The sequence below is a fragment of the Hemicordylus capensis genome, chromosome 3 (genome assembly GCF_027244095.1).
Source record: "Hemicordylus capensis ecotype Gifberg chromosome 3, rHemCap1.1.pri, whole genome shotgun sequence".
Classification (NCBI taxonomy): domain Eukaryota; kingdom Metazoa; phylum Chordata; class Lepidosauria; order Squamata; family Cordylidae; genus Hemicordylus; species Hemicordylus capensis.
The window spans coordinates 337252963-337397141 of NC_069659.1; the positions used below are offsets into that span (position 1 = coordinate 337252963).

The 144179-nt window shown below is 45.4% G+C and overlaps 1 protein-coding gene and 1 long non-coding RNA gene across 4 annotated transcripts; one reads left to right on the top strand and one right to left on the bottom strand.

Moving 5' to 3' along the window:
- The first annotated feature begins 464 nt into the window (after nucleotides 1-464).
- Nucleotides 465-39983, top strand: TMEM212 (transmembrane protein 212). Its single transcript, XM_053304604.1, has 4 exons — nucleotides 465-633; nucleotides 20676-20735; nucleotides 26886-27209; nucleotides 36546-39983. Exons 1-4 carry the CDS (start codon nucleotides 469-471, stop codon nucleotides 36564-36566), a joined length of 570 nt encoding a protein of 189 aa, XP_053160579.1. The 5' UTR covers nucleotides 465-468; the 3' UTR covers nucleotides 36567-39983.
- Nucleotides 39984-45121: 5138 nt separating this feature from the next.
- On the bottom strand, nucleotides 45122-75280 carry LOC128348890 (uncharacterized). 3 transcript variants are annotated; one of them, XR_008318407.1, is made up of 3 exons: nucleotides 75177-75280; nucleotides 50135-50238; nucleotides 45122-45685 (listed from the first exon to the last, which is right to left on the bottom strand). It is a non-coding gene; the product is annotated as an uncharacterized LOC128348890 (long non-coding RNA). The 3 variants fall into 3 exon arrangements; XR_008318405.1 differs by lacking the exon at nucleotides 50135-50238; XR_008318406.1 differs by lacking the exons at nucleotides 50135-50238; nucleotides 75177-75280 and adding an exon at nucleotides 62986-63092.
- Nucleotides 75281-144179: the final 68899 nt, after the last annotated feature.

Below are 144179 nucleotides of genomic sequence, written 5' to 3' on the forward strand. Positions count from 1 at the left end.
GCCAGACATCTTTCTTGTTCATCAAGAACCTTGTCCCAAAGTTCTCAAACATGGGTCCCCAGATGCTCTTGGACTACAAATCCCTTCAGCCATCATTGCTGGGGATGATGAGAGTTCATCATCCAATAACATCTGGGGATCCAAGTTTGAGAGCCCTTACCCAATGGGGATTTCCTCTCACAGACACAGAGTTGTGCATGAGGGAGGGGTGGATCTTGCCAGTGAATGTGCTAGGTGATTTCTTTTCAGTACTTGGTATTTTCAGTGGGCATTATCTAAGCTATGCGGAGGTATGGTTCATCTGAGTAGGCAAACAATGAGAAAGCATCATGACTACAGTCTCCAGGATGCTTCTGTGTATAATGGTATGTGCCAACTCAGGATCTTATTGCAAAAAAAAGCAATGTAAATGTAAGTATACGGAGAGAGAGAGAGAGAGAGAGAGAGAGAGAGAGAGAGAGGTTCAACATGAAAACAAGAATCCTGTTTGTAGTCACTGGAAGAATACTGATTTCCTTTGGGATTATAAGTCTGATTTCTGGAATTATTGCCTTCTTTCCTGTTTTTTCCTATACGCCTTGGTTTGCTGGATGGAGTGTTCATATTGCTTCTCCCATCTGGAATGGAGCTTTGGTAGGCAAATCTAAAACAAAATACAACCAGGAAAAGCTATTAGTGCTTCTGCTTATTATCCTACTTGCTAATGTGTGTTCTGGAATCCTTAAAGATTCTAGAATGTTAGGAGTTGGTGGTGGAAATCCTTGCTGGTACTAATCAACATGCTGTTGAGCTTAGATATGCTGTTTTTGTGATGCAACCTTTCTGCATCACTGACATGGGGGGAGTGGGGTAAACAGAAATTAATTTCTATAAAATGAGATGCCAGGACATGTGTCTGTCTAAAAATGATTTCCTTGGCTCTGGAGGTCCTTCTTTCTGATCCTTAATATATGGCAGTGCAAACGCACTCTGCACTGGCTCAGGATCACAGGCATCTATTTTTACTCACTAGATTACAGGGTTGAAGCTAGGCAATGATAATAGATGCCTGGTCTGGGTCCTAGTCCAAATTAAGCCCTAGCAGCAAAGGAACTGCTATTCTACTTTATTCATACTTGACACGAGTGATTTGAGACTGTGTCCTAGAGCAGAGGTTCTCAACTTTGGTCCCTCAGATGTTGGACTACAACTCCCATCATCCCCAGCCACGATGGCTGAAGGAAGATGATAGGAGTTGTAGTCCAACAATCTCTGGGGACCCAGAGGTTTGAAAACCTTTGTTGTAGGGAAATCTGAGATTCCTTGGAAGCTTGATGAGAAGGTGGGTAATGTGTTGACAGCTTGTCTACATTGGTTGTGTTCCCCCTGAAAGATGCTGTTATAAGAGATTGTTGGGTATGTTCCCAGGCACATGCACAATGGGGCTGGGTTGATTGCAAGGCTTAACAGGCCTCGATGGCACCAGGACACACTGAGAGTACAGAACTCCAGGATCTACAGCCAGCATACTGGAATGCTGCAATAATATGCAAATCAATGTGGAAAACTTTCCCTGAAGGTAGGACAATTGGAAGTCATTGCCTTGTGCAAAACAACATGTTAAATAGAATCCTGTGGGGTTTGTTTTAACCCGAAGAAGCACAGGGCAGGCTGCATCCAAGTAGAAGAAGCATAGGCCAAGGGGTCCCACATGTTGCTTTCAAGCAAAAAAATCACCCTCTCCAACAGGGACAGACAGCTCTTTTATGAGGCAAATTGAGGCAGTCGCCTTAGGTGGCAGATTATTGGGATGCCAGCAGGGCCACGAGATGCCCCCCTCCACTGTTGCCATAGGAGGAGACCTGGTCTTGTGGTAGCAAGCATGAATTGTCCCCTTTGCTAAGCAGGGTCTGCCCTGGTTGTATTTGAATGGGAGACTCCATGCGAGCTCTATAAAGGTATTACCCCTAGGGGATGGGGCCACTCTGGGAAGAGCACCTGCCTGCTTGCACGCAGAAGGTCCCAAGTTCCCTCCCTGGCATCTCCAAGACAGGGCTGAGAGAGATTCCTGCCTGCAACCTCGGAGAAGCCGCTGCCAGTCTGTGTAGACAATAATGAGCTAGATGGACCAATGGTCTGACTCACTATAAGGCAGCTTCCTATGTTCCTATGAACAGCTCTTGGAGATCAGTGTGGCCCCCTTTGCAAGGAGTGCCTCTCCTAACATCCCTTGCAAAGCTTGCAAGAAGCATGAGGAGAGAAGTGGAGGCTGCAGGCAAGCTTCCTTCCTCCCTGTCTCCTGTGCCACTTTCAAAACTTGCAGGGAAGGGAGCTGGTCCCCATTAGGGTTGTTGGGCAAGGCAACATTTGATGCCTTGCCTAGGGCATCACAATGTGTTGGGTCATTTCCGCTCCCCAAACTGATTGTTAATCTTCAGGGGAAATATGGGGTTCCCCGTACCTTTCCCTTTATGGAGGAAAGGGCAGCTAGGGCAGGGCAATTTTGAGCTGGGAAAGGTCTGGGGAAGAAGGGGTTAAGCAGTCTCTTCCCATGCTTCCTTCTTCCCCTCAGACACAGCCTGTCTCCGACTGCTTTGGGCTTTAAAAAAGAATGAGGAAAGAATGACAGAACTCCATGTACCATGCAGTTTGAGCCTCCAGTGAATAGCTTGGGGAAACTGAAGAAGGAGCAGCTATTTCCTACTTCACGTTGAACAAAAGCTGAAACCATTTTAATTTCTGCAAGAACGAAAACAGGCAAAAACGCCACGATTAGCATTCACAACATGAGGAAACAACAGTTTTGCTGCATCATTCTTGGAGGCAGGAGGCTGGAGTTGAGGGAGAACTGTTTCAAATCTGCAAGTCAGCTCTCGTTCCCATCAGAGTTAAGAGTCTTCCAAAGGCTGTAGTGCAGAATTCGCTGGGGACCCAAGAGGGACGTGAACTTTGCACAGAAAAATATACCTATTTGTATATGCAGTGCAATGCAGTGCTGCAGGAGCAATGGAGTGCTCCTGCAGCTGGCTGTTACATCAGTGAATGAACCATTTCCTTATTGGCCTGCAATTTTCCAGATGTGTTGGTGAGAGGAAGCCCTGTGAAAAATTCTCACAGGGTTGTGTCAGCTGACTCAATGAGCCATTGTTTGTCAAAAGAGTATGGGCAACTGAGGGCCAAGCGATACATTGGGGCAGTACAAACTATCAGCATTAGGCCAAACGATACATTCGGGCAGTTCACACGATCAGCATTAGGCCAAACAATACATTTTGGCAGTACAAATGATCAGCATTAGGCCAAACGATAAATACGGGCAGTTCACATGATCAGCATTAGGCCAAACGATACGTTAGGGCAGTACAAACAATCAGCATTAGGCCAAAAGATACATTCGGGCAGTTCACATGATCAGCATTAGGCCAAATGATACAGTAAGGCAGTACAAACAATCAGCATTAGGCCAAACGATACATTCGGGCAATTCACACAATCAACATTAGGAGAACCCTCCTATCCTAATACAGGAAATCTGCACATCCTGATTTTTGAGGCAGAGAGCTTGATTGTCAGTCAAAGCGCAGCTGGGTAGGATGAGCTCACTCTACGTTGCCTGCCTGCTTCAGCCCTCTGGGTGCACCAGTACCCGAGGCTGGAAATTCCACCTTCCCTGGGTTGGCCAGCTCAGACCTAAAAAGGAAAGGAAAGCCTTGCTGGATCTGGCCAAGGGCTCATCGAGTCCAGCATCCTGAATCATACAGTGGCCTGCCAGGCACATCGGGGAAACCCACGTGGGGGAAAGTGGGCAACCACCCCCTTCCATCTTCAGATTCTGAATGAGGTGGGAAGAAAAACCGCCCTACCCAGCTGGGACTTAGCTCACAATCAAGCTCCCCACCACTGGCCTTGTTTTTAACATGATCGGAGATCGGGAGCATGCAGAGCTCCAAAATTAGGGTAGATGGCTTCCACTACCCGAATACACATCATATGAACTGTCCTATTATGTTACTAACACGCTTGGCCCGGACATGTGTAGTTCTTTCAGGGGGCAGGATTCAGATTGTGACCCCGACAGAGGAGGGAGCTTCTACCCATGCCCCCACTGCAGTTCCAATCCAGATGTGCAGCCCAGAAAGATTAAGCATGTCTGGGTCAAGTGATGCACTCAGTTATGCACTTGATATTGGCTTCTGGCTTTGTGATATCCCAGTATCAATTGTTTTTATTATTTATTAATTTAACAACAACAACAACAACTAGCTGGGTCGGGCACAGAGCATCTGCGTCTCTGGCTGGCCCAGCCACCAGCACTGTTCTCCCACCCACACACTGGTATGTCCGGCTTTTTGGCCGGCCGCTCCCCCCACCACTGCCTGCTTCTTGCCCCCCTCCCCACGCTTTCTGATGGGCTAGCTGGCCGGCCTGCTTCTTCTCCCCCCCACCCCATGCTTTATGGCTTGCAGGCTGGCTGGAAAGCTGGCCCACCACCTCCTCCCGGCGGGTGGCTGGGCCAGGCCAGTCCACCACCGCCTCCTCCAGCCAAGCCAGGGCCAGCCCAGCCCACCGAGGCCTCCTCCAGTTAAGCCAGGGACAGGCCGGCCCGCTGCCACCTCAGCCCGCCACCATTGTCTCCCGTCCCCGTCACTATCTCCCAGGCAGCTGCTATGGGCACGTTTAGGAGAATTAAATATATAGATGATGATGATGATGGTGATGATGATGATGGTGATGATGATGATACAGTTTTTCAATGCAAATGTTCTCAAAGTGATTTACATAGGAAAAAGAGAGAAGATGGTTGGTTTGTTTATTTAAAATATTTACAGTATCCCAGTACAATACTGCTCAGAGTGGCCCATAGAGATGATAAAACAATAAAACAGATAAATCAATACAAACTTAATAAAATTCAGTTAAAACTGAGAACCAGTTAAATCAGAGAGCTAGTCTTGTAGTAGCAAGCATGACTTGTCCCCTTAGATAAGCAGGGTTCACCCTGGTTGTATTTGAATGGGAGACTTGATGTGTGAGCACTGTAAGATATTCCCCTCAGGGGATGGAGATGCTCTGGGAAGAACAGAAGGTTTCAAGTTCCCTCCCTGGCAGCATCTCCAAAATAGGGCTGAGAGAGATTCCTGCCTGCAACCTTGGAGAAGCCACTGCCAGTGTGTGAACACAATACTGAGCCAGATGGACCTATGGTCTGAATCAGTATATGGCAGCTTCCTGTGTTCCTAGATTTATAGATTACAAACTTACCGGAACAGAAAAGGAATAAAAACTGAACAGCCTCTCGACCAAGTTAGGTTTTCAATTGTTTCTTAAAAACCCAGAGGGAGGGAGCATGTCTGGGTGCGCATTTCAAAGCAGAGGAGCCACAGGTGAAAAGGCCCTTTCTTTAGTCCCCACCAACCAGATCTCAGGCAATAGTGGAGCCTGTTACAATATTTATATTTATATTTATAAGGTAGGCACCAGCAACAGCCACTGGAGGGAAGCTGTACAAGGACTGAACAGATACAGCTGCTCTTCCCCTTTTCAACGTATAGTGAATCACCACTTTGAAAGGTGTCTTTTTGCCCAGTTATTGGGGGACCCAAACAATTCTGAATTTCTGGGTGAGGGGGAGAGATACAATGGTTCAGATTTATCTGAAAATGCCACTCTCTGATCTGGAAGTCCCCCTTCCCTCTAATTACTGATCTGCTGATACTCACAGTAAGCACTCATTCCTGTTGGAGATCCAGCTCCTGATGGCTGGCATCTACCATAATGACCACTAGGGGCATCCTCCTCCTTCCCAGAATGCTTCCAGGTCTCTCTCTGAGCACCATGCTTCTATAGCTCTCTCTTTGACCACTATGTAGCCAGTGGTTAGATATAGGTCTTTCCTATCATTATGCATTTCTGAATAAAGTAGATTAGTTTAATCTTAAATCGATCTCCATGCTTACCATTTACAAGCTGTTGCCCTTACAACCTGCTGTAATGGGTGAGCTCCTGAAAAAGCTCTACTATATACGTAATTACCCCCAAGAATTACAAGGTAAATGCACTCTGTACTTAGCTTGGGAGTCTCTCTCTGACTCTTACAACATCCCTACTAACTGGGCCAAGAAGCACCAAAAGTCGTAGAAACAAGGGCGTCCTCAAGACATTTTCCGGGGGCAGGGGGACAAAGCCAGCAATCCAATGCCCCCCTCCCTGGGAGTATGCTATGCCCCATTGAATTGAATGGAAACTGGCTCAATCTGGCAGGAGGAGGGAGCAACTGCCCCCTCTTGCCCCCCGCCCTGCAATGTGTAGAAAAAAGCTGTAGGCAGCAAGAGGGCTCAGCAGCACCCCCTCCCAGGGCTGTCCTCCTGTCCTTAAAATTGGATTCCGAATGGAAACAAGCAGATCTGCAGCCTTCATGTCTGCTTTGGGCTCAAGTCAAGAAAGGAAGAGCTATCCATAACGGTGCAGGTCCTTTTTGTCCCCAATCATGGCACAGAGGTCAATGGTTCTCCAGTTAGGGTTGGAGACAATCACGTCTCCAAGACAGACCTGGAGCTTCCAGGAAACTGCAGCAATCTCCCGGTTTCTGTTGAAAAACAATTCCTGTAGACGTTAATGGCTTCATAATGGGAGAAAAGACTGGAGAGAAAACCATCTCCAGCAACAGCTTCTGTCGGAGTGGGCAGCCCTATTCCCTAGTGAGTCACAGTCCTGAACAATTTGTCCAGCTGGTAATGCTGTCTTAGATGAGCTGTCAGGCTCCTGGAGGGACTGGAGTGCAGATTTCTTGGCTCAGCCCTCCCAGTCGGTTCAAATAACAGTTCAGATAGCAGCAGCTGCTTTCTCCTTGTCCCTGCCCAGGTCCAGCAGGGCACAGCAGGAGTGAGAGCTAGAGCCAAGAGAAGCTTGGCAGGGGAGCTGTTGCACCAGCAAAGGGCCTTTAAACGTTATTTATTTATTTTTACATTTTCTTTATTCATTTATTTATCAAATTTGTACACCGCCCCAAACTTTCATCTCTGGGTAGTTAACAATAGCATAAGACAAGGTTAAAACATATACAAAAACTAAAAACAATTTAAAAATTTAAAAATAAACCAGAAATTAAAACCTAAAAATTTAGGAAGCTGAGAAAGCTTGGGCAAAAAGATGGGTTTTCAGGTGTTTTTTGAAAATTGCCAGAGATGGGGAGGATTGAACCTCAGCAGGGAGCACATTCCACAATCTTGGGGCAGCGACCAAGAAGACCCGTATCTGTGTAGCCACCAAACGAGTTGGCGGTAACTGGAGACGAACCTCCTCAGATTACCTCAGTGGGCGGTGGGGCTCGTAGTGATACCCTGTTCTTCCTCTGTGGAGCCCAGAGCAGTGTACACAACAACCCCGCAAGGTAGGTTATACTGAGAGATAAGTGACTAGCCCAGAGCCACCAAGTGATATTCACAGCTGGACTGGGATTTGAACTCTGGTCTCCCCAGTCCTAGTCCAACACTCTAACCCAGAGGTTCCCAACCTGTGGTGTTCCAGATGTTGCTGAACTGCAACTCCCATCATCCCCAGCCACAATTTTTTTGTGGCTAGAGATGATGGGAGTTGCAATCCAGCAACATCTGGAGTACCAGGTTGGGAACCCCTGCTCTAACCCCTACACCACGCTGACTCGATAGGTTAGGTTAGGCTCTAAATGAGACGTGTATCAGAAGGTCAGGAGCCTTGACTCTTCTGGAACTTCAGAATGGCCCCGGTCTGTGACAAATGCTTGAAATGGCTTCCCTCTCTTCCAGGATTGCCAAAATTGGGACACAAGGTAGGGGGTGGCGGGGAGACAGGGACTCTTAGGGCAGTGCCACTTAGGGGCGGGACTTGGCCCCAGGTGGCAAGAGTGCAAGCTTACCGGTGGTCGTGGCATGGCTGCCACTGTGTGGGAACAGTGCAGTGGGGATGGCGGCGAGAGCTCCATGCCCACCTCCCAAACCATGGCAGGTGAGGTTGCGACAGGTGGTGGGTTGTGGGTAGGCGAGCGCGTGCTGGAAGCAGGTGGAGAGACAGCGGTGAAGAAGCTCCTCCCTCGGTCTGCCTTCCTCCCATATGAGGCCTGAAATTGGCTTGTTCTGCCTCATTTGGGAGGAAGGCGGGCCGAGGGAGCAGCTTCTTTGCTGCTGTCTCTCCACCAGCTTCTAGTGTGCTCACTCACCCGCCCGCCACCCTCCACAACCTCACCTGTCATGGTTTGGGAGGTGGACGCGGAGCTCTTGCCACCATCCCCACAGTGCTGCCACCACACAGTGGCAGCTTTAACAGTAAAACAAAAGCACAACGTTAAAAATGCAGGAGGAATTGAGTCGTGAATGGGACGAGCATTTTCCCCCAGGAAATAGGGCATCCCACACAATGTGGGACAGTTGGAAACCCTACTCTCCTCACAAGTAAGTTGACTAGGTGATAGACCTTGAGCTGCACAGTGGATACTCCATCCCTGGTGCTGGAGTTCTTCTTGTGCCCTGCATTGCCTCTGCTCCGGGAATGTATGGATGATGGACAGAGTTCTGGGCCCTGGGGATGGGGCAGCGATGCAGGAGGGGTTGGACTTGAAGACCTCCAAGATCCCTTCCAACTTCTATGATTCTCTGGATATCCCCATCCCCCGCCCCCAATATTTTTCACAATATCATGCCATTCAATATTATCATGCCATTCAGGATTGCTTGCAATAGTCACCTGGAAACTGATGCCGGTTCCTGGAGATTCCAGGCCAATCCTGCAGGCCTAGCAACTATAAGAGCAGCTCCCCCAGCTAGGGGTGTGCATGAACCAACTCCAGTGGCTCGGTTTGAGATTGAGCCAAACTCAACTGGACTGCCAAGTTGGACTGTTCTCTGGTTCGGCCTGAGTGCCAAACCGGCTGAACCAGCTTGGAACTGGTGTGGCACTTCACAGGGGGATAAAGGGGAATCTGGTGAGGATTCCACTTTACAAGCAAGGGGGGAACCCTGCCTACCTAAAAAAATCCTAATCGGGGTGGGCGAGAGGGCACCTGCAATCTGAGGGCATGGCAGTGCAGCTCCTCCTCCCTAGACCGGGCCCGGTGCTCCAGCATGGCCCAGTTCCGGCCTCCATGCATGCCGGGAAGTATGCATTAGAATTCTGCACTGAGTATCGGGCCCGGCCTGGGGAGGAGAAGCCTCGCTGCCGCTGCCACCTACTCAGATTACAGGTGCCCTCTCACCCAACACTATTGGGATTTTTATTTTAGGTAGGCAGGGTTCCCCCCTTGCTTGTAAAGTGTAATCCACAATAAAGTGTAAAGATTCCCCTTTACAAGCATGCCCCTGAACCACCAATTCCGAACTGGTTTGTTCAAACCAGGGCTGGTTTGGCTCAAACTCAGACTGGTGACCTGTTTTTGGAATCCGGTTCAGTTCAAGTCTGAACCAGTCAAACCGGGCCAGTTCTATTCAAACTAGGTTTGAAAAGAATGCATTCTGCACACCCCTAACTCCAGCCTCCACTGGCCACCATGGATGGCCTATAGCAGAAGGAAGAAAAAATGGCACCACTCTCCCCCCACCCCATTCCCTTTGTGGCAATGCTGAAATGTTGAGATGGATTTGAAACACCCAGCCAAATCCCTGGCTGCTGGCCTGTAGTTTATAACACCATTATGAGCTCTGGGTTTGATTATTGTGTGTGGCCTCTTGCTATGGTGTTGCCCGAAGGCAATGCCTGGTCAGAATGCCAGGGATCTGACAAAGGAATCCAATATTCCATAATGGCTGAGAGAAAGACCAGTTTATATTTCTTACCATGAGCTCATCGTTGGGAGATGGCTCTGGTATATCCTAGAATGTGGAGAAGCAAAAAGAAAAGAAAAAGGGGAAAAAAGTGACTCATCTTTTCCCACCCACCCCCAAACAAGGATGTGTGTGTATATATTAAGAAAGAACAGTCAGGCAGTTTCTGAGTGAGACAGACTGAGATTGAAGGGGGAAGCTGAGAGAGAATGAGCTGAAAGCTGATGGAAGGCACCTTAAGGTACAGGGATCTCTCTTTAGCATCTGAGGTTACCTGCGGCTGCTTGTCGGAGTTCACTGCTATCCAACTCCACCTTATGCCCCTTTCCAGCTCCCAGACGAGTGGAGCAGCTGGACTTACCCACTGCCATGGCCAGGAGTAAGCATGAGACCCGTGAACGGCTTTCGTCCTGCTGCATCTCATAATATTAGAACCCAGAGGTCATCCCTTGAAGTTAAATGCTAAGAGATTCAGTACAGACAAACAGAAATACTTCTTCACACAACATATCATTGTGCTGAATGGGAGACATAGTGAGCACTGTAAGAAATTCCCCTCAGGGAATGGGGCCACTCTGAGAACAGCACCTGCATGCTTGCATGCAAAAGGTCCCAAGTTCCTTCCCCAGCGTCTCCTAGATAGGGCTGAGAGAGACTCCTGCCTGTAACCCTGGATCCACTGCCAGTCTGTGTAGACAATACTGAGCTAGGGCACTTTCCAGATTACAGTGTCACTACAGTGACAACAGTGTCACTATGGATCTGCTAAGTGTGCTTCTGTACTTCCTGTGTTGTGACACCACAGTCCCTGCACTGACAAGAAGGTGACATTCACATTTCCGATACCTTATTTCGGATTTTATCTTTACATTATAGTGCTACAGTGTTGCAAGTCTGTTGCAGAAAAATAGCTGCATTTTCCACTTGCAGGAATTTGAGAATCTGGAGATTGTTTTCAATACAATCCTGCCAAGCCAAAGCATTTTACCCCTGTTGTAGTGTGTAATCTGGAAAGTGCCTGGTTGGACCAATGTGAGATCTTTTGTGCAAAGGAATTTGAGGACAGATTGAAGACATGACCGAAGTTGTGAACACGGAGGCCTCTTTCAGAGAAAGCAGCATTTCATTGATATTGAGTAATGGATGACGATCCACTACCATGTTGGATTTCACAAATATATGCACATGGAAAGTGTACCATTTGATTTTCATACAAGAACAATGGGAGAGACCCATTCTGATGAATCAATGGGCTCTATGATGTAAGCATGATGTAGTCTTGAAAGCTCCTCTTTAAGTGTTTGGCACAATGCTATGGGTATGTTCCTCACTTCATGTTGTACAGATATGGCATTTGCCTTTCTCTGAATTGTATATTTGAAATGTATGGCAGTGCCAGGAGGATCAGCAAATACATAAGTAGGAGTGCTGGTCTTGTGGTAGCAAGCATGACTTATCCCATTAGCTAAGCAGGGTCCATCCTGGTTGCATATGAATGGGAGACTACATGTGAGCACTGTAAGATATTCCCCTCAGGGGATGGAGCCGCTCTGAGAAGAGCATCTAGGCTCCAAGTTCCCTCCCTGGTATCTCCAAGATAGGGCTGAGAGAGATTCCTGCCTGCAACCTTGGAGAAGTCACTGCCAATCTGTGAAGACAATACTGAGCTAGCTAGACCAATAGTATGACTCAGTATATGGCATCTTCCTATGTTCCTATCTGAGAAATCAGCAATCATATCAGCATACGGATGCTCCATCATCTGTAATTCAGATTCTATGCTATTTGGGTCTAACACCATCTGTAGGTCTTTCTGCTGTTTCCAGCCCAATATTGAGACTCCTTTTTGTGACACGTACACTTTCCCTTCTGCAGTACGTCATTTGTATTCCAGGATAGCAGTGAAATATCCAATTATGGCAATAGGGAAACCTCCACATCCCCATGGGTGGAGGCAGAGCTGATGTAGTGAGGGGTTCCTTGTGAAGTAGATGGGAAATGATAGCGTGCAGAGAACCAGAACCAGCCATCATGAACACAGCATCACCATTACATTTTACTTGACATCGTGGAGAAACAGGCTCTGACTCTCACACTTAAACACTGTCAGGAAGTGGTTCATCTACCTCATCCTTATCATTTATTGAATCAATAATGAAGTGGACAGCAGACCTCCAAACCTTAGTGAAGTGTTCCGTTTTCTTGTACCGGTTGCAAGTGACCTTCCATGCACAACAAAAATGGTTTTTGGAAAGGCGGGTTTAGTCTCTTTGGTTATGAGGGATGGTTTCAATTCAAGCTGGAAACGAGCTGTGTTGTTGCATAAATTTTCTCTTTCTGGCCTTTCCGTAGAGGATTTGCATACTGTAGGAATTGAGCTGGCCATGAAGTTAGTTAAGCAACGTGTGCTGGATCTAGAAATTCAACAAGAAGTTGCATGGATCAAGCATGGTTTATACTTAGAGAGTCAAGCTACTAATTTAAAACCTGCTAAGTATTTTGATGTGGTGCTTGTTCCTAAATTTAGACGAGCTCTCACTTTAACACGATTAAATGTTCTTCCCACAGCAGTACTGGAAGGCAGATTTAAGGGAGTTCCTCTATCTTTACGACTTTTCCCATGTGGTAAAGGGGTTATAGAATCCACCTCACATGTTATCCTTCATTGTGATTTTTATAGTGAACCCCGTTTAGGACTTATATCTCCCATGTTAGATAATTTGCCTGGCCGGTCAGATGAATTTTATTTAAATTATTTTTTAACTAATCTGTCATGGCCAGATTCTGTTATATTATTTGTAAAATGCGTACTGTTTTATTGTAAGCGTTTGCTGTGTTGGGAATTCTCTCTGGTAAGAGATACCCTTCTATTACAGCAGAGTGCACTGAGGCACAACACAGCGGAGTCTGCCTAGGCATGCGTGTATGCCGAGAGTAAAAGAAACTTGGAGCCAGTTCATAGTTTCAAATCAATATAAGGAGTCTTTATTGGTGAACTCCATTCTAGATAGGAAAGTGGAGAGATGGGATCTCTAATCTAGCTAGCTAGCTAGCTGGATGCAGAGGGATGGTTTCTGCATCTCTGCACACATGGTGCAGGGAGACAGGAGCATGGGTGTTGCAAGGGAGAAGAAAAGGGGAAGAGGAAGCGGCAGGAAGGAAGGAAGTCCCTGATAGTAGCAATCTACATATCAAAGGGATAGTGTCAGAGCAGTAGAGAAGGGATGGCCAATGTCTGGACACCTCTAGCCCTCTGACTCACTAATCTGTCCCCCTCTGTCATTGAGACATGAGACAGCACAGAGTCCTTCACTTCCAACATGCTGGTCAGTGACCGTATAAACTTATCTATCTATCTTTCTTTCTATCTATCTATCTACAGTGAGCAAAACTGGCTTGGTGGGAAGAGTCTCCACATCAGTAGCAGTGCTAGCTCCTCCTTTCTTGTGCTTCTATTTCTTGGGGTAGTGTCATATGAGAAGATTGGGATTGGAGGCTATAAACTGAACAACCTGGATTTAAGGAAGTTGGTTTTGGGGTACCAAAGATTGGGATCTGGCATAGTGAAGAGCATTTTTTACCCTCCTAGCCATCTCTATAACTTTATCCAAGTTAAGTTTCCCTTCCAATAACAGTTTTCCATGCAGTTTGGAGCAGTTTGTTTTCATAACAATCTGATCCCTGATCAGTAAAGTTGGCAAACTCACAGGTTACACTTAAGGCATGCAATGCTGTGATATAGTGACTGATATATTCATCAGGCAGCTGGAATCTAGAATAGAACTTGTAACGTTCAGCAATCACATTCAAAGTAGGGTTGAAATGATCATCTAAGGCTTGAAGAGCAGCTTCATAAGGGTTGGCTTCCAAGTTGGTAGGAAATAGCAAATGAGTATACATTATTTGGCCTTCAGGTCCCTGGCAGTGAAGTAATATAGCCTTTTGCTTTGCTAGAATAAAATCAGGGGTCTGTATAGAGAGGAAGTAATTGCAGAAATAAGGCTTCCATTATTTCCAGGGAAGAGCTGGTTCTCCTGGGGTGGACAAGGGGAAAAAACCACACGTGATGGGGGATTTGAGCCAAGCTGCATCCCGTGAACAACAGAGTCCAGGATTGATAAGGAAAAAGTACCTTCTGGGGTTGTGCAGGTCATGAAGCTGGAGAAACAATCAGCAGGATAAATAGTAGAATGCACTGCAGCAGTTCAGGAATGCAGTGCAATGAAGCTGCAGGAACCTTCACAAGCTTTGCAGGCTCACACGCATAACTGGTTCAAAATCTCATCACCAATTTTTTTTAATAGCTGATTCCTGTGTAAACACAGAGCAATCTTATCTTTAACTAACCTCTATTCAGAAACAACTCCATGTTTATCCTTTTCCTTCTCCTCCCTTTCCTTTCTGACTCCACCTCCCACCCTCCACTCTCTACACTAGGGATTCTCAACGTTGGGTCCTCAGAGGTTATTGGACTTCAATTCCCATAATCCCCAGCCCCAGTGGCCTTCAGTTGGGGATTATGGGAGCTGAAGTACAATAACATCTGGGGACCCAACGTTGAGAATCCCTACACGATCCCCACAGGGACAAACTTCTAATTAATAATAATAATAATAATAATTCGATTTCTATACCGCCCTTCCAAAAATGGCTCAGGGCGGTTTACACAGAGAAACAACAAACAAATAAGATGGAATCCTGTCCCCAAAGGGCTCACATTCTAAAAAGAAATATAAGATAGATAATTAACATAAGATAAGATAATTAACAAAACATAAAACATTGCTAGACGAAATACACCTAACTTGTTTATTTGTAAATAAACCACATATTACTGAGACTCCATGAGCTTTCAGTGACCTCTCCTCCCAAGGAAGCCAGAATCTGGTTAGCATTGTCTGCCTTGAATGTCTCACTGCTCCAAGAGGCGAGAAGAGCCCATAACACTATTGTGCAAATCTCACATTAAGAGTTGAAAACAAAATGGCAGCATCTGGGAAAAAAACTTGTAAAAGTTTGGGAAAGAAAGTAAGATTCCTTGCCAGAGTATTTGAAGCAATGTGGAAAATGATCACCTAATAGCACAATCTGGCTGGAACTGGCCCAGCAAGGATGAAATAATTTCTCCCCAATTCCACTCCACTTCTCTTTGTTCCCTCTACCACATGTGTGAATTGAAGGAGTCTCCATTGGAAAAGCAGATTGCAAATGGGGTTTGGCCCTGTTTGCATGCTGCAATGGCTCATCGCAGTGCTCTTATTTTTGTAAAATTGTTTTTTCTGGCTTGAAACTCTCTCAGATCCTTTGCAGGCTTTAAAAAAAATTATTTATTTGTTATTTTTTGCCTGTTAAATTTTGCCAGCAGCCACTCGTGACTCCAGAGGGTTCTGCTTTTGTTCATGAGATTTTTTTTTAATGGTGTGGTGATGCCAAGATTAGAATTTCAGGCTTAATCTCCTAAGAAATCTATTCAAACTCCTATTTTGTTGTTGCTGCAAATTGCCATGAAAGTGAAAAGCTGGGTCTTAAAACAACGAAGAACTGACAAAAGCTGAAAACAAATCATACAACTCACTGGTTCCCAAACTGGGAGGCTCCAGATGTTGCTGAACTACAGCTCCCATCATCCCCAGCCAAAGCTGGGGCAGTTCAGCAACATCTGGAGCCTCCCAGATTGGGAACCACTGATACAACTGCATCAAAGTTCAGGGTTTTGGTAGGGCAAATGTAGAAAAGCAAAGAGAATCCCAGACCCTACTGTCTTCAGGTCTCCTGCACAACTGGCATAGGCAATTTATTTTATTTTATTTAAAATGACTGACATTTTGCATAGCTTCCAGTAGATGTGGTAAGCACCACGGGAGCTGTATGCTCTTTTCAAAAAAAGCATGTGCACCATTGCGCAAGAGCACTCTTGAGCAAACGCTGGAATTGTGCAGATGCGGTTGCATGATCTACGGCCCTTGGAAATCATGGCTGTACATTGTGCAACTGTCCTTGTATAATTCTAGTGTTTGTGGAACAGAGCTCCTGTGCAATTGCATGAATGCTTTTTTTGAAAGAGGCACAGCAGCTCCCACAGTGCTAACAATGCCCACAGGAAGCTGCACAGAACGTCAGCCAATATTTATACCCCATACCATCACAAAACATTCCAGAGCAGCTTACAACAGTTAAAACTAACAATAACACAATAAAGCCATCAGCAATAAAAACAAATCTTTCTACAAGCCTGCCTGAATAAAACTGTCTTCACTAAAGCAGGAGAGAGAAGGAGTCGACTGAGCCTCTTATAAGAGAGCATTCCAAAGGGAGGGGGCCACCACAAAGAAAGCCCTGCTCCCACATGGCCAACAAACAAACCTCCACTGAAGGTAGAACATGCAGGAGGCCCTCTCTGTCAGTTCCATGTGCTGGGCAGATTCATGTGAGAAGACGATTCTTCAGTGCCCTGGTCCTAGACGATCAGGGGCAAATCTAGGGTAGGGCAGGCAGGGCACGTGCCCCAGGCGCCACTTGAAGGGGGGTGCCATTTTGTAAAATTAAATTTTTTTAAAATGGTTGCCGAAAACAAAATGGCCGCTGTGCATGGTCAATGGCCTCTGTGAGGCCCTAGGCCATGCCAGGCCTCGCAGAGGCCATTTGAGCATGCACGGTGGCCATTTTGTTTCCAGCAGCCATTTCCCCCCAAAAAAGATTATTTTTAAAAATGGCCACCGCACATGCTCAAATGGTCCCTGTGAGGCCCTAGAGGCCAGTGGGGGGAGGGGAACCTTTGCAGACCTCCCCCCCCAGCCTTTAGGAAGCCCCCTGAAGGGGCTACAGGTAAAAAAATTAATATAATATAAGACTGTACACATATTCAGGTTGGCACTATGTACAGGGAATCAGGGCTTGTGAATACTGAGCTGAAGCTTATGAGCTAGGATTGTATTCATTTGCTCTTACTTTGCTTCTTGTGATAAGTGAGTTAAATGTGATGTCTTAATAATATGGCTATTAATGGTGAGTTTGTCTTTGAATCAGTGTGAAATCCTTAATATTAAGGCCCACTGGGAGTTTCTTGCTCTTTTTCTCTCATTTTAACTGTCTTTCTGAAAGGCTAGAATATATTCCAAGCAGTGACACAGTTTACTCTGCATATCCTTTAATTATTTTCCAGAGTCTCTGGGAAAAGTCAAATTCTCCATTTAATTCTAAAACTTATGTAATAGTGATGCTACAATGCATAGTAGAGAATTAGACAGGCACTTCTGTTTAGTTTTCCAAGTACACCTCCACATAGTATTTGGGTATTTCATGAGCCCCAGCATACTGACATTTGTAGTTTTCCAGCCCTTTTTGGTCTGGCTATGTCCACTGCTAAATAGTTTTTGAAATATTAAAAGATTAACGAGGCTTGATTTGTATTTTTCAGTTGATATTATGGTAAAGTTATCTGAAAGATGGGTGTCAGATGTTTGGACAGTGGGCGCAATTTCAGTGCTTGCCCTAGGCACTATTTCCCCTAGATACGCCTCTGCAAACGATGAAGCATTTTAAAGCTCATCACTAGCACTTTGAATTGCATCCAGAAACACACTGGTAACCACTGCTGCCACAAGAATAGTGTTATACATTCTGTGACTTTTGACCCTGTCAGGAGTCTTGCTGTGCATTTGAGACTAGTTGAAGCTTCCAGAGGGTCTTGATTTGTACAGGTGGCCCTCATTATCTGCGGCCCCAAGCACCCATGGTTTTGCATATCCACAGTTGGGTCATAAGGACCCAGTTTCTTTATTCATGGAGCGAAAATATGGGTGATTTCATCTATCTGCAGTTCTTGAGTGGCTGGAAATGATGTCTGATGTCACTTCCTACCACCATTTTGTAGTGTGGAGTCATTTTGTAGCTCTTTTCTAAAAAAAAAAAACCATCAAAAAAGAACAAACATAACAGATCTGGAAATTGGGGGGGGGGCATTGTTGAAGAGCTGGAGAGCAAGGTAAAGTAAAGTTAAAGTTGTGCCGTCGAGTCTGTGTCAACTCCTGTGGTTTTTCTTTGGTAGAATACAGGAGGGGTTTACCATTGCCATCTCCCGTGCAGTATGAGATGATGCCTTTCAGCATCACCTATATCGCTGCTGCCCAATATAGGTGTTCTGCATAGTCTGGGAAACATACCAGCGGGGATTCGAACCGGCAACCTCTTCCTCTCTAGGCAAGTTACTTCCTCGCTGCACCATTAGGCAAGGTACTGTGCTTATTTCTGCTTTCTCTTGTATTGTCAGCACTCTTCAGTGTGCTTAGGAACCTAAGTCCCCAATCCCCATAGGGTTAAGGTCACTTTATTACAATTTCATTATCTGCGGAAATACATGGGAACAGAACTCCTGAAAATGAAGAGGGTCTCTTGTAAATCCAACCAAGATGTAACAAGAGTATTGGTCACTCTAACCAGGTCTGACTGGTCTAAGGATGGACACAGCTGGCACACCAGCTAAAGCTGGGCAAAAGCTCCCCCACAGGGGTGTAGCAAGGTTGGACTGGGCCCAGAGACAAGATTTTAAAATGACCCCCCCCACACTGAAGCTCAGCTCATGAAGTAAAGAAATCTTAAATGAGGCTGAATAGTGGTAACAAAAAGCATAGTAAAATTTATATACATAGGGGGATGTGTGTGTGTGTATAAATATAAAAATTGTGGATGATGCAAGTCATTGAATGGTACTAGAGAAAGACATGCTGTTCTGGTAGCTCCAGGTCTTAACACTCACATCAATTTCGGAGGATGGATACAACTGAAGCAAGCCCGGGTGGTGTACGACTGGGGGAGTCACTCGTGTGACTTGCCTCTGGGGGGGCCCCCAATGCAGTGGGCCCCCAGACAACTGTCTCCCCTTGCCCAATTATAGTTACGCCCTTGGCCCCCCAACCCACAGCAGTATGCTGGGATGCTCAAAACCAATTACTCCAAAGCAAGTGGCCCAAAGGAATCCAGCCTTAATTATTTGGGGCTTAATCCCCCTGAATGAAACAACAGATACTCTGTGTGGGAAGGGTTTCAGAAATGGCATTGCCATTACTTTATGAAGAACTGTGAATTTAATAGGCAACATCTGTGATGGCTAATCATAGAAATAACGTCACCAGTTTGGTTCCAGCACCTTGTTTGGGGATCAAAGGAAAGTTCCTGTCATATGGTTTCTTTTCTTTGTTTCTGGCCCAGGTTGAGTACAGTTTGTAATCTTTCTTAGTAATTCAAAACATAACAACAGAATAACATTATTAGTGGAAAGATTTCCCTCAGATTTTTGGGATTTTTGAAATCCTTAACATTTCAGATTGGAAGAGCCGCGATACAAAATATTCTTTGTTTCCAGAAAAAGTGTCATGATGCAGAAAGTGGTCTGGGAATATGCATCAAAGATATTAGGGGTCTAAATGACCCCGTAAAACCTCCTATTTAACACAACAAAAGCCATTTGATATGACACTTAAGAGAAAGAGATGTTTATTCAATATTTAATTATATTTTGTATAATGTTATTCTGTTGTCATGTTTTGAAGAAAAATATACAGGTAAGATACCAGGGGTCTATTAGACTCCACAGGATCTATTTATATATTTAAATAAAGGTCCTAAATATCCTTGGATTTGAAAATCACAGGCCCTGTCCATAGACTTGCAATCTAACAGGCATGATACAAAAGTAAAAGTGGGAGGAAGATAAAAACAAACACATTCAGGTACGAAAACATTCAGGTTACATAATTACTCAATGGAATGGCCATTGAGGAAACAATCCTGGAAGGGGATAAGCAAAATGGCTGCTGGCCCCACTGCACCCAATGGAGTGAGCTTTGTTGCCTCACTTCCAGAGGTGCACCTAGGTAATTTTGGAGCCTGGACCTAAAGGCCTTTGGAGGCCCCCCACCCTTGCTGGAGCCCACCCCACCACTGCAAATTAAGCATCATCCCCCTATTCATATCTCACATATTGGTTTTCCCACTCCCCCTCCAGCTCTAAAGCACCTGGCACAGGTCATAATCACACTCGGCCACCCAGCACAATGCGGGCCAGCAGTGATCCAGAGGAGAGCTGGTCTTATGATAGCAAGCATGACTTGTCCCCCTAGCTAAGCAGGGTTCACCCTGGTTGCATTTGAATGGGAGACCACATGTGAGCACTGTAAGATATTCTCCTCAGGGGATGGAGCCGCTCTGGGAACTGCAGAAGGTTTCAAGTTCCCTCTCTGGCTTCTCCAAGATAGGGCTGAGAGAGATTCCTGCCTGCAACCTTGGATAAGCTGCTGCCAGTCTGTGTAGACAATACTGAGCTAGATAGACCAATATCTATAGACAATACTGAGCTAGATAGATGGTCTGACTCAGTATACAGCAGCTTCCTATGTTCCTATGACTACACCACTCAGGACAGACTAAAGAGGATTTGGGGAGTGCCATCGGGATGGGAGGCCCTGTACTTCTGCTCCAAAGTCCAGGGCTAAGAGCACCACTGCTCACTTCTCTCTCTGCTATCAGGTGCAATTATAGGACATTATAATCGTTCCAATAAGCCTAAATACTACTTAATAGTTCTACATTAAATTGGAGTGATTGTCAGATACATCTCACTTCTAAGAAAACTGTGACAGTTACAGCTTTCTAACCCAAACACTTGAGTAGTAAAATGCTTTTACTACTCAGTAAAACAGGAGGATGAAAAAATTATTCTTAAGATGCAAAGTTCTTTGCCAGACTCTACTTGCATGGCATATACAGCCCTGATATTAGCAGATTTGTTTCCCTGTGTTGTGATTTTTTAAAGAAGTCTGTTTTGCAAAATACTTCAGAGAGAACAAAGAACTATTAAGATTGCTAACTTTATGACGTGTAACCATATGTTTTCCCCTCTGTCTACAGGCTGTTATTGCAGGTGTACTTGTTGCTCTGGCTGAAAAACAATGGACTCAGAGATACCTGGTAAATTTATGTGGTTATTCTATACAGTGTCACATTTTAGGCAGTAGGCAGGCAGAGTTAATCCAGGGATAGACTCAAGAGGAAAAGGCCTATTTTTCCTAAGCTATGGATCAGATAAAGAACACAAGGTTTATAGCAGGCACACTTTAAAACATTCTACCAGATTTACAAGACTGAGCAAGATCCAGAGATATTTCCTGACTTAAAAGAAGGGAATGTTGTTAGAACCAATAAAAGCCATCATACCAATGGAACTTAAAAAAAAAATAATTTTCTGCTTCTTTGATACATGGAAAATACATAAATAAGAAATCCATCCATGCAGTAAGTTTTAGCATGTTTGGGTTTTGGTAACTCTCCTTTTTTGCCCCCAAGATCATTTTAGTTTTTCTTAAAAATTGTGCTTTCCCCACAAAACCCTCCCCATCATCATGTCCACTTGTTATTCTGCAGATGAATTAAAACAGCTCAGAAACACATTCAGCACTGAGGGAAAGGAAGATTCTCTTGTCACCCTTAGGAACAGTGCTGAGAAGTATTATGGGGCAAATGCCCCCAGGCTCAAATTGGATTGGCCAATGATCACTATCAACTCCCAAGACTTGTAGTTCTGAGCCATGAAATATGAATCTCGGCAGCTGAGATGCTCTCATTCTCAGTGGAGAGGTGTTGCTGAACGTCTCAGCAATATCATCTCACCATTCTCATAATAAGATCACTTTATTTTGAAGGAAAAGATCCTTGCCTTCTTATGTTTTTCACTTGAGTCATTAACGGTTCATAATTTTTATGGACTTTCCTATTCTGGGAGCTCTTTCCATAACAAGCAGAAAAACTATTGTGGACAGAGTTTGTCCATATGTTTTATGATGGCATTCATTGCCTATCCAGAGAATGTTCATTCTATCTCACCAACGGATTCTAAGATGTGTGTTTTGCGAGAGGAAAGGGTTTGGGAAAGGTACCAAAGAGAAACAGCAGTCATACTTTTTTCAGTACGTGTGTGTGTGTGTGTGAGAGAGAGAGAGAGAGAGAGATTATTTTGAAGAAACATCATACAGAGGCCTGTCTTTCATGACTATTTTGAAATCCATGCAGGATAATGCAAAGCTAACCTATAATGGGCACTGGGAATTTGTCATCTGTTTTATAACTCCAAATTTCATAATTAAAACAAAGTGCCCTGATTATAATCGCCCATGGTTATAATCGGCCCACTCATTGGATGTCCTGCTCATTTCACCTTGCCGACAGAGTGACATGAACTGTCCATAGTTTTCCAGGTTAAATATTGGAGACCTATGGAGCTGATTGGATTCCAGAACTCTCTGAGAGATTTACCCACTAACGACGAAGGATTCTATATTGATGGCCTGTTCTGCTGAGGAACTTGGTCATCAACACAATTTCCAGATATATTCTACTCTTACTCCTTTGTCTCCCTGAGAACCCAAGGCATATGAAATGGGAAGGGAGACAATTAGATCACAACTAGGCTTTCAGTTTGTGCCCAATCTGACCAATTTCAGTAGAGAGCATTTTAAAGGACTAAGTCAGGGCTGTCAAACTGTTGACTGCTGGGGTGGATCTGGCCCATGGGACTTTTTTCTCAGGCCCCCAAGGAGCTGTGTATCAACCCTGGCCACTGTATTTCTTTCCCCCTGTTGGGGTTTGTGATTATTTTAGCAAAGCATCAAGGAAGCTACCACTCCAGTTACAGAATGCCAAGTTTAGTTGTTGCAGCTATTTAAGTAACATGCATGATATAGAGTCTAAACTAAATTTATTTATTAGTGAAGTACATTTGAGACCACCTTAAGTGGCACAGTGGGGAAATGCTTGACTAACAAGCAGAAGGTTGCTGGTTCAAATCCCTGCTGGTACTATATTGGGCAGCAGCGATACAGGAAGATGCTGAAAGGCATCATCTCATACTGCGTGGGAGGAGGCAATGGTAAGCCCCTCCTGTATTCTAGCAAAGAAAACCACAGGGCTCTGTGGGTGCCAGGAGACTTGTTGGCAGACTTTACCTTACATTTGAGATAGGAAAAACCTATCCTATCTATCAGCGACATAATGAATAGGTAGGGGGAGAGAGAGAGAGAGAGAGATGTTTCCATCTTCTCTCTAGGAGGGAAGGAAGAGGACCAACTCTCTACAGGAAGTACCTGAGGAGTCAAAGCAGGGGTCATAGAGCAGAGGCAAGCTGGGACTGGTAAGGAGACTCTCACTAACTACCTCTAATCCCAATGCCCCTAGTGGTCATTAGGATAGTTGGTGCAAAAGGTCAATGCACTGGAACTCCATTTCCAACACCCCCCACCCCGCCACATGCGAGGGATGTGCATGGAACCGCGGAGGCACGGTCCGCTGCCAGCGGGGGTCTCCCTTTAAGGGTGGGTAAGTTGCACTTGCCCCTCCCACTGCTTTCCCCCCCACCAACACTCCATTTTTTAAAAATGTTTTTTTGGGGAGGCAGTGTTCCTCCCTGCTGCCCCTACCCCCGTTGTTGGTCGGAAATAGCAATCATGTGTGTGCCCACCACCACCGCGCACGTGCCCACTGCACATGTCGCATGTCACAATGTGCGTGGTGGCGGCGGGCGCATGCGCAATGGCTACTTCTGGTATTTCCAGCCAACAATAGAGGCAGAGGCGGCAGGGAGGAATGCTGCTGCCCCAAAAACATTTCGGAAAACCAGAGTGCCGGTGGGGGGAAAGCGGTGGGAAGGGTAAGTGCAACAACCCGCCCTTAAAGAATCAGCCCCCCCTGGCACCGGACCGCCGGACTGGGCCATGTTCAAACCAGTTTGAAGGCCTCTATAATGGCCTCCGGACCAGTTCATGCACCTCCCTACCACATGCTGAAGTGGCGACATTTCTCCTCACTTGCTACAGCTGGCTGGCTCACCTGTTCATCCATTGGCTTATTTGTCCCTTCATTTGGTTTCTCCTTCCTGCTACCACCGATGCTTCTCTTCCCCCACCCCCACACTCGGAAGGAAGAGTTTCTCCTTCCTCTCGCGCTGCCACCAGGCTCCTCCCTCCTGCATCTCCCTGGCTTTTCAGTGCATGGAGGACTGAGGCAGAAGGAGTGAGTGGAGGGCAAGGGAGTCAGGGAGAGGAGAGGAGGAAAGACAAAGAGAAGGGGGAGGAGGACAAGGACAGAAGAAAGATGGTGCAGAAGAACGAGGAGCAGAAGGAAGACAGGAGGGCGAGGGAGGGAGGAAGAAGTAAAGAGAATGAGAGAAACAGGGATGTGCATGAAGCGTTTTGGTGACTCTAATAATCTGAGGTGCGAAAACGCTTTGAGCTGTCCCAGCTGAGTTGTTCCAGCGGGCAGTGGGCAGGTGCTTTAAAAGGAGGAAGACAGGTCTTACCTGCCCCTCCATCACTCCTCCACTGCCCCCCAGTGCTCCAACCTGGTGCTGTCAGTATTAAATGCCTGCTGCTCCCAGCAGCCCATGGACACCATTGGCACATAAATGGCGTCTGTACATGCGGTGGACAGTATGGTGGGGTGGAGGAGGAACAGAGGGGCAGGTAAGACCTGCAAGACCTGTGGAGGGTGAGGGAGGGATGGAGAGGAGAGGAGGAAGAAAGGAAGAGAGTGAAAGAAGGGGGGAGGAGGAGGGGGAGGAAGACAAAGGCAGAAGAAAGATGGAGCAGAAGAAAGAGGCAAGCACACAAAAACAAAACCCTATATGGATTCAACAATATGTCAAGGCGTCAAAAGAGAATCCAGATATATACATATATTTTAATATAATTATAATAAAACGACCCCTTAGGGAACACTGTTCAATTACGTAAGGAGTTATCATCCCTCGGCTAAAACAAGACATTGGGAAGATTGACTTGGACTTCTCCCATCTTATTGATGGGTTTTTGGACTACTGGACTTTTTAATTTGATATAGGGATTATCTTAATGACTATGTTATGTGTATATTGAGTTTTATAACTCCTTATGTAATTGAACAGTGTTCCCTAAGGGTTAGTTTTATTATAGTTATATTAAAATATATGTACAGTATATACCTGGATTTTCTTTAGACACCTTGTAGAAGAAAGAAGAGCAGAAGGAAAACAGGAGGGCGAGGGAGGGAGGAAGAAAGCCAGAGAGTGAGAGTAAGCGGGAGGAGGAGGAGGACAAAGACCGAAGGTGGCAAGAGTCTTTCTCTGCATGAATGAGAGAAGGGAAAGTCTTTCTCTGCATGAATGAGAGAAGGGAAAGGTGGCACAAGGTGGGTGCATGAAGGTGCACGAGGCAGGTGCGCCCCCTGGAGGTGCATTGGAATGAATTCCAGCCCACCCCCCAAATGAGTTTGACATCCCCGGACTAAGTAGTGGAAAGTCCAGTCACAATAGAGAGGCTGTTCACATGAACAGCCCTAACTGGGCTTGTTCAACCCTACCATGGTAGGGCTGCCCATGTGAAGCACCAAGATCGTGGCTGATCCCAGCGCTGTCCCACCAGGTAGCCCAGGAATTTGCCCTGGGCTGTTACCCGGACAGAAGGGCATGTGTGTGCCCTTCTACCAGGGATCCCAGTTGTGGGTCTGCTTGGGCTGCGACGATGGGATCAGGAAGATCCTATGAGGGAAGGTAGGTATACTCCTGCCTTCCTATCCACCCACCCCAGGGATTTTGTTCGCGTGAATGATCTTCTAGTCTTTCCCCCATCTCAGCTACCAGCTTTTTCTACTCTTTAAGAAACTCCCCCAGCTAGGGCAGTCCAATCAGCTTCAAAGACTGTTTAAGATCGTTTAGTTCCAGAGGGCCTTTTAGGGAGCCGGACAAAGAGTGGCTGATTGACTGTGCAACCTTCTGTGTGCATTGTAATGCAATGTGCACGCAGTTGCGCAAGTCCACTCTTGCGCAAATGCAAAAATTGTGCAAAATCCGTTGGAAACAATGACTGTATTATCACTCAATATTTGTGAAAGAGCATATCTGTGAAATGGTGTGCATGTTGCATTACAGTGCACACAGACTGTTGCACAGTATGTCAGCTAGTGTCTTTTGTCCTGGCTTGTGTTGCTAATGTTGGTTTATTGTCTTTAAGAAATATTGCTTTTTTAGAATGTTTTCAATTGAAATTTGTGTACAGGTTGCCTTCAGGTAGCAGGGTTGGGAGAGGCTTTGCCTGAGAATTTGCTGCCAATCAGAGGAGACAACACTGGGCTAAATGGACTAATGGTCTGACTCAGTCTATGAATATATACTTATATGGAGGGCCCTCATTGGGTGGAAAGGCAACACATAGGAGCTCTTCTCATGTTCAGTGTGGAGCCAGCGTGGTGTAGTGGCTAGAGTGCTGAACTAGGACCGGGGAGACCAGAGTTCAAATCCCCATTCAGCCATGAGACTAGCTGGGTGACTCTGGGCCAGTCACTTCTCTCTCAGCCTAACCTACTTCACAGGGTTGTTGTGAGGAGAAATTTAAATATGTAGTACACCACTCTGGGCTCCTTGGAGGAAGAGCGGGATATAAATGTTAAAAAATAAAATAAATAAGAGCAAGGTCTACAGGGAGAGTAAGCAGATTTCACTTACCTTCCCTGCAGACGATCACTTACTCTTTGTTGGGAGAGCAAATTGGTTGCCCAGATGATGATGATGATGATGATGTTACATTTCTATTCCGCTCTTCCTCCAAGGAGCCCAGAGCGGTGTACTACATTTGAACTCGGGTCTCCCCGGTCCTAGTCCCCGAGATTTGAACTCGGGTCTCCCCGGTCCTAGTCCAGCACTCTAGCCACTACACCACGCTGGCTTTCCAGATGAGTGGTGGCTTCCCCTGCGGCTGATCCCGCAGCTCTGGGGGTCGGGTGCAGGGAAGCACTGCTGCGTGGTCCCCTGCAGTGCATTACTGGGATCCCCCCTTCCCCACCTCAAGTGTGCCCTGCAACAGCTGCAAGCGCTCACTCCCTTAACCTCATTTAGCAAGGAGGCTACTTTGGCGGGTTTGCGACCGTGTGGCCACCAGGGTTGAGCCCCATCCTGGTGGTTCACACAAGTATGCAAAATCGGGCTGGACTCCCTTAGCCCAGTTTTGCACGCTCGTGTGAATAGCCTCACTATCTAATAAATAAAATAGTTTTGAATCATTTTCCCAATGTGACCGTAGGTTTCTGTCTCAATTCCAGTGGGAAGCTGGCTTCACTTTTTGCATCCTAAATATCATCACTTCTCCAGTCCAAGGAGTCATTGCTATTGAATCTCTCCTTCTTGGGCCTTACTGCTACTATTCCTTTGCTGGGGTTTCAGGAACGAACTACCTTGGCTATGCAGTCCGGTTCCCTTTTCCATATGACAAGTTTGCTCCTGCATGCAAGGACCCGCTGCACTATGAATGGTACCACCTGGCACTGCAGATCCTAGACTTTTGCTCAAGTCTTGCCATGCTCTGTGCATCTTTGGCGACGGTGGTCAAACTCACCGCAAGAATGTTCCACTTTGGACACTTAAATGTGAGTACTTGTAATCCATGTCAGGCAAGTAACTACTAGTAGTGGTACATAAATGCTCTTCTGTACCTAATGGCGCAGTGGGGAAATGACTTTACTAGCAAGCCAGAGGTTGGCAGTTCGAATCACCTATATTGGGCATCAGCGATGTAGGAAGGTGCTGAAAGGCATCATCTCATACTGCGCAGGAGATGGCAATGGTAAACCCCACCTGTATTCTACCAAAGACAATCACAGGGCTCTGTGGTCGCCAGGAGTCAACATTGACTCGACGGCACACTTTTCCTTTACAGGAAGAAGCATTTTGTCCATAAGTTTCATGCTTTAAATCCAGGCCTGTACAGACTTGTGACCCACCAAGCCTAGCACTGGATCGGTATTGCCCCAGTACGGAGAAATGAACAAGCAGTCCATCAAGCCATTTATAGGTGGCAGGCTGCTTTAAGCTTGGTGGGCCAGGGCTAGAAAGCTGGTCTTTCAGCAGCACGTATGAACTGCCCTCTTTGCTGAGCAGAGTTCACCTTGGTTCACGTTTGGATGGGTGACTACATACATGTGCTGCTTTAAGATATTCCCCTTAAGGGATGGGCCATAGCTCAGTGGCTAAGCTTCTGCTTTGCATGCAGTAGGTCCCAGGTTTACGCCCTGGCATCTCCAGGGGCTTTTATGCACAGCAGGTAAAGCTTGGGGGTAAATGTTGAGCGAAGCCACTTCAAATTATACTCACAGCATGAGGAAAGCAGCCCCTCCCCTCTGCTCTCGGGTTTCCTTTTGGTGCAGGTTCACATTGCATGCCTCCATGTTTTCCTTCTAGCCAATGGGAGGGGGGAAGAGAGAGAGCCCGCGCGTGAGAGAGAGAGCGCAAACACTCCTTGGGTAGGAACACAATGTTGCCTTCAAAACCTCGTGTCCTAGAGTAGGAGCATTTGTATGCACTAACAAATTTCCTCCCTTTTTTCCAACACAACCGTGGTGTTTTAACCGGCAAAAACCTTAAGCAAGCAGACTAATATTGTTCAAAAAAGTCAATTTGGGCAAACACAGAGGTTTTACCTTTTTAACTAGAACTTAAGGAGTTTACTTTCTGCAGCTAGGCAAGTCAGCTTGATTTGCATTTCTAAAGAACTATATCTGCTGCATTCCTAAAGAGTGTTTCCCTCTTATCATGTTAATGATTCTATGTCAGTGCCTCTCCCTATTTGTTCCGGCATTTTCAGAAAAACTAGAAAAATTCGCTTAAAACCATCATTTTAAAAACCCAGAAATACACTGAGCTAAGCTAGAATTTGCAAGACAAAGCCCAATTTGTGTGTGTGGAGTGCTTCCAAGGATCTCAAATGAACTTTGGGGTAAGTTTGTCCGGTGTATGTACGCACACACTCTCTTCCGAAGGAGATTCACCGTAACAGCCTTGTGTGCAAATGCTCCAGGCCGGGCTGAATAAAATTCCTGCCTGAAACCTTGGAGAGCGGCTGCCAGTTAGTGTAGATAATATTGAGCTAGATGGGCCAATGGTCTGACTCGGTAGAAGGCAGCTTCCTGTGTTCCTAACTAGGAATCTATTAATTTGTTTGATGTAGCCTTGTATGGAAAGCCACTACTGTTAGAGGCTAGAAAGTTCCCTCAGCAATCATGGGTTCTTCGGCTTCAGAATGACTGGCAGTTCAAGCTGCTCACTGGCTCCCTTTAACCTGGAATGGCTATAAAGATTTCCGCATGAAGGTGGAAGTTTGACTGTCCCCACTGTATCTTGCTCCCTGGCTTGTGACTCCTGGATCTGACTCTAAGCCAAATTGCCCCCTGAGTTGCTTTTTGGGGAAAGCAACATTGTCCAAACTTGGAGCTCCCACATTCTGCCTAGTTTGGCTTGGAGTTCACTTAGAAAAGGCTACAGTCTCCATGTGGTTTGTGGGTTTAAGACCTGCCAAATCAATGCACCCAACACCTGGAAATTCCTCTGCCTAAAAGTGTTCTCTGAGCCTGGGACCACTAGTGAAATCCCAAGTCAGGGTTGGCCACTGGCCTTTGAGAAAATAAAGTTGCATTCATTTTATGTGCTAAGTGGTCTTTATTTAAATGAGAAAGCATTATTGCTTAATTAAGTCCAGGTTGTCTGTGTTTGTAGAGGCAGCAAATTCACTGAGAGTGCTCAAAGATGGGTGTTTAGAGTGAGGATGGAAAATATGCAGTCCACAAAAGCAGGCAGCTGTTTATAGCTCCCCTGGGCCTTATTTATATTGTTCTTAAATTTTCTGTCCTCCCTGGTCTCATCTGAGGACATGAACTGACCCTTCGCTATAATCAGGGTCATTGATTCCCCCACCGCCATACCATTCTCTGGCGTCTTCCTCCAGCTATGGGATTAACCATCTCCTTTACCTTCACTGGCCTGTAATGCAATGAGCTTACACACTTCAAGCCAAGCATGGGGCTTAGACATCTTAAAAACCTGTATACTGAGGATCTAGCAAAACTGAACTTTGCCAAAGAATAAAGGTACCCAAGAGCTTGGGAATATAGCATTTTGCACCATATCTGCTGCCCGACTCCTCTGATCCTGATCTGCCTTCTCCCTTGGCATAGGCCTAAGCAGTACTGGCTCTAGTGCTTGGTCTGAACTGATGAGTGTCCACGCTCCACCTGGATAGGGCCAGACTTGGCTAGACAGCACAGTCTCACATAGCAACTGGGCTGCCCACAGCAAAGTACATAGTGACAAGGCAGGGTCCTCACCAGACAGCAAGGAGACTTGGTAACATAGCTGAGGAGAACTGTTGCACTAGCAGTGTGTGGTTGAGACTGAGATAGTGAAGTAGGAACTGGGAGGTTTTCCGCCTAACTTCTGGTTCCAGGGCAGGCGATGGGAATCACTCACCCACCTGATGCGAGGTGCCCGTCTGCATGGGCAAAGGGGGCAGGAGAGTGCCAAAGCCAAGCTTAGCTTCATCACCCCTGATCCTCGGGCCAGCCCTGTCTGGCTCTACTCAGTCCAGTAGCTAAGTGGCTTAGTCCAGAAGCTCCACCCTAATAAGATGGAGGGGTGAAGAACAAGCTACAGCTGCTTTGGTACTGGAAGCCTGCTCTCCCATTGTCTTCTGGCCCATCACCAGTTGTAACTGAGTTGTGCAAGTTGGGTCGCCTGGTGGCTACTCAGGGACAGGCCTTCTCCATGGCTGCCCCTGGGCTTTGGAATGTACTCCCTGTTGAGATAAGAGCCTCCCCATCTCTGGCAACTTTTAAAAAGGCACTGAAGACACATTTGTTCACTCAGGTTTTTAATCAGATTTATAGTTTTAATATTTTTAATGTTGGATTTTAAAATGATTTTATTAATGTTAATGATTTTAATTTTTATATTATTTTAATTGTAAACCGCCCAGAGATGCAAGTTTTGGGCAGCAAAGAAATATGTTTAAAAGATGAATGAATGAATGAGAACTCTCACCTGCGCCTTCATATTGGGAGGCACAGCAAGGGTTAAAGCTGAGCATTTTATTCTGTGGCCTGTGTAGCAAATGCCACTGAATTAAGTTAACTCCTCACACTGCGACCTGACACCAGAATGCCAGGGGCAGAGGTTAACACCGAGCTCCCTGGAGCATGTTTCTGACTCAGTGCTGTCTCAGCTTGCAGGAGAAAATCAACATGGTAATGAAGGGTTTGCACTTCACTTGACCTCTGCCGAAGCCCTCGCTGGAGCTGTCTGGAGTGATTGACGCAAGGGGTGGCATCCGAGCACATCTGCTCTGGCCTTTCTTGTTTGGGCTGCAGAGCAGGGTGGCTCCAACCCACATTACGCTTCAGAGCCCCAGCAATGTGCTTTCAGTTCCATTGCAGCCCATCAGACAGCAGATAGGATGGGAAGTAGAAACTCTTAATGTAGGCAAAGTGAACAGGAGGTTGATAGTCTGCTAGTGAACAAGCCAGAAACTTGCATGTGGTCTGGTCATAGGAACATAGGAAGCTGCCATATACCAAGTCAGACCATTGGTCCATTTAGCTCAGTATTGCCTACCCTGACTGGCAGTGGCTTCTCCAAGGTTGCTGGCAGGATTCTCTCTCAGCCCTATCTTGGAGAAGCCAGAGAGGGAACTTGGAACCTTCTGCATGCAAATGCTCTTCCCAGAGCGGCCCCATCCCCTAAGAGGAATATCTTAACCATGAACACATGTAGTCTCCCATTCAAATGCAAACAAGGGCAGACCCTGCAGAGCAAGACAAACAATTCATGCTTGCTACCACAAGATCAGCTCTCCTCCCCAGGATATTAGTTTTTGCTATATATAGTTTAAATATAAACTATAACAGGGGTTCTCAAACTTGGGTCCTCAGATGTGGTTGGGCTACAACTCCCATCACCCTCCCACCCCAATGCCAAAGGGAACCCAAGTCTGAGAACCTTTGAACTAAGGAGTAAATACCTCTCTCAAACCAAGCATGCATTGAGCCGGGTCTCACGATCAGTGAGACCTGGTTCTTGAGAGTGCCCACTCTCCCCATTCACAATCAGGGAGGGAGCCCTGGGCGGCTGGATCAGCCACCCACATGATTGCCAGCTCCATGATGGAGCCAGTGGGGGCTGGGGAGCTCGGGGGCCATGTGGCGCCTGGAAGCTCCAGTATGCCCTGCACGAGCACGCATACTGGGGAGATCCCCGGAGCCAGGAGGTGGCTTTTCTCCTCCCCTCTGGGGATCTACTCATGAGTAGCCATGGTGCAGAGTCGTGCCGTGGCTACTCACGATTGGGAAGCCTGGGTTTGTGGAGCACTCAAACCCGTGCTTTGGGGAGGGCTACAAAAGCGGCCTAGCTGCTTGTAAGCCACCAGGCTTGCCTGCGAGCCTGGTGGTTTACACAATCAGCAAAAATTGGGCTAGGCTCTCCTAGCCTGATTTTTGCTGGTTGTGAGAATAGCCTCATTGTTTCACATTTAAATATGACATGAGATGGAATGGAAGGGAACTCCATGAGTCACCACTACCAGTTCCCGGCCAACTCCCTTTCTCTCCCACCTAGCCAAATGGAGGAGGACATTTCCAGACTGAGGACTGGAGCTACCCAATGGTTCTTCTTCACTTCCAGTGACATCTGGAATTGCAACTTACTTTCCATCCTTTGGGGGCATAGTTGTTTTTTGGATGCATATGCTTCTGCCATGCTACTACCAGGGAGCAGAGGCTAACCAGAGTCTTTCTTACCAGTGGAGTCTTGGAGACAGACAGCAAGTTAGTAGACATGGAGAGCAGAGTTCCAGGAGAGCTCAGAGGCTATACTAAGGGGTTGTAACTTGGGCTTCAAGAGCTCTAGAACTGAGACACAGAGGCTCTCCACACGAGCAGTGCGGAGAGCCAAGGACAATTCTGTGGGGAGATCGGGCTTCCCCACAGATGATCCTGCAACTACCTGGCCCCTGGAAGTCCCAGATGATCCTGCAACAACCCAGCCCCTGGAAGTCCCAGATGATCCTGCAACAACCTGGCCCTCGGAAGTCCCAGGATGTCTCACGCAAGTGCATGCTGGGATTTCCAGGGGCCGGGTTGTTTCAGGATCATCTGGGTCTTCCCAGATGCCCCAAGCATGTGCGCGAGGCATTCTGGGGAGACCCCCAAGGCTGGGAGGCTTGTGGTAGCCTCCCGGTCAGAGGTGTCCTCATAAATCGTTACAGCGTGGAGCCACACTGTGGCAACTCGCAGGTCATGATCAAACAGGGTTAGTGGAGTGCTCACTCCACTAACCTTGTTTAACGGGGTGCATTTAGCAGGGCTAGCAGATGGGAGCCGTGCAGCTTCTGGTGCTGCACACAACCGCATAAAACCAGGTCCTACCTCTCTGGCAGATTCCAGATGGTGTTGCTTGGAGATTGTTGTTCTGCTAAGTGAGAGCTGAAGTGTGGAGTTCCACACTGAATGCTTTAACTGTCATTGTTTTATGGTGTTTTACAACCTCTGTTTGTAACTGCTAATTGATTTTAATTGTTTTGTTTTAATGCCATTTTGGAAGGGTGGTATAGAAAATGAACGAATGAATGAATTGAATTAAACAGTGGTACATATGTGCTGGTAAGCTCCAGGCTTGACTACTGTAATGCGTTCTGCATGGGGCTGCCTTTGTACGTAGTCTGGAAACTACAATTGATACAGAATGTGGCAGCCAGATTGGTCTCTGGGACAACACGAAGGGACCACATAACACCAGTTTTGAAAGAACTGCACTGCACTGCACTGCAATATGTTTCCAGCTGAAATACAAAGTGCTGGTTCTTACCCATAAAGCCCTTAATTGCTCAGGTCCAGGCTATTCAAGAGAACACCTCCTTTGTCATAAATCCTGCCACCTGTTACGATCTTCTGGAGAGGGATGCCACTGGCTTGTTTCATGGCGACCCATGACCGGCTTTCTCTGAGGCTGCCACGGGGCTTTGGAATATGCTCCCTACTGGAATAAGAGCAACTCCTTCTCTGTTTATTTTCAGGAAGAATCTCAAGACTCTCCTGTGTTCTCAGGCTTTTAATTAGAATTAATTTTTAATACATTTTAAAAACATGTTCTAACAATAACTTTATTCTGTTTTATTGTTGTGTATTTTAATTGGTGACTTTTAAATATTTTAAATTGTGTACACTACCTAGAGATATACCTATCAGGCAGTATAGAAATACGATAGATAAATAAATAAAATAAAATAAAAGGTGCAGAACTGGAAGAGATGCAGAAGAGGGCAACCAAGATGATCAGGGGCGTGGAGCACCTTCCTTACAAGACAAGGCTACAACACCTGGGACTTTTTAGTTTAGAAAAAAGACAAGTGAGGGGAGACATGATAGAGGTCTATAAAATCATGCATGGGGTGGAGAGAGAGAGGTTTCTCTCTCCCTCTCATAACACTAGAACCAGGGGTAATCCAATGAAACTGATTTCCAAGAAATTTAGGACTGACAAAAGGAAGTACTTTTTCACACAACGCATGATCAACTTGTGTAATTCTCTGCCACAAGATGTGGTGACAGCCAACAACCTGGATGGCTTTAAGAGGGGTTTGGCTAACTTCATGGAGGAGAGGTCTATCAACGGATACTAGTAGGAAGACTATAGGCCACCTCCAGCCTCAAAAGGCAGGATGCCTCTGAGTACCAGTTGCAGGGGAGTAACAGCAGGAGAGAGAGCATGCCCTCAACTCCTGCCTGTAGGCTTCCAGTGGCATCTGGTGGGTCACTGTGTGAAACAGGATGCTGGACTAGATGGGCCTTGGGCCTGATCCAGCAGGGCTGTTCTTATGTCTTAGCAGAATAGTGCATGCAAATATGGTCTGCACAATTATTACCCAACCTGGCCTAATAACCAGAGTAACTTGTGACTTACTAGTAATCTACTAGTAGCCTGTGTAGCCCCACAAATGATGATTATAGAACTGATTAGCTATTCAGAAAAAGGAGTGGTGATTTCACACACAAACACACACACACACACACCCTTGATGGGTGCAATTGCTGCCTTTCTGGCAGAGCTAGGTGCATGCAATTCTGCCTCTTGTGCATGCAAGCAACTGGATCGGGGCCAAAATCTTATGGATCTTTGAACCAGCTCCCTGTGCTCTGTTACAATGACTGGAGTTTTGAGCCTAACACTTAGCCACTTAAATGCAATTGCAAAGCAAAAACGTAGGGGAGCAGCATGGACGTCTGCCAGTCTGTCAAGGATCCGTTTAACAAGCCTATGTATTTAAGGGTGGAAATTCAGACTTGAAGCAGCCATTGCCAGCATCGTCTGCATTCTTGGAGCAGTATGAGCAGGAAGAAAGGTCTCAAGGCATTGACCCAGACATGGCCCAGCTGCCTGTGACTACCTTGTTTTCTCCCTTTGGCTGCCTCCTCCATGAAATGTAACTAGCGAGCTTGTTTTCATTTAATTATTAGAAGATTAAAAAACTAAGGTTGTTTCACATGTGAGCATGAGCACGCGCGCACACACACACACAAACCAGGAATTTTTCAGACTTGGTCACGTCAAATCTGTCTCTCTATCATCCATCCATCCTGCCACACATCAGATTAGATTATTCTTGGGAACAATTAGATGCATAGAAAGGGAGTGATCCTTGCTATTTTTTCAAGTGGGGGCCCTTTATGAGAGCTATTTCCCACTGTGCTGACCTCTGCGAGTATTGCACTTTTGCCATGATGGATGCCCGGGGGTGGGGGGAGAGGAGGAGAGATTTAAGAGAAACAGAGCCCTTTCAAGCCTCAGTGCAATCTCAGAAGGTACACAGTGACTTGTGTGGAATGAAGTCCTTTCCAGTGCTTTCTCCATAGAGCTTGTGAGGGCTCGGCCCCGTGCGGTGGGAAGCTGGTGGCAGCCCATGTTCGGCTGTGGCTCCCTGGCCCCGCCTCCCGCATTTGATGTCAGATGTAGGGGGCCGGCTCGCCACACCCCCACACCTGACATCAGATGCAGGGGTGTGGTCTCCCTCCCAAACAGGACTGCGCGGCCCCATTTGGAAGGGAGATTGGCCTGTGCTGTGTTGGCAGCGTGGCCAGGAGTGGCTCTCCTTGCCTTTAAAAGACACCCTGAAACTAAGAATTGTCCTGCAGACGATCTTCCAACTCAGGTCGGGCAACCTCCGGTTTCCGGTCAGAGGAGCCCCTCCCTCTCCCTGGTCCACCGAGACTTCCTCCCAGCATGCTCTGTAGCACCGACATCACCAAACTGCTGGCAAGGCGTCAGTACGTGGGGGGGGGGGAGGCAGCCATTGGCCATGATCTTCAAGGAGGCATGTCCAGTGCAATCATGCCTTTTCAGTACAAACTAAAAGCGCAGGGCAAGGGCATTCACACCCTTTAAATGGCATTTAAGGCCCTTTCTTCACAATACTTGTGCTGCCACCCTCACAAGAGGGCCAGAACAGTCTCTCACAAACACGATAAATGGAGCGGGGAGGGGCACTATTTTCGTGTTACTCCGGGAAGGGGCAGGCAAGCAGTGCATTGTGGGTATGATCACCTCTGCATAGTGCCAGCGGAGCTGTTTGGTATATCTGGCTTTGGCTAAAGCTTTGCACAAACCTAATAAACAATTAGTTAGGGAGTTACACTTAGGGTCGACGTTGAAAAACAGTATATAAATCTCTGTCATCGCAGTAGTATCGGGCAGCTTCAAATAAGGCAACGAGCCTGTTAGCCATGTAGCCAAAGGAGGTGGTGAGATCAAGTGGATTACGCAAACTGATTCAAAATAACTGGGGGGGAAATTGTGATAATGTCAGAATTAGTATTTAATTATGTAAGTGGGAAAATGGAGGCTTCACAGCTAATCCAATTTCATTTGCTTGCTTGCTTGCTTTCTAGGGGGAAAGGAATGCATTGTGATTTGGCATCTCCATTCAACTGACATCATCTTTATAGAGGTCCCTGAATATCATCACCAAAAATCATCATTATCATCTGATTTGATATGTATACGCTAAGTTGTTTATATTTTTTGTAAATAAATGCATAGTTGTTCAGGATTAGATTTCAACAAATATCACTGCTGTTGTAAAGGACACAAACAAAGGGAGGTGTTCGTTCATATTGCAAAATGCTTCCATATGCTCCTGGGGAGAGTGGTTGGTGGACTCTTCCTTTCCCGGGCGGCCCCTTGTGTCTTATGGGGTGGTGCTCCAGAGGGCTCCTGGCCTTGGTGGGGGGTGGGGAGTTGGATGGGTCTGAGGGGCTGCCACCAGAAGCAGGAAGCTAAAAGGCCCCACATGTGCATGGAACATTGCATGTAGTACTATAATCAATAAAAATCTGCTCTTGCTGCCTCTTTTGTGGGACCCCTGGCAGGGATGTCATTAGGGGATGGCCCATAGGGCTCAGGCTCCCAATGCATTCATTAGTTTAGAGCCCCACCACAACCCATCAGCCACCTCCTTCTTGATTGGGGGGCAGGCAGTCACTGCTGCTGCTCCAGCAGCAATGATCACTTCCCATCTCGATCTCCTCCCTAAAAGGTACTGTGCTAGGGAAAGAACAGATGCTTTATTTTTATTATTATTATTATTATTATTATTATTATTATTATTATTATTATTATTACAATTTCTATACCGCCCTTCCAAAAATGGCTCAGGGCAGTTTACAAAGCGAGATAACAAACAAATAAGATGACACCATGCAAATGTCCTCCACAAGTCCACGGAGGCCCACCATGTGGATGGTTTCTTAAAGAAGGCAGAGCGCCCACTTGGGGCCATGCCCTGGAGGGCAAACAGTGGCAAGCGGCAGCACTGGTAGCCACGCCGACCAGATAAGGATCAGATAAGGATCTTACCAGATAATCTGGATTCCCTGGATCCAGACTTGTACAATACTTTACAAGTATTTTAGCCGCCCGAACCACCAAACCGGTTTGGTCAAACAGCAGCACACTATTTATAACTGAAAGATGACACCGGCAGCACGTTGTTCGGCTTGAGTTCTATTCGAATTTGAGCTGCACCGTGATTTTTGGTTTGTGCACACCCCTAACTGCTAGCAGAACATCTAATGCTTTCCGTTCACTTTGGTCATCTGCAGGCATATTTAGTATTCCGCATAAACAATGCATATTCCTAGCATTGCTTGTATGGTATGCTCAGCACGTCCATAGAGGAAGCATCTGGGCAGAAGACTTAAGAAAAGTTAGTAAGCACAGGGCTGGCCACAGAAGCAGCAGCATCCTACCCCACCTTTGTTTGGTGAAACATGTTTAGGCAGTCTGGGATCCTAAACACAGAGTCCACGTGATGCCTTTGCCACACAGAGGCCACTTGAAACCATCTCCAGCTGATAGTGGTTCGACGTGGTGCTTGTTACATGCAGAACACTTTGACATGACATCACCAACCCTCCTCTTCCATGATCCCTGGAACAGTTTATAAATCACCAGGCTGGTTCTGATGGCAGTAAACTAAGCAGCGCAAGCATTTTACACAGCTTCGGAGCTGTGCACACTCCCAATTTTTGGTAGTCTGTCAGTAAACACCAAGGTAGGAGGTGGGGGAAGTGATCATGTGGGAGGCAAGAAAAGGCTCCAACGGCGGTGTCCTACCAGAAATTTTACTGAGCTTATTTGAGGGTGAAGGAAATGTCATTAAAGCCTGTGCCTTCCTCCCACATGATCACTTCTACTTCTTCCTACCTCGGTTTATGCTGAAAGATGACCTAAAATCAGGGGCCTGGGTAGCGTGCTTGTCCTACTTGGTTTTCCATTGTGAGAACCAAACTACTATTTTATAAATTGAAGGAACATACATATTCATAAATGCACATATGTCTTTAAAAAAATAATTTAAAAGGACTGCACATATGGACTGAGGAGGTCCGTCTCCAGTTGCCATTGGTTTGTCTCGTGGCGACGCAGAGGTGGGCCTTCTCTGTAGCTGCTCCTGGGCTGCGGAATGCACTCCCAGCAGAAATTCGTAATTTGAGATCATTGCCGTCCTTCAGGAGAGCCCTTAAAACCTACCTATTTGGCCTGGCCTTCCAGGGTTTTAAATGATTAACTGTTTTAAATTGTTTTTAATTGTTGCCCTGATTTTCAGGGCTTTTAGCTGTTTTATTGGTTTTATTGTGTTTTAATAGTTTGATTTTAATTGTTAATTTGTTTTAATAGTTTTTATCATGCTGTGAACCACCCTGAGCCATTTTGGAAGGGCGTTATATAAATCTAATAAATAAATAATAAATAAAATAATAAATGAAGCAAGAAGAGACTGGCAAGGCTGAGGACTGACTAACTTATCATTGACTGATTGATTGATTGAATTGATTAAGTGCTGTCAAGTCGGTGTCGACTTTTAGCAACCACACAGATAGATTCACTCCAGGATGATATGTCTTCAACTTGGCCTTTAAGTTTTCTCAGTGGTGCATTCATTGCTGTTGTAATCAAGTCCATCCACCTTGCTGCTGGTCGTTCTCTTCTTCTCTTTCCTTTAACTCTCCCCAGCATTATGGACTTCTCAAGGGAGCTGGGTCTTTGCATAATGTGTCCAAAGTATGATAGTTCGAGCCTGGTCATTTGTGCCTCAGGTGAAAACTCTGGATTAATTTGTTCTATGATGCATTTGTTTGTTTTCCTGGCTGTCCATGGTATCCTCAAAAGTCTTCTCCAGCACCAAAGTTCAAAAGCATCAATACTTTTTCTATCTTGCGTCTTCAAAGTCCAGCTTTTGCAGTTTGCATCCATAGAGTGTCATGGAAAAAACCATTGTCTGAATGATTCTAATCTTTGTAGGTATAGACATCTAAATGCGGCAGCCAGGCTGGTCTCTGGGTCATCTAGGAGAGACCATATTACTCCTGTATTGAAGGAGTTACCCTGGCTGCCGATATGTTTCCGGGCAAAATACAAGGTGTTAGTTATAACCTATAAAGCCCTAAACAGCTTGGGCCCCCTGGGTATTTAAGAGAACGTCTTCTTCGTTATGAACCCCCACAGCCCATTGAGATCATCAGGAGAGGTCCATCTGCATTTGCCACCGGCTTGTCTGGTGGCTACTCAGGGACAGGCCTTCTCTGTTGCTGCCCCGAGGCTTTGGAATGCGCTCCGTAGTGCAATAAGAGCCTCCCCATCTATGAAAATTTTTAAAAAGGTCTTTAAAGACACATCTGTTCACCCAGGCTCTTAACTGATATTGTTTAGGTTGTTTTTAATGTTTTAGAATATTGTTTTAAACTTTTTAAATTGTTGTGTTTTAAATTTCTTGTTTTTGTTTTTAACTAATGTTTTAATGTTGTTTTTATATTCTTGTAAACTGCCCAGAGAAGTAAGTTTTGGGCAGTATAAAAATATGTTAAGTAACAAACAAACAAACAAACAAATAAAATATCTTTTCAAAGGCCTTCGTTGCTGCCCTACCAAGTGCTAGTCTGTGGTGTATTTCTTGACTGTTGGATCCTTTACTGTTGATGGTCGATCCTAAAAGGCAGAAGCTAACCACCACTTCAGTGTCTTCATTATCAATCCTGAGGCTGGTTGCTGTACCCATTGTCATTAGTTTAGTCTTCTTGACATTTAGTCATAGTCCCATTTTTTCACTGTGCTCCTTGACTTTCATTACTACAGCTTGCAGACCATCCACATTCTCAGCTATCAGAGTGGTGTCATCAGCGTAGTGCAGGTTATTGATGTTTCTCCCTCCAGCTTTAAAACCATGCTCATTTTCTTCCAATCCGGCTTCTCTCAGTATATGTTCAGCATATAAGTTGAATAAATAAGGAGAAAGTATACAGCCTTGCAGGGGCATAGCAAGGTTAGAGTGGGCCCAGAGACAAGATTTTAAAATGAGCCCCTTGCTGATATACACACACAAACACACTTCACAATATATAGTGCACACACACTCACATCCCCATTATGAATACGGTGAATATCTAGTTCACAGGGGCAGATCCAGCAGGAAATAACAGGGGGTGCAACAAGAATTCCCCCAATAAAAGATCCCCCCCATATAAATATTGGGGCTTGGATTTTCTCTCTCTTGCAAATGCACTATGCCAGGGGGTGTCAAACTAAAATTTGGTGGTGGGCCAGATTAGATTCTGATGCACCTCTGGTGAGCCACACATAGCCTTGCGCCCACCTCACACCACCTATCTTCCTCCTCCTCTCTGCTCTTTCTCTCATTTCTTTTCCTTTTCTCCCCCCCCCCAAATTAGCTGAATTCACTACTTTTTACACTAAAATACAATCAATTTATCATTTTTATTTTTAGAAGAAATTCGGAACACACCTGCTAATACCAGCTTTTTGCATGGAAAATCCTATCCTTCCTCTCTCCCTTACAAAGGTGTTGCTAGGTACTTAAAAGATCCAGGGGGTGCAACATGGGTGGGTGAGGAGTCATGTGATGTGCCCCTGGGGGGCCCCTTGAGGCAGTGGGCCCCAAGACAACTGTCTCCCCTTGCCTAATGTTAGTTACGCCCCTACAGCCTTGTCTTACTCCTTTGCCTATATGGAACCAGTATGTTTTACCATGTGGCCTCCTGTCCTATGTATAGGTTTCTCATGAGAACAATGATATGTTCTCTCATTTGTTAACTTGGCAAAGAGGCACCTTTTAACGTGGTGATTCTCTTTATTTAGCAGGGGGAGAGTAACTGGCCCTATCCACCCCCAGCACACAGTTCCTCCCCAGTGACTGTTGCTGGTGTCTGTCTTATGTTTCTTTTTAGAGGACAGGGATCCATCTTATTTATTTATTATTTCTCTGTGTAAACCACCCTGAGACATTTTTGGAAGGATGATATAGAAATCGAATAATAATAATAATAATAACAACCACAATGATGATGATGTTCTGGGACACCCAGTTTCCTAAGGATATTCCACAACTATGATCGACACAATCTAATGCCTTTCTGTAGTCAATAAAGCATGTATTGATTTCTTTTTTATATTCTTTGGCTTTCTCAATTATCCAGCATGCATCAGCAATGAAGTCTCTTGTTCCTCTGCCTTTTCTGAAACCAGCTTGAACATCCGGCATTTCCCTTCCCACATAGGGCTCTAATCTGCATTGGATGATCCTGAGCATTATTTTGCTAGGATGTGAAATTAAGGATATTGTGCAACAGTTTGAGCAATCTGTTAAGTCTCCTTTCTTTGGTATGGGTGTGTAGACTGACCTCTTCCAATCTGTCGGCCACTGTGTCGTTCTACAGATTTGCTGGCATAGTTTGGTCAGAGCCTTGACTGTTTCTTCTTTTGTTGCTTGCCATATTTCTATAGCTATTCCATCAATTCCTGTAGCCTTCTGTCTTGGTAATGACTGGAGTGCTGATCTAACTTCATCTTCCTGTATCATAGTAGGGCAATATCTTTATTAAAAACAACTAAAAATATCTCAAAATAGGGAGCAGCCTTTTGAGTTCTCCAGAATTCTTCTTCAGGCTAGATATTAAGTTGAACAATTACTGCAGGCTGTGGAGGATGGGGGTGGAAAAAACTAAGCATGAAGTTGAAGCCCCAAAGTCTGCAGTTTGTAAATTTAATTGGCCTAGTTCTCACAGTCATATGAATCCAGGTTTAATGTGGGTTACCTACAATAATGTGATTGTGTGAATGCATGCCAAAGTGGTTTATGACCCGAGACGAATCTAAGATTCCTGCCTTGACGTGGGTTCACACTCATGCTAATGTCGGTAACCCGCATTAAATCTAGACATGAACAATTGTATGAACCAGGCCATTAGCTTATAATTTAAAGATGTGCAACAGAGCAACAGAGCAACAACAGCACCAAGGAATGCTGGGGTGAAGACACAACCATGTATGTTTCTTCAATGTTTTGAAAATATAAAATCTAGCAGTTACTGTTGTACAGTTACTATACAGAACACACAGGTGTTGCTAGTTTGTGTGAGCAGATGAGAAGCCAGTTTGTGCTGTGAGTGAAGAGCCCATGGAGTGTTTGCCCAAATAACAGCAACCACAAAAAAATCACATCTGTCTTCATCTCAAATGACCAATGCTGTGTGATTGACTGTACAAACTGTTCAGTCCACACAGACTGGGTTTCCAGTGAACCCCGTGGACACGCTTGTGCTAAAATAAAAGCAAGCTACAACAGGGCAGAACCACAGCTAAGGAGCCACCGTGTATCTTTCAAAAGAGGGCTCTTCTTGCTGCTTCTCTTTCACCTGTCTGCCACATGTTGCAAGTGCAGCTTAACTTAAATATATATCGGTCTGACCTTTTCAAGATCACAAGCTGTTGCTGTGCAGAGACAAAGATCAAAGCTCCCAAATGGTTTGAAGTGACAGGGGATCTTCTTTCTGTTGTTTATCCAAACCAATTTACCTCTACTATATGCTTTAGGGTGGTACATAGCATTGCAGTCTTCAGGTGAGCATCTAGGGTGTATGCAAGGTTATCACAGAGTAGCATGCATATGGAAGGTACCATTTCTGTAATCTGGCACCTCATCATGCTGGCTGTCTGTGTTGCTTGCACAATTTGCACCATCTCAGCAGTAGCATGTATTAGCCACCACAACTGTGCAAGTTGTAATAGTCGTAGTATAAGATTTACTCCCCACCAACATCTCTGTTAATTTTATGATAAAAATGTCTACACCTCTTTGATCCTTGCATAAAGTGGCATGCAGCAACATTAAAATGATATATTCAATCAGTAAAATGGTGAGTTAGTAAATGCTAAGACAGCAACAGGGGCTGGTGGGGCGAGAGTTCAACAAAACATCTGACAGCAAACTGACAGAAATAATCTTAATCCAAGCTATGGGCTCATCAGCACACTTGATGCATTTTCTGAAGATGGAAGTCAGTCGGGCATCCGTAGGGAGAAGAGAGAGGGAGGAGGGAATCAGTAGGCAAAGGGAGTTCCATAGTCTAGGTGCAACCACCATGAAGGCCCTGAAATGGCAGTGGATGGAGCAGAGCAAGATGGGATGACAATCATCATCATCAATCAATCATTCATCATCATCATCATCATCATCATTATCAACAACAACAGGGTAGTTACAATTTTAACTATTACTTGCCTTGAGCCCTTGGGATATGAAGAGGTAATTAATAATTAATAAAAAATATTTAAATAAATAAATAAATAAATAAATAAATAAATAAAAAATAAAACACAAAGAGGCGGGTCTCACAATCACAGAGACTTATTTATTTATTTTTTATTTTTTATTATTTATTATTAAAAAATTTATACCACCCTTCCAAAAGGCTCAGGGCGGTTTACATTAAAACACCATTAAAATCAATTAATCATTAAAACAAAAATTATAAAACATAAAACAATAATAATTAACAATTAAAAACTTGGACTTGCCTCCATTGTGTTTGCGGGGAGAGCGGGTTAAGTCCACTCTCCTCACAGACGAGCAGGGCGGGAGCCCTGGCAGCCGGATTGGCTGCGCACATGACTGCCGGCTCTGTGACGGAACCAGCGGGGGCTGGGAGGATTGGGGGCAGCACAGTCCCTGGAAGCTCCAGTATGCCCTGTGTGAGCATGCAGGGTATATTGGAGAGACCCCCGAGCTGGGAGGCTGCTTTTAAGCCTCCTGGCTGGGGGTCTACTCTTGAGTAGCCACAAAGTGGAGCCGCTCTGCGGCTACTCATGATTTTAAAAACCGGGTTTGTGAAGCACTCGTTCCACAAACCTGGTTTAAGGGAAGGGGTAGTTTGGCGGGTTAACTGCCAGGGAGCCACTGGGCTCACCTGCGAGCCCAGTGGCTCCCACGGTCAGGCGAAATCGGGCTACGCTCCCCTAGCCCTATTTTGCCTGATCGTGGGAATAGCCCTATTGTCAAACGATTGTAGATGGGCCCCAAGAGCATGATTTAGGAAGTCCCTCCATCTCTACATATTTTATCTTAGTGATCATTACAAGGCAACACACCTGTAAAATAAGTTACTTCCTATTCCCATCAGGCTGATTTTATATTCATTTGTATTTAAACTGGTAAGCTGCTTAACCACACAATGGCCCACAACAGATTGGGTGAGGCTGAGAGAAAGAATGAAAAAGGCATGCTTGAGACCCCCTACTGAGTTCAGGAGCTGAGCTCAGGTCTGAAATCAGAGATGTTCTGAATCATCTATCATACGCTTAAACACTATGCTCTCTCTGCTTCTAAGCAACAGTGCAAACTCAAGTTGAACCCACAAATGACACCTTCACACACACACACACACTTTGTTCAACAAATTGAGGCCCTGCTCTGGATTCCATCTTCAATTGGAATTCTGTCTCCAGCTTGGACAGTTCCCACTTGGAGCAGGAACTTTTCTGTGGTGGCACTGAGCTTGTAAAATACTCTCTGTAGGGATCCCTATGGCCCCTCAGATCTCCGGCACTTGGCCAAGACATGGCTTTTAAAACATATTTAGATTGGATTGAACAGACTCAATCAATCGATCGATCGATTGATCAATCACCTTTATTTCAGTCTTAGTCCAGCACAAGAGCAATAAAATACATGAGGTACAGGCAGGGGGTGGGAGATACAATATAAAATATAAAACTACAGTTATGAAGCTATAAAAGTGTAGGGTAGTAATAAGGGGGAAGAAAATTTTAAAAATAATTTTTTAAAAAAACTCAGACTGCCGACAAGAGAGAAGTCTGCACCCGAGTAAACAGTGGGCCAAAAGGGCTCTATGTGTAAGAGTACTTAAAAATAATTAAAAATAATTAAGAGTGTTTAAAGGTACATAAGAAAAATTAAAAGTATACAATTAAAAGGAGGTTGCAATAGCTTATGTGAGAGTTGAGGCTAAGACTGGAATTTGTAGGCTCAGCCCATGGTCCCTCAGGATGGAAGTTGTCATGGACCTGCGGCTTCTACAGGCCTCGGTGCAGAACTTTGCAGTGTTGTATGTGATGGCGGGGGTCTTCATCCAAGAGCAGCAGCAAGGTATAGAATTTATTTGAGTGACCAGGGTACTTGACAAGCACTGGCAGGATGAGGTTGGTGTGACTCTCTCTGTAAAAGGAGCAGAAGAGGAGTTTTGAGATAGATCAGACTCTCTTTTGTAGTTTTGAGATAGATCAGACTCTCTCTTTTGCTTTCTGTTCTCAATTTTGTTGTGATATTTTATGTTATTTTAAAAATCTTTTCATGTTTTACATTTGCTTATCTGGTAAGCCAATGTGTGCTGGAGTCAACCCTAACAAGGTGGCTTGAGGGGGGCGCTGCTCAGCCAACATCTGAGGGCCATCAGCCTTAATTCCAATGAGTGGGAAGCAGGAGGAAACTGACACCTCATGGGGTATTATCCCTCAGGGCGTTTTCCAGACTAGCTGCTCATCAGCAGCAAAATGCCTCCATTTGGGCAAGTCACATTCGAAAAATAAACAGCAGGGGGATCTGTCTCGCAGCAACTAACAACCCCCCCCCCCAAACAGCAACTTTTCCACACCAGATATACGATGTTCTAGCTCCATACTGCAGTGATTAAATTCGAAACAAGGCATTGGAAATGTGAACAGTACACTGCTGTCCACGTAGGGACTGTGGTGTCATGATGCAGGAAGTGTGGAAGCACACTTCTGAGATACGTCCTGACCCTGTTGTAGGGTCTAGTCTGGAAAGCGTCAAGGTATCAACAAACCTGGGCCCAATGGATGGTACACAACCCAGGCCATGCCACACCATTAAGGCCTTGAGCCCCCACCAGGGGGGAGGGGTCATCAAGAGAGAAGGAACTAGAGCACACGTGATAATGAGCAACTGCCGCCAGTGTATGAAGGGTTGGGAAAGGAGGCCTTTTGGCGAGAGAAGACTGGTGCCACATCTGGTGATGCTGCAGAATTAACTGTCAAAACCACTTACTGGGACCTGTAGAAAGATGGCGTATGAACCATATGGGGTGAAGTGAACCACTGCCCAGGCAGGACCTTTCACAAGTTTCAATAGATCAATTAAATCACACACAGAGATGTGAGTCTTTCTGTTGCTGCATGAATACCAACCACTTCTTCCATGGGCCTTTGGATGTGGAGCTGCCCCCTTGGGGGAAAGAGCTGCCCACAACCACTTTTGAGTTATTTTGTGAGCACAACCATTCCAACCTTTAAAGAAGTGAGATATCTGGCACATTATCTTCTGACATTTTTCATTTTCCTGTAAAGCAGCTTTGGGAGGGGGTTATTTCAATCTAGAAAACAGTGTAGAAGGAAGAGTTGAAAATCACCCTCCCCTGATACTACACTAATAAAAATTGGACTCCTGAGTCCTGACCTACCACTGCTTTAAAGGGAAACAAACAAGCAGTTCTGGTAAGAACTAACCTCTTTCTGTGCAGCTGCCATCTTGGATTGGGGTGCATGACATAATCACAAAGCATGCCATTCAGGTGTCCCCATGGGGTACAACATCTGTACCAGTAAAACCATCTGATCCCTCTATAAATGTGCAGTCCTGTCCTCTGATCTATTTAAATTACATTTGCTTCTCCTATTGAAGTCTCATTGCTCACAAATTGATTTTTCTGACCATTTTACTCTTTAAAAGAGTTCTGTAGGAAACATAAGGCTGGGGATGGCAGCAGTAATCCCAAAAATGCTTCTAAGCAAGATTTGCCCTTATAATTTAGCAAATGGTTTGACCTAAGTAAAAGAGAGCCATGGTCCTTGGTGGATGGGTTATTCCATTTGCTATATTGGACATTCATTCATTTGGGTTTTCAAAAGTGTCAGCATTACTGTATTAGAGGATGCAAACATCCATATAGATTAAGTGTGAAAATAAGTATCACATTTGTGCAATGGTTTAGCCATTGGAAAGAATGGTTTACCATTGCAGAACCAAGTGTGCACTATTCTTGCATTTGCACAAGAGCGTTCTTGCACAACTATATGCATGTTGCATTAAAAGGCACTTGGGATGTGGCACAGGTGGTCAGCCAATAGGCCTACTTTGAGTAATTTCCCTCATCACAGGAACATAGGAAGCTGCCATGTAATGGATGGTGGGGAACCTTCTTGCTTTTCCCATTCCCTAAGGGGAATATCTTACAGTGCTCACGCATGTAGTCTCCCATTCATATGCAGCCAGGGCAGACCCCGCTTAGCAAAAGGGACATGTTATGGTTGCTACCACAAGGCCAGCTCTTGTGGTAGACAGTGAATCCTTTTGACACAGGATCCTTCCACAACAATAAAGGAACATGTAGGGAGAGATATAATGAATGGGATGCACAAATATAAGGGCCTCTGAATGGAGCATCCTCCTGAGGAGGAAAATGCACCCACTCTCCCACATAAATGAAATGGCTGACCCAATGAGGCTATTCCCATGACCAGGAGAAATAGGGCTAGGGAGCCTAGCCCGGTTTCTCTCAGTTGTGTACTGCAACGGGAGCCATGCAGCTCCTGGCAGCAAGCCTCCAAAAATACCCCCTCCCCATAAACGAGGTTAGCGGAGCGTGCGCTCTGCTAACCCCATTTACCCGATTGTGAGACATCATGGCATGGCTCTGCACCATGGCGACTCATGAGGAGACCCCCGCCGGGAGGCTAAAGCAAACCTCCGGCCTTAAGGGTCTCGCCAGGATGCCCTGCACACTCATGTGGGGCATCCTGGGACTTCGGGGGGCCGGGCAGCTTCTGATCCCCGTCACCCCTACCAGCTCCTTGTCGGAGCCAATAAGCATGTGGGCGGCCATTCCGGCTGCCCAGAGACGGCTCCCTGCACATCTGCAGGGAGAGCAGGCTAACCCACTCAATAAGTATCTAAAAAACTAGGCCTAATATGCCCATTATTCCCATCTCCATTTTGCCATCTTTTCTCTAATGACTGATGGAGAGCAGAGCTGGTCTTGTGGTAGCAAGCATGACTTGTCCCCTTAGCTAAGCAGGGTCTGCCCTGGCTGGATATAAATGGGAGACTAGAAGTGAGCACCAGGGGCATAGCCAGCCCGCCGGCGGGCCGTGCGCAACCACGGCGGGTGCCCCCACTAGCCCCGCCCCCGCATCTGATGTCAGACGCAGGGGCTAGCCATGCCCCCGTGTTGGACAGCATACACGGGGGGCATGGTCTTGCTCCCGAATGGAGCCTTGAGGCTCCATTCGGGAGTTGCAGTTTAACTGCAGAAGGGGCCAAGCGGAAGTTAAACCTTCTGCAGTTTAACTGCAGAAGGGGCCCCACTCTTGTAGGGAAGAGCCGCTCCTGGGCTGCGTTGCAAAGGCAGTGCCAGTCTTTTAGCTCCTGAAGGGGCCGCGCTGGCGCTGCGTTCACAGCATGCAGCCAGGAGCGACTCTTCCCTGCCTTTGCAGGGAAGAGCCGCTCCTGGCTGGCACTGCAAATGCAGCACCAGCCTTAGTTTAGCTTCTGAAGGGGCTGTGCGGCCCCCGCTCGGGAGCTAAACTACCACCCCCGCATCTGACATCAGATGCAGGGGGCGTGTCGGGGCCGCTCTCATGGCCCCTGATTGGTCAGCGGCCCGGGTTCTTTGAACTCGTTGGCCCAATGGTGGCTCCGCCCCTGGTGAGCACTATAAGATATTCCCCTCAGGGGATGGAGCTGCTCTGGGAAGAGGAGAAGGTTCCAAGTTCCCTCCCCTGGCTTCTCCAAGATAGGGCTGAGAGATTCCTGCCTGCAACCTTGGAAAAGCTGCTGCCAGACTGTGTAGACAATACCAACCTAGATGGACCAATGGACTGACTCAGTATATGGCAGCTTCCTATGTTCCTTTGTTCCTATGACCGGCATTCTCTCTCTAAACCGCTTGTCTAAGCACAAGTGTTCACCTATGTCCTATATGAGCAAACGTTGAACGTTAATGGCATGGCTCCCTTTTGTGATTCCAACCTGGCCTCTAGGATTAAAGACCCTCACTCAACCTTTCCCTCCTTGGGACACTTGATAATGATTTATTATTGACAAAATACTTCCTGACTTGTTTCAAGATCAAGCTTTCCTTCCAATGTCTGTCAGGAATAGGAGTTTGTTCATGTCCTCTCATCTTTGCCTGCAGGGCAAATTTAATTTAAAGTTGAACCACATGAAAGAAGGTAGCATTTATCTGTATTTATAGTTACACACACACACAAGAGGGAGAAGGGGGGGGGAGAATAGATAATCTGACATGACCAAAAAAATCGGTTTTTGTAGCCTTATTGGATAATTAACAAAGAGTGAACCTACGGACAAATAAGCATCATGCAACAGAAATGGAGCGAGAGAAGGCAAAAAATAATAATATACTGAAGTCATCATCAATGCTGCCGAAAAAAGTCTCTAGAGCGATCAAAGGTTTTTTAAAGCTGTCTGTTAATGGCAATAGTTTCCTAAAGCAAAACAGAAAAGTCCCTTTGAAGGAGACAACAGCTGAGTGAAGGATAGAGTTGCAGTGAATTTTGGTTCTTAGAACATGCAGCTGGGATTGGGGGGAGAGGAAGAAGGCAGGGACATATCAAAGCTTTGCCAGACCTTGTGGGGAAGCATCATCCAATTCTACAGAAAGGTGCTTGAAATTAAGGTGACTTCATTCCACTGCAAATAACCTCCAGTCATGCATGGATTTCTGATGCCAGCTGTTTCAAGATCAAAGGAGAATGCAACTGAATCACATTTTATCCTCTGGAGATACTAGAAACTGGGAATGAAATGGGGACATGATATGACTGCCTTCAGCAGAACGAAGATTTAACCCTGTTCCTTGCTTCAGACGCGTTGTTTACTTTTCTGGGTTTTTTTTTAACACAGGGAAAAGCTTGGAGCAAAAGATCCCTTGACTGCTTACGGGCACTGACAGGCAGTATTGAAAGGGTGCTTTGGCATCAGGTCCACTAGATAAACATTTATCCTGGCACTATGAAACAGAGCATTAATTTGAAGAGCTTGATCACCTTTTTAGGATTTGGGGCACAGCGCCACATGGCAACTATAGGGCAGCTGATAGCAGTTTTCCCTCTGTCAGGCCTCACAAGAGTCCAACTCAAGGCAGCTGAATTCAGGTAACCAAAGATGCTGGCTGTTAATCCAAGCAGGTCAGAAGGCATGGCTCAAAACAGTCAGGATTTGAACCCAGAGCAGCAAACTGGATCAGAGAGGCCAGAGGCAGGTATCTAATCAAAACTAGGCAGGGTTCAACATCCAAGGTAGCAGTCAGAAAGGCGAGCAGATCCTTAGGCAGCCCCCACAGCAGAGCTGAGTTGCTCATACTGAGGAGCAAGCCCTGAGGCTAGAATTGTATAGGGACTGGTGGTATATGGGGATTGGCTCTTGGGGTCAGCTAGCCAAATGCTCGGGGAAGCTGGCATTGCAAGCTAGGTGGTGCCATCGAACCACAGAGTGCAATCTGCCAGGCTCACAGTGGAACCAGTGTGCTGGTGATGCAAGAGATAACTAAGGTTGCACCTGGGTGCTAAACCAAGGCGGCCCCTTCATGAGGCAAAGTAAGACTTGTGGCCTCAGGTGGCAGATTATTGGGGCCCATCATTCTGCCATTGGAGCAGCTCTTCAGGACCAATTGATCCTTGCAAGCTTTGAAGGAGTGCCTCTCCTTGCCAAGTTTGAAAGAAGCAAGAGGAGAGAAGAGGTGGCAGCCGCTGGAAACTTTCCCTCCTCCACATCTCCTGTGCCACTGTCAAAGCTTGCAAGGCTCAGTTTTGAAAGAGACTGGTATGGGGAAAGGCAGCATTTTGTAGCCTTTTCTCATGTCTTGTGAAACAGGGGTGGGCTAACTTGGCCTTCCATCTGTTGTTGAACTACAACTCCCATCATTCCCAGCCATAATGTATGATGGGAGCTGTAGTTCAACAACAGCTGGAGGACCACATTTGCCCACCCCTGTTGTAATACCTTGGGCCATTCCTCCTGCTGAAAGCCCCCCACTTGAGTCACCCCACCCCAGGCACTTTACCCTCTCTGTGTTTTCTAGCCTTAATGTCTAAATGTTGGAGGAGGAGCAACAGGTGTGCTACTCAGAATATAATGGTAGCTCCCCACGCACTTTCAGTTGTCCAGCCCACGACAGTATGGATGCTTTGTTACTGCTGCCTTCCTCTCTGTTCTCTTTCATATGGTAAGCTCCCTGTAAGTGCATATGCATAGCTGGTGTCCAGTATTTAGCAGGGGGAGATATTTAGCAGGGGCAGAGCAAGTGGCCCTATCCAATATTTAGCAGGGGGAAGAGCCCTTATCTAACCCCAGCACTGCATCCCTCCAGTGGCTGTTGTTGGTGTCTACCTTATGTTTCTTTTTAGATTGTCAGTCCGTTGGAGACAGGGAACCATCTTATGGGTTTATTATTTATTTTTCTATGTAAACCACTTTGGAAACTTTTGTTGAAAAGTGGTATATTAGTAGTGGAAACAATACTAATGTTTCCACTAAACTAGTGGAAACAAGGGGCCGCATATACAGAAGCTGTGTACCATTGATTATTAGATATGGGAGACAAACAATATGAGATGACCAAGATGGTTAGTGCACATCTGTGGCATAATAGTGTATGGCACTTAAAGGGTTCAAGGTTCAATATATTTAAGAGATGGTGTTAAATAAAGGAAGGACTGTCTCCCCTGGGAGGCTTTCTTGAAGTATTTGTGTTCTTCCAAAATGGCTGCTGGTCTTTTTTTGGAAACACTACATGGTGTCAGAATGGGATCCTTTCTTTGAGTCGGCAAAGAAAGAATAATTAGAACAACCTACAACCACAAAATCACAGGAACCCCAAGTGACTGCTCTCATTGTTGCTATGGGAGACACTGCAGAGGATATTCTGTGTAGCTTACCCCTCACTACAGAAGACCAAAAGTGAAAGAAGCTTTTGATAATCATTTCATTGGGAGACAACATATCATATATGAAAGGGCTAAGTTTAATAGGAGATGTCATGGCCTAGGGTAAACCGCAGACAGAATCCTTGGAGCAGTGGCCTCCAAGGCCCAGGGTGGCCTCCTGCCACCACCCAGCCCAGGGCCAGATTAAGCTAGTGTGAGGCCTATAGCATATGTTATAAAGAGTCCCTAATTTTTTTTTTTAAATGCACATCTATATGTTTAATTCTCTTAGCCGGCATGCGTGTCCTGGATTTGGCGGTGGAATTCTCACGACATGTTGTGAGAGTTCCACCACCCAAGGGCGAGAGTTGTGGGCAAAAAAAAATGGCAGTGGGCAGTATCGGCGGGCCACAAAACAGCCTGAGGAGGCGGGCTTGGCTGGCGGCTGGGAGGCGGCCGGACGGCCTGGTCTTGTCAGGCCGTCCCGGGAAAGGAAAAGGCGGTGGCGGTGGCAGCACAGGCACAGCCTCATCCTCAGCCTGGCCTGGTTTCCGGGTGTGGGAGCGGGAGGCAGTGGTGGCAGGACGGGCTCCCATTGGAGTCTGGGGTGGGAGGCAAATGGGTGGTTGGACTTCGCTGCCTGGGAGGAGGTTCCCTGCTTGCCACCCGCTGAGATAAGATGCACAGTGCGGGTAGGGGGAAGAAGGAGAGGAACAGAAGGGGAGGGAGGACAAGAGAAAGTGGAGCAGGAGGGAGGGGGCAGGGGGAGGGAGGGCAAGAGAGTGTGGGGCAGGAGGGGAGGGGAAGGAGGGCAAGAAAGTGTGGAGCAGGAGGGGGCAGGAGGGAGGGGGAGGGAGGACAAGAGAATGGAGCAGGAGGGAGGGGACAGGGGGAGGGAGGAGGCAGGGGGAGGGAGGGCAAGAGAGTGTGGGGCAGGAGGGGAGGGGAAGGAGGGCAAGAAAGTGTGGAGCAGGAGGGGGCAGGAGGGAGGGGGAGGGAGGGCAAGAGAGAGTGGGACAGGAGGGACCAGCTGGCCCCGAAAAGCGCACAGATGCTCTGTGCAGGTAGGCTAGTAAATATTAAAACATAAATTATTTACTTGCACAGTAAAGTAATTCAATTTTTTTCCTTTGCTATATTTTGAAGTATGGGAGACCAAGCCAGAAACTCACACTTACTACTACTACAGTGAATCAGAATTCTCAAAGTGGTTTACATAGAAAAATAAGGAGTGGATAGATGATTCTCTGTCTCCAGAGGGCTCACACTCTAAAAAGAAAAATGTGGTAGGCACCAGCAACAGCCATTGGACAAATGCTGTCCTGGGCCTTCTCTTAAAAGGCACGTTTAGCAGAAAAGCGATATTTTATCTAACGTGGTGGAGTGGCTAGAGTGCTGGACTTGGACCGGGAAGACCTGAGTTCAAATCTCCATTCAGCCATGAAACTAGCTGGGTGACTCTGGGCCAGTCACTTCTCTCTCAGCCTAACCTACTTCAGAGGGCTGTTGTGAGGAGAAACCTAAGTATGTAGTACACCGCTCTGGGCTCCTTGGAGGAAGAGCAGGATATAAAATGTAAAACAAAACAAAACAAAAAAACAGGTAAAGTTTTAACTTTAATTCCCAGTTGGGAGCCGGGCATGTGGGGCCCTCGAAAATGCAGGGCCCCGTAGCAAATGCTACATCTGCTACTACATTAATCCACCATAGACCCCCCTCCATGCCCACCCAGTCGCTGCCTGACAGCTCGGCCCAGCGGCTCTTGAGAACTGTGAGGCTCTCTGGCATGCCTGCACAGTTTGAATAGAGTGTCGCAAGTCCATAGCGGGCGGGGGACCCCTCCAAAGCCCTTCAGGTCTGGGCACCAAAATTACCTAGGTGTGCCCCTGCTCGGAAGCACCACAGTGGCAAACCCACCTACAGAGCCACTCTTGAAAATGAGGTTAGGAGAGCGAGTGTTCTCCTAACCCCGTTTCTTTGATGGTGTGTCAGTAGTGGCTGCAAGCAGCTGCAGCTGGCAGACTCAGGGAGGGGAGAAGGATCCCCATAACGCATTGTGCACTCACGCGGTGCATTATTGGAGCTCCATGGGGCAGGGCAATGCCTGGCAACATGTCCCAGCACCATGACACTCAGAGCTACTGGAACAGTGGAATGATCATCTGCAGGGAGGTAAGCTCTTTAGGACTTCCTCTCTATAAACTCATGAGAAAAGGGTCATTGTTTCAACCAATCTTCCATTTGTTCTTTTGTCTGCTCCAGAGCATTTTCAAAAGAGAGTCTCACAACTAGTATCTGGATTACCAGGAGTTCTTTGTCATGCATATGATATTCTGGTTCGTGACACTAACTATCAGGAACATGATGAGAGGCTCTGGGCAATTCTGGGGCATTTCAAGCAAGTGAGCCTCACATTGAATGAAAAATGTGAATTTGGGAAAACAAGCCTCAAGTTTGTAGGACATATCATTAGTGACAAGGGAATCCAACCCAATCCAGATAAGTTTATTGCATTTATAAATCTATCAGAGCCTCTGGACGTATCAGCAATGCACTGGTTTTTAGACATGGCAATTTATCTTGGATTTTTTTTTACTAAATCTTGTGCAAGTCATGAAGCCCTTATGGGAATATCTCCACAGAGATGCTCTGTGGACCTGGGATTATGCACAAAGAGGTGCATTTGCAGCTGTAAAACAGTTGCTTTCTTCTCCAGTTTTGACACCGTATTCTGAAAAGTACCCAATTGTGACTAAGGATGCTTCCTCATATGGCTTGAAAGCTGTGCTTAGTCAGATTCAACCAGGGGGTGAGAAACGTCCAGTTCCATTCATTTCTCAATGTCTTACTGACACAGAGTGGTGCTATGTTCAGGTGGGAAAGGAAGTGTTAACTATTAACTAGGCTTGTGAACATTTTAGTTTTTATTTGGTGGGATTAAAATTAACTATACACACTTATCACAAACCTTTAGTGACCTTACTTAGCTCAAAACCCCTGGATGACCTTCCTCCAAGGACTCTAAGATTTCACCTTCACCTTCTGAGATTTTTGTTTGACACTGAGCATGTACCAGAAAAGTCACTTGTACCAGCAGATGCACTTTCCAGAGACCTGTTCCTTTACAACAGCCAAAGGATGAATGGGCTTCGGCCACAGAAGTGAAAGTTTATGTTGACTTCATTCAAACTTCTCTTCCAGCAACAAAAGTGTGGCTCCAGCAAATTTGCATGGCATAATGCCAGTATGCCACATGTCAGACAGTAATTTGCCTCTGCCAACAAGGATGTGTGCCTGGAAACAACTTCCATTGGTGGTGAGACCTTATTGGCCAGACTGAAATGATCTGCACCTCGTCGATGGTATGCTCATGAAAGGGCAGCGTATTGTCATCCCTAAAGAACTTCAGAGGGATATACTAAATGAAATTCACGAAGGCCACCAAGACATTACTAAGTGCAAAGCAAGAGCACAGCAGACTATTTGGTGGCCTGGACTGAGTATGCAAATAAAAATGTTAGTTGGCAATTGTGAGACCTGTCTTAAAACAATAAAACAGAACCCTGAACCTTTAATTTCGACAAAGCTACCTGAGAGACCCTGGCAGCAAATAACTACAGATTTGTTTGACAGGCAAGGGAATATATATGTTATTGTTGCTAATTATTTTTCCAGGTATATTGACTTTGTCTTGCTTTCTCACCTTTCATCAGGTCGTACAAAAACTGAAAGCTATTTTTTCTAGACATGGAGTTCCTGACCATTCTATTTTAGACAATGGACCTCAGTATGTCTCTGACAGCTTCAAAGCATTTGCAGAGATGTACAATTTTGAACATTGTATCAGTAGCCCCAGGGGCGTAGCTATAATTGAGCGAAAGGGTTCAAAGAACATGGGCCCCCAGCTCCTGAGGGCCCCCCAACTTCACCCCTTTCTATTTTCTTCATTATCTCCCTCACTCTGGGGGGCTGCCAGGGAGAGGGATGAACACGGGCCCCTTCTCCCCTAGCTACGCCCCTGAGTAGCCCCCATTACCCTCAAAGCAATAAAAATGTTGAAAGGGTTGTTGGAAAAGGGGGGTGATCTATATTTAGCTCTGTTGGCATATAAATCTACTCCCCTTGCTTTGGGATCTTCAACAGATCTTCAACAAACTGCCCAGAGATGCAAGTTCTAGGCAGCATAGAAATGAATTAATAATTTTTTAAAAACAGTAGAACTTCTCATGGTGTGTTCAGCTGAGGACCCCCTTACAAATGGCACCTTCCAAGCTTCAATCCCAGTGGCCAGATCAGAAAGATTTTCCATGACTGGACACAGAACAGAAGAAATGACAGCAGCATGATTTCAATGTTTGGCACAGGGTTCAACCATTATCAAAGTAGTTTCCTGGGGACAGAGTTTGGATGCAAAGTTCCCAGGCATTTGGAACTGTGCAGGGGGAAGATACAACACCTAGATCTTATATAGCAGCCAGCGTGGTGTAGTGTTTAGAGTGCTGGACTGGGACCAGGGAGACCCGAGTTCAAATCCCCATTCAGCCATGAAACTATTTGGGTGACTCTGGGCCAGTCACTTCTCCCTCAGCCTAACCTACTTCACAGGGTTGTTGTGAAAGAGAAACTCAAGTATGTAGTACACTGCTCTGGGCTCCTTGGAGGAAGAGCAGGATATAAATGTAATAATAATAATAATAATAATAATAATAATAATAATAATAGAAAAAATCACATAATGCAAAGATCTACAAATTGAAATTGAAAGGCTGTGGCAGAAAAAGACCAAAATAATCCCAGTGGTAATTGGCGCTCTGGGTTCAGTTCCAAAAGACCTTGAAGAGCATCTCAACACCATAGGGGCCACAGAAATCACCATCAGCCAATTACAAAAAGCAGCTTTACTGGGAACAGCCTATATTCTGCGACGCTATCTATAACAATAACAACAACATTGACAATAAAATTCAGCCATCCCACTGAAGAACTCGATGTCTGGATAAAACAAACCAGTCAATAACACCTGTCTGACTGTGTAAACAAGAAATAATAATAATAATAATAACAATAATAATAATAATAAGGCACAAAAGACCAGCTGCTGATTGACAAAATGATTTTAGAAAATTGCAAGAGAAGAAAAACAAATCTAAGTGTTGCATGGATTGACTACAAGAAAGCCTTCGATTCATTGCCTCACACATGGATACTAAAATGTTTAGAAACACCTGGTGTCAGCAAAAACATTCAGATATTTATTAAAAAAGCAAGGAGCATGTGGAGTACACAGTTAACAATCAATGGCGAGACATTTGGACAGGTTAGCATTAGAAGAGGCATTTTCCAAGGGGACTCACTATCCCCTCTGTTGTTTGTAATCGCCATGACCCCACTTTCACAAATACTAAACAAAACAGGCCTCGGATACCAAACATCTAAAACATCAAGTCAAATCAACCATCTGCTGTACATGGACGATCTGAAGTTGTATGGAAAGTCCCAGTCAGAAATCGAATCACTGCTAAGCACTGTCCGTATATTCAGTAGTGATATAGCAATGGAGTTTGGACTAGACAAGTGTGCTGCATTAATAATGAACAGAGGGAAAATAAGAAAAACAGAAGGAATAGAACTGCCCAATGGAAGCAAGATCAAGAACCTGGAAGAGAAAGAACCTTACAAATACTTGGGCATTCTCCAGGCTGATAACATCGCACACACTGAAGTTAAAAGAAAAATGGGAAGTGAATACATCAGGAGAGCTCGAAAAATCCTCAAGTCCAAACTCAATGGCTGGAACACCATACAAGCCATAAACATCTGCCACACAAACATCTGCCACACAATACACCAGATATAAATGTAGTCGAGAAGAAAGAAAAACAAGTGAAAATAATCGACATAGCAATACCAGGGGATAGCAGAATAGAAGGAAAAGAAATCGAAAAAATCACAAAATAGAAAGATCTACAAATTGAAATTGAAAGGCTGTGGCAGAAAAAGACCAAAATAATCCCAGTGGTAATTGGCACCCTGGGTGCATTCCAAAAGACCTTGAAGAGCACCTCAACACCATAGGGGCCACAGAAATCACCATCAGCCAATTACAAAAAGCAGCTTTACTGGGAACAGCCTATATTCTGCGACGATATCTATAACAACTGACAATAAAATTCAGCCATCCCAGGTCCTTGGGAAGGACTCGAAGTCTGGATAAAACAAACCAGTCAATATCACCTGTCTGACTGTGTAAACAAGAAATAATAATAATAATAATAATAATAATAATAATAATAATAATAATAATAAATATAGTAAATACTCCCCAAGGCAATGTCTGTTGGAATCATGTTCATCTTCAGAACCTTTCACCTTCAGATGGAGATAGATTGCCACAACAGCCATCTCCAAGAGATAGGGGCTATTCTGACGATCACAAAAATCGGGCTAGGAAAGCCTAGCCCGATTTTTGCGGGTCGTCAGGACCACCGGGCTCGCAGCCGAGCCCGGTGGTTCTGGAGCAGCTAACCCACTCTTGTAGCCCACTCCTTAGCCCGGGTTTGCGGAGCGAGCACTCCGCAAACCCAGGCTATCTGCTCGTGAGTAGCCGCGCCACAGCTATTTGCGAGTAGATAGCTTAAAAGCAGCCTCCCGGCTCGGGGGTCTCCCCAGTATGCCCTGCAGGCTCACACAGGGCATACTGCACGCTCACCTGCACGTTCTGCACGCTCACACAGCCCTGCACGCTCACACAGGGAATACTGGGGCTTCCGGGGTCCACGCTGCCCCTGAGCTCCCCAGCCTCCACCGGCTCCATCTTGGAGCCAGCAAGCGTGTGGGCGGCCAATCTGGCCGCCCAGGGCTCCCTCCCCACTCGTTAGTGGGAAGAATGGGCTTAGCCCGCTCTTCCCGCTCACTTCCCCATGTGAATAGCCTCAGTATCTGCTTGGGAAAATGGAATTGGTTTGCTTTTATTTCACACAAGGCTCTTCATAGAACTAGAACCTCCTTTCCCTCAGAGAAACCTCCTTCTGCAAACGTTTTACATCTCAATACGGATTAGGTGTTACTCTTTTTGCATGATATTGCTTTCTCTGGCTAAAATGTGCAGATAATGAAGATACATGGGAAGTCATAAATGTCATGAGACATCATTGTCAAATGTCTAATTGGAGGTGGTTCCTTGGCAAGCAAAGTTTGTTCTGGGGTGAGGGAAGGCAGATGGGGGGGAAATAGTTGTTGTCTTAGACTCCATGCATATCTATATGATACTGAGGTTAAATCTCAAGTTTCGCTCACAAACATGCAGAAAGAAATACCTTCAGGCACTGAAGGATTCTAATAGGGTGACAGTTGAGCAAACAGCTTGTTAAAAAAACATTCTGGAAATTCAACAACCTGAGGTTGGAAGATAGGCTCTCCTCTAAACTTCTCCACAAAGTATTGCTATAATGTTCCTTCAGATAAATGGGTTGTCTTATTTGCATCCAAAGTGGGACAGGTCTATCCAATTGTAATTAGCCTACAGGGAAATCACATAATTGTAGTTCATCAAGAACTTGTCAGCATTATTTCTGCTTTAATTGCCATATATTATTAACAAAATATCAGAGAACACACTGCTGCCAACAGACTTTTCCAAACATGGCCCCCTGAGGTTAAAAAAAAAAGGGGGGGTGCTACCAAACCTACACTTCCACCTGAATTCCACTGTGTTTTGGTGTCTCCTAGAGTTGTGGTTCAATCTGAAACCTCTGTTCAATGTAGGCTCAGAATTTCCCTTTCATACTCAAAAAGAAAAAGGGTCCAGGGTTAGTCCAATCACCTTTCCCCACCTTACAATTCAAAGAAAGTTGACTGTTTTTCCTGAATTGAACTTGTGTTTCAGTTCAGAAATATTTGTTTACTCTGTGTTGTTTTGACCTTTTACTGAGCTCATTCTCAAAAGCTCATCCTCAGTCATTAGAATATTAACTACTTGTACAGAAGAGCTTATCTTGTGGTAGTTAGCAGGAATTGTCCACTTTGCTAAGCAGAATCTGCCCTGGTTTCCATTTGGGTAGGTGAATTCATTCAAGCTCTGTCTGCTGTAAGATACTCACCTTAGGGGATGGGGCTTGAGCTCAGTGTGTGTCTGCTTGCACACAGAAAGTCCCAATCTCCATGGCATTTCCATGTAGGGCTGGGAGAGACTCCTGCCTGAAACCTTAGAGAGCCACTGGCAGTCAGTGTAGACAATACTGAGCTAGATGGTCCAATGGTCAGACTTGGTATAAGGCAGCTTCCTATGTCCCTATGTCCTGTAACAACTCAATGGGGCTATTCTTACGATCACAAAAAAAAATCCTAGCCCGATTTTTGTGATTGTAAGAACCACCAGGCTTGCAGCCGGGCCCCGTGGTTCTGGAGCGGCTAACCTGCTCCTGTAGCCCACCTCTTAGCCCAGGTTTGCGAAGCGAGCACGCCACAATCCTGGGCTAACTGCTCGTGAGTAGCTGCAGAGCAGCTCCGCACCACGGCTACTCACGAGTAGACCCCCAGCCTAGAGGCTTAAAAGCAGCCTCCCGGCTCAGGGGTCTCCCCAGTATGCCCTGTGCCTTCCTTGCCCATGAAAACTTAAGCAGAATTCAACTCTGACTGAGTTTAAAAACAAAGTAAGATTGGTCATGATGTCTGAATGGACTAATCTTGGTTTAGCTAGCTTCCCTAAATAAACTGCCTGCAGTTTATCTGAAACCCACTTAAAACCTTTGGTTCATAACTCAGTTCATTTTAGAGAAGTTGTTTAGAATAAACCAAGATTGGTGGGGTTGGATAAAACAACCAATCTTGGTGGGAATGGCTGCCTTTGGTCATCACTGGAAATCTGCGTCAAAGTCACCTCATGTTGGTCCCCTGTGACATCCGAATAATTGGAATCATGGTTCTCGGGCCCAACTGTGGTTCGGATTCCTCCCCCAAACCTCCAATGGAACCCTCAGTTACAATTGAGTTACACTCACCTAAACAAGGGTCCAGGGGCTCCATTGTGTCATCCAGATTGCCAAACCAGTTAAGGGAGGAAGCTCCTCCCATGGCTTCAATGCTATTGGCTGGCACGGGCTGTTCTTCCAGGGTCAGAGGAAGCCCGCACAGCCAGTCCCACCCCCTTTGCCAGCTCCCAGAATAAAGCTTCTGTTAGTCTGGGAGCACACCAGGGGACTGCAGACAAACTGCGGGTCAGTTGTACCTGCAGTTATGAGGTACATCCAAAGGCACCCATTGTGTGTTCTCAAAGTTTGGGGATGTAACCGTGGTTGCATGTCATGTCTGAACTGGTGCAATGTAGCAAGCTGCTGTCTTAGAGGCAAGAAGGGCTGTCTTGGAGGCAGTGGATTAATAGGGCTGGATGGGTCCTCACTGGGCTGTGAGGTCAGCTGATCATATTCAGCCCAGGGGTTAGCCGATGGTGGTCAGCCCAGCAATGCAGCCTAGATAGTGCTTGGGGTTTTCCATCATCAGCTATTCAGAGGTAAATCTTTACGTACCATAACAAAGCACTTGTGTATTGTATGAAAGCATTTACCATGCAGAGTAAACTTACCTGCAGTGGAAGCTAGAGTCTAATTTACCTGACTGACTAAAGAGCCAGAGTATGGATATTGCAGGAAATAAAGGATCAGAGAGTGGCTGTTAGAAATTCTGGTTTTGAGATCCACCCTAGCACCCTACACTGTTCCTCAGTACTGGATTCGTGGGGCCGTGTACACTTTAACAGATACAATTGTAACGAATGGAGACTGGTGAATGGCGGATTTAAGCCTAGCCTTTGTCTAAGAGCAAGTCCACATGGGGGAAAGAAAAATGCTGATTCATTCCCGCCATGTTTGCTCAACAAGGCTGTCCTTCTGATAATCGCTGCCACCACACCCAAATTATTACAGAGTTTGCCCCCCATCCTGGATTTGGGTGAATGTCCAGGGGACTCTCCTCCTCATTTACCCGAATGGAAAAATACAAAAACCTCCCACATGCAACCTACATGAGGTAAGAAAACTTGGTAGATTGCCAAACAATTAACCTTGAGGCGTGTCGGCACCAGAGTAAAACCCCTTTTTCCTGAGTAAAAAAAATCCACTCAGACAGGTGAAATTACAAAGAATAAAAAGAGAAAACTTTATTCAAAAGACTACAGACTGCTTTGGTCTGAGGCTCTAGCAGCTCCCGTTACAGGGAAAAGAAACACTCAGTACTTGCAAGAATATTTCCAAAAAGCACTCCAGTTGATATGAGTGATTGGAGTGATACACTTTAAAATCTTGTTTACCCAATTGCAAAGATAATTCAAAAAGCCCCCCCTCCCGCCCCGTTGTAAGGTTACAGAGACTTTTGCAGTGCCCTGGATGGATAAAAAGGGCACAAGTACATCATTCTTATGTTACAGATAAAACACAATAGACCAGTTGTAAGGATCTGCCAAGCACTAAAATAAAGAAATCTGATGCCAGCTACCTAACACACAGTTCCCTGGCTAAATGCTTCTCTGAAGCCAAGCCCTGGCTTTTCCCCTGAACTCACCAAATCCATGGTATAGATTTCAGGCACCTGCAGAGTTCCTGTTTGCTGCCATGCCAACCTGTTGCTTCCCCTGCCCGGCTCCAACTGAGGACAAAGAACCAATTTACTTCCTGCCGCCAGGCCCTCTAAGTCCCGGTCACCATGTGCTGAGTGGCTGATCCCCAGAGGTCACTGCCTGACAGACAGGACAGGGTTCCCTTCCAGTTCACTCTTTAGGGTAAGGGAGGGGCCAATTGCTACAACAATAAAATGTCATACCAAACAGTAAAATTCCAAATATTGCCCTTAGGACATTTTATAAGTTGCTTTCAGCTTGGGGCAGTCTATAAAAATACAACTATGGTCAATAAACTGCAGTAGCATAAGAATGTTGCTCTGTCTGCCCATTTTCTCATGACTGATGGACTGGTCTGGTCTGCCCAAGTGAAGAGAACAGAAAGGAACCCAAATTGGCAAAAGAAATGCAAGTAGACAATAAGGAAGGCGAAAAGAGAGTTTGATGAACATTTTGCTAAAAGCATCAAGGGAAATAACAAAAACTTCTTTAAATACATCAGAAGCAGGAAACCTGCCAGGGAGGCTGTTGGTCAGTTAGATGATGAAGGGATTATTAAGGAGGATATGGAGATTTCAGATAAGCTAAACAACTTTTTTGCATCTGTTTCCACAGCAAAGGATACTGAGCGATGAGCCTGAATCGAGTTTCTCAGGGACAGAGGCTACAGACAGAGGTGATGAGAGATTATATTCTAAACTGTCTTGAAAACTAAAAATTAATAAATCACCAGGGCCAGGGCCATTGTTTCCTCCAAGGCGTGCACATGTGTGCACACTCACACATTTTTGATGTCCACTCAGTTAATTTTAGATCTTGCTCAGGTTGAATCAGGAAGGCCGCACCCTGCTTGCATGTGTGTGCACACTTCCTTGATACTGCCGCCCAGAACAAAATTCATTCCGCACACAGATGAACACTGGCCAGGGTGCTGTGGGGGAGGAAGTGTGGTAAAATATGACAGCTAGCCCTAACGTTTTTAGTTAGCTGCTTTGGATTTTACATCACTTCCTCCCTTGCTGAGATTTTGAGTGGAGAGAGAGAAAGGACGAGGTAGGAGAGGAAACCTTAGAGAGAAGAGGAGGAGGGGGCAGGAGACTTACAGCTTTCCCTCACCTGCTCTCTCCTCCCCCTCTCAGTGAATTTGTGGAAGGGCAGTGGACTCTTGCAACAACAACAAAATTGGTAATTGACACACACATCTCTAAAAGGAAGCCAACCTTCTACAGCTGCAATACTATGCACGCTTACCTAGGAGGAAGCCCATTGAACTAAATCTTTTACTTCTGAGTAATTCCAGAAGACCTGCAAACTGTTCTCAAAACTCAGAAAACCAGCTACTATTTCACAACCCACACGCAACATGTTAAGCCCGAAATTTCTGAAACAGGCTGTGGCTATGTGAATGGCACCCTGCTGATCCCGTATACAAGACGGTATCAAAACCCAGATCATACTGACGGACAGCAAGCCTAGACGTAGTGAAGCGATTTCAAGGTGCCATCTGGAAAGTCCCCAGATGGCATTCACCCAAGAGTCCTTAAAGAACTGAAATGTGAAATTGCCAGTCTTCTTGCAAAACTATGTAACTTATCCCTGCAATCAGGCTCTGTACCAGAGAACTGGAAAGTAGCCAATGTAACTCCGATTTTCAAAAAGGATTTTGGGAGGATCCGGGAAATTACAGGCTGGTTAGCTTAACGTCTGTGCTGGGCAAATTGATGGAAAGCATTCTCAAGGATAAAATTGTTAAGCATATAGAAGAATAGGCCCTGCTGAAGGAAAACCATCATGGCTTCTGCAAAGGTAAATCTTACCTCGCCAACCATTTGAAGTTCTTTGAGAGTGTCAACAGGTGTGTGGATAAAGGTGATCCGGTTGACTTAGAGGCAGGTCTCACGATCAGTGAGACCCACTTTGTCTGGGTTTGCGGGGAAAGCGGGCTAAGCACGCTCTCCCTGCAGACGATTGGGTAGACCTGCCTGGGCAACCAGATCGGCCGCCCACATGACTGCTAGCTCTGTAACAGAGTCGGCAGGGGCTGGGGAGTTTGGGGGCCGCACAGCCCCCGGAAGCTCCAGTATGCCCTGCACAAGCGCGCAGGACATACTGGAGAGACCCCCAAGCCGGGAGGCTGCTTTTCAGCCTCCCGCTCTGCAAACCCATTTTAAGGGGCTGGCTACTTGAGCGGGTTACCCACTCAGGAACCACCGGGCTTGCAGCTGAGCCCGACTGTTCCCACAGTGGGACGAAACTGGGCTAGCAGAGGCTAGCCCGATTTGGTCCCATCATGTGAATAGCCTCATAGTATACTTGAAGGCTGTTCTCATGAGCATACCTTATTAATAACGAGCAGTCTCAGATGTTCAAACTTGCAAAGGGACATAGAAGTATGAGAATATTTCCTGTTCCATTTGCTTCTTGAACATCCATAAGAGCTCGCACACATCTGTCAAGGTCTCACGTCCAATATGATGTCTTCTGGCTTCTTAGCACCATGTGGAAACAGGACTTTGTCAATGGTGAGGAAGAACAGTCAGAAGTATATTAGTTACAAAAGGTGTTAGAAACAAGAAAGAGTCCCTCCCTAAATCTATTGCAGAAGACAGATAACCAGGAGTCGCTTTCACCATTTGCACATGAGGTTCAAAGCTGATATGTAAATCTGTGTATAATATACCCACGTACAGAGCTGTAAACATGTAAAGTTATTAACACTTTACATTCAGTGAAGCTATTCACACGAGCGAACAAAATTGAGCTAAGGGAGCTCAGCCCGGTTTTGCACGCTCGTATGAACCTTCAGCATCGGGCCTGAGCCCAGCAGCTACATGGCGGCAAACCTGCCTAAGTAGCCTCCCTCCCTCTTAAATGAGGTTAAGGAAGCGAGTGCTCCCTTTGCTTAATTTTATTGATTATGTGTCAGCCGTGGCTGCTTGCACTGCTTGCAGCTGTGGCTGGCACACTCAGGGAGGAGGGGGATCCCAATAACTGCATGGTGCATTATTCCCAATAACTTGCACTGTGCATTATTGGAGCTCGGGGGGGACGGGACGACGACACTCAGCAGTGCATCCTGGCACCCCGACTCCAGGTGCTGCAGCATAGACAATTGACCATAGGACAATATCTCACAGCAGATGGTGCTCATATGTAGTCACCCATCCAAATGTAAACCAAGACAAACCTCGCTTAGCAAAGGGGCCAATTCATGCTCTTGACCACAAGTCTGGCTCTCACATACAGCATAATATCTGAGTTGGGCTCTTAAGACCAACAGAACACGGAAAAGAGAGTGGATTACTCTGTCAAAAGATGTTCAGACTTAAGAACTGGTATAGTGCTTTCACGCTTTCCTTACACACAGCTCCTGAACCTGGGTAGGATGCTTATCCTACCCTATTACTGATTGTGTGAACAAGTCTAATAATGAGCTAGGTGGACCAATGTTCTGACTTGGTACAAGGCAGCTTCCCATGTCTATGACCCTGTAAGATCAGTATCATTATCCCCATATTGCTGATTGGCAGTGGAGACTCAGAGGGCGTGGCTTGCCTAAGGCCACCTAGTGGGGTCATGGCAGAGGCAAGGTTCAAAGCAGGGAGGTCCGGATTCATTACTCTTTGCCAGCACAGCTGTCACAGCAGAAGAGGGATGTGTATTTTGCAAAATGTTACCCTCTGCACCACAGAGTGTTTTTTGTATTTGAAGTGGCAAATTAATTGAACTCCAGTGAGGATTAATCACCCACCCTTCCGCCCCAGTGCACGCTGGCTGTGAGTTAGATAAACAGCAGTGACATCAGAAAGCTTTTTAAGCATTTTAATTATGGAAAATTAATTAAGGTGGCTACCCTGTGGGCCGTTTGTTCAGTTCCAGGCCAGGTTGCGACTGACCAGGAGATGCTACCCATTGATGTCGGTTTAGCATCCTGTCGGAGGGCTTCCTGTGAGTCAGTTCTGTGGCACCAGGGCAAGTTTGAGAGCGGGCACGGTCCTTTTCAACATCAATCTTCCTTTGTGGATCAAGGCAGACTTCAAGCTCCAGGGCTGCTCCTTTGCAGTATTAAATCCGAGAGCCCATTTCAGACACACATAAGTAAACAAACTCCGTTTTCCTGCTTTGTGCCGTCAACGGCAGAACCAATATTTTTTCCTAAGCTTAGCTTACTATTAAAAGAAAAACCTGGCAACTAACAAAATGCTACTTGTATCCTTCACTAAGCTTCATACAGGAAGGTATAATTTTGTAAAATGGCCGGGAAGGTTGTGGGGGGTGGTTTAAAATTGCTGATTAAAAGAGGTGGACAAGAGCATCTTTCATTGTACATAAGGAGTAGCTATTCTGGGTTGGTTGGCACACTGTCTTCCTAGGTCCCTGGCCTTCATGGTGGCAGTAGAAGGGAACAGGAAAGTTGTCCCTCTGGATTATGGTTTCCTGATCATTTTAGCGAGGAATTCACCAATGTACTGTACATAATTTGCTATGTAGCACATGTATACCCCACTATTCCTCTGAAAATGCTCAAAATTGCTTACACCTGATTCCAGGGTAGTCACCCGTGCAGACTGCTTCGAAGGCCAGGTCTGCTTAGCTACAACAGTAGATCTGCACCGCTTCAGACCATTGCCTAAGGCCAGGGGTTCCTAACCTCAAGCCCCCAGGGAGCTTTTCCACACAGGGCTTTTAAAGTCCTTTAGCTCAGGAGTTCTTAACCTTGGGCCCCCAGATGTTGTTGGACTACAACTCCCAGAATCCTCAGCTGCAATGGCTTTTGCTTGGGGATTATGGGAGTTGTAGTCCAACAACAGCTGCGGGCCCAAGATTAAGAAACCCTGCTTTAGCTCAAATCTCCTCCAGCATGGAGGGTGTGCAAATATCGGGCAAATTTACATATTTACAAATTTACATATCGGGCAAATTTACCCCAAAGTCCCTGCGAACTATCAGGGAGCATTTCACACACAATTCAGGTTTTTCACTGCCTGTTAATAGTGTAGCCCAATTTATATCTGGGGTAAAAAAATCCACTCCTTGCATCATTTTGGGGGGATAACTTCAGGTTCACAGTAAAAACCTTGCAGAAAACTCGTGGTAAAGCCTGTTGTGTGAAGAACTCCCAAATGTTGGACTACAACTCCCATCATCCCCAGCCACTATGGCCAATGTGGTTGTGGCTGTGGCTGGGATGATGGGCATTGTAGTCCAACAACATCTGGAACCCAGGGTTGAGAACCCTGCTCTAAAGGCTGTTCAGTAAGGTTCTTAGTGCAGCCCCATTTCTCTGTGGTGTTGTGTGAGGGTTTCTTGTATTCTTACGTGTGAGGTATTGAGTATGCCTTTGAATACCAGTGACTGGCAAGGAGCAGTGGTAAGGCACTATATGTCCCACTTCTGGACCTGAAGAGCCCAGAAGTGTACATATAATTGACCACTATAATTGATCAGAAACACAATGCTGAACTGCCTATTTGGTCTGATCGACCATAACCTTGCTTATGTTCACCCTCTGAAATGCTGAGAACATCAAACGCATTGAGGTCATTCACACAATCAAAAACTGTGCTACCCAGGTTTGGGAACTGTGTGTACTCCCAATTTTTGATTGTGTGGAAGCAAGGTTAGAGGAAAACCTGGGTTGAAGTGATTGTGTGGAAGCAAGGTAGGAGAAAAAGCTACCTAGGTTTTCCTCTAACCTTGCTTCCACACAATCACTTCTACCCAGGTTTTCCTCTAACCTTGCTTCCACACAATCAAAAATTGGGAGTACACACAGTTCCCAAACCTGGGTAGAACACAGTTTTCGATAGTGTGAATGACCTCACAGTGTTCCTGGGTGCGCCCTCATCCAGGTGATCTCTTGATCCAGACCTCTTAGCTCCAGAGATGAAATTCCAGCAGATGTATTTTTCTGGGCTCCATTTGGGGGCTGTGCTCTGTGTGCCAATGGTGAGAAAGACTTGGCTATCTTGGATGCGGGACAGGGCCTTCTCAGTCACTGCCCCCACGCCTTGGAATGCTCTCCCGGCTGGCATCTGCTCCCCAGCCTCCATCACAGTATTTAGGAAAAAAGGGGGGAACATGGCTCTTCACCCAGGCTTTTATATGAGAGCACAGTTTTTACTGTTGTTGCTTTGTGGTTTTTTTGTGTTACTGTTTTACAAAGGTTTTAAAAACAGTATATATATATATATATATATATATATATATATATATATATATATGTAATACTTTATGTATTGTAATTGTGCATTGTTTTAATTATATTGTAAACCGCTTTTAATGAAAAGCGGTAGAGAGATCAAACAATAAACATAAATAAATAAATAAATAAATTTGCATTAGAGATGATCAAAGCCTACGTGGCTCAAATTGTAATTGGATCACCCGCTGTGAGCATCATCTGCAGACAAACACAAGGATTGCTCTTCCCCCCACCCACCAGAGTTCCACAATTGCTTCCTCCGCCATCCCAAATGCATGTTCTTGCACTGCCACTTGGGAACTGTAGTATGGGTGGGGCCAGGTGTAGAAGGCTATTGCCTAGGCAATCAGGAGTGATCCCTTTCATTCCCTGTAGTTGGGTATCATGACACCTTGCCCCATGATTGGCTGCTGGTGCTTATTGGGGAAATGTGTCTTAGCTGCTTACAAGACTTTTGTTCGTTTTAAAATCCAAATGGTTGAGGTCTTTATTTTCCCCAAGAGTGGTGATTTGTTTTTGTCGAGATCACATTTACATAGCACATGCCCTGCCCTTGGGCAAATGTGGGTCACCACACTATTGTTCTGTAAATTACATCCTCAGTTTTAAAAGTTCAAGTCCATTTCTGTGATGAAAAACAACTAAATGCCAAACAACAGCTGCCTCTTGGAATGCAGACCATGCAGGGGTAAAAGAGGCAAATGGGCTTGAAATATTTGGAATTTAAATTGTGAGCAGAAGACCATTTGCAGGGGCAAGGGAATGGGCCTTGAAACATCCTGAAGCGGGTCTCACAATTGGTGAGACCCGCCTCCAGAGGGTTTGCGGGGAGAGCGGTCTAAGCCCGCTCTCCCCACAAACGAGCAGGGAAACAACCCTGGGTGGCCCCTGCAGCCGCCCACACGACTGCTGATTCCACTGCAGAGCTGGCGGGGGCTGCAGGGATCAGGGGCTGAATGGCCCCCGGAAGCTCCAGCATGCCTTGCGTGAGCGCGCAGGGCATACTGGAGAGACCCCCGAGCCCGGAGGCTGCTTTTTAGCCTCCCGCTCAGGGCTCTACTTGTGAGTTGTCATGGTGCGGAGCTGCACCGCCGCAACACACGAGCACAAAGACAGGGTTAGGGGAGTGCTCGCTCCACTAACCTTGGCTAAGGGCAGGGGCAATTCAGCGGGTTACCTGCTTGTAAACCACCGGGCTGCCTGCGAGCCCGGTGGTTTACATGACCAGCAAAAATCGGGCTAGGCTCTCCTAGTCCGATTTTTGCTGGTCGTGAGAATAGCCCCACAGCCTTATTTATTTATTTGCTTGCATGTACAGTATTGGTTGGTTGGTTGGTAGGCTGGCTGGCTTGCATTTATATCCTGTTCTTCCTCCAAAGAGCCTAGAGCAGTGTACATGGTTATGTTTGACCTCATAACAACCCTGTGAGGTAGGTTAGGCTGAGAGATAAGTGACTGGTCCAGAATCACCCCGTGAGTTTCATGGCTGAGTGGGGATTTGAACTCAGATCTCCCTGGTCCTAATCCAACAGTCTAAGCACTACACCATGATGGCTCTCACACAGTGGCACACCTAGATCATTTTGGAGCCCAGACCTGAAGGGCTTTGGAGGGGCCCCACTGCTGTGAGGCCCCCCTTTAATTTTTTTTTAAATTTAAATTTCAGCAGCCAGCCAATCAGATTGCGGGCATGGAGGAAGACTCGCCTCGCAAGTGATGGAACCTTCATGGGGCATGAGAGAGCTCGCCAGTGCAGAAAGAGAGATCCCCACTGAGTTGCACACCTTGACCCCAGCATCACAGCTGCTGCCAGGGCCTCTGGCTCAGACTCGATGGGCATGGAGAGAAAAAGGGATTTCCAAGCTCCCAGGAGGTATGGTGAGGAGGAACATGGACGGTTTTGAGTTCTATTTTCCCTGGGCACTTTCCACATTACCCACTCAATAGCAGCAAAATGCTTTAGTTCAGGCAAATCACATTCCAAATGTAAATAGCAAAGTGCCCAGCAGAGGGAGCAGTCTTGCAAAAACAACCGGAAAATACAGCAACCTTTTTACGCCGGACATATGACGTTACAGCAATAAATTGTAGTGATTAAATCCGAAACAAGTTTTCGGAAATGTGAACAGCACCCTGTTGTCAGTTCGGACCATACATTGTCCAGCAGCCCAACTGCACAGAATAAAGATGTGAGCAAGCGGTGAGCATGCACAATCACCTCCCAATACACTTGAGTGCCTTTCCATAGTCATGTGGGATTCATCTGAGCTGCTCCTATACATATGTTGTAAATCTTAGTTTAAACCAGCATTTGCAGTGCATGTAGAGCAGCAGTTCAGACAACCCCCCCCACCACCACCACACACACACCCAATGTGATTACAGAAAGACACCTTAGTGCATTCAGGGCGGATGTGCACACTCACAGTATGCTCACATCCTTATCCAGTGGAGTTGGGCCAGCAGATGACACAGTGTTTGAACCGGCCCATTATTAAACATTGATGGCATCTCTAATTTGGGTCAGAGTTTAAATGTAAAGCTCGTTAAGGATCAGGAAGTTAAGTAACCAGGGCATGCCATCTTTTCCCACTGCCTTGAAATCTGAATTACAGGAGTAAAATCTCTGATGTAAACAAATAAAAAATATTGCAACTCCGTCTTATTTCTTCTTCCAAATGTAAAACCATTCCAAGTTTGGTTCAAAGAAAATCTATCTATCTATCTATCTATCTATCTATCTATCTGTCTGTCTATCTATCTATCTATCTATCTATCTATCTATCTATCTATCTATCTATCTATCATATTCACTACGAGCCCCACCGCCCACTGAGGTCATCTGAGGAGGTCCATCTCCAGTTACCGCCAATTCGTTTGGTGGCTACACAGAGACGGGCCTTCTCAGTCGCTGCCCTGAGAATGTGGAATGCACTCCCTGCTGAGATATGATCCTCCCCATCTCTGGCAATTTTCAAAAAACACCTGAAAACCCATCTTTTCGCCCAAGCTTTCTCAGCTTCTTAATTTTTTTAGGTTTTAATCTCTGGTTTATTTTTAGATTGTTAAATTGTTTTAAGTTTTTTGTATACGCTTTTAACTTGTTTTATGCTATTGTTAACCGCCCAGAGACGAAAGTTTGGGGAGGTGTACAAATTTGATAAATAAAATAAATAAAATATTTTTATATCGCCCTATATAAAATCTCAGGGAGGTGTGCAATTTAATCAGGGTGGTTTACAATTCAGTAGCATTTATCTCTCATATGTTCACAGTAATTCTGAAAGAGTTCGCCATTATTCCCATAATACATATGGGGACTCAAGGCCGAAATATGAATACTTGCCAAAGGGCCATCCAGACAGTCTATTGCCAAACAGGGATTTGAACCCAGATCACACAGCACTGTCCACTGGCCCACATGCCCTCAGTTACATAAAAGCAGTACTTTACTTTCCACAGGCCTTTTGACCAGCTGGATGTTTTTTTTTTGTTTCAGCAACCTTATGGCCATAATAACTCCTGTCAGTTGATTAGGATTCATTCCCACAGATCCTTTAATGGATTGTGCGTCTGCTATTATTTCTGCCGGTATCCGGAAATGGAGTCTCGGAGAACAACTCTTTTTGTGCCTTAAGGCTACAGCAAAAGTTAACTGCTGCTGGTAAGCAAGGAAACAGTTGGCTGAACTGAGATGCTGACAGATTGATCACTCCTGTCAGTGATGATAATGGGGTAATTACTACCGAAAAAGGTACGTGTCGACTCCGAAGGGCAAGTCTGTGTCAATTTGATGAGCTACTAATCTCAGAGCAGGAAATAGGCAGCCTGTACATTATAGCCAAATAAATGCTTGAAATGCCCACTGTTGTGTCTTGGGTTATCCATACCCCAGAAAGGGGGTTGGATAACTTCACAGAGGAGAGGGCTATCAATGGCTAGCATTCTGAAGGCTATAGGCCACCTCCAGCCTCAGAGGCAGGATGCCTCTGAATACCAATTGCAGGGGAGTAACCACAGGAGAGAGGGCATGCCCTCAGCCTTTGCCTGTGGCTTCCAGTGGCATCTGGTGGGCCACTATGCGAAATAGGATGCTGGACTAGATGGGCCTTGGGCCTGATCCAGCAGGGATGTTCTTATGTTATATATAGGGCCAAAACAGACATGAGGTGGGAGATCTGCTATCAGAAGTTCCAATGTCCCTTTTCTTTTCTTTTCTTTTCTTCCATGCAGCTGCAGGGAGCTCTAGTTTTGATCAGAACAATGATGCTTGAGAAACGGTTATCTAACTCTTTCCTCCCATACTGTTTCCCCAAACTAAATGACTTTCAAAGCTACAATTGGCCCTGCTTTTGCTGGGGGGGGGGAGATATCATGACTTTTCTGGGATAGGTAACCCCAGAGACGGTATTAGCAGCTGGGAAAAGGCAATTCTGAGTGGACAAACAGCAGGAGCAGAAAGGAAAGCAGATACACATCCTTCAGAGCGCGCACACACACTTTAACTGCTCTAATGGGGAACAAAATTCAGAGAAGCTTTTCTCACAACCAGGAGAGATCGGGCGAACGGAGCCTAGCCCAATTTCTCCTGGACGTCTGCTGCCATGGGAGCCACACAGCTCCTGGCAGCACACTACCAAAATTACCCCTCCCCTTAAATGAGGTTAGCGAGCGCTCCACTCACCCCATTCAGTTGATCATGTGCTGCCGTGGTGTGGCTCCGTGCCATGGCAACACATGAGGAGACCCCCGCCAGGAGGCTAAAAGAAGCCTCCCAGCCCCAGGGATCTCTCCAGAATGCCTCGCTGGCTCCCGATCCCCACCGCCCCTGCCAATCGTGTGGGCGGCTGATCCAGCAACCCAGGGATGGCTCCCTGCACTAACCCTAATGCTGCTTCACATCAACTGTGTGAAGCACCTCAGAGGCTATTCATAAGTGCACACAAAACTGGGCTAAGAGAGCCCAGGCCAGGTTTGCATGCATGTGTGAATCACTGGGATTGGGCTAATCTCACCTAGATTGCTTAGCCCACCCGGATTCTCCCGGATTTCAGCTTTCATTTAAAAAACAAACCAAAAAAAGCTAAGCTCTAGCCAGGGGCGTAGCAAGGTTGGAGTGGGCCCAGAGACAAGATTTTAAAATGCCCCCCCCCCCCCACAAAGTCCAGGGCCTCCACACACCCCAGGCCCCCAAGGATTTAAGTCTGATATTCCAAAATAAGTATGCTGCCTGCAAATACATTTCACTGAATACACACACACACGTCACAATATATAGTGATATACATTGAGTACTATACATTTGTATTACTTTTAATGCCTAGAACACACTAGAAAGATGAATTATTAAAATGGGCCCCTCGCTGCAGATTAGCAAAGGAGACTTTCAACCATGCAGGGTGAACCTATGTTTGTTTTCTCAGAATTCTGAACAAATTCAGTCAAGTTTGATTGCAGGAGGTTTTTCACAGGAGGCTTTTAAAGCCCTTTAAGACACATCTCCTCTGGAATGGAGGTGCTGCATTCACATGTTGGCCAGATTTACCCTGAAGTCCCTGCAAATTATTGGGGAGCAGTTCACACACAAGAAAAATAAAATAAAAGCACCACACATGCTTCACAGTTCTCACTCAGACCTTCTGGGTTGCAAAACAACTTGAACATAAGTGCATTTATAAATGAATGAATGAATAAATAAAATTAATAAAATACTGTTCCAGAAGTTTTTGCAATTTTCTGCCGTGACACAAGCCACTTATAGGACTTTTTAGATAGTTTTTTTTAAGTCAGCAAATTTTCCAAGCTGTTTCAAAATAAATATTCAGAGACTTCTCGGTCCCTCCCCCCCCATATCCAAGCCCTATGGCAAGCAGATCCCTATATATGGGGGGGGACAGGAAAGGTAACCACAAAAAGGAGTTCACACTCTACCTGGCAAATGCTGGTCTGGGTTAAGCAGGGCAGCAAGGGGTCTTCTGCTGCAGAGAACACTCTGGCTGCCTCCTCCTTCCTGGCTGGCTTGGGCCCTACTGGAGTTCAGGCTTCACTGCGGCCTACACGGAGGCCTCCGTGGAAGCCCCACCCACCCGCCGATCAGCTGAGAGGCGGGAGAAAAGGAGCTCTTTGCAGCTTGACTGCTGCTTCGATTGCGGCCAGCAGAACAAGCAGGAGAGACGGCGAAGAGGGCAAGTGGCTGAGAGGCTATGGGGCTGAGCAGGGGCAATGGGGAGTCACATGAGGTGCCTCTGGGGTGCCCCTCCAGGCAGTGGGGCCCCCAGACAACTGTCTCCCCTTGCCCTATCATTGTTACGCGCCTGGCTCTAGCCCTTGTTGAAGCAGTTATGGAGCAAAACTTACAGTCACTGTTCTGCTCAACTGCTGGACTTGGATTAAGAGAGGAAGAGCACAGGAGGGTTTCACTTTCACAAGTACAGTAATCCCCTGAGGAATGTTGCCTTGTTTGTTATCAGCAAGGGATCTCTTACAGGCAGTTGAGAGGCAGTCTTGCTGTGAATCACTACCTGCCTACCAGGCTGTGTATTGTACTGTTTAAGGACTTTCTTGGTTTTACATTCAATGCATGCCTCCTTAGATGTAAGCACTGTTGGTTTCTCCCTAATAAGTGTATGCACAGATGCAGCCTTAATTAAAAAGCTGTGCATTTTTTGTTCTATTGTTGCTGTTAAAATGTCAAGGGAAATGGTTAGGTAAAGCTATCTTCCCCAACTATTGCTGGTAGATATCCAGAGCAAATACAAGTCAACTGGAAAGTGCAGCTGCTAATTTGCATGTGCAAATTATTTGCAAGCCAATTTACGTAATATGCAAATTAGGCACCCAGATTTGGAGATCCAGAATATGTCAGCCCTAGGATCTCCATAATGCACTCTGCACTTGCACATCCGCGCGCCCGACCCTCCCCTACTGCCTGGGCACGTAGAGATTCATCTGGGTGCGTGCGGAGCACGCCCAGCATAGGAGGAGCGGTCATCTGTGAGGAAAATAAGTCTAACTTCCTTCCCCACAGCCCACTCTGGAGTCCTTCTCACTGCCCATGAGAAGAGGCTCACCATGTCTTTAAAAACCTAAGATCAACTTTCTAGGTTAAGCTGGGAAAAGAAACTACGGGGATATGCTGCAGAGGGGGGAGTGGCAGATAAGAGGATCTCCACCCACTGGTGCTCCCTGCATTTGTGCCCTAGGACCCACCCACTTTGTGCAGCAGAGCCAGGCATGAAGTTCTGCATTTGAAGCCAAGCATTTCATGCTGCCCTCAAGATAAACACACAGAAAAACAGCCATTTTGGAAAGCACTCCCATGTAAAAATCTCCACATTGTCACCGTCCAGACTGTCTGGCTGCACCTCCAGAACTGAGCTCACCACAAGATCAAGATAGTTACTGGAGGTTCCTCCATGGTGTGTGTGTGTGTGTGTGTGTGTGTGTGAGAGAGAGAGAGAGAGAGAGAGAGAGAGAGAGAGAGAGAATTCCTTGTCTGTGGAGTTTTCTTGGGGGTCCAGGTCTGGCTGGGTCCTGACGGTTCTCTGACTCTGCCTGCCTCTCCAGCTTGACCCCCGCATCTTTGGCTCTGGAGTTGGGTTCCAATCCACCACTACTACCTAGCACTGGGCTTCCTCACACACACACGCCCGAGGCCTGAGCATGGGTGAGAATTTTCAGTGTTAGCTTTTGGGTAGCATATTTTAATGGATATAAATACTTTTATGCACAACAGACTTGCTTTCCTGGTGTAATTGCCTTCCCTGGTGTTGTATCTAGTGCTTATCTTTCTCCAAGCCAACATGACATACTCCAGGTATAGGAACAAGATTGTGCCAGTGCTTGTTGCTAAATGGACACGTTATCCAGAAACACTAGAGCCTAGGAAAGAGGATTTTTAATTGAAAAGGCAAACTTTATCTCTCTGGGACTTGGGCAGACATAATACAAATGTTTGCCTTTCTTTGTCTCACTCCTTAACACAGCCCTCATGGTTGCAAGAGAAGAGATAACACAACTGTGTGAAAACTGGCAACTTCCTGGAGAATTTGAGGCAGAGGTCAAAAAAGCCACACACACAGCCTGAGAGCTCAGGATTGTATAGAGGGCAAAGATAAAGGGGAAGAGAGAGAAAAGTGCAGCAGATAAAATGGAAAAGAGCTGCCTTGTACCTGGAAAGCATCTTGCCTTACCCAAAAGGTAGCTCTAACATAAGAGCTTCATGAAAAGAAGATTAAACTACGTTCTGGTAAAACCTCTGCTTGGATGCTTTGTTAAGGCACTTACCAGCCTCTGGCAGAGGCAGTTTATGTGTAGTCTGAAAACTCCGCGTTCACAGATTCCTAGAAAAATGATGGGAAAACCAAAGCCTACAATCAGCAAATAGCTGCCCACAGAAACATTCCTTAGAAAGTGTGCAAGCAAGGGGTGGAGTGAATACATCAGGCCACATCTCCTTCCAGATCCTCCAATCCATTGCTAAAGGACATCTGAGCGCCAAACTACACATCTTCTTGGAGCTCAGATTCAGGAATTTCCAATGGAAAATGGAACTTCTTGTAAAAGCAGAAAGAGGGTCAATTTGAACTGGAGTGGCTGGGAGGGGATCCTTCCCTTTTCTCCCTGTACTTCTTCCCAACTTAAATTGCTCCTCTGCAACAATTAGTTGCAGTGGAGAAAGCTAATGGGTGTGATAGTCTGCCTTTCAATTCCCGCTCCATAGCAAACAGCAGCTTTGGGGGCCAATTTGGGTCAAAATCATCATGATCCCCATTCAGATGTTTGTGATCCTGCGGCGCTCACAATTACAGCACTGAAATTGGGTAGGAAGTCCCGTCCCTTTTCACCCAAACTTTCTCAGCTTCCTAAATTTTTAGGTTTTAATTTCTGGTTTATTTTTAAATTGTCAAATTGTTTTTAGTTTGTGTATATGTTTTAAACTTGCTTTATGCTATTGTTAACCACCCAGAGATGAAAGTTTGGGGTGGTGTACAAATTTGACAAATAAATAGATAGATAGATAGATATATTGCTGCTGCCCGATATAGGTGTTTCCGATAGTCTGGGAAACATACAGTGGGGATTCGAACTGGCAACCTCTGGCTTGCTAGTCAAGTCATTCCCCCGCTGCACCACTAACTGCTCATGGTTAAGGTACCCTTTATGTGAAGAAGGAAACACCGGGACTGTGATGGCCAGCATTTCTGTGACTGGCAACCTGGATTGCCTGAGGCTGCTGATCACGGGAGCACTGGCCGTCACAGATAGGGTATTTCCCCATTGAGACAAAGGCCCTGGGAGCATGAGTGGTGAGGTCAAGGGGCTGAATGATAGGTCAAGGACAGGACTTCTGACCCATTTGTGCCACTGTAAACAGTTATAGTGGCACTCTTAAGCAGATCTGAATGGGGCTAGAATTTTAGAATGGGAAGGGGCTTTTGAGGTCTTGTAGTCCAGCTCAGGGCAGGCAACTGCTATGGCATTCTTGCTATGGCAAGGTAGGATGGTCACTCAGGCTATGTTTGAAAAGCACTCGCAAAGCAGGGGGCCTCCACTGGGTGACCTGCCCAGCTTTACGTGAGCTAAAGCAATCTTCACTTAGGGCTGCATCATCACGTGAGTTTCACTGAGGTTTATTTTACTGTTATTTATTTCCCACATGTGGGATTGCGATGCCTTCTTTCTTCTTATTCAACCAAAGGATTCTCTTTTATGTCTATACTGCTGCTGCTGCTGCTTTAAGCAGTCAGCACAGAAGGTGCCAATTACTTTATTCTGCTGCTTTGTAGTCTGTCACGCAGTCCCAGCGATTTTAATGTCAGTGTTGAAATCCTGCATGCACTCTCCGCTTTCTATAATTTGGCTTGGAGCTGAGGCTAGCAGATGCTACAGTATGTCGAGGAAAGCAAGCAGGTCCCACCATTCATCTGCCTATACTTTTTCAACCATTGTCTGGGCGGTTTTGTGAGCCTGAGCCTGGGACAGTAAAAAAAATAAAAATAAATTTCTAGTCCCAGTAGGAAGGACGAGAAATAGAAAGTGTGCCATTCACACAACCGCCATTCCATACCTGCCAACGGAAAGCATGTCAAGCAGAAAAGCTTGTGACTCCTCCTTTGGCTCCTGGGAAATGGTTAAGATTGAAGTTTCTGTTGGGTCTGCGGGGAGGGCGGGCTAAGCCTGCTCTCCCTGCAGATGATCAGAGTGCAGCCCTGGGCAGTCAGATTGGCCGCCCACATAACTGCCACCTCCATTACGGAGCCGGTGGGAGCTGCGGGGATCGGGGGTTGTACGGCCCCTGGAAGTGCCAGGATGCCCTGCGTGAGTGTGCGTGGGATCCTGGAGAGACCCTCGAGCCCATGAGCTCGCTTAGCCCACTTTCTGTGGATTGTGGGAATAGCCTCAGTGTATTTCAAAGTAGTGCAAACTGCTTTGAGGACCTGATGGTCAGAAAGCAGGATATAAATGGCACAGATAAAAATAAATACATAATTCCCTTAAAGATGTCTAGATTGCTTCAAGAATAAGGAGGACCCCAGAAGAGGGAGTGCCTGTTAACCCAGTTTAAGACTGTAGTGTAGATATGCCCAGTTTGAGATGCTTAAGCATAGGGCTTTTACTTCCTCCTGCTGCAGTCTGTCACCAACTCACGCAGTTGTTTACCTGGGAGTTATCCAGACATGGCCTCATGCTTTGGGGTATCCAAAGAGCAAATCTGCTTCAGAGTAGATTCACAGCTGTTTAATTGGGGGGATTAGATGGCCCGTTCACATAGGTTCAGTTTTTGAGACAAGGTGCAAAGCAGCCAGATCAGACCCAAATCTTACAACTTTTAAAACTCTTACAACCTTTTAAATGGTGTTCAAGACACATTTGTTCACCCAGGCTTTTAATTAGATACTGTTTTAATAGTTTGATGATTTTAAATAGTTTTAAGTTTTAAATTGTTCTAATGTTTTAATGTTTTTACTTGTTTTTTTTAATTGTTTTGTTGTAAACTGCCCAGAGACTTGAGTTTTGGGTGGTATACAAATATATAAAATAAAATAAAATTTATATAGATATAGATATAGATATAGATATAGATATAGATATAGATATAGATATAGATAGATATAGATATATTTGCTGATTTTTATAATGAACTTGGTTTTGGGACTGCCTTCATCACCTCATCCGCCCCCCCCCCCCCCCCGCCACCGCCCACCACTCCAGACCTTTAAGAGGCCATGGAAGTTGAAAGTAGAAATCATTGCTTTCTCTCTGTGATGAAGAAAAATGCAGCCTCATGGAATCAGTTCGGACACAAAGGGCTCAAGTTACATCAAACCTGTAGTCTCCATTGTTAAGTTCCAGGCATCCTCCAACAACACCAGCATATGTAAAGCTAATGTTCCTATGTTGACCAGGCTTCAATAAGAGGAAGCCGGAGAGGCATATATGAATTAAAAGCAGCCAAAAGACTGGAGTAGCAGCAGAAGCAAGGCTTGTGTTTAACTCAGGAATTTCTCCCTCCCGTTCTGGACTCTCTCCACAGAATTTCACCAATCTGCCCCAACCCCTTCCCCTACCAGCGCTCGCAACTGCAAATCACCCAGAGCAGACCATACCCAGCACAGCTGTCAAACTCCCCTTCATTTAGCCTTGCGAAAGTGCGAGTTTTGGGAAAAGCTGAATTACTGGCAACCACTTCTCCCGCTTCTCGCACATCGGGGGTGTGGGGAGCGGCGGGGCATACCAGAAAGTTTGGTTAATATCTCTCTCTCTCTCTCTCTCTCTCTCTCTCAGCCCTGTCTTGGAGATGCCAGGGAAGGAACTTGGAGCCTAGAGATGCTCTTCCCAGAGTGGCTCCATCCCTTAAGGGGGATATCTTACAGTGCTCACACATCAAGTCTCACATTCATATGCAACCTGGGCGGACCCTGCTTAGCTAAGGGGACAAGTCATGCTTGTTACCACAAAACCAGCTCTCCTCTCCTTTATTTCGGCCAAGGTAGAATGTGCAGCAGTAATTCAGGGAAAAGCAGAATCGAGTGTGTAATGGTCCCTGATAGCTCGCAGGGACTTCAGGGTAAATCCAGCTGATATCTGAACTCACACCCTCCATTCTGGAGGGAATGCAAGTTCAAAGCCATAAGGTTATTTTTTTGCTAAAAGCCATTTATTGTTTTGTTGCAAACTGCCCAGAAACTTGTGTTTTGGGCGGTATACAGATGTGTTAAATAAAATAAATAATAAATAATAAAAGTCTCTGTCTCTCCTAAAAGGAAACCCCTCTTCTTTAACCATATTACACACATCTGCAGACATCTCCTGCACGCTAACCTTTCTAGGGCAGCCATAGGCATTCTTATGACAGCCATCTTTCTTTTCTTTCTTTTTAAACATGAAAACCGCTATGCTCTACCAATGTGTCTTCAATACACAAGAGTGCACACTTGGGATCTCTTAACAGTTCAAGCATGACCAATTTATTTGAAGTGATCTTGGCTTAAGAACACAGAGAGGCTATTCACATGAGTGTGCAAAACCAGGCTAAGGGAGCCCAGCCTGGTTTTGCACACTTGTGTGAACCACCGAGATCAGGATCGATCCAGCCGCCCAGGGATGACTGAGCGCTCATCTGCAGGGAGAGTGGGTCAGACCTGCTTTCCCCGCAAACCCCCTTTAGGCTCTTCACACTGCTCATGTGAAGAGCCTCATAATGTGTCAGCTGCAGCTGACACACTCATGGGGAGGCGGGACCCCAGTAATGCACCACAGACTCATGTGGTGCATTATTTGGGCTTGGGGGTGGGTGGGGCATGCGGCGTACGGTGGCATGTCCTGGCACCCCAACCCTGGGAGCTGCAGTGGGAGCCACTGCTCATCTGCATGGCTGATTCACCCGTCCAGGCACTACAAGCCAATCATCTGCAGGGAAGGTACATTTAACCCTCCTTCCCCGCAGACCGCCCACAAGCTCTTCTCACGGATCGTGAGAAGAGCTCTAGTGAGTACCTTGCTGGATTGGATCGAGGTACACTTAGAGGCCATTCACACAATCCAAAACTGTGTTCTACCTGGGTTTGGCAGCTGTGTGTGCTCCCAGCTTTTGGTTGTGTGGAAGCAAGGGAGGAGGAAAACCAGGGTAGAAGTGATTGTGTGGAAGTAAGGTAGAAGGAAAAGCTACCCAGTTTTTCCTCCTCCCCTGCTTCCACACAATGGGGCTATTCCCATGATCAGATGAAATCGGACTAGGGGAGCCTAGCCCGATTTTGCCTGATCATGGGAGCCACCGGGCTTGCAGGCAAGCCCGGTGGCTTCCTGGCAGTTAACCCACCAAACTAGCCCTCCCTCCCCTTAAACTGGGTTTGCAGCATGAGCGCTCCATAAACCTGGTTTTTAAAATCAGGAGTAGCCACGGTGCAGCTCCATGCCGCAGCTACTTATGAGTAGACCGCCCCCCCAGCCGGGAGGCTTAAGAGCAGCATCCCAGCTTGCGGGTCTCTTCAGTACGCCCTGCGCGCTTGAGCAGGGCATACTGGAGCTTCCGGGGGCCGCATGGCTCCTGATCCTCCCAGCCCCCGCCGGCTCCATCACGGAGCCGGCAGTCATGTGGGCATCCGATCCAACTGCCCGGGGCTGCCGCCCTGCTCATGTGTGCGGAGTCCCCGCTGGATCGTGAGACCCACCTCAATCACTTCTGCCCAGGTTTTCCTCCTACCTTGCTTCCACACAACCAAAAATTGGGAGCACCCCCCCCCCCCAAATCTAAGCAGAATACAGTTTTTGATGGTGTGAATGACCTCACAAGACGGTCTGCCATACACTGGCCTGCAGTGCAGCTCTGGACCCCTATTTACCCTCCTGTCCCTTGTTTAACATAGGAAGCTGCCTTATACTGAGTCAGGGCGTTAGTCCCTCTAGTTCCGTATTGTCTGCACTGACTGGCAGTGGCTCTCCAAGGTTTCACGCCAGAGTCTTTCCCAATCCTACCTGGAGATGCCAGGGATTGAACCTGAGACCTTCTGCATGCAAAGCAGATGCTCTGCCAGCGACTGAACATCAAACTGTCCTTTGCCTCCAGCAGCAAAATGCTTTGAGTTGCCCCTAAAAGCTAGGGAATAGGCATGCACAGTTCCTCCCAATAGAAATATATCACTGTACTCCAGCCAAAGTGGCAGATGAGAGAGACTGCCAAATACTTTCAAGACCAGTCACAGCCTGGACTGAGAGAGGAAGAGAAATTGCTTTTAAAAAAATAAACCCATTCTTGGCCAAGAAAGCCAACACTCAATAAGGAAGTTGGCAGTGCCACCTTAGCCTCAGGGACAAGGCCCAGCTGCTCAAAGAAATGGGATCATAGCTTATTTGGTTTCCTGTAACCTCCTGCCACCGAAGTCAAAATGGATCACTCTGTGTCACGTCCTGCACAGTATAATGCTAATTTGTTCTTTCTCAAATATGTGCTGTATTCCCCTACACACATGCAGGCTTTTCTGAAATATACATTTTATCTAGATTCCCCTAAACAAGTGTCTCATGTATGAAAAGAGGGCTGTTTTATTTCAGCAACAAGTTCTCTCTTCCCACCCACCCCCACCAACACCTCAAATTCTTCTTCTTGTTCCTTGAAATATGGTTGCATTATTTTACAGGGTGGATCCAACAGCATTGTGATTCCCAGCCTTGGGTCCCTATATGTTGTTGGACTACAACAGCCATCATCCCCAGCCACAAAGGCCATTGTGGCTTAGGATGATGGAAGTTGTAGTCCAGCAACATCTGGGTGCCCCCAAGGCTGGGAATCCTGGCTCTAAACAATTAGGGTCCAGGAAACTTGCAAGAACTTACCTTGCTTCCACACAATCAAAAATTGGGAGCGCACACAGCTACCAAACCTGGGTAGAACACAGCTTTTGATTGTGTGAATGACCTCAATATCAAGTCATGACAATCTCCTGGGCACTTTTCAGATTAACTTCTACAACGTATCTGCTAAGTGCACTTCCATACTTCCTGTGTTGTGACACCCAAGTCCCTATACTGTCACCAAGATGCCATTCACATTTCGGATGCCTTGTTTCAGATTTTATCACTGCAATTTAATGTTATAAAGGTGTATATCCTTTGCAAAAAAAGTAGCTGTATTTTCCGTTGTAGATGCTGGGGATCATTTTCAATTTGATCCTGCCAAGCCGAAGCATTTTACAACAGTTCTAGCAGGTAACCTGGAAAGCCTTCAGGATCGCTTTCAATCGGAGAGCAATGCCCATTCTTGGAAAATCTTGGCCAACCCTGGACACCTGACAACTCAGTTTACTGTGTATTCTAATGCTGGGAGATGAATATTTTCCGCACACTCACAAAAACCACCCACATTTTGTGCTATGACTTTTGCCAGAAAGGGACACATTGAAGCTATTCCCACAATCACTAGAAAGCAGTCTAATAACGAATGCTCCGCTAACCTTGGGTTTTTTATCATGTCCTGCTGTGGTGAGCAGCAACACATGCGTAGACCCCTGACGGGGAGGCTGCAGTCAGACTCCCGGCCCTGGGGGTCTCTCCAGAGCACTCACACAGAGCATCCTGGGACTTCCAGAGGAAAGGTGGCCCCCGATCCCAGCAGCCCCCACCAGCTCTGTGATGGAGCAGGTAGTCGTGTGAGCAGCTGATCCAGTCACCCAGGGCTGCAGGCTTGATCGTCTGCAGGGAGAGCCCAGGAAGGTGCTTCACACTAAGCCTGTGAAGCACTTCATGACATGTTACATGGGCATTTCATGATTAAAACTCCGGAGGTGCTTTTCCTATTGCAAAAACCAGGTATTGCAACTACAACAAATATTGTGTTGCTAGGGTTTCCCCCAATTTGCTGTGCTGCTGTGCAGATAGAATGGCAACAAATTGTGGCATGGCAGCCTTCGCCCCCATGCTGATTCCCAGACTTGAAGCAGCCCAAAGCTGCTATTAACCTGACAGTGTGGGGAACATATAGGCGAATCACCTTGGGATACAGCAGTCTCTGGCCCCATTAGCACTTACCAGGAAACTAGAGTTAAAAGGAGCCTGAAGTTGACTTTTCTCTATGTCCAAATTAGTGAAACCCTGGTCCAGTCAGAAAAGCAACCCAAGGATTCCCTTCCCAAACTCCAATCTGAAACCAGATACTGCTGTATTCCAAGGTGATTCGCCTATACGTTCCCCACACTGTCAGGTTAATAGCAGCTGAAGTGAGTTTTGCTGCTCCTACCTGTGGTTGCAGCTGAATTCCTACCTGTGGTGCGTCCGAATTCTAAATTACAGGCTGCGTTCACTATAACTGGAGTTGAGGGAGGAAGCTCGTCCTTCTCTCCGGCTGTGATTGGCTGTCAGGGCTGTCCTTCAGGCTAAAAGGAAGCCTGTAGAGCCAGTCACACTACTTCTCTGCAGTCTCCCTGACTGCAGTTTAGTTCCTGTCCATTTCATCTGAACAGGTAAGCATGGACAGATAAGCAGACAGAGAAGCATGTAAGGAGGCGGAAGAACCATAGGTCCATTGGACCCTTGGTTCCGTGTTACGTGCGAATGGGGCGACTGTGTCAAACCTGTCTTTACAAAGACCTGGGATGAATACAAGTTATTCTGTCAGGCTGATTCTCTTCAGCATGTTGATGTTTTCAAAGGAAATGAGATGTGTGTAAACCCCTGCTATATTTAGCAGGGAGAGAACAACTGCCCCAGTCCAGTATACTGCCCCTTCTAGAGGCTGTTGCTGGTGTCTCCTTTGTGATTTTGTTAGACCAGGGTTTCCCAATCCGTAGTACTCCAGATGTTGCTGAACTACCACTCCCATCATACCCAGCCTCAATAAATTGTAGCTGGGGGTGGTGGGAGTCGTATCTCATCAACATCTGGAGCACCACAGATTGGTTTAGAATGCAAGCTCTTGGCAAAGAATCATCTTCTCATTCCTTTGCTATATAAATCACTTTGAGAACATTTAGAAAGGGGGGGGGACACCAAGGGAGAACAACAACAACAGCCAACCTCCAGACAAATGAAGCATGAGTGTAGCAATGCTTTGTCCATGCTCTGTGGGGAAGAGTGGTTTTCATTTACCTCTCAATAATAAATAATAACAAACAACTTTATTTGTTAGCCACCCTATAACGAATTGCTCTCTGGGCGGCTCACAACACAAGATTAGAACATACAATAAAAACACATAACATATTAAATCATAACAGCCAGAAAAGGAGAAAAGAAAATACAAAATACAATACAAAGCAGTTTAAGAACTCATCTTGAAATTAGTGAAATGAGGAGTGTGTAGCCTTTCTCTCTGTAGCCAACGAGGATTCCTGAAAATATGTCTCTAAGGGTTGAGCAGCCCTCCAGGACATATCTTCAGGAGTAACAGCTGGCAAGATCAACAAAAATCACCCCTCCCTGGAGCACATCCTATGCATTCACTAAACCAGTGCTTTGTTAGTCTGGATGTCAGCCAATAAAATAAAATAATTAATAATAATACCACCACCAATCCCAGGTTTCCAGTTAATCAGAAGGGAAGTTAAAAAATCTGCCAAAAAATGTTTGGCTGTATCTGTTTTCCCCTCATGATTCTAGTCTGTTCTGTGTTCTTTGAGATTAACACCGAAAAAATAACACATAATGGAATTTGTTCTCCATAACAAAACATCATGTTAATGGCTGTCAGAAAATTAACAGCCAACATGACTATATGGATGAAGTGCCTTGAACTGTGTTGAAAGTAACCTGAACATCTGTCTTCTGCATTACGAGCCAGTATGAAAAAGCACAGAGGGAACCCTTATGCTATTATCACGTTAGTCTCATGAGGATTTAAGTGCATTGTTCATTCTGCAATAGCTTCTCTGTGAGGTCATTTACACAATCGAAAACTGTGTTCTACCCAGATTTGGGAACTGTGTGTACTCCCAATTTTTGATTGTGTGGAAGCAAGGTTAGAGGGAAACCTGGGTAGCTTTTTCTCCTACCTTGCTTCCACATAATCACTTCTACCCAGGTTTTCCTCTAACCTTGCTTCCACACAATCAAAAATTGGGAGATCCGTGAGACCCGGTTTGGGGAAGTGAGCGGGAAGAGTGGGCTAAGCCCACTATCCCTGCTCACGAGTGGGGAGGGAGCCCTGGGTGGCCGGATCAGCCGCCCACATGATTGCCGGCTCCGAGATGGAGCCGGCGAGGGCTGGGGAGCTCGGGGGCCGCGTGGCCCCCGGAAGCCCCAGTATGCCCTGCGCGAGCGCACAGGGCATACTGGGGAGACCCCCAAGCTGGGAGGCTGCTTTTAAGCCTCCCGGCCGGGGGTCTACTTGTGGGTAGGCATGGCATGAAGCCGCGCCGTGGCTACTCACAATTCTGAAAACCAGGTTTGCGGAGTGCTCGCTCCGCAAACCTGGTTTTTTACCAGGGATTCCCGAGCAGGTTACCCACTCCGGAACAACTGGGCTCGCAGCCGAGCCCACTGGTTCTGATGATTGGCAAAAATTCGGCTAGCCTCCGCTAGCCCAATTTTTGCTGATCGTCAGAATAGCCCCACAGTTTTCGATTGCGTGAATGACCTCTGTGATGTTTCAAATACCTTTGATTTTCATTGGGCTCAGTTTCAAGTTTCAAACTGGCTTAATTTGCATTGTTTTCCTTAGGGAAGGGGTTCTCAAACTTGGGTTCCCAGATTTTGTTGGACTCCAACTCCCATAATCCTCAGCCACAATAGCCAAAAGCCACAATGGCCAATATCTGGGGCTCAAAATTTGATAACTCTTCCCCTAAGGAACTCTGGGATTTTTAAGGGGTTCTTTTTTTGTTTTAGATAATTTGCTATCTCCAACTGCCTGGACTGAACTACAATTCACATTTTAAAATTATTGCTGTATTATATTTGCATCTCATTCTTCATAGTGTTCCTAAAGCAAAACCAATACACTATGCCAAAAGATATAGTATAGATACACTCTTACAGGTCAACTTATTGTTATGTTCTGCTTCTAGATACACCTCCTCTGAAACTGGGAAAATTGTATTTTTCTATAGGGAACATCCTGCTGAATTACAAGAAGCATAAAATGGAAGATATGGATCTGTTAATCAACCAAATCAATAATGCACATTCTCAAGGACACTCTTCATGAGATGATGGCAGTAGGTTGGAGTCAAATGTTACTTAATGAGGTTATTCACACAATCAAAAACTGTTCTACCTGGCTTTTGGAGCTGTGTATACTCCTAATTTTCAGTTGTGTGGAAGCAAGTTTAGAGGAAAACCTGGGTAGAAGTGATTGAAGCACCTTGCTTCCACACAACCGAAATTAGGAGCAAATGCAGCTCCCAAACAGGGGTAGAACACAGTGAGGCTCTTCTCACGATCGGTGGGAAGTGCCTGGATGGGGTTTGTGCTTCCCCACAGAAGAGCAGGGAAGCAGCCCTGGGCGGCTGCAGGAGCCACCCACACGACTGCCAACTCCGTTATGGAGCTAGCAGGGGCTGCAGGGATTGGGGGGAATACTGGAGAGACCCCCCGAGCCAGCAGGCTGCTTTTTAGCTTCCTGGTCGGGGGTCTACTCATGAGTTACCATGGCGCGGAGCCATGCCGCAGCAACACACAAGCACAAAAACAGGGTTAGTGGAGTGCTCGCTCTGCTAACCTGGGCTAGGGTGGGGCAATTAAGCGGGCTACCCTCTTGTAAACCACCGGGCTGCCTGCGAGCCCAGTGGTTTATTCTGAGTCACTTTCACTGAGTCACTTTCACTGAGTCGCTTACTCTGAGTCGCTTTCACATCACAGATCTGAATTCCCTGCATGAGGTTTAGCTTTACTGGTTTACACAACCAGTAAAAATTGGGCTAGGCTCTCCCAGCCCAATTTTTGCTGGTCATGAGAATAGCCCCAGTTTTTGATTGTGTGGATGATCTCATTATTTCCTCAGGGCCAAAACAGGGGTAAGGCAGGTGGCTAGGGATGTAGCTATAATTGAACAAAGTGGAGGGAGGTCTCTGGGCCCCTTTGGGAGGGGGCCCTACCCACTGGGTGGCAGCTCATTCTTTGCTCTTCACTGCTAATGTTGTATGAAGATACAAGGTGACTGTAGTCAGCATAGAGGTTAAAAAATGTTTTGGAGTGGGGGAGTGCGTGTGATTGTGTGAGCACATGCATGTGTTTGTGAGAGAGTGTGCGAGTGTACATGTGTGCGCGTGTGAGAGAGAAAGTATCTGTGTTTGGTGGGGGGGGAGTGTGCGATATTATTTTCATATCAGTGAAAGGTTGTGCCAAGAACATTTTGCTTTTCACCATGTCCTTGCAGTTCTTCTGCAGCCAATACTGGGGTGGCGGGGAAGGGTGTAGCTACAATTGAGTGGGTGGGCTCAAAGAACCTGGGGCCCCCAACTCCCGAGCAGAGGCGCTCTTACCCTTGGACTTTAGGGCCAACGTCCAGGGCCTCCACACCCTCTGGGGGCCCCCAATCCTCTTTAGTTTGTCCTGGATGGTGTGGTTTGTGCCCTCAAGAATGTATGTGTTAAAAAACAAAGCTTGACTTGCAGTGGGACGGGGGCTTTCCAAAGGCCTTGAGGTCCAGGCTCCAAAATTATCTAGGTGCACCTCTGCTCCTGAGGGTTTCCCAGTCCCCCCCCCATATTTCCTTCATTATCTCCCTCACTCCGAGGGGCCGCTGGGGAGAGAGGAGTGAATATGGGCCCCCTCTCCCCTAGCTATTCTGCTGCGAGGAGGAATAGGTGGATGGAAGGCCAAGGGTCCATCTTCACTTCCTGTCCCAGGGCCCCCTCTAGCCTTGCTACGCTGTGCAGGTAGCCCTCTGCTTGTGGTTCCTTTCATAGGTAGGAATGGCATTCTCAGGACCCTCACCAAGATATGATTCCCCCACATTATTTGGTGGTGGGGTGGGACAGCATTGACAAACTGGTATAAATCTGAAAGGTTTGTAGTGTAGATATGTTCCCTGTCTGGATCAGTATCTCTTCTCATTCTCCTTCCTCTTGCTATTTACCCACAGCAGCAATTTCAACAAGGACCTTTTTGTGTTCCTGTAACACTCCTATCCTCACTTCTGCATTTGTCTCCTCTCCCTCCACTGATGCACATTGCTAAAGGCTTTTCTCTGTCTTTGGTATGCCGCATTAAGATACTCTGCATTTATTTAAAGGCAAACAAGGCGTTAGTTCGCTACAGTAAATAAAACATCATTGTCCACTAGCAAGTTATCAACAGCTTTCTTGCATAAACAGCATGCAACCAGGTAACTGATCCATATTGGAACCATCCATGGCAGATGGTCCCCTCCAGTCATTTGCTATTTACACAAGAAGGGGGAAATATCTCCCATTGGCTTCAAGCATAAATTCTTGCATAAATAACACTGGCAGTGGGGTGGGTACTGATCTGGACTGGGACTAGGGTTGGGTTGGGATCTGACCTCTGGAATGCACGACTTACACAAGAATAAGCAAGCACAGTAGGGCTAAGGACATGACTAATGCCATGCCTCTTTGGCCTTTAGAATTCAATGTGTCTGAACCAGACACATCAACAGCCCCCACTTAGATCTTTCATTTCTAGATATATGTAGGAGGAGTCTGCTTAAATCTGAAGAATGCCACTCTAGCAACACACACTGATCACATTTTTAAAAGATGCCTCTAAAAGAAAAATACAGAATCAGAGCAGAGACAAAGATCTGCCACAGATGGTTACCAAAAAATAAAAAATAAAAATTGGTGACCATCTTTGGAAAATATGAATAGTTGGAGCATATGATACAATCATTGAGTTTTCTGTGTGAACTGCAAATCTTGCAGAATTCCATAGCCTATGAAGCTGCCTTGTATGGAATCAGACCAGTGGTACATCTAGCCCAGCATTGTTTATTCTTACTGGTGGTGGCTTTCCAGGGTCGAAGACACATGTCTCTTTCCCATCGCCTGCTACCTGATCCGTTTAATTGGAGATGGAACTTAGGACATCCTGCCAAGCATATGTTCTACCCCTTCCCTAGGGGCTAAGTAAACATCTCTTAGAGCAATCTTAACTGCCAGTACAACAGATAAAAGAGTTATAGAGAGGAGCTCTAATTTCCATGTTCCTTTGTCGGCATAGGATGCAATGAGCCTGTCAATGATGGTTTTGTTGGAAGTGAAAGACCATACTCTGTCTATTGTCTCAATGACACAGGAGGACAGACTAGTGAGTCAGAGGGCTAGAGAGGTCAGGACATTGGTTATCCCTTCTCTACTGCTCTGACACTATCCCTTTGGATATGTAGATTGCTAATCTTAGGGATTAACTTCCTTCCTGTCACTTCCTCTTCCTTTTTTCTTTTCTTCTCCCTTGCAACATGCAAGCTCCTCTTTCCCTGCACCATGTGTGCAGAGATGCAGAATCCATCTGCATCCAGCTAGATAGATAGATTAGAGATCCCATATCTTCATTTTCCCATCTAGAATGGAGTTCACTAATAAAGACTCCTTATATGGATTTGAAACTATGAACTGGCTCCAAGTTATTTTACTCTCAGCATACATGCATGCCTAACCAAATTCCGCTGGGTTGTGCCTCTGTGCACTCTGCTATAATAATAATAATAATTATTATTTCTTGTTTACACAGTCAGACAGGTGTTATTGACCGGTTTGTTTTATCCAGACATCGAGTCCTTCCCAAGGACCTGGGATGGCTGAATTTTATTGTCAGTTGTTATAGATATCGTCGCAGAATATAGGCTGTTCCCAGTAAAGCTGCTTTTTGTAACTGGCTGATGGTGATTTCTGTGGCCCCTATGGTGTTGAGGTGCTCTTCAAGGTCTTTTGGAACTGCACCCAGGGCGCCAATTACCACTGGGATTATTTTGGTCTTTTTCTGCCACAGCCTTTCAATTTCAATTTGTAGATCTTTCTATTTTGTTATTTTTTCGATTTCTTTTCCTTCTAGTCTGCTATCCCCTGGTATTGCTATGTCGATTATTTTCACTTGTTTTTCTTTCTTCTCGACTACATTTATATCTGGTGTATTGTGTGGCAGATGTTTGTCTGTTTGTAGTCGGAAGTCCCATTATTATTATTATTATTATTATTATTATTATTATTATTATTACACTTATATCCCACTCTTCCTCCAAGGAGCCCAGAGCGGTGTACTCCTACCAGAGAGAATTCCCAACAGGTTTTGAGTGGAGTGGACCACTAGCAGAGAAGGGCATCTCAGCAGCTAAACTGCAGCTCAGAGGTGGTGCAATTATGTGAGGGGAACTAAGAAGGGTGGCCCAGAAAGAACAAGCACTCAAAGGAGAGTGTGTGTGAAGGCAAGGTGCCTCATCTCTAAGTTCATATATCACCAGAGCCTCCTGCTTTTAATCTGTCTGCACTTGTACACTGCCTTTCTCACAGAACATACAAGCTCAGGCCAAAACGAGAAAGTGCAAAGCTATGCAAAATATACTAAAATAACAGGATGGAATATTTGAGGACACAAATGAAACGTTTGCTTTGGATCCACTTCAGATTGTTGGTATGAGAAGCTGAGGTCGATACTTATTTTATCCAAGCTGGTTTCCCCTTCCCTGATTGGCTCCTGGCCTTGTCTGTCTTGGTTAGAAGGAAGAGCAGATGATGCCAGAGCCTGCTCACCCTCTAACCTACTCCCCCTGCCGTTGCTTCCCAGCTTATTGTGGCCTGTGGCATATTTGTGTATCTGGGTACCAGTAATCTTAGAAAACAAGAAGTCTTGTCCTTGATTGCTTCAGAAGGCCAACCTAGACCAGGGAGAGAGGAAAAATACACACACACACAGAGTTGCAGATAAATGAGACTCTAACCCGGTGGGCTGGCCACCAACTGGAACATTGTCATTTGCAAGGCAGTAGAGTTGATCAGTACTAGGCAAGTAGGCAGAACATCGTAGAGATGAGGCAGGGGCATAGCTAGGGGAGAGGGGGCCCATGTTCACCCCCTCCCTGGTAGCCCCTTAGCTTGAGGGAGGTAATGAAGAAAATAGGGAGGGGTGGAACTGGGGGGCCCTCAGGAGCTGGGGCCCCCAGGTTCTTTGAACCCCTCCGCTGAATTATAGTTACACCCCTAAGATGAGGACAGATGGGTGGACATGGCTTCTCCCATCACATTATATTCAGCTGTGATCCTTTCCTGCAAATGGTGGTTTTTCTCTTTCCACTGAGAGGTGCTGGGCAGTGTGTGACTCATTTTTCTCTCTCTTAATGGAGTTTAATGTCTCATATCCCATCACATTATTCAAGACAATCCACTCCCTCCTTATTCTTCCTAGAGTGCCCTTGCCCCATCTAGTCCAATATCCAGAAATGGATCCAACATGGCACACATCAAGATCTCTGCTTTGTGTAGACAAACAAAAGGGCAATCACTAGGCTGCCTTTACATGTTTCAGACCACTGAAGATACTTGTGGCTTCTGAGCCCCTTTAAACCCCAGCGGTACTGCTTGCAAAGGCAGGGAGGCTCAGTGGCTCCTAAGGAGTGATGGGCTCTGGCCTGGGGCTTGCATACCAGTCCAGCACCACTGCTGTTTATGCCCCTGGTCCTTCTAAGATGGCTGGTTCTTCCCTCCCATGTCAGAGTCCCGGCCTCTGCTCAAGGTTGAGGTCATGACTGAAATGATGGTGGGTGTAATTAGACACTGTGCCCCAATGTCTATTCTAACACTCACTGTTGTGGAGATCTTTCATAAGTTGTTACAAACCACTTGTCTTTCAGAGCTGGAAAGTGTACCAATGAAGAAATTGTGAGTTTTCAGCTGCTTCTGCCAAAACAAACATCTCTTTGCCTTGAGATTTTTTGGCTTTAGTTTTACACATTTAGCCAATGTTGAATTTGCCACATAGCCTACATTCTTTCCCGTGCACTGGACAGGAATTTAACTGCAGTTGTCCCTATAACTATAACAGGCTTTTACCATTACTGCATATCAATTTGGTGATAGGTTTTCATTGTGATGGACACAAGTTACAACAAACAATTTTATAAAACAAGCAGACATTAAATCACAAAAATTAACCACCAGCAAAAAATCAAAGCAGCAGCAACAAGCCCAACACGTTCCTACAATTTTTAAAATAACCTTCTTAAATTTGCTTAGTAAACTAGCAAATGAAATCCGTAGGAAGTACATTCTATACCGAGGGTGCCCGGGATTAGTGGAGCAAGTGCTCCGCTAACCCAGGTTTTCTGGTCGTGTGCTGCTGTGGTGTGGCTCTGCGCCACAGCGACACACAAGGAGACTCCCGCTGGGAGATTGAAACAAGCCTCCCGGTCCTGAGGGTCTCCCCAGGATGCCCTGCACACTCACGTGGGGCATCCTGGGACTTCCAGGGGCCGGGCGGCCCCCGATCCCCACCACCCCAACCGGCTGCATGATGGAGCTGGTAATTGTGTGGGTGGCCAATTTGCCGCCGAGGGAAGGCTCGCCGATCAACTGCAGGGAGGGGTAAGTTAACCCGCTCTCCCTGGAGACCCGCTGGAAGCTTTTCTCACCGATCGTGGGAAGAGCTTCCCTGTTTGTTTCCGTCATTAGCCTTTTGTCTGAAAGCAGTGTTGCCTAGAGAAATGCCTCCACAGAACATCTCAAAGCCAAAGGAGTTGTGGGGGTGGGAGAGTGATGTATGACCTCTCCTGGTTTACTGGACCATAATTGGATCTATTGACATTGTTGGACTACAGCACCCATCATCCCCAGCCACAATGAAAGCCACTGGGGTTGGGGATGATGGGAGTTGTGGGGCAACAGCTTCTGGGGACCGAAGTTTGATAAGTCCAGCTGTAGGGCTTTAAATATTCATTCATTCATTCATTCGATTTCTATACCGCCCTTCCAAAAATGGCTCAGGGAGGTTTACACAGAGAAATAAATAAATAAGATGGATCCCTGTCCCCAAAGGGCTCACAATCTAAAAAGAAACTTAAGACAGACACCAGCAACAGTCACTGGAAGTACTGTGCTGGGGGTGGAGAGGGCCAGTTACTCTCCCCCTACTAAATAAAGAGAATCACCACGTTAAAAGGTGTCTCTTTGCCAAGTTAGCAGGGGTTAATTAAAACCAGCACTCTGAATTGGGCCTGGAAACTTATGTTTAGACAAAACTTGAACACCATGGTCTGGTGTTATGTGTCTGAGTCTTGAGCTCATACCATTGAACTCAAGTTTATACCCTTCCCCTCACACATGTCAATTCCCTCTGCTGAACACCAGAGAAGGAGGTTGTGTGTCAGGCCAAGGGCATTGCAAGGTTCATCTTATTCAAAACTATCATCTGGCATCACAAATGAAACTACCTGATACCAAGTCAGACCCTTGGTCCATTTCGCTCAGTACTGCCGACACAGACGGTTTCAGGCCGAACTCTTTCCCAGCCCTACTGGGAGATGCAACTGAACCCTGACCAGGCTCTGTGAGGAAAGTGGACTTAGCCCACTCTCCCCGCAGCAGACGATCTTGCCCACAGCCCTGGGCAGCCAGATCGGCCGCCTACACAACTACCAGCTCCGTCACGGAGCCAGTGGGGGCTGTGGGGATTGGCAGCTGCACCGTCCCCAGAGAAACCCCTGGGGCCAGGTGGCTGGCTGCAGCCTCCCAGTCAGGGGTCTACCTGTGTATTGCCACATGCTGTGGTGGAACACGAGCAAAAAATAAAAATAAAAAAATGAGGTCAATGGAGTGCTCGCTCTGTTAACCTCATTTAAGGGGAGGGGGAATTAGGCGGGCTAGCCGCCTTGGAACCTCAGGGCTCTCTTGGTGATTCTCACGATCAGTAGAAAGTGGGCTAGGCTCCCTTAGCCTACTTTCTACTGATCCTGGGAATAGCTTCATTGAGGCTCTCCACATGAGCCATGTGGAGAGCCTTCCTGGGCTCTGCAGGGAGAGCGGGCTTATCCCGCTCTCCCCACAGACAAGCAGTTGTTCGTTGCTGGGCAGCCAGATCAGCTGCACGCCCGATTACCAGCTCCATCGCAGAGCCGGTAAGGGATGCAGGGATCGAGGGCCACCTGGCCCCTGGAAGTCCCAGCATGCCCCACGCAAGTGCGTGGGCCATCCTGGGGAGACCCCCCCGAGACCGGGGGGGGGGGCTTGTTTTAGCCGTGGTGACTCACGATTGGGAAAACAGGCTTAATGGAGCATTCACTCCACTAACTCCATTTAAGGGGAGGCCTTCCTTGGCAAGCTAGCCGCCACAGAACCATCGGGCTCGTCTATAACCCCGGTGGTTCTCACGAGTGGGGGAGGGGACCGGGCTGGGCTCCTAAAGCCTGGTTTCCCACCATCATGAGAATAGCCTCATTGTCTCCTTGCATTTCTTTTGCCAGAGTTTGTATTCCTTTCTGTTCATTTAGGCAGGCCTTCCAATTTCTGAAGGAAGTCTTCTTCCCCTTTATAACTTCCTTGACTTTACTTGTTAGCCATGCTGGCATCCTCCCAGCTTTAGTGCTACCTTTTCTCCTTTTTGGTATACATTTTAACTCACACAACCATAATTGGGTGTGCATCTGGCTCTTCATCCCTGGCTGGAGGCTCAATAGCTTCATTCTCAGCCTTGCAGATTCCTGTCAAACCACTGCTTGCAACAGCAGTGAAAGGGGACACCCAGTTATGAGACTGCATGGTGCGGTGCCCCTTTCAGGTTGGCACCCAGGGCAAATATTCCAGCTAGTGGGGGCTTACTGAGTTGGCAGCTGCTCAAGAATATTTAAATATCTAGACACTTAACTCCGCCCCCCCCATTAACTTCTGTTGGCATAAAATCATAGAGGCTATTCACACGGTCCACCGAAATCAGGCTAGGGGAGCCAGGGCTGGACTGGGGGCACTGGGAGGGCGGGGGAATGTATTTGGGGAGGGCGCTGGGTTTTAGTTTGGATTTATGTGTTAGGTTAGGAAATTTAAAAAATACTTCAATACTGGCTTATTTATTTATTTATTTATAATAGTAAATACAAGCTTGAAAATTACACACATTATCTTTACATTTTATTCTCTTTTAAAGTGAAGTGACTACACTGATAAAAGACGTCTCATCTCAGAACTTCTTTCACACAGTTGGAGCTTAGCCCGATTTCGGTGGACCGTGAGAACCACCGGGCTTGCAGGTGAGCCAGGTGTCCTCCAGGTAGTTAACCTGCCAAACTACCCATCCCCTTGAATCGGGTTTGCAAAGCGAGTGCTTCGCAAACCCATTTTTAAAATCGTGAGTTGCTGTGGCGCACCTCTGCGCCACAGCAACTCACAAAAAGATCCCCAACTGGGAGGCAGAAAAGCAGCCTCCCAGCTTGGGGGTCTCTCCAGCGCTCGTGCAAGGCATGCTGGAGCTTCCGGGTGCTGCGCGGCCCCTGAACTCCCCAGCCCCTGCCGACTCCATAACAGAGCCAGCAGTCATGTGGGTGGCCGCTGCAGCCGCCCGGAGCAGACTGACTGCTCATCTGCAGGGAAAGCAGGCTTAGCCTGCTCTCCTCGCAAACCCCCTCATGGCTCTTCTCACCAATCGTGAGAAGAGCCTCATAGTGTTGGAGGAAGTTTTGTAGATCATCCAGTCTAACCCACTATTTGATGCAGGATACTTGATGTTTAATAAAGGCCATATAGGTGGGAGTGTCAAATTAATTGTTGACACACAGAGCAAGGATGCACTGGTGCAGTGAGACAGCAATCTAAGCGAGCGTGTACTGGTACAGTGGGGAAAGGGTAGTTTTTGATGCCAGGGGAATAACTAATAATAATAATAATAATAATAATAATAATAACGACATCACCAAGACCTGGCAATAGCTTAAGAATGGCAACCTGAAGAAAGAAACAGAGGGTTTAATACTGGCTGCACAAGAACAGGCACTAAGAACAAATGCAATAAGAGCATAAGTCGAAAAATCAACCACAAACAGCAAGTGCCACCTTTATAAAGAATCAGATGAAACCGTGGACCACCTAATCAGCTGTTGTAAAAAGATCACACAGACTGACTACAAACAAAGGCATGACAAGGTAGCAGGGATGATACACTGGAACATCTGCAAAAAATACAAGCTACCTGTAGCCAAAAATTGGTGGGAGCATAAAATTGAAAAAGTGGTAGAAAATGAAGAAGCATAAATATTATGGGACTTCCGACTACAATACCAGGTGATAACAGAACAGAAGAAAAAGCAAAAGAAAAAATCACCAAATACAAAGATCTACAAATTGAAATTGAAAGGCTGTGGCAGAAGAAGACCAAAATAATCCCCATAGTAATTGGCGCCCTGGGTGCAATTCCAAAAGACCTTGAAGAGCACCTCGACACCATAGGGGCCACAGAAATCACCATCAGCCAACTACAAAAAACAACTTTACTGGGAACAGCCTATATTTTGTGACGATATCTATAATAATAACAACAATGTTGATAATAAAATTCAGCCAGCCCAGGTCTTTGGGAAGGACTCGATGTCAGGATAAAACAAACCAGTCAATAACACCTGTCTGACTGTGTAAGCAAGAAATAATAATAAATAATAATACATTTTATTTGTTAGCCACCCCATAACAAATTGACAAATTGTTCTCTGGGCAGCTCACAAGAGGATTAAAACATCTAGTGAAAACACATTACACATTAAATCATAACTGACCAAAAAAAAAAAAAAGGTTAAAAGAAAATACAATACAAAGCAGCTTAAAAACCTATTTTAAAATTAGTTAAAAATCAGAACAAATCTGAAAACCCGAATTAAAACACCCGAGTTTAAAAGGCCTGTGTGAACAAAAAGGTCTTTACTTGGCGTCTAAAAGAACAAAGTGACAAAGTCAGGCGAACCTCACTGGGGAGGCTATTCCATAAATGGGGTGAAACCACTGAAAAAGGCCCTCTTCCTAGTAGCCACTCGCCTCATCACGTTTGGCAGGGGCACTTGGAGGAGGGCCTCCGAAGAAGATCTTAAGGAACAGGTTAGGACATATGGGGCAAGGTGCTCTCACAGGTAACCTGGTCCCAAGCCATTTCGGGCTTTAAAGGTTAAAATCAACGCTTTGAATTGGGCCCGGATATGGAGTGGGAGCCAGTGCAGCTGATGAAGCACTGGCATGATATGACCAAAACATCCCGCCCCAGTTAATAATCTTGCAGCCCTATTTTGTACCAGCTGCAGTTCCAAACCATTTTCAAAGGCAGCTCCACATACAGTGCATTGCATTAATCTAAGCAAGAGGTTACCAGAGCATGAGTAACTGTGGCCAAGCTATCTCTGTCCAGGTAAGGTCGAAGCTGGCACATGAGCCGAAGCTGATAAAAGGTATGTTCACATAAAGGCCACTTGAGCCTCTAGTGACAGTGCTGGGTCGATGAGCATCCCCAGACTGCAAACCTGGTCCTTCAAGGGGAGTGCAACCCCACCTAGAATAGGCTGAACATCAATCACCTGGGCCAACCAACAGTACTTCAGTCTTGCCTGGGTTGAGTCTCTGCTTATTCACCCTCATCCAGTCCATTACTGCATCCAAGCACCAATTCAGGACAGCCACCCCTTCACCTGCATCTGATGAAAAAGAAAGCTACAACTGAGTGTCATCTGCATATTGATGACACCTCAAGCCAAATCTCCTGATGACCTCTCCCAGCGGTTTTATGTAGATGTTAAACAGCATAGGGGAAAGAATGGAACCTTGTGGAACCCTATAGCATAACTGCTGAGGGGCTAAGCAGTAGTTCCCAAGCACTACCTTGAGGTAGGAGTGGAACCACCTCCAAGCAGTGCCTCTCACACCCAAATCGGCCAGCCTATCCAAAAGGATACCATGGTCAATGGTACTGAATGTCACTGAGAGATCCAAGAGCATTCACATGGTTGTACTCCCCCTGTCTCTCTCACTACATAGGTCATCCCTCAGGGCGACCAAAGCATTTTCTGTTCCAAAGCTGGGCCTGAAGACTGATTGAAATGGATCTAGATAGTCCGTTTCCTCCAAGAGTGTCTGGAGCAGGTCAGCTACTACACATTCAAGCACCTTGCCCAGGAAGGGAATATACTGGCCTATAGCTAGAGGAGAAGGGGCCCATGTTCACTCCTCTCCCTTTGGGGTGAGGGAGATAATGGATAAAATAGGAAGGGGTGGAGCTGGAGGCCCCTCAGGAGCTGGGTGGCCCAGGTTCTTTGAACCCATCTGCTCAATTATAGCTACACCCCTGTTTGACGCCCTCCCCTTTCCCAGGAACCCTCCCGTGCCACCTCCAAAAATGTCTATGAGATGGCACAGAGGGCTTCCTGGGGAAGGGGAGGACGTCAAATATTGCCACTTCCCCATTGCACTGGTGCAGTGAGTTGGGAAGTTCTCTTAGGCTTCTCTCTCTGCCCTAGGGCATCCTTGCTCTGTGGGTCAGCCAAAAACCAGAGGAATCCTAATTAGGAAACACAAAGCTGTCCTCCCTGTAAAGTTATTTCATTCACTTGCCCCCCAACCCCAACCATTTCACACACACAACCACAAATTCCAGATGATCCACAGTATGAAGCCTGTTGGTGGAGAAATAGACTGCTGCCCAGAAAAGGTTGGGTGCTTCCTGGGGTATAGCCTACCCACCATAAACTGGTTATATTAGACACGGCTTGAGGAGATTCTCACGGTTGGCAAAAAACGGGCAAAGGGAGCCTAGCCTGCTTTTTGCCAATTGTCTGCTGCCACAGGAGCGGCACAGCTCCCGGCAGCAAACCTCCCAAAGTCCCCCTCCCCTTAGCTGAGGTTGACAGAGGGAGCGCTCAGTTCACCTCGTCTTTCTGAGTGTGTATTGCTGCGGCGTGGCTCTGCGCCGCGGCAACACATGTGGAGACCCCCACCGGGAGGCTGAAACAAGCCTCCCAGCCCTGGGGGTCTCTCCAGGGTGCCCTGCACACTTGCCCAAGGCATCCTGGAACTTCCGGGGGGCAGGCGGCCCCCGATCCCCACAGCCTCCACCGGCTCTGTGATGGAGCTGGCAGTCATGTGGGCGGCTGGCATGCTGGTCTGCGGGGAGAGAGGGCTGAGCCTGCTCTCCTCACCAACCCTCTAAAGCAGGGGCATAGCTAGGGGAGAGGGGGCCCGTGTTCATCCCTCTCTCGGGCGGCCCCCACCGAGTGAGGGAGACAATGAAGAAAATAGGGAGGGATGGAGCTGGAGGGCCCTCAGGAGCTGGCGGCCCGTGTTCTATGAACCTTTTCACTCAATTATAGCTACGCCCCTGCTCTGAAGGCGGGTCTCATTGATCGTGAGACTCGCCTTCTTATCTTCTATTCTGGAACCCAAAGGAACAGTTCACATTTGCATTCTGCTTCCTGCTGAAAGGAGGCCGTAATAATGGAACTAGAGCTTTACTTTAGGGGGCTGAAAGTATTGTGATAGATTGTTCAAAGCATAAGACAGACATAACATTTATCTAATCAAATGAACACATTCTTTACCCATCTCCTACCCTCAGGACAGTTTGAAACTAGACAATAAAATACATAGACTAGAATAGAATATTTCTACATGCTAACACTTCTTCTTGGCCCACACAGCCTATATCTGTAATTGTAAACCTAGTTTATGATTAAGGGGGCAGAGGGCAGCAAACAGCAGGAAACAACCATGAGGGATGGACAAGGAACAGTGCAGGATTTCCCGGCTCATCCTCCCATTGCCAGCATGCTTCTGAAATGCTCTCCATAAACATGAGGACTAGAATCTTAGTGTGCGTATGTGGGTGCAGGTTTTGCATCCTGTACTAAATATACAACATTCTGCCATCCCATTTTTGCATTCTGTAAATCTACATTGTAATTACATGTGGATACAAGCAATACACAAAGCACTGGTTGCACAACCATTCCATCCAATCTCAGCTCAACAAAAGCCTGAGATCCCCACTAAGATCCCAAGGAGCCTGGCCAGTGAACTCAGGATTTGTCACCAATGGGTTACGTGGCCAGCGGACATTTAGTTAACAACCAAGATCTGTAATCTAGGATGTGAAGTTAGTTTGTGGATTTCAGCTAAATCTCAATCAGTCATGGTGACTATCTGAGATAAATGGAAAATCCTGAGTTCACATGACACACTCCGTGAGAGCACATATGGGGCAGGGATCGTGGATTATTTGGTTTTTTGTTTGTTTTTGAATGACTCTGAGAAGCAGCCCAAACAAAGTTTCGGAGGAAACCAGGAGTGGATTTTGGAGAGAAAGGACTGCACATTCAGTTTTAGAACTGAAAACAAAGTTACAATCCCTAACTGGCAATAATCCAGATCTCAATTAACACTTGCACATTCAGGTCACCCCAATGTATGGCTCATGAGTGCAGTACATAAATGGTCACCATTTTGCACCTGGCACTGGTTGATGGATCTCGAGGTTCTAATAAAAATCAAAGCAGAGCCAGCAAGTCTGAAATCTCTCCACCTTTGCTTGGTGGTGGCTGGTATGAGTGGGACTGGAGATGGGAAACAAGCTGCAGTTGCAACTTGTTCTCTTTCTTAGGCGAGGAGAGCTGGTCTTGTGGTAGCAAGCATGACTCGTCCCCTTAAGCTAAGCAGGGTAAGCTAAGCAGGGTCTGCCCTGGTTGCATATGAAAGGGAGAAGAGAAGTGTGAGCACTGTAAGATATTCCCCTCAGGGGATGGAGCCGCTCTGGGAAGAGCAGAAGGTTTCAAGTTCCCTCCCTGGCTTCTCCAAGATAGGGCTGAGAGAGATTCCTGCCTGCAACCTTGGAGAAGCCGCTGCCAGTCTGTGAAGACAATACTGAGCTAGATAGACCAATGGTCTGACTCAGTATATGGCAGGCTCCTATGTTCCTATGTTCTCACCCCACCTCTAAGGGTGTGCATGGACCAAGGGGAGCAGGAGCTTTAAGAAAGAGGAGAGCAGGTCCTGCTCTCCGCCACTATCCAAATGGCGTCTGCGCATGAGCAGATACCATGTGCATGCCGGCTCTGCATGTGGGTACTTGGGACAAGAGCTGCCCCAGCAGAAGCTTCATCAGGCGGTGGAGAGCAGGTAAGGACCTGCTCTCTCTTTCTTAAAGCTGCCACTCCTCACCCTGGTGCAAAACCGGTTCGGCGCCAAACCAGTGCTCAAACCTCGGTTCGTGCACACCCTTACCCACCTCAGCTGCCTCCTGGCTCTCTCTGCCACAGCATTAACTAAGCTGCGTGTGCTGGCATTCACCAGGTGGAGTATTGCAATCTGCAACCCGGCCACATCCAGTCTGTGCACTTAAGGTTAATGCCACAGCGGGTCAAGCCAGAAGAAAATGCTGCAGGCGGGACAAGAAGTGTGAGAATGTGCAGCACTTATGGCTCATTTTCCGCTCCCCCAGTCCTGGATGCCCCTGCTGTACACAAGCGGAAAGCAGCAGTGGTCTTAACGCCGCCATTAATAACTTCGCCAAGCGATACACCTCCTTGGTTATAGAGGGGAGGGGTTTTTTTGGTATCCCCTCTCCCCCAAACTGTGCAAAGCCACAGCTGACTCCCAGCCACACACCTTGGATGTGCCCGAGAGGATGTGAGCAGATAAGGGGGCTTGCAAATCCTCCGGCCAGGAACGCTGGCACTGCCGGGGAGTCCTGTTTCTTGTTAGTTACTGTGCTGATAACTGCAAGGGAAAGGCAAGGACGCATTGTAAAAAAGAACACCATCGCTATAGCAACGTGGCTGTTCAACATTTAACTCCTCAAAACAGAGGTAATTAGTCCTCCCCACTTTGCATTTCTGCATTTTCATCCCAGCCAAACCAGCGGCCCTCCTCCACCCGCACCCCGCCCAGCTGGACATGTTCCAGCAGTACAATCCAGGCAGCTGGGCTCAGCTGTCCTGAGAGCATCTTGCCATTAAAACACGAGGAAATGCTTCACCATCCTCACCCCCACCCCCACGGCCTCACACTCTTCTTTTCAAGTGCTCGGAAAGGCAGCCGAGACTCACGTTTCATCTTTACTGCTCTTTAGAGTGATTTCAAAACAAACTCCCCATCCCTGCTTCAAAGCAGAGGCCATTTCCTACCTGCTCTTGATGTCAGGCGTTTGAGGTTGCTCAGGTGCTTATCAGGTTGCCACCTGGCTCACTTTAAATCATCCCAACACAGAATTATTATTATTATTAGACCAGGGGCATAACTATAATAGGGCAAGGGGAGACAATGTAGAGCTACCAGAACAGTATGTCTGAAGAAATTATATACACATATACATATACATATAAACATACAACTATGCTTTTTGTTACCACTATTCAGCCTCATTTAAGATTTCTTTACTTCATGAGCTGAGCTTCAGTGAGGGGGGTGCATTTTAAAATCTTGTCTCTGGGCCCACTCCAACCTTACTACGCCCCTGCTGAAGACATCACAATAAGCTTGCACCCTAGCACTTGCACGGTACTTTCTTGGAGCTCTGGGAGGTGGGGCAATGTGGGGTGCATCATGACCCTTGGAGCTACCGGCAGAAGCAGGTGCTCACCTGGGCAGGCTATCCGCCCGCCCAAGGGAAGCCAACAGATGGTCTGCAGGGAGGTAACTCTTAAGAACATAAGAACAGCACCGCTGGATCACGCCCAAGGCCCATGTAGTCCAGCATCCTGTTTCACACAGTGTGCCACCAGATACCGCTGGAAGCATACAGGTAGGAGTTGAGGGCATGTCCTCCCTCCTGCTGTTACTCCCCTGCAACTGGTACACAGAGGCATCCTGCCTTTGAGGCTGGAGGTGGCCTATAGCCCTCTGATTAGTAGCCGATGACAGACCTCTCCTCCATGAAGTTATCCAAAGCCATCCAGGTTGTTGGCTGTCACCACATCTTGTGACAGAGAATTCCACAAGTTGTTGTGTGAAAACCACACAACACTTGTGTGGAACTTGTGTGGAAAAGTACCCCCATTTGCTGGTCCTAAATTTCCTGCCAATCCATTTCATGGGATGACCCCTGGGTCTAGTGTTATGTGAGAGGGAGAAGAATTCCTCTCTATCCACTTTTGTCCACACCATGCATAATTTTATAGACCTCTATCATGTCTCCCCGCAGTCGTCTTTTTTCTAAACTAAATATAGCCCCAGGTGTTGTAGCCTAGCCTCATAAGAAAGGTGCTCTAGGCCCCTGATCATCTTGGTTGCCCTCTTCTGCACCTTTTCCAGTTCTACAATGTCCTTTTTTAGATGTGGTGATCAGAATTGTAGGCAGTACTCCAGGTGTGGCCACACCATAGTTTTGTATAAGGGCATTCTAATATTAGCAAATTTTATTTTCAATCCCCTTCCTAATGATCCCTAGCATGGAATTGGCCTTTTTCACAGCAGTTGCACATTGAGTCAATACTCAATGTGCGGCACAACCACAACCCCACGAGCTGTCCACCACGACCCCAAGATCCCTCTCTTGGTCAGCCACCGACAGCTCCGGTCCCATCAATGCATACTTGAAGTTGGGGGTTTTCATCCCAACGTGCATTACTTTACAATTGCAACATTGAACCGCATTTGTCATTTTGTTGCCCACTCACCCAGTTTGGAGAGATCCTTTTGGAGCGCCTCACAATCTGTTTTGGATTTCACTACCCGAAAGAGTTTGGTATTTATTTTATTTATTTATTTTTAAATTTATATACCGCCTTTCATTAAAACAATCCCAAGGCAAATCTGCAAATCTGGCCACTCTTCAGGGGTTCCTCCCCACAAACCCTATTGTCATTTCTCACTGCTCATGAGAAACAGTTCATATACTAGAGTGAATTCTTTGCCTCTTTGAATCCTGTCTTAAGGGTCAAAACTATGTGTGCTCAAGCTGTAAGTTAGGCATGGCTTATTCCAAGAACAATGTAAGTTCTAGAAAGAATTCGGCATGATAGCGCAATCAGAGCTGTTTCTGCAAGGTCCTCATCCAAAACAGATCTCATACATGATCAGATTTCATCCTTAAGAATAGATAAGTCTCAACAATCCTTTTGACAACAAGGCGCATCAAACCACTGCTGCCATGGTTTATGTGAACTCTTCAGTCTGCAGTGGATTACTTCCCACAGTAATGACAGGGCTGATACTGTTTGTGATATCTGGTCAGTGCAGGGAGAGGTTTATGATTAGAGGTTGCATGACAAGATAAACAATGGTGTGTGGCATTTGTTTGATAGCTTCCAAACTTGCCACTCGGCAGAAGGTGAGCTTTATAGCCTGGAAGAGGCATCACAAGCATTCTTGCAGCAGATACAGGATTCAGATGCTTACTTGGTTTCATAGTTACAGGACATGGAAAGAGAGTGAAATGTTTGTAAGTAGAATTTTGGAGAAGCAACTTAATTTTAGATTTGTCTGTCAGAGCAGGTCAGGCAAGCAGCTGCCAGGATGATAACTGGAAAGAAAGTCATCACAGAGACAAAGTCCCCGCTTCAGCAGGAAGCAATGAAAGCATTTCCTATTGAGAAGAGCCAATGGGCAGCTCAAGTGGGCAGAATCATTCAAGTATTTGGGAGCCCTTCACTATCTAGAACAGGTGTCCCCAAACTTTTTAGTAAGTGTACCGCTTCTGTGCATCTTCAGCTCAGATATCCCATAGAAACTTTTAGTTTCTAAAACTAACACACACACACACTTACTTAAATGTTACAGTTATGAGACAGGCTACTCCAGTCACTGGCTTACAATCTAAGTTACTCATGAGTACTCCTACTGAAATTAATAGGGCAAGTTAATTTCAGTAAGACTGCTTATGAGTAACTTAATTTGGATGTAAGCCTATGACTGGAATAGATCATCTTTGTAACTGGTGTGTGTGTCTTTGTGCACACACATACAAACACAAATATAAGTGTTATAGTCAGGGATGGGAGACATGCTACTTCAGTCACTGGCTCACATTCATACTAAGTTACACATGAGGAATTAATGGAACAAGTACCTATTAATTTGATGGAGAATTCCAAGTGTTAATTTTCTGAAGTCTGTCAGTCAAGCTGATGGGAGGGGTACACTAAGCTTCAGCATGCAGCCAGCCAATCAGGAGCAGAGGAGGAGGGTCTTCACACTCCTCCCTCCCCTTCTGCAACAGACACATCACTGAGCATGCATTGCTTCAAGCTGGCAATCTTCAGATAGGGAACAAATAACATAGCTGCAGTTTGGAGAGGCAGGAGGGCTCTGTGTACCCCTAGGAATACTAGTACACCCCATTGTGAACCCCGTGATATAAAGAGACATCACCTGTAGCCTTGATGGGTTGCCACATGGTCCAACTGTTGGAAGTGAAGGACTATGCACTGTCTCTTGTCTCAATGACAGTGGAGGACAGACTAGTGAGTCAGAGGGCTAGAGAGTCAAGACATTGGTCATCCCTTCTCTACTGCTCTGACACTATCCCTTTGGAATGTAGATTGCTACTCTCAGGGACACTGCCTGCCTGCCTGCCCTGTCACTTCCTCTTCCCTTCTTCTCTTCCTGTTCCTTCTTCCTTGCAACATGCAAGCTTCTCTCCCCTGCACCATGTGTGCAGAGATGCAGAATCCATCTGCATACAGCTAGATAGATAGATAAGAGATCCTAACTCCTCACTTTCCTATCTAGAATGGAATTTATCTCTAATAAATTTATCTCTAATTTAGAATTTATCTCTAATAAATACCATTCATATTGATTTGAAACTATGAACTGGCTCCAAGTTACTTTACTCTCAGCCTACACGCATGCCTAACCAAATTCCGCTGTGTTGTGCCTCTGTGCACTCTGCTATAATGAAAAGGGGTTTCTCCTACCAAAGAGAATTCCCAACACCAACTGTATATAGAGCCATGGGTTTCTGATTCTAGCCCAGCAGCTCCTAACAGTTTGTAAGAATTTTTTTAAAAAACATTTTAGAATATGCTTTATTTTAAAAGCTGCATTTTTCTTCAACAAGACAAGGTGTATATTTCCACTTGCATGTTTAAATCTCCACCCTGATCCATATCCCATCACTGGTTAAAATGTGGCAAGTCAGTTCACAGGTCAGGGCCTTATTGGTAGTGGCACCCACTTTGTTGAATTCCTTGTCCTGAAGCAACCAACTGTTCTTAGGGCTGCCAGATGGAAAGCAGGACAGGTCTCCTGTACCCAGGGGTGTAGGGACTATTGAGCAAGGGGAAACTATTGTCCCCCGGCTGCCAGAGTCTAGGGGAGCCACCAATACTCCCCCTTGCCCTTTGCCAGCCTGCTTGCCCCCTCCCACAACCAGCTGGTGAACAAAGCGCTCTCCTCTCCAGCCAGTGTTTCACTGGAATGCTGGCTGTGCTGGAGGGGAAGGCTGATGGGAGGGATTGGGAGAGGTTCTGAATGGCCCTTCTCCCAGATATTGGCCCTGCCCCTGCATCTGATGCCAGATACAAGGGGACAGGACCAATGCTGAGAAAGGGGCACATCATCCCCGGCAGAGTTTCCTCTCTTCATCAGCAGTTCATGGAATCGCTGACAGGGAGCTCTTCGAGAAGGCAGGGAAAGGAGAACCATATCAACGATTCCATGAACCGCTGACTGGGGAAAGGAAGCTCTGCTGCAGCTGACAGGCCCAGTTCTCAACAATGGCACCGCCCCCTTGCATCTGATGTCAGCTGCAGTGAGCATAACTTGAGGTGCGCATGTGCAAAACTTAGGTGGCAGGGGAGCCACCGAAGGACTCTGTCCGCCAGCCACAGCAAAGCTCCCTGTGCCCCTGCCCATACCTTTAACAGATGCACAGAAGATGGAATTATGGTGTCCCTATGGGTCCTTACAACTGTACCCAATTTTTGGTCCAGGCATTGCAAAGTTGATGGGGCCGGGACACACACACACACCTGGATGAACACACGCACGGAATGCCAGGTGATCTCATAAGCCTGCTGGAAAGTAGGCTAAAAAAGCAGATAAAGCTGCTGTCATGAGGACTAGAAACAGCCATTTATAAAGAAATGGAAGCAAATATTCTAAGGGAATTAATAATGAAGAATTCAAGGGCTACCCAAAAGTGACTCAGAGAGGGGTATATATAACAATTTACAAGTTGTCTATAGGAACATAGGAAGCTGCCTTATACTGAGTCAAACCATTAGTCCATCTAGCTCAGTATTGTCTGCACAGACTGGCAACGGCCACCTATTCAGCACTTACAAACTACCCCACAGACCATTGCTAGCTATCATCATGCAGCACACTAACCATGCACTTATTATAAAATACACACTAATCACACACTTGGCTTCTTGATTAACGTTTGGTCAAATGAGTAGGTGGATCGTATTAGAGAAATGGCTGGGACTACAACTCAGATTTACTTTTAATGTGTCTCCATCAGACTTAAAAAAATATATAGTGGATGGAGCATCTGTTTGTGCAAGTGAGGGTTAATCCTGGCCCTTTTAAAAGATATGAAATCACCTAGTTTGTTCACAGGTCAGGTGCAGTTCAAACAGCACAGACTGCCCTAGTGATGACCTCAGCTTGGCAGTGACCTCAAATGTGACCTGGATAAAATAAGTCTCAGTTAAGTACATTAATAATGTTCTGCTGACCAATGAAAGAGGGAGGCCATGAGGGCCTTCTCCATATTCACCATACCCAAGCACTTCAACAAAATTTGGAAAACCCATTTCTGGGTGTAGTATCACACAAAAGAACTTTCCAGTCACTCAGGAAATAGCTAGGCTTGCCATCTCTGTTTGACAGGAAAGACTTTTGCTTCCTTAGTACAGCTGCCATAAAGGTAAAGTGTGCCGTCAAGTCGATTTCAACTCCTGGCGCCCACAGAGCCCTGTAGTTGTCTTTGGTAGAATACAGGAGCGGTTGACCATTGCCATCTCCTGCACAGTATGAGATGATGCCTTTCTGCATCTTTCCTATATCGCTGCTGCCCAATATAGGTGTTTCTCATAGTCTGGGGAACATAGTACCATAGTCTAGGAAATATAGTCCCATAGTCTGGGAAACATAGTCCCATAGTCTGGGAAACATACCAGCGGGGATTTGAAGTGGCAACCTCTTGCTCACTAGGCAAGTTACTTCCCCGCTGCGCCACTTAAGGTGACATTGCAGCTGCCATAGAGTCATAGAATTTCAGAGTGGGAAGGGACCTTGGAGATCCTAGTCCAGCTCCCTGATCAGTGCAGAAAACTATTACAGCATCTCCAACAGATGGCTGCTTATAGAAAAGCTCTTCAGAGGAGTCTACTACTGCACAAGGCACACTGTTCTGCTGTTCCACAGCTCTTACTGCTAAGAAATTCCTCCTGTCATCTACTTGTTTGCTTGTAATTTCAGCCCATTGCTCCTGCCCTCAGGAACGTTAATCTCTTCAGATGTCTGAAGATGGCTATCGTATCTCCCCTTAGTCTTAGGAACATAGGAAGCTGCCTTCTGTGAGTCAGGCCATTGGTCCATCTAGCTCAGTACTGAATACACAGACTGGCAGTGGCTTCTCCAAGGTTGAAGGCAGGAATCTCTCTCAGACCTATCTTGGAGATGCTGCCAGGGAGGGGACTTGGAACCTTCTGCTTTTCCCAGAGTGGCTCCATCCCCTAAGGGGAATATCTTACAGTGCTCACACTTCTAGTCTCCCATTCATATGCAACCAGGGCAGACCCTGCTTAGCTAGGGGGGCAAGTCATGCTTGCTATCTCAAGACCAGCTCTCCTTTTTGTTGCTCTCCTTGGATTAGATGTTGTTGTTGCTGCTGCTGTTGTTGCAGCAGCTGTACCAGTAGTGGTAGTAAATTATTCCTTAGATTATTGTATATTGAAATTAGATGGGCGGTGGGGGGGGGAAGAGGCCTGTTCACACACAATAATTAAAATCACGGTAGGAGGCAGGCCACCCTGGTTTGCATGGTTATGTGAACTCACACAAATCCCTCCAACCCAGCCCAGGTTGCTCAAAGAAGGCTAACCCAGATTTGTACCCTGCTCTTAAACAAGGTAGGAGGAAAGGAGAACAAGGTAGAAAAAGCCTACCTTGTTTTTTCTGGTCATGTGGATCTGCTTATCTCTTCTATCCTGCCACCAGGACCCAGTAAGCCTGGTGGCAATAGAGAGCTGTGGATATAGGAGCTGTTCTCTATGGATGTGCCACTCAGCAGACCACACTATGATCCTGTAGCTGGAGCAGTTTCAGCAGGGCTGGGTCCACCTCCTGCTCTTTCATGGCCAGTCAGACAGTAGCTGCTGATTTGATAAGGCTTTCCAGTCTACTGGCATGGTAGTGCAAAGCATACTTGGAAGCTATAGAAGCCTTGGACGACTATGAGCTCCCAATTACAACAATGGATACCAGGCCTGGCTTAATCATGTCTTTCCTGGGTTTGCTGACCCTAATGGAGGTTCTGCTTGTGTGCTGCTAATGGGGTAGGAACTGACCTTCAGGTCTTCCAGTGGCCCCTATTTAATTGGGCAGTGCTTTTTTCTTATTTGAATTGGTTTCCAAAATTATTATTATTGTTGTTGGTAGTAGTAGTAGTAGTAGTAGTAGTAGTAGTAGTAGTGATGGGTTGTATCCAAAGCAAGTTAGTCATGGCTAAGTCCCACTAGAATTAATGGTGGGACATAATTTAACAACTAACTTGTCTTATTGATTTCAATGATGCCTTTGGCTATAACCTAATGCTGTTATAACTTCGGCAGTGCCATCATGTATTTGATGGAAGTTTACATAAACTTTGACAAAAAGCATTCCCACTTTCAGTTTAGCCCCAACCACAGTCTCATCAACTATACCAAACAGTTATAAATGTGTGTCCACAGCTGCTCATTATAAGCATGCCTGGTATAAGTTCAAGGCTCTAGAGTTAAAATATTTTGAGGACAGTAGTGCAATAAGCAATTAACAACCAAACTTTGCAATTATAACAGCACCTGCTATCAAGAGAAATCATGTTACGAGGCCATTTATGGAATGGATTTTTCCACCAAAAATTGAAATGCAAGCCACTGCTGAGGAACAAAATGTTAATTTTGCCCTAGAGCAGGCTGTAATAGTTTCAGGCCCAGGAAATTAAAAGTAATACCCTACTAATGATACCAAATGAAATGTAAGCAGGGTTATGTCATGTTCATCTGATTTGATTTTTCTTTAGAATAACTCATCATGAAAAAAACATGTCACAATCATACTTCATTCATTAAGATAATCTATAGCCCAAGGTACCGGACAGAAACCAACATTCCTGATTATTAATTACCCTCATGAAATGTTATTAATTTAATTACTTACAATGTGCCTGACAATATTATTTATCTCATTCATTCTATAAAGAGATGGCTCCTCAGAGTCACTGTTATTCCCATTTTATTTATGGAGATTGAGAAACGGGGGGTTGCTATGGGCCAGTGTTTCTCCACTGCCAGTCTGTGGACCAATGCCGGTCCGTGAGGAGTTGAGTGCAGGTCCATGCTGGTCCATGAAGAATTAAACCTCCCCCCCAAAAAAACAATTTCGAGTCAGTGAGGGCTGCTGCTGCCAGGAGCTATCCAGCGATCATTTCTTGGTGTGTGTGTATATATGTTTATAAGAACCTGGTGTTCTTGAAGAGATTTGAGTGCTTTGGAAATAGTTGGGGCGGGGGGTGGATTATTATGCATTGTTAAAGTGTGTGACTTTAATTTCTCTCCCCACCTCCCACTGCACTGAGTTTCTGTTGTTCCTCAGAGGAAGCAAAATGTGTCCGTGTCATCCTAGAAGCAAGGGCTGCCTGCCTAGAAATGAGCTTTGGGAAGCTCCCGGAAGTGGCAGCCCCCACTGGCTTGAAATTGTTTTGGGGGGTTCCAGGGGTGTGGGGGTGACCCCTTTACTAATTGCTGGTCCAGGAAACTGCACACAAAGAATGTACTGGTCCATGACTCCAAAACCATTGAGAAATCCTGCTATGGGCTACTCAGGTACTGAGGACTGAGCTGGCATTTGAAATGATGGACATAATCCTTGGCTCTGTACATAGGAACTGAAGGCTTCTGGGTGAGCAAATGAACCCCAAGCAGTGTTCCTTGTAACAGGGATTCCCAGATGTTCTTGACTACAGCTCTCAGAATCCCTAGCTGCAATGATCTTTGGCCAAGGACTCTGGGAATTGTAGTCAGCAACATCTGGGAATCCCTGTTACAGAGAAAACTCACCCCAAGGGTTGCCCGTGAGTGGAAATGAAGTTTTAGAAGCTTTTGAACTGGTAATTTGGAGGATTCAGGCTGTGCACCACACCCAGCTTTATCTACAGGAAGAACAGACATGCTAGCCAAGGAAATCTTTACCAATTGGCCAGAGCTAGTCAGGTGATACTCCCTCACTAGTCTGAGCAGCTAGGATGGGACAGCCAACTTAAGACTCTCCAGCTGTTCATTCATTCATTCAGTTTCTATACTGCCCTTCCAAAAGTGGCTCAGGGCAGTTTACACAGAGAAATAATAAATAAGTAAGATGGCTCCCTGTCCCCAAAGGGCTCACAATCTAAAAAGAAACACAAGATAGACACCAGCAACAGTCACTGGAGGTACTGTGCTGGGGGTCGATAGGGCCAGTTACCCTCCCCCTGCTAAACACAGAGAATCACCACATTACAAGGTGCTTCTTTGCCAAGTTAGCGGGGGTTTCTGAACGACAGCTCCCATCAACCCCAGCCTCAATGTATTGCAGCTGAGGATGATGGGAGCGCTAGCCTAACAGCAGCTGGAGAGCCTTAGGTTGGCCACCCTGAATCTAGGAGATTCAAAGGCTCTTGGTGCCTTTGCCTGTCTCCCCTTCTGTCCCATTCTGCCGTCACCTTCAGTAGTAGAAGAGTTGAGCCTGACCCAGTAGCAATGTTACTAGATTCTTGATATGGAGAAGATACGATTGTGGATTCTCAGCTCTCCATAACCAAGGTCATGTGAGATACACACCAGTGCAAAGATGGCCACAGTGGTCAGTCACAGTGCAAAGATGGGAGGCTCAGAAGCCTGGTCTGTACACACAGATCGGTATACATGCACTGTTATTGACACATTGGCCACATTCTCACATAACGTGGTTCCATTCCCCACCCCACCCTGCTCTCCTCTCCGCATCCGGATGTAACAGAGAGGAGGCTCTCTGCAGTCAGGGAGACTGCAGAGAGGAGGGGAAAATGGCTGTGAGGGCTCCCTTCTTGCTTGAAGGACAGCCTGCACAGCCAATCACAGCCAGAGGAGGAACCTCCTCCCTACGCTGGTTCCAGACAGCCCAGCCTGCAGTTCCGCATTGAGACATACTGCAGGCAGCTGTTAACTCGGGTAGGAACAGCGAAACTCACAACAACCTAAGGGTTAAAAATGGAGTTGGGAGAGCAAAACCTCGGGTCACTCTCTGTGCGGAACCAGCGTTTCATGCATTTGGACCTATAGGTTTGACAACCTCTGGCCCCTTCAACTCCGGTTTCCCGTTACATGTGAATGCGGACATTACGTTCACTACACACACAGCAGTACACTTCCTATCTGTAGCTAGCATCTGAAGGGAACAGAAGCCAAGTTCACTTTTAAAATGAATTCATTATAATCATTCACATTCATTTTTAATCGTGTGGCAGCCGCGGCGGGCACATTCAAAGGGAGGGGGTATCCCAATAATGCACCACACACTTGTGCAGTTTATTATTGGAGCTCGGGGGGGGGAGGACAATGTCCCGGCACCCTGACCCCCAGAGCTGTTGGGCGAGCTGCCTGTCTGGCAGATTGTCTGCAGGGAAGGTAAGTTAAATCCACCTTCCCCACAGACTGCCCCAGAGTTCTTCTCACTGATCGCGAGAAGAGCTCCAGTGTCTGAACAGGGTTTGAGTGGGGTTCTGAACCAAGGTCTCTCCAGTTTTAGTCTTGTTGCCATCACTTTTGAGTACTTCTAGATGGAGGACTGTTTCACATGAGCTTCCATGGACTTGCACAAGTAATTGCATGGGGAGTTCTAGCTGGGTATTTATGCCTTGTAGTTCTTGCATTAACTCATCCCACTATTTCCTATCCTCATCGGGGGCAGAGTATTAGGCAATATTGCAAGTTGGGGTCCCTCCCTGTTCCTTCCACTGAAGTTTTAAAATTATTTTAACATTTAAATTGTGTTGTTGTGCACTTCCCGGGTTAACACGCTTCCATCTTACTGGATTTATGCAGTGTTTCCCCCCATTTCTGCCAAGAATCTTGTGAAGCTTGGAATGGAAAAAACCATTTTTGAATGTGGTGTTCCATGTCTCCTTGTTCTCTTAATACATCACTCAGTCAATCACATATTACGGCCCATGACCAATCACCAAGCATTGAAAATAAAATTTCTTTAAATACAGAAAAAGTACAAATAAGTAAGAGAAGAAGAAAGAGAAGAAGAAGAAAAGGAAATACTAATAACAACCATCTAAATACCAAAACTAATACGATTAACATTGATCACTGAACCTATTTCATGGGTGAGACATGATAGAGGTCCATAAAATCATGAATGGTGTGGAAAAATTGGATAGAGAGAAATTCTTCTCCCTCTCACATAACACTATAACCAGGGGTCATCCCATGAAATTGATTGCTGGGAAATCTAGGACCAAAAAACGGAAGTACTTTTTCACACAACGCATAATCTGCTTGTGGAATTCTCTGCCACAAGATGTGGTGACAGCCAACAACCTGGATGGCTTTAAGAAGGGTTTGGAAAACTTCATGGAGGAGAGGTCTATCTACGGCGACTAGTCAGAGGGCTGTGGGCCACCTCCAGCCTCAAAGGCAGGATGCCTCTGAGTACCAGTTGTAGGGGAATAACAGCAGGAGAGAAGGCATGCCCTCAACTCCTGCCTGTGGCTTCCAGTGGCATCTGTTGGGCCACTGTGCGAAACAGGATGCTAGACTAGATGGGCCTTGGGCCTGATCCAGCAAGGCTGTTCTTATGTTCTTCTGTTTATTTGAAACATCTTTCAGTTCTCATTAACTCTAATATATCACTTTCTGAAATGGCACTGAATTGCTCCTTTGCCTGCTCCTCTGAAATGACTTGGCTGCTATCCTAGGTATACTTTTTTAGGAGTATCTCCCATTGATTCTTCTTGTGTTCTTAGGTTGGGTCCCCCAATGTTTAGAGCCAACTGCACTGAGTAGATATAGTCCTACAGCTATAGCACAGCTCCTATAGTTTCCAGTATTGCTTTCTTCTCAGACTGTGAACTTTGAAGCATGTGGGAGGATATACTGTATAGCGAGCTTGAGTCCTATTGTCCAAGAGCATCCTGATCTCTTCCTATTATTCTGCTTTCTTCCATTAAAGGGAGGGAGGAGAGGGGCATAATTATTCTATAACATTGTCAAAGGCTTTACACAAATTGAATTTGCAAAAAGGAATGTAACAGAACTGTGGGAGGATTTCTCTCTCTTACAGAATACAAAAGGTGGCTGTATTTTATTTGTTCTAGGCTAGCTTTTCAAATTTTTCACGACAAAAGGTTAAGTTCCCAGATGAGTACATCTTCTTGAATGCAGCAATTTGCTTAATCTTATTGTAACCCTTTCCCCGCCATTTGCTACTTGTTCTTCAGTCCAGGCCAGTAACTATCAAAGCAATACTGTACATCCTCGACTCCTGGTGCCCACAGAGCCCTGTGGTTTTCTTTGGTAGAATACAGAAGGGGTTTACCATTGCCTCCTCCCGCGCAGCATGAGATGATGCCTTTTAGTATCTTCCTATATCGCTGCTGCCCAATATAGTACCAGCGGGGATACAAACTGGCAAACTTCTGCTTGTTAGTCAAGCATTTCCCTGCTGTGCCATTAGGTGGCTACCCTGCCTTGTGGTAGGTCCTTGAAATGTATGTGTTGGCTTCCCAGTGCATATGCATGTGATGAATTATATCCAAAGCCAAACTCTCTAACAAACAGGGTTGCCATATTCAAGCTTCCCAAATCCGGGTAGCAGCAACTAACTTGCATTTTATTTATTTATTTATTTGACAGATTTGTATACTTTCCCTTCCTTCTCTGCCCTCCCATGTGATTGGATCCACAGTACAATCCAGGCAATTTGGGAAACACATTTGAAACCCATGTAAATCCAGGTGGAATTTAGCAGCTGGGTGGAAGAGCCAAAATCTGGAGGCTACCCTAAATTCAGGGGACATGGCAACCCTCCATGGGAAGAATAACTGGCCCTATCCACCCCCAGCACAGTACCTCCAGTGACTGTTACTGGTGTCTATCTTATGTTTCTTTTTAGATAGTGAGCCCTTTGGGGACAGTGATCCATCTTATTTATTTATTATTTGTCTGTGTAAACTGCCCTGAGCCATTTTTGGAAGGGCGGTATAGAGATTGAATTGTTGTTGCTGTTGTTGTTGTTGTTGTTGTTATTATTATTATTATTATTATTATTATTATTAAGTTGAAAAATTATTTAAAATTATTTCAAATAATTATTAATTATTATTGTTTCAAGTAATAATTGGCAAAGTTGTAGAAAATGAAGATGCAAAAATATTATGGGACTTGCGACTACAAACAGACAAACATCTGCCACACAGTACACCAGATATAACTGTAGTCGAGAAGAAAGAAAAACAAGTTAAAATAATCGACATAGCAATATCAGGGGATAGCAGAATAGAAGAAAAAGAAATAGAAAAAATCACCAAATACAAAGATCTACAAATTGAAATTGAAAGGCTGTGGCAGAAGAAGACCAAAATAATCCCCGTAGTAATTGGCGCCCTGGGTGCAGTTCCAAAAGACCTTGAAGAGCACCTCAGCACCACAGGGGCTACAGAAATCACCATCAGCCAATTACAAAAAGCAACTTTACTGGGAACAGCCTATATTTTGCGATGATGTCTATAATAATACCAGCAACAACACTGATAATAAAATTCAGCTATCCCAGGTCCTTGGGAAGGACTCAGAGAGCCAGGTCTCACGATCAGTGAGACCCAGTTCGTAAGAGTGAGCAGGGAGAGCGGGTTAAGCCCGCTCTCCCCACTCACGATCAGAGAAAGAGATACCCACACGATTGCCAGCTCCATGACGGAGCCAGCGGGGGCTGGGGAGCTCGGGGGCCGCACGCCCCCCTGAAGCTCCAGTATGTCCTGCGCAAGCGTGCAGGGCATACTGGGGAAACCCCCAGAGCCGGGAGGCGGCTTTTTGCCTCCCCTCCGGGGGTCTACTTGTGAGTAACCATGGTGCGGAGCCGCGCCGTAGCTAATAACGATATTTAAAACCAGGTTTGCGGAGTGCTTGGTCCGCAAACCTGGTTTAAGGGCAGGGGTAGTTAGGCGGGTTATCCACCTAGGAACCACCGGGCTCGCAGCCAAGCCTGGTGGTTCATACAATGGGGTGAAATCAGGCTGGCCTCTGCTAGCCCAATTTCACCCCATCGTGTGAATAGCCTCAATGTCTGGATAAAACAAACCAGTCAATAACACCTGTCTGACTGTGTAAACAACAACAACAACAATAATAAAATGCTAATACCTTCAGCACAGACCATTTGGCCTGGGGTTTATGGTGTTTTTAAAAAGATTTTTAACAAAATTCCCAAAGGAAAAAAGTGAAGAAAAATCTATCCTTTCATTGAAGCAAATGATCTTCCTAAAAGTAGAATTTTGAATGAAAACTCAATTCAAGCTGTCTATGCATGCACCTCCTTCATGGTGGATTAATTAATGTTGAGTCTAACATACCAAGTCAAACAGTTGGTCTATTTATATTGTTTACACTAACTGGCAGCAGCTCTCCAGGGTTTCAGATGGGGGGATTTCCCCCAGCGCTATTGGGAAATGTCAAAGATTGAACCTGGGACCTTCTCCATGCAAAGCATGCCCTCTGCCACAGAGCTACAGCCCTTCCTCAGCGGTTTGCTCTACTCAACAATTAAAATACTGCTTTTCTCAAATATAACCCAGAAGTAGGCATTAAGTAGCTCAGGAGCTACTCGTAACTCCTGGGCTTATCTGAGATAGCTCTCCAGGAGTTTGGGCTTGCTTCTCCCTTCTTCCCTTCCAGCCGACACTGCAGAACTAATTGGCTGGCTGACCAGGAGCATGACTGTGTAATCGCTCTCTTTGAGTGCTCAGAATTGCTTCTACTTTCTCTCCCATTAATTTCTTTCCAGTTTCAATCCCCTCTCATGATGCAGGAAAATTCTCTAGAAATTCACAGGGTTTTTAATCTTTAAATCCCTTGTTCTGTTGCATTGGTTTTTTAAAAGCTGCCATTTTGTGACTGACTCCGCCTCCCCAAGTTGCTATTTGTGCTGGTATCTCCCAAGGTTCTGGGGTGGGGAGTAGCCCCTGGAAGCCTTAAGTCTGCCCACCTCTGCTCAAATCCAAGAAACACTTTACACTTTGAGGCCATTCACACAATCAAAAACTGTTTTCTAAAACTGGGTTTGGGAGCTGTATGTGCACCCAGTTTTTGATTGTGTGGAAGCAAGTTAGGAGGAAATCCTGGGTAGAAGTGATTGTTTGCGAGCAAGGTAAGAGGAAAAGCTACCCCGGTTTCCCTCTTGCTTTGCATCCACACAATCATTTCTACCCAAGTTTTCCTCCTAACTTGCTTCCACACAACCAAAAATTGGGAGCACATATAGCTCCCAAACCTGAGTAGAACACAGTTTTTGATTGTGTGAATGACCTCTTTGAGTGATGATTGGAGTGCTTTATTTGAGTTTATTTGAGTACACTTTATTTGGATTATTTATTTGGCTTTACACTTAGTTTGACGCTCAGTGTAAATGTGCTCTCAAAATGTGGGATCATAGAAATTGCATTTGAGTGTTTCTATACCAAATGCTCCAGAAATAATGGAAGTGGGAGGGAAAGATTTTCATACCAGCTGCCCTTTTCTCATTATAAACTCAGTGATAGCAGCAGTCACTTTTTAAAACTAAACACTGAGTTTATAAACCTTGTGACTCTTTGACTGATAAGGAAAGGTCTGGAGGAATTTTGCTAATGATTTCCTGGATGTTAAGCTTTTCCTTGAAACAAGACAACGGAACAAACTACCCAATGCCTAAATAACATCAAGGACTTGATCAGATTATCCATTTTCTTTGGGTGGAAGAACTAAAACAAAGATACTGCTCCTGGGAATGCTTGTGTTGCCATTGAAACTGATATTGAATACACCAGCAGTTTTTCAGACTTCCTACCCTCCAGGAACCCTTTCCCCATCAATCTCCTTGTCAAAGAACCCCAGTGTGTAAAACAAGGAATGTTACAGAGGATTCTGGGACATGCCATCCTTGGGATTATCTGTTATGTTGCAGACTAAGATTACACCAAAAGCCAATATGTCATGAGCTGGGGCGCGGTTAGGGGGCACCAGATGGGGCAAAGTTATCTCTGTTTCTCTACCAGCAGCTCCATTTGTGCCCCACTTCTCTCATTCCGCCCTGCCCCAGAGTTAATGACAGCCGTGCTGCTTGCAGGTTAGTCATTTGTCAGGTAGAACTGTGCGGGCTTTACCTGATGAATGCAGGCACTGTGGCTCTCATTAATGCCAGGACTGGATGAGAGAGAGAGGCACAAACAAAGCTGCCAGGAGCCAGAGACACTTTGCCTCATTTTGCACCCCCACCCTGGCTCATTAGGACAAGCCATTACTGCCTACTTAGCATTACATCAACTTTGCACATGAGTAGCATTCAAAGTTCACACACACAATAAATCTCAATACATAATCACTACAGGGTGGGCAGGCTTTCAAACACAGAATTCCTCACCTTGCAGTCTGAAGTGGTGCCTCCCAGAAAAAGGAGCACACACAACCTGATTCTGTGGATCATGAAGCTTCTCGTTGTATAGAGAGAAACCTACCATTGGTTTCCAGTTGGGTTTGTGCTTTACTGGCAGCCTGAAAGATGAGACTCAGACAGCCTAACACTGTTTGGAAAATAGGCCAACATAACACATTACATAGCAATATAATTGAGCCCTTCAACACCAAAACCATACCCAAAAAAAAGAGGGGGGGGGGAAGTAATGCCAGAATACAAACTATCCTTGGGCCAAAATGTCTGGAAACTCACTGTCTAACTTTACCCATAAGGCAAAGGAACTTTGCTTGGCCTGCACTGAGGAAAGTGTCTAATTCTGCAGCTATAATCCCAACATCATTTAAAAAATAATAATGATGTCTATATTACACAGACCTGTCTGGACCATTCAAAAAGTGCCCCCGGCCAAGTCTGAGAATAATGCTTTATATTTGTCTGGTCAGTGAAAACTTCAATACCCCTTTATTTGGCATAGGACGTGATTGATCCTTGTGGGACAAGCACTGTATGCCTGCTTAGGCTATATGCAATGTTCTCAGCACTCTAGTTAGCCTGAATTTTGCTACCCTAAATATAACTTGAAAGCATTCCTGAAAAATTATAGGCGGAGAACACTTGGCAGTCGCAGAACTGATAGTAGGAGAATTTACTTGCACTTCTTATGCTCCAGGCCCAAACTGCATGCTTGCGTGCGTAATGACAGCCCATCAGACTTTTGTGGGACAGCAGAAGCTGCAGCCAGTGGGGGTGATCAGAAATTGAGAAGCTTTGAACCTGCTCCAAATCCTCACTTTGCTTTCTTCTCATGGGATTTTAATTTTTAAATGCATGTTTGCAAGATAGGAACATAGGAACATAGGAAGCTGCCTTATACCAAGTCAGACCACTGGGCCATCTAGCTCAGTATTGTCTACCCAGACGGGATCATTTACTGCTTTTCCAGAGAGAGGGCAAAACAGTGGGCTATGAAAAATCCAGAGCTGTTTTTCCTCGTCCTCCACACTTTTAAGAACCTTTTGAACACCTCCAATTACTGTTTCTGTGTCATCTGCAGTCAGAGGCGTAACTATAGGGGGGGCAGGGGGGAACGTGCCCCGGGCGCCATCTTTTTTGGTCACATGGGGGGCGCCGCCATGAGAAATTTTTTTTTTAATTTTTTAAATTTTTTTGTTAATACAAATGTTTCCTGCTCAGTGCAGCAGCACTGCAGCAGTCAAGGGAGCACGTCGGCGCCCCCTCCCCCATGAGCAGTCCCTTCCGCGCCGCCCGCGCCCCCCCCATTGCTTTGCTGGCGCCTGGCGGCCAGTCAGTGGCCTGGCTTGGCGGCGGCGGGCGCTTGTGAGGAAAAACCTAAGTATAATGTAGTATGTTGGGGGCGCGGGGGGGCGCCATTTCAATGCTTGCCCCGGGCGCCATTTTCCCTAGTTACGCCTCTGTCTGCAGTTACTCACCCCCACCCCCCCAAGGTAATCTTCCTCCAGTTTACTCAGTAGTATATGTAAGCTCTGCCCGTCTAGATAGGATGTTGGCCTTTATTAGTCAGCCTTTGTTACTCAGTACTGAAATCCTTTTATCCTTGGAATAGTTGGTGGCAGGTGGAACATTAAATTATATAAGCTTCTCCTCCATGATCCTGCCCATGTATCTCAACAATGACCCACAGAATCCATCCTTGTGAGCAACTGGGAAGTTTCTCACCTTTCCACATTGGCATCTACACTAGAGTCTCTAGACTGAATATTTTGCATCTTTAGGCTCATGTTTTTACATATATTTCCTAAAAGCAAGCTTATGCAATGCTCAGGCTTTCTCAGACTTACAATACTGTTTTTGCTGGACAGGCTTTCCTTTTGTGAGAGCAAAGGCAAGAAGGAAGGCCTTGATATTCATCATATCTGAAGGAAAAGTGTGCTTTCAAATGGTGCCTCCCTGCTATAATTTATTATTTTTATTTATTTTATTCAAAATATTTTTATACTGCCCAAAACCTACGTCGTGATGTCAGGAGTCAAAGGTGGGCAAATGCCTATCCTAAAAATGATCTGCTTATCTCGTCTGAATTAGAAATACAGTATATTCTCTCATTGTCCCAAAGTTTGGCTTTTGGGGGCATTTGGTTAAAATTTTGTTCACGTGAGTTGCTCAAGTGGCCCTTCTTCAGGGTTTAGCTCTGTTCTCCAGGGCTTCTAGAGGTTGCATCTCTGAGTGGATGCATCCTGTCTCTAGTACACATGCAGGTAAATGCATGCACATAAACACTACGGCCTCATAGGTTACATAGGTGGCTGCCTTATACCATATCAGACCATTGGTCCAACTAGTTCAGTATTAGGGTAGTTCACATGATCAATGTCAGGGCTGGAATCACCTCCAACCCTTCTTTGGGAGATAGGCATGCTCTCAATTTTTGATCATGTGTTAAATAAAAAAGAGGTTGGAGGCAGGGAGCTTGAATGTTAGTCAAGCCCCAGCTGGGTAGGATGAGCACACCCTACCCAGATACCATCCCCAGCTTTTGCACGAGGTAGGCGGGGAAACTGTCCCATCCTACTGGGGCTTTACTGATGATCAAGTGACTGATGATAAAGCTCTCCACCTCCAACCTAAAACTTGGAGTGCACCAAGCTCCCAAAATAGAGTAGGAGTTTTTTCCTACCCTGTAGGAAATGACTTGCCTAGCAAGCATGAGGCTGCCAGTTCGAATCCCCAATGGTAGGTTTCCTAGACTATGGAAAGCACCTATATCGGGCAGCAGAGAAGAAGATGCTGAAAGGCATCATCTCATACTGCGTGGGAGATGGCAATGATAAACTCCTCCTGTATTCTACTAAAGAAAAAACACAGGGCTCTATGGTCACCAGGAGTCGACACCGACTCAACGGCACACTTTACTTTTAGTGTCTATTGTGTGAACTGTTCCATTGTCTACATCAGTGGTTCCCAATCAGGGTTCTTCCAGATGTTGCTGAACTACAATTCCAAGCATCCCCAGCCATAGCAAGTTATAGCTGGGGATGCTGGGAGTTGTAGTTGAGCAACATTTGGAGGAACCTGGTTGGGAACCACCACTCTACACTAACTGGCAGCAGCTCTTCAGGGTTTCAGGTGCATCTTTCCAAGCCCTTCCTGGAGATGCCAGAGATTGAACCTGGGACCTTTTGCATGCAAAGCAAATGCTCTTCCATTAAGCTATGCAAGTGCACCCATGTAGTTCAATGGCTGTAGCTGGCTGCTGAAGTGTATTTTGAACTGTTGATAACAAATGGCAGGACAATGATATTTTCCCAGTATACCTTTATCCCTAAGAACAAAGACCTCCTTGATTTTTGGATGAAGAGAGAATAGGATTCTTGCAAAGTAAGTGGATACAGCATACTGCCAATGGAGTAGAGCTTTTAAAAGTGTGTCAAAGGGAGGGAAGTGGGGTTCATAAAATTATTATTGGATGGTATGGGTTCTCAGCCTTGGGCCCCCAGATTTTATGTTACAATGTAGTTTGGAAACTTCAGTTAGTTCAGAATAAGACAGCCAGATTGGTCTCTGGGGTATCCTGGAGAGACCACATTATGCCTGTTCTTAAACCTGGCCACCAATATGTTTCCGGGCAAAGTGCAAAGTGTTCTTTTACAAGGATACTTGTACCTTGTACTATCTTTAAAGCAAAGAATGATTTAGGTCCAGGTTACCTGAGAGAACACTTTTCTCTACAAGATCCCCAACGCTCATTAAAATCATCAAGAGAGGTCCATTTCTGGGTGCCACCAGTTCATCTAGTGGCGACCTGCAACCGGGCCTTCTCAGTTATCACCCCTAGATTGTGGAACACGTTCCCCATGGATATAAGAGGGTTATCTTCCTTGGAGACCTTCAGGAGAGCTTTAAAGACCTATCTTTTTAGCCTGGCTTTTAATGATATCTAGTTTGAATTTGAATTTGAATTAGTTTTAATCTAATTTTTTTTTCCTGAGTTTAATTGTTTTATAATGTGTTTTTAATTTTAATGTAAACTGCCCTGAGCTACTTTAGGAAGAGTGGTATATAAATTGAATGAGTGAGTGAGTGAGTGAGTGAGTGAGTGAATAAATAAAATAACTGTCATCATTTAATAGTTTGATAATTTTAATAAGAACATAAGAACAGCCCTGCTGGATTGGGCCCAAGGCCCATCTAGTCCAGCATCCTGTTTCACACACTGGCCTACCAGATGCCTCTGGGGAGCCCACAGGCAAGAGGTATGTGCATGCCCTCTCTCCTGTAGTTGCTCCCCTGCAACTGGTATTGAGAGGCATCCTGCCTCTGAGGCTGGAGATGGCCTATAGCCTTCGGACTAGTAGCCATTGATAGAATTCTCCTCCATGAAGTTATCCAAGCCCCTCTTAAAGCCATCCAGGTTGTTGGCTGTCACCACATCTTGGGGCAGAGAATTCCACAAGTTGATTATATGTTGTGTGAAAAAATACTCCCATTTGCTGGTCCTAAATTTCCCGGCAGTCAATTTCATGGGATGACCCCTGGTTCTAGTGTTATGTGAGAGGGAGAAGAATTTCTCTCTATCCAGTTTCTCCACTCCATGCATGATTTTATAGACCTCTATCATGTCTCCCTGCAGTCGTCTTTTTCTAAACTAAATAGCCCAGGTGTTGTAGCCTTGCCTCATAAGAAAGGTCCTCTAGGCCCCAATCATCTTGGTTGCCCTCTTCTGCACCTTTTCCAGTTCTACAGTGTCCTTTTTTAGATGTGGTGACCAGAACTGTACACAGTACTCCAGGTGTGGCCGCACCATCGTTTTGTATAAGGACATTATAATATTAGCAGTTTTATTTTCAATCCCTTTCCTAATGATCCCTTGCATGGAATTGGCCTTTTTCACAGCTGCCGCACATTGAGTCGACAGTTTCAAGGAGCTGTCCACCATAACCCCAAGATCCCTCTCTTGATCAGTCACCGACAGCTCAGATCCCATCAACGTATACTTGAAGCTGGGGTTTTTCATCCCAATGTGCATACACCAGCCAGCATGGTGTAGTGGTTAGGGTTCTGGACAAGGACCGGGGAGACCGGAGTTCAAATCCCCATTCAGCCATGATACTAGCTGGGTGACTCTGGGCCAGGCACGTCTCTCAGCCTAACCTACTTCACAGGGTTGTTGTGAGGAGAAACTCAAGTATGTAGTACACCACTCTGGGCTCCTTGGAGGAAGAGCGGGATATAAATGTAAAAATGAATAAATAAATAAATCACTTTACACTTTCCAACATTGAAGCGCATTTGCCATTTTGTCGCCTACTCCACCAGTTTGGAGAGATCCTTTTGGAGCTCCTCACAATCTGTTTTAAAATAATTTTAACATTGTTCTAAATTTTAAATTGTTGTAATGTTTTAACCTTTTTACTTTTTTTATTTATTTTGGTTTTTTTGTTGTAAATCACCCAGAGACTTGAGTTTTGGGGTGGTATACAAATATGTTAAATAAATAAATAAATAAATAGGTGGATGATGAGAATTGTGGTCCACCAACATCTGGGTGATCCCTGATTGAGATCTGGGCTATTGCATGTCCATATTTTCATCAGTATAAAATGTTGGAGAATATGATATAGAATGTGAAACAAAGGCCGAAAAATTGCATACACATAGACACACAGACACCAAAATCTACTGTGTGAAACAACTTCTTCCTGTTGATCTACAGTAAAGCTGGCTCTAAAATTGTGTAGCCAGATGGGCTGTTTAGTTTAATTTGGAGGCTGTCAGTTAGCTAGACTATGAGTGGCATGTGCAGAATCAGGACTGGTGGAGGCAATTCTTGTTAGAATTGGGTTGCAAATCAGACCCAGACAGGTAGGCACTGAGATCAGGTCCCAGATGCCTCCTACTACCAACTTTCCTGATACTTCAAAGTACACTGACCAACTTTTTATTTGCTCAGAGCATTTTCCTTGCTCTAAACAAAACTCATTTAGTAATACCCAGGGGATTGTGCAGGTGGATGCTTCTAGAACTTCATGCATATGGGGGGAAGAAGGACAGCTGTTTCCTTAGGCATCCCACATTTTATGAAAAACATGCAAGGCGGAAAAACATTGAATGAAGCTGTGTGTGTGTGTGTGTGTGTGTGTGTGTGTGTGTGTGCATGCGTGCGCTTTGCAGCAGAAAGTCCAAGTGTCCTGATGGAAATGCTTGGAAGAGAAATTGCCCTAGGGTATAAAGCGTTGCTTAACTACTAGATTGTTTAAAAGAATCTGATGGGGACAGATGGAGGCTTCCAGAATGAGCGAGCTAGGTTGTTGCACTAACAGATATTTGTAGCCAATGTTCACAGGAGCCAATATAACAGTTTCTCTGGAACTATTAATTTCCCCCTTCCTTGATTTTTTGGAGGATTATCAGAATTAAGTCTTATAGCTAAGGGACCCATTGTAAAGGGCTGCGTCTGAGAAAGCGTTGTTCCTTCTGCTTTACATTTCCTGTAAGGGCACATCCTTGGGCCAATTCTGTCCATGAGTTGATATAACCTGATATTTTTTCTTTCACAATATTTAGCAAGGGCAATTTTTTTTTTTAACACAGAGGACATCTAAAAGAGTTGTGTGGATTTAGCAGAAGGTAAAAATTGTGCCGCAGGTTGTTTTTGTACTTTATTTATTTATTTCTGCATTACAAGCCTGTTAATCTGCCTGTCTCTCATAAAAGAGATCCATTGTAGCTAATGGAATAATGTTATATACGTCAATAAAAATCAGCATGGAATTAACAAAAACAGATCAAAACTGTGAATTAACAAAAACAGATCAAAACCATAAGAAACCATGGAAGCAACCGAGGCAGGAAATTCAGCAGCAGATTCACCAACAGTCACAGGCTACCTAATCTCCTCCTAATTGGACCTGTCATTTTATAGGAACACAGGAAGCTGCCATATACTGAGTCAGACCATTGGTCTATCTAGCTCAGTATTGTCTTCACAGACTGGCAGCAGCTTCTTCAAGGTTACAGGCAGGAATCTCTCTCAGCCCTATCTTGGAGAAGCCAGGGAGGGAACTTGGAAGCTTCTGCTCTTCCCAGAGAGGCTCCATCTGCTGAGGGGAATGTACCTGAGAAGATTCCTCTTCCACTAACAGTAGTGCAACATTGTGGAGCACCACAACCACAAAGCAACCTTCTAGGAGTACTGAGCTAGATAGACCAATGGTCTGACTCAGTATATGGCAGCTTCCTATGTTCCTATGAGCTTAAGCAAGAAGTAGTGCACCATGTTGTGCTACTGCTGGCATAAAATATCTTCCCCTAACACAAGAGGTTAACTTATTTATGCATTAAACCTCGCTCTATGTCCCTGCATTAGTGCAACAGTCTAGATGCCACCCTCTCATTTCTTCAGCTCTGGAGCCTGGGATGCAGATCATACCTGCCACCTGCCCAACAGCAGATCACATTTTCCTATGCAATATGGAATACAGGAACATAGGAAGCTGCCTTATGTTGAGTCAGACCTTTGGTCCATCTAACTCAGTACTGTCTACACAGGTTGGCAGCAGCTTCTCCAAGGTTACAGGGAAGAGTCTCATCTCAGCCCTATCTGAAGATGCTAGAGAGGAGACTTGGGACCTTCTGTATGCAAGCATGCAGATGCACTTCCCAGAGTGGCCCCATCCCCTAATGTGTATATTTTACAGTGTGCACACATATAGTCTCCCTTTCAAATGCAAATCTGGGCAGACTCTGCTTTGCAAAGGTGACAATTCATGCTTGTTCCAACAGTGTTCATCTTAATTTTTAAGACCCTAATTGGTGTGGGCTTAGGATACCCTTAAGAATGATCTTTCTGTATGAACCTACTCAGACATTTCATTCAACTACCGAGACCCTGTTTATTGTTACAGGACACGTGTGAGGAAGGCACATGTCTATGGGATCTTTTAAAACAAGAGGACTCACCTACACATTGGAACAAAATGGTACAGATGGAGGAGAGACAAATTTCTATGGAACCATAATATATTTGTTAAGAATAGTGAAAGTATACACAGTGATCAAACGTGGGAGTCAGCTATACTGCACGAATCATGAAACAGTGAGAGAATTAGCGATAAGGCATTCTATTTTAATGGCAATGCAATGGGAAAAAAATCCACTCAAATCCTAGAGTTCTTGGGGGTGGAACTCTTAGACTAATATGGAAGCTATTAATGTCTAATGAAAAAGTCTTGAATGTTCCATAGAGACTTTGGAACAAGAGAAATTAGTGACCTGAGCTATGGGGAAATGATTTGACGTTGTGGGTAGAAAAGGAGGGGTGGAAGATCTGCAGAGAGACAGAGAAGGGAAACAAAGTAGAACAGTGAGAGAAGTAAAAGACTTTGTGATACATATTCATTGTCATGTATGTTCCCTGCCTGGGATCTCCAAGATAGAGCTGAGAAAGATTCCTGCCTGCAACCTTGGAGAAGCTGCCGCCAGTCTGTGTAGACAATACTGTGTAGATAATACTGACTCAGTATATGGCAGCTTCCTATGTTCTTATGTGTGAAGTGCACCCCAATAGCTCACAGGGACTTCAGGGTAAATCTGGCCGATATGTGAATGCACACCCTCCATTCCGGAGGAGATGCAAACTAAAAGCCGTGTGTGGAAAAGTTCCTGGGTACGGTTCTGAGATATTTGATTAACTTACTCCAAATCTTTCAGTGAATGAATGGTAGCAATCATTCTGGGCAGAGCAGTATTCTGATTAGAAATTGGAAATACCTGAGAGGTATTACACACATCAAGGTAGCTTTTTCCTGGAGCAGCATTTAGATTGACTTAAGTCTTTAGCCCGATTCAGACATCATGCTCTATGAGTGTACAGATATCACACACATGTTTGTATGAATGATTGTACCTGTGTTCATTTGAAAAGTGAACCCTGTTACAGGCTGGATACAGATCCTTCAAATGCATGGAACAGTTAGGAAGTGTACTTCTGTACCTGTCTTCAGCATAACATGTGAATTACTGTAACTGTGTACAGATCTGTACCTCTGTGTACACTGTACATTCTTTGTAAAAGTGTTAAACATAACGTGTGAATGGGCATTCTGTCAACTGCATGCCAGAAATTCTTTTAACCCTTTTCTAACACAAAGGAGGGTGCTGTGGGCTTCTCACCTCCATTCATTACCAAAACTGCTTCTTTTATGACTTCATGGTTGCTAAAGCATAGTAAAACTCCAGGTCTTCCCTTTCAGTGAGACAGACAGACAGACAGACAGACAGGAGTGGGTACACTGAAATAAGATGTAAATAAATAAAGATTCATCTCCTAACATGAATCTCCCTCCTAGCTCTTGAAGAGAGCCTTTGGGCTATTGTAATTATGCCACTGAAATGCCTTTGGCTGTTAGTAGTTCCATTATTTTGTGGACTGTTTTAATTTTGGATCCGTTTTTATTCACCTACTTTCTTGTAGGCTTATGAGATCACCCGCAAGTGGGCTAACTTGGGAACTGCCTAACTGAATTCGACCAAATTTAGGGATAGTGAAAGGAAAGTAGACAGATTAATTCTTACTGAAACAACTTGTTTCAAAATTCAGCATGGTAAGCACCTTGAGGGTTATTAATGGAAAGGCAGGATAAACAGGCTTTGACAGATAGATAGAACAGTAATTTATGACAGACCATGGTGAGCAGGAAGAGAAGGATGACTTGAGCCCTCTTCATACATTAAGAAGAAGGGGATGCTGTAAGTGTACTGCAACTGCACAGTGTCCTGAGAGTCGCCTGTAAGAAGCCCTGTTCACTCACTGCCCACATTTATTTTATTGATTGATTGATTTGATTTGATTTGATTGATTGATTGATTTGATTTGATTTGATTTGATTTGTATACTGCCCTTCCAAAATGGCTCAGAGCGGTGAGCATAACAACACTTGTCTGAACAACATCTTAACAACATTTGTCTGAAGAGACAAAAACTGTAACTGTGGACAGATTGTTTCTGTGATCAGAGGCTGAAGCACTCTCTCTCTCTAGACTCTGTACACAAGTAAAGCAGAGGAGTCATGTCTGGTTTCCAGAGTTATCAACGAGGAGCCAGTACTTTCATAGTCCAGCCAGGAAAACTGCATTCTGTCCAGTAAGTAATCTGGAAAAAACAAACTTCCACATTCTGTCATGGATCTATCTCTGACCTGCCAGGATTGATCTTATCATTTTGGAAATCAAAAGTTGGATATTGGTACCCATGATAGATTGCTAACTCTCTTTTTTGCCACTTTAAGAAAATTTATTTTTTTATTTGTTGGTGGGATTCATGTTAGGAGATTCAGGTGGGATCCATGTTAGGAGTGGAGAGTTGGTCTTGTGGTTGCAAGCATGACTTGTCCCCTTAGCTAAGCAGGGTCTGCCCTGGTTGCATATGAATGGGAGACTTGATGTGTGAACACTGTAAGATATTCCCCTCAGGGGATGGAGCCACTCTGGGAAGAGAAGAAGGTTCCAAGTTCCCTCCCTGGCTTCTCCAAGATAGGTCTGAGAGAGATTCCTGCCTGCAACCTAGGAGAAGCCACTGCCAGCATGTGAAGACAATACAGAGCTAGATAGACCAATGGTCTGACTCAGTATATGGCAGCTTCCTATGCTCCTATGTGCCTTTAAAAACTGAATGACAGGGGAAAATAAACAGCTGGGCCTTTTTATTCCAGGCTGGAAATTCAGAGCTGGGACAAACATCATTTGCCAGTCAATTGTTAAACGTATCGGAATCTTTTGTGAGTTGCTTTTTTCTAGATAGAAACACATCTGATTCTCTTATTTATTATTTGTAGTGTTTTTTTTAAAAAAAAATAAAAAATACATTATAACTGTGCAAGGAAAAACAATCACCAGCAAATTATATTATATCTATATCTTGTCTTCCTTCCGTCATCGAGCTCAAGGCAACATACATGGGATGGGGGACTGCCTAGGAATCAAGCCCTGGCCAGCCCTTGGCCGATTTAGTTTCAACAAGGTAGAACAGCTGCCATGGGTCCTCAGAGCATGCCCTGGGATACAGCACTTATTTTGCTAGCATAAGAACACAAGAACAGCATCAGCTCCCAGGAGCCAGCCAAAATGCAGACAGCTGTGGCACAAAAAGAACTACAACTCTTTGAGGAAAAACAAATGTATCCTCTTGCAGTAACTGAAGGCAAAACAGAACCCTTTACAACAGGGCTGCACAATTTCAGCCCTCCAGCTGTTTTTGGACTACAGCTCCCATAATCCCTAGCCACAGAGGACAATAGTCAGGGACTGTGGAAGTTGTAGGTAACTATGTGCAGGAGGGGCAGAGTTGTGCAGCCCTGCTTTACAAGCACTAATCTGCCAGTGTGAGCTAAAGAGTGTACATTTCAAGCGATTAATGTAAGGTTTACACATGGAGGTAGATGTTTCCCCTTCCCCCTCTTAGACATGTATGGCTGCAATACAGGGGAATTAGTTGTTATAATTCTTGAAAAACAATATGTTAATGAAATAGGGATGGTGGGAGCTAGAATGCTGTATAAAAAGAATGGCCCCTAATGCAGGGGTTCTCAAACTTGGATGCCCAGATGTTGTTGAACTACAGCTCCCATCATCCCCAGCCATAATGGCCAAAGGCTCATAGAAGCTGGAGTTCAAAACATCTGGGGATGCAGGTTTGGGAACCTCTGACCTAATAATTCAAGGATCAGAGGAGCACTTAGGTAATTTTGGAACCTGGACCTAATGGCCTTTGGAGGCCCCCGCTCCACTGAAGCCCCCACCAGGTAAACATCACCTCCCTACACACACACACACACACACACACACACACACACACACACACCATGACTCACACAGTATTTTTAACACCTGGGTTCTTCAGGGCACAAGCAGCAACTGAACTCACAAGAATGTAAGAATACAACACAGGTTTATTTATGCAAATATGCATTAGCAGAAACATTTCAACACGCACCTTAACATACTCCCATCCCGCATATCTCTTTCCCCACTCCCCCCTCTGTTTCTAAAGCACCTGGCACAGGTCACAATCACACTCGTCCACCCGGCACAGTGCGGGCCAGCTGCGACCACACCACCCAGAACAGACTAAAAAGGATCTGGCGGGGGCCAGGTGGAGTGAAGGTCCTGGACTTTGGCCCAAAAGTCCAGGAGTAAGAGCGCCACTGTCAAGGATAAAGAATTGTTCCACTGAACAGAGGACATGCTAATCCTGTGTAGATGGTCATTCAATGTATAAATGCAAGTGTGGAGTGAAGGACCTTCATTCAAGGTCCAGCTGCATCTACACCCAAGTGTGCATAGGCAGTACACATGAATTGTCTTCTTTGCTAATCAGGGTCCACCATGGTTTGCATTTGAATGGGAGACTACATGTGAGCACTGTAAGACCTTCCCCTAAGGGGACAGGGCTGCTTTGGGAAGAGCATCTGCACATTTTCATGCAGAAGGTTCCAAGTTCCCTCCCTGGCATCTCCAAATAGGACTGAGAGAGACTCCTACCTTGGAGAAGCTGCTGCCGCTCTGTGTAGACAATACTGAGCTAGATGGACCAATGGTCTGACTCATTACAAGGTAGCTTCCCATGTCAGAATTCACCTAAGTTGAGGCTAAGACTTCAGCCATTGTGGCTCAGGATGCTAGGAGTTGTAGTCCAACAACAGGGATGACTAGAATTAGAATACTGTATAAAAAGACACTCCTTTTATTATGCTGGAGTTCTCAAACTTGGATCCTCAGATGTCACTGGATTACAAATTCCATCATCCCCAGTCACAATGGCCAAAAGATAATGGGAGATGTAGTCCAAGAAGTCCTACTGTGCTGCCTCATCATGGTAGGGAGGTGTTTCTGAAAAGGATAAGCGAAGTACACCGGGAAGTATACTCCCAGCAGGGTCATCCAAGACATAAATGCCATCCCAGCTGCCCAGCTAAAGCAAGCCGGCACCTATATTGGATAGCAGCGATATAGGAAGGTGCCAGAGGGAGACGATCATGTTAGTGACAATGACAAAGGCATCATTTCATACTGTGCAGGAGAAAGCAATGCTAAACCACTCCTGTGTTTTACCAAGAAAACCACATGGATAGACAAGATAGAATTGTTGTTGATGTAGTGCCAGATGATGGGCCCCTCAGGTCGGATGGTAATCAACATGCTACTGAGGAAGAGCTAAGGATCTCTCAAAGAACCAATGGTGTTTATGACGCGGCTAGGTTAAAGCCTTTTGGACATCTAGCTGCTGATGTTGCCATGTGGGAAAAGAAACACTAAAGCTGCAAAGACAGAATTACAGTAGGTACATGGAATGTAAGAAGCATAAATATGAGAAAGTTCAACACAGTGAAAGATGAAATGAATCAACTACAGATTGACATCTTGGGCATAAGTGAATTAAAATGGACTGGAACTGGACACTTTCAGTGAGAGAATCATACTGTTTACTATTCAGGACATGAAAAACAAAGGTGTTGCTTTCATAGGAAGGATATAGTAATGACAGTTCTTGGTTACAATGTGGTCAGTGACCGACTAATATCAATTAGATTTCATGAACAACTCTTTAACATGAGAGTTTTTCAAGCCTATGCCCCAACAACTGATGCAGAAGAAGAGGAAGTTGATGATGCTTTTTTGCTCAAGTTCAGTCTTTTATGCTCAAGTTCAGTCTGAAATTGACAGAACATGCAAGCAAGATGTGCTGGTGGTGGTTGGAGACTGGAATGCCAAAGTTGAAAATGGTAAGGAGGAAAACACGTTCAGACTGTATGGCCTAGGAAACAGAAGTGAAGCAGGAGAACAACTTATTGGTTTCTGCCAATCCAATGATCTCTTCATTGCTAACACATTCTTCAAACAACCAAAGCAGTGCCTATACACATGGACATCACCAGATGGAGTAACAGAGATCAAATTAATTACATTATTGGTGCAAGGAGGTGGAAGAGCTCAGTTATAACAGCAAAGAAGTGACTGGGGGCTGATTGTGGAACAGATCACGAACTGCTCATGTGCAAGCTCCAAGTCAAGTTAAAGCAGAAAAACAAAGCTATACAGTTTCCATGATATTATCTTGAGAATGTACCCACCATTTTTAAAGAGAACATCAGGAACCACTTTGAAATTCTGAACCTCATTGATAGGGAACCAGAGGAACTGTGGAATAAAATCAAAAAGGTTGTTAAGGACACAAATGCGAAAAGAGACTGCCAAAGACCAAGGAACAGAAGAAAGCATAATAGATGTCAGAACAGATGGTGGAAATTGCCCAGAAGAGGAGAGAAATTCAAGAAAGATAAAGTCAAGAAAGATAAAGACCTCAGGAAGGAACTTACTAGGGAATTTCAGAAAGCTGTTAGAAGAGACAAAGAGCCCTACTACAACAACATCTGTAAAGACCTTGAGGATGGAAATAAACAAGGAAAAACAAGGACAGTTTTCCAAAAGATCTCTGAACTCAGAGGGAGGTTCCAACCTCAAATAGGTATGTTGAAGGATGCCAAAGGACAGATAGTAACTGATTCAGAGAAGATCAAGCAGGGGTGGAAGGAGTATACTGAAAATCTGTACAGCAGGAACATTAACATCCAAGATACTCTAGAACAGTGATTCTCAACGTTGGGTCCTCAGATGTTATTGGACTTCAGCTCCCATAATTCCTAACCAAATGCCACTGGGGCTGGGGATTATGGGAGTTGAAGTCCAATAACATCGGGGGACCCAACGTTGAGAATCCCTGCTCTAAAAGATATACCCTACTTGCAAGAACGTCTAGTATGGGAAGATGAAGTTAGATCAGCACTCTGGACATTACCAAGTCGGAAGGCTACAGGAATGGATGGAATAGCTATAGAAATATGGCAGGCAACAGAAGAAGAATCAGTCGAGGCTCTAACCAAACTATGCCAGCAAATTTGGAGAATGACACAGTGCTCAATAGACTGGAAGAGGTCAGCATACATACCCATACAAAAGAAAGGAGACTTAACAGATTGCACAAATCATCACACAATATCCTTAATTTCACATGCTAGCAAAATAATGCTCAGGATCATCCAATGCAGATTAGAGCCCTATGGATTAAGCATGATTTTAAAGTTGGAGGAAGAAATATCAATAACTTGCACTATGCTGGTGACACCACTCTGATAGCTGAGAATGCGGATGATCTGCAAGCTCTAGTAGTGAAAGTCTAGGAGCACAGTTTAAAAATTGGACTATGACTAAATGTAAAGAAGACTAAACTAATGACAACAGGTACAGCAACCAGCCTCAGAACTGACAATGAAGACATTGATGTGGTGAATAGCTTCTGTCTTTTAGGATCAGCCATCAACAGTAAAGGATCCAGGAGTGAAGAAATACGCCGCAGACCAGCACTTGGTAGGGCTACAATGAAGGCATTGGAAAGGATATTTAGATGCCATGATGTGTCTATACCTCCAAAGATTAGAATCATTTGGACAATGGTTTCCCCATGACACTCTATGGAAGCGAAAGCTGAACTTTGAAGAAGCAGGACAAAAAAAGTACAGACACTTTTGAACTTTGGTGCTGGAGAAGACTTTTGAGGATACCATGGACAGCCAGGAAAACAAACAAATGGATCATAGAACAAATCAATACAGAATTTTCACTCGAGGCACAAATGACCAGGCTCGAACAATCATACTTCGGACACATTATGCGAAGACCCAGATCCCTTGAGAAGTCCATAATGCTGGGGAAAGTTGAAGGAAAAAGAAGAGGATGACCAGCAGCAAGGTGGATGGACTCGATTACGACAGCAGTGAATGCACCACTGAGAGACCTTAAAAGCCAAGTTAAAGACAGATTATCCTGGAGAGAATCTATCTATGTGGTCACCAAGAGTCGACACCAACTTGACAGCACTTAATCAATCCATCAGTCCAACAACATGTGGGGACCCAAGTTTGAGAACCCATGGTATAATGAAATCTGGCCCAAACAAGAGCAACAGCTATTGCTTTCTGAGTACCCAAATGTTAGAATTTGTTGGCAGAAGGTCTGTTTTTGAAGTTTGAACCATATCTTTTTATTAGATCTATTGGAATTTCTTCCATCATAATGGAATTACTTCCGACACATTTTCCATTTACCTCTATTGTGTCAGAAATGTCGGAAGTAATTCTCTATAGTGTTTGATTTTTTGGTCAGAAATTCTGACTTAAATAGGAACTTTTCCCCATAGAGATTAATGAGAAACTGAAATAAGAACATAAGAACAGCCCTGCTGGATCAGGCCTAAGGCCCATCTAGTCCAGCATCCTATTTCACACAGTGGCCCACCAGTTGTTATAAAATAACAACTTTCAAATGGCTCTGAAATTTCATACAGTTCTAATACATTATGACAGGACTATGTATGTTTAATTTCAAGCAAATCAGTTCGCCTATTGATATTTAATGGGGGGAGGTTAAATAAGTGGTATAAATTGCTTGTTTCATGGCAAAAAGTTACAAAAACTGCAGCAACTGAAGCCTCCTGTAGAACCTTGATCTCGCTGGGGAATTTCCAATTGAAGTCAGAATTTCCAAGCAAAAATCTGACCTGACTCAAATAAACAACATTTTCAAAGAGTCCTAAATCTGATTCTGATTATTTGTTTGTTATTTCTCTGTGTAAACTGCCCTGAGCCATTTTTGGAAGGGCAGTATAGAAATCGAATGAATGAATGAATGAATGATTCTGACCATTTTTATGTTGGAACTGATAATGTCAGATCTAACATGATTGGGGTGGAGGGAGAACCCTACCTTTTGTTAAAAGGAGAACTGCATTACAGAGGAACATAGGAAGCTGCCATATACTGAGTCAGACCATAGGTCCATCTAGCTCACTATTGTCTACACAGACTGGCAGCGGATTCTCCAAGGTTACAGGCAGGAATCTTTCTCAGCCCAATCCTGGAGATGCCAGGGAAGGAACTTGGAGCCTAGATGCTCTTCCCAGAGCGGCTCCATCTCCTGAGGGGGATATCTTACAGTGCTCACACATCAAGTCTCCCATTTATATGCAACCAGGGTGGACCCTGCTTAGCTAAGGGGACAAGTCATGCTTGCTACCACAAAACCAGCTCTCCTCTTCCTATACACTCAGGGACCACTGGAAAATGGAACGCAGAATGTCCTTTGTTGCTCCCAGATACAGTAGACCTGTTCTCACATTCATCAAATGCATGGTGTGATAACAAGAGTCCCCCATTATGTGATAGAGCCTAGGCATGCACAATTGTACACCACTCACACCATAACATATGGACACTGAAGAAGGCTACTATCCCAATCCCCCCACACACACCATGTTCACTTAACATGATTTGTAGATGTGCACAGAGCTAATACACTTATCAAGCAAGGAATGTTTTGATTTGTATTTTAGCTTTTTAACTTTTTTGCTGAGCCCAAGAGGTTTTTAAAAAAAAGAATTTGGCAAAGTACTAAGAAGTTGGGGGGAGGCACGCTTTCCTCCTTCAGAGCCTAGATGAAGTGCAGATGTTTCACGATCATAAGGATAAAGTTTTGCTGAGGATATTTCAAATAAGGAAGGGTTTTTATTTTATTTTTTTCCCCTACTGTGATATACACTATCCTTGCAATCTTGGTTATTGACTGAAGCAGCGCTGTAAATTGTACTAGTTTGCCATTCAAGTACTGGAGAGTTTTACGGCTGGTTGATATGTTTGTCTTTGGGGGATTATGTGCATGTGAATATCACATGTGTTTTTCAATTGCCCCCTTTGTGATCCCGGACAACAATTCCTGAACCATTGTCAGGGTTTCCGAGCTATTGATCAGGGGGATAATTTGGCCATAAGAATTTCGGCAGACATACTTGAGGAAATGATGGCTTTATTTCTGGTTTGGTCATAGGGAGAAAAAGGTAATAAAGGTGTACAGGAAAAGTCATATAATGCATTGATCAGTGGCAGCATGAGAAATCAATACTGGAGGGAGCACAGAATGGGAAAGTACATTTCAGGGGAGGGTACCTTCGACCCACATGTTACATTTCTGAAAGTAAAATTACAATATTTCATAGTAGTGCTCCCATCTGAAGCATATTTTCTCTTAAATGTCCTGTTGATTTTGATGGAAAACATTCTCTTCTCAACCCATCTGTCATGACATGGGGGTTTCCATGGGGAACCAGCAATAGGCACTCGTTCGGGGCATGTTCCTCCCCCTTTTTCCCCCAAACTGTATACTACAAAGAAAGTTGCTTAAACATTAAAGCTGAAGATCCTTCCACTTATTCAAGCTAGTTTGACTGTTTCCTTAAGAGTCTTAAGGTATATTAAAGGCTGTCTGTATTTTAAAGGTATGATACTAAATATGTCAATCATTACTGGTTGAAGAGGAGCAAATGTCCACTCTCCATCTTACTACCCACCCTATTGTGGGTGGAAATATTTCAGTTGGACAAAATTGCAACCATTGTCCTTGTTTATTCCTCCTACCTCAGATGGTGAGGTTTAACATGAGCTTCTTTCTTGATTTACATTTTGGGTAATTGCCCAATGTAGCCCTAATAAGGCAGCAGTCCAATGCATGCTTGAGAGTAAGCCATTTAACTCTGTGGCACCTAATGTCCAAATAAATCTACCAGGATGGGCTGCACATCTGTCTCTGCCCAGTGATAAAATAGAGACAAAACAGAAAACAACCTCATTCTACCTGCTAAGTGGGCAAAGAGGCACATTTCAAAGTGGCAATTCTTTTTACAGTATATTAATTGGGGGGAGATCAACTGAACCTATTCGGCTCCAGCACAACAACCATCCAGTGGCTGCCGCTGGTAGTTGCCTTGTGTTTCTTTTTAGATTATGGGCCCCTTTGGAGACAGGAGCCCTATACAGGCATTATATTGTAAAAGTGTACAGATGATTGTACACTCATACATGTTTCTGTGTGAATGCCTGTACCTGGGTTCACTTTAGAGAATCGGGGTACAGGCCCATTTAATGAATGGCATAGATAGGATTTATTTATTTAAGAGAGAACCCCACAATTCTTCATATATGAGTCTATGGTGGCACACAGTGGCATATAATACATTATTATTAAGAATAAAATGTATTTGTTAGCTGCCCCATAACAAATTGTTCTCTGGGCAGCTAACAGTACAACACAATATACAAAGACATACAACACAAAATAATACAATGGCATAAACAGCATACAATACAATGGCATCCAATCCGGTACAATACAATGGAAAACAATTGCGTCCAATCCAATGGCATACAATACAACACAGCACAATACAACAAGATACAACATGATTGTTGTGTTTGGTGTGTACTGGTGTGCTATTCAGGGGGTTAGCATGAGTCCATGAAATCAAAGGTTTGAAGCCCGAAAGCAGTCCATAGGATAAGGCAAGGTAGAGGTCACATGTGCAAAGGTCAGTACCAGTAGGCTGTCCAATAGGGGCAGGCAAGAAGTGTGGTCAGACAAGCAATGGGTCAGTAGCCAGAGACAGTATATAGGAGGCGGCAGCAGCAAAGTCATGCAAGTGGAAAGTCAGGAACCAAGGAGTCATGGCAAGAGCTCAGTAGCAGGCAGGAAGGCTTTACAACAAAGATGCTTCAGCAGCTGCTCCTTCAAGACTGAGTTCTTAAATAGGCCTGCTCCAGGATCCCTGTTTCAGGCTCCTCCCACCTCTTCTAGAGGCTGAAGTCATTTAAAGGAGCTGTGATCTATTTCTTAGACTCAAGCTTCTCCAGCAGGGCGGTGATTCCTCCTCTGCTGTTTGTGTTAGAGTCAGAAGATGGAGGCAAGGGAGTATCTTCTGTGCAAGGTGGGGGCAGTGGTTCTGGATCAAGGGTCTCAGGTGGTGCCAGCTCTCCTACATTCCCTTCCTCGTCTTCTGACATTGATGGCTCTGACTCAATGGGTGGGTCCTTGGGATTGTGGGTCGGGCCTCCATTCAGACTCCTCCTTCCTTGTGCTCTCACAGGCTTGGTAGGTGGAAAGGGTGGTTTGAGTTCATGACAACAATACAATATAATAGTATACAATACAATACAATTACATAAATGGCTAACAATAACAATAGCATACAATGGCATATAATACGATACAACGACTTATGATAAAATGGCGTACGATACAGTATAATGACATATGATACAGTACAGTGGCATACAATATAAAGCATACAATTATATACAATATATTACAACACAATGGCATACAATACAATAACATACAACACAATGACATACAATACAATATGATGGCATACAATGCAATACAATACAATGGTATACAATACAGTACACTAGCATACGATACAAAGCATACAATGGCATACAATATAGTACAACGGAATGGCATACAATACAATGACATACAATACAATACAATGACATGCATTGGAATCCAATCCAATCCAATGGCATACAATGTGATACAATGTCATACAATACAATGACGATACAATGACATGCAGCACAATGGCATTCAATACAATACAATACAATACAGTGGCATACAATGGAATGAAATATGAAACAATGGAATACAATACAGTACAGTACAGTACAATCAGTACAATGTACACACAGTCATACACAGGCATACACAAACATACACAATCAGTTCAGTGCAATACAGTGGCATACAATATGATAAAATGGCATACAATGCATACAATATAGTGGGATACGATACAATACAATGGCATACTACTCAGCCAATTTTGGAAGGGCAGTATAAAAAATTGAATAAATAATAAAACAATAAATACCATACAATGGCATATAATAAATAATAAAATAATAAATACCATACAATGGCATATAATTCAATACAATACAATAAAAAACAAAGGCATACAATGGCATATGTTACATTGACATACAATGTAATACAATAAAATGGCATACAATACAGTACCAGAGAATGGCATACAAAGCAATGGCATACCATACCATACCATACCATACCATACCATACCATACCATACCATACCATACCATACCATACCATACCATACCATACCATATAATGGCATACACAATCCAATACAATGCAATACAATAGTATATCGTATCCATTGTATGCCATTGCCATTGCATACCATTGTATTATATGCCATTGTATGTAACTGTATTGTATTGTCATGTATTATATTGTATGTCATTGTATGTCATATGTCATTGAATCCATTTTAGTGTATTATATTGTAAGCCATTGTATGCCATTTTATGACATTGTATTGCATTGCATTTTATGCCGTGGTATGCCATTGTGTGCCATTCTATTTTATTGTAGGATATTGTATGATTGATATTGTATGTATATGATTGATATTGTATTGTATTGATATTGTATGACATTGTATATGCTCAGACTGCATGAGCACCCATACATACACACGACTCCGGTGCTGGGTTAGAGGGTGAACTTGCACCCTCTAACCAAGGTAAAAGCCCAGGTACAATACAATACAATGGCATACAATACAAGGTCAGAGGTGCTGTCTTGATTGCATGGTAAGCAGCACCTGAGTAAGAGGGCTTTCTCCTATGCAGCAGCGGTCCCCCCTGCTGAATGAGGTAGAAGGGAAAATTCCACCCTCACAGATGGTGCTTGCTTAGCACACAATCATGGACAGCCCCTCCAACCATTGTTTTAAGTGCCAGATTATCTACAAATGACACATAATAGGAGGAAAAGCTACCCAGGTTTTCCTCTTTCCAGGCTTCCACATAATCGGAAATTGGGAGCAACAACAGCTCCCAAACCCAGGTAGAACATATTTTTTGATTGTGTGAATGGCCTCAGTGTGTGGATAGGGCTAGGGAACCAGCTTCTTCTGATGTGTTTTCTATGTTACTTGCTTTTAGAACTTTTTTTTTTGCTGAAAAAAGGTATATAACCAATAGTAGTAATTGTAACAATAATTTCCTGTGTCTTGTGTTTCCTATGCATTACAATGCTTTGTGAGCAGATACTATAACATACAGCATTGGTTGGCAAACTGCACACTAACCATAGCAATTAATGAATCATTTTCAAAGCAATTACAGGTAATGAGTGTTGTCAGTACCAGCGTCTGTCCTTGGTTCCTTGCTCTTCAATAATGTTACTAATGAGTATGAAGGAGTGGAGAAAAGTTTTGTCAGATTGGATGTGGATATAAAAGGAGTTTCAAAAGCTATTGATGCCACATACCATTTGAAACAACTTTGATAAATTGCTATACCAGGTGGAAAACAGCATGAAATCCATCAAAGGCAAATACAGCATTTCCAATGTACAAATTTTAAAAGTGCCTATGTGCACAATGGGGGAAACAGTGATTCACTTTGTTTTGGGGTAGGGGGGTAGAGTGAATCACAGTCGATTCACTAGTAGTTAGTCATATGATTCTGCCGTGCAAAAACTAAACAAAAAAACCATGTTAGTTTGTTGTATTCAACACAGGCCTGTAGCATGTGACCCTCAAAACCCACCACAGCCCACAATCATGCACTGAGCAGCTGTTGAATACAGGAGCACTGCCAGGAAAACAAATAACTTATATCTAGCCTTCCCCCACAAAAAGAACCATCACAAGAACATCAGAATAGCCTTGCTGGATCAGGCCCAAGGCTCATTTAGTCCAGCATCTTTCCCCCCACAGTGGCTCACCAGATGCCCCTGAGAAGCCCACAGGAAAGAGATGAAGGCATGCCCTCTCTCCTGCTGTTGTTTCCCTCCAAATGGTATTCAGAGGCATCACAGGGCCATACCTTAGATCAGTGATCTTCCCTATCATTAAAGGGGGACCTTTTTTTTTTTTTGCAATTTGTAATGTTTGCCTTTTGTAGAAGCTTTTAAGCATCTTCTTAATAATCCTTGCCTGTATTTTAGCCCCTTCCTTCTTGTTTGTATTTGTAATGGCAATGAGGAAGACAAAATGAGAGTTTTAGAATGCCCCAGGGTAAACACTGGTGATATAAATGGCTAATTAGGAATTTCCTGAACATACAACATAATCAAGAGCAACTGGGCAAGATCAGTACAGTAATCCCTCGACCTACGAACTACTCAACTTACTTTTTTTCGAGTTACGAGCGACAAAAAAGACCGGAAGTAGTTGCCAGTTTAGAATCAGCTTACTCGACCTACGAACGGCTTCCTCGAATTACGAGTGTTTTGAGAC

What these genes read in the sequence shown, in the direction of transcription:
- TMEM212 (XM_053304604.1), top strand. Translation starts at nt 469, where the DNA reads ATGAAAACAAGAATCCTGTTTGTAGTCACTGGAAGAATACTGATTTCC. An exon ending in CCATCTGGAATGGAGCTTTG is followed by an intron (nt 634 to 20,675) that starts GTAGGCAAATCT and finishes CTCTGTCTACAG; the next exon opens with GCTGTTATTGCAGGTGTACT. An exon ending in TCCACTTTGGACACTTAAAT is followed by an intron (nt 27,210 to 36,545) that starts GTGAGTACTTGT and finishes CTTGCTTTCTAG; the next exon opens with GGGGAAAGGAATGCATTGTG.